General features: G+C 36.2%; 5 protein-coding genes across 5 annotated transcripts; 4 read left to right on the forward strand and 1 right to left on the reverse strand.

Annotated features, from left to right (window-relative positions):
* The first annotated feature begins 13,508 nt into the window (after positions 1–13,508).
* Positions 13,509–73,130, forward strand: LOC121428207 (cilia- and flagella-associated protein 74-like). The gene is made up of 36 exons (XM_041624816.1): positions 13,509–13,596; positions 23,767–24,059; positions 25,908–26,066; positions 26,808–27,011; positions 28,019–28,192; positions 37,922–38,032; positions 38,387–38,489; positions 40,187–40,344; positions 41,166–41,436; positions 43,061–43,234; positions 43,699–43,875; positions 44,392–44,510; positions 44,921–44,987; positions 46,224–46,313; positions 46,682–46,805; positions 47,968–48,017; positions 48,958–49,045; positions 49,880–50,086; positions 50,526–50,722; positions 52,620–52,870; positions 53,343–53,430; positions 53,847–54,020; positions 54,447–54,580; positions 55,398–55,674; positions 56,502–56,657; positions 58,282–58,293; positions 60,146–60,273; positions 61,239–61,364; positions 62,062–62,227; positions 63,048–63,167; positions 63,598–63,753; positions 65,920–66,109; positions 66,707–66,922; positions 68,033–68,172; positions 69,514–69,648; positions 72,347–73,130. The coding sequence occupies exons 2-36, from the start codon at positions 23,776–23,778 to the stop codon at positions 72,443–72,445; spliced, it is 5,325 nt and encodes a 1,774-aa protein (XP_041480750.1). The 5' UTR covers positions 13,509–13,596; positions 23,767–23,775; the 3' UTR covers positions 72,446–73,130.
* Positions 73,131–76,473: 3,343 nt separating this feature from the next.
* On the reverse strand, positions 76,474–81,865 carry LOC121427735 (arylsulfatase J-like). The gene is made up of 7 exons (XM_041624274.1): positions 81,513–81,865; positions 80,666–80,852; positions 79,617–79,810; positions 79,181–79,388; positions 78,202–78,451; positions 77,477–77,610; positions 76,474–77,095 (listed from the first exon to the last, which is right to left on the reverse strand). The coding sequence occupies exons 1-7, from the start codon at positions 81,765–81,767 to the stop codon at positions 76,809–76,811; spliced, it is 1,515 nt and encodes a 504-aa protein (XP_041480208.1). The 5' UTR covers positions 81,768–81,865; the 3' UTR covers positions 76,474–76,808.
* A 3,330-nt stretch (positions 81,866–85,195) lies between these two features.
* On the forward strand, positions 85,196–95,019 carry LOC121427978. The gene is made up of 7 exons (XM_041624557.1): positions 85,196–85,820; positions 86,555–87,742; positions 89,396–89,594; positions 90,457–90,532; positions 92,386–92,430; positions 93,518–93,681; positions 94,804–95,019. Exons 2-7 carry the CDS (start codon positions 86,971–86,973, stop codon positions 94,934–94,936), a joined length of 1,389 nt encoding a protein of 462 aa, XP_041480491.1. The 5' UTR covers positions 85,196–85,820; positions 86,555–86,970; the 3' UTR covers positions 94,937–95,019.
* Positions 95,020–104,187: 9,168 nt separating this feature from the next.
* On the forward strand, positions 104,188–118,104 carry LOC121427977. Its single transcript, XM_041624556.1, has 8 exons — positions 104,188–104,274; positions 106,139–107,310; positions 107,695–107,893; positions 108,915–108,990; positions 109,963–110,037; positions 111,072–111,235; positions 112,476–112,593; positions 114,751–118,104. Exons 2-8 carry the CDS (start codon positions 106,539–106,541, stop codon positions 114,982–114,984), a joined length of 1,638 nt encoding a protein of 545 aa, XP_041480490.1. The 5' UTR covers positions 104,188–104,274; positions 106,139–106,538; the 3' UTR covers positions 114,985–118,104.
* A 5,888-nt stretch (positions 118,105–123,992) lies between these two features.
* LOC121427790 lies at positions 123,993–136,092 on the forward strand. Its single transcript, XM_041624350.1, has 5 exons — positions 123,993–124,410; positions 130,087–130,349; positions 131,453–131,514; positions 132,750–132,854; positions 135,463–136,092. The coding sequence occupies exons 1-5, from the start codon at positions 124,228–124,230 to the stop codon at positions 136,014–136,016; spliced, it is 1,167 nt and encodes a 388-aa protein (XP_041480284.1). The 5' UTR covers positions 123,993–124,227; the 3' UTR covers positions 136,017–136,092.
* Positions 136,093–144,179: the final 8,087 nt, after the last annotated feature.

Below are 144,179 nucleotides of genomic sequence, written 5' to 3' on the forward strand. Positions count from 1 at the left end.
ATAATGAATGATCTTATCATTCGTGCAATGGACAGAATACATCATTCGGTGAAAGATGAAATGAGTGATCCATTCAACTCCGCTATGCCTCGTTGAATGGATCATTTCATCTTTTGCATCGTGAAGTATTCTGTCCATTGCACTCATAAACATTCATTATTTGGATACTGAAACTGCCATTGGTTTTTACACATATTATAACCTAAAGCCCTCTACTTTCACATATATATAGCCTACATTATATGCCTTGACAGTTTAATTGTACCAAAGATATAGAAATTATTTTACAACAGTACAATATAATATTATAATCGATGACTCCCTGTATAAACATGTAGTGATATTGCATTGTAAACTGCTATACCATTCCAAATGAAAGTCAGCTGCATGCAATAGATGACTTAAACATGAGTGGTAAATTGTAAGTTGATTACCGGAAATTACTCTATATAATTCCATATGCACCTGATAAATGTAAGCTGTATTTGATTGATGTGCCATTGATTTAATGTTATAAATACAGTATTGTTGATATTCAGATATAGATTTTTTGCAGTATTAGAAATATTTGTCTGTGCTATGTGACAGGAGAGGTGCCATTGCTGTTCACCAAACGTCTTGAATATAGAGTACCAAAGTGTTGACGTCATCAATTTTCACTTTTTGCATATCAGCGTTTTCGGTGCCATATTTTGATAGAGCATGATGAAAAACCCCCATAACCCAAATTTGGTGGGAATCGGTCCATGGGGGCCTTAGATACGACCTCATGAATACATAATTATCCTCTTTGAAGTCAGTGTCTAAGGCCCCCATGGACCGATTCCCATCAAATTTTGGTAGTGGGGGTTTATCATCATGCTGTACCAAAATGTGGCATAAAAAACGCTGAAATGCTAAAAGGATTTTTGTGATGTCATCACTTCGGTAATCTATTATGTTTGATATATCTTCACTTTGTTTGGCTATTCTTGGTCACATGTGTGACCAAATTATGACAAATCTTAACTATGATTAATTATAAATCTAAACAATTTTAGAGATTTAGTAATATAATGGTTATATTTACATTAACATGTTTAGTCAGCTATCATTTGGAAATATTTTTTGCTCTCCATTATCAAGGTCAGAGGTCAAAAGAAGTGGGTCATGTGTGTGACTTCACCCAGAAGCATGAATTTGAAAGTTTACTTTCATTTTTAGATTCATGTGATTTTCAAAATTAAAATTAAACTCTTAAAAATCATCATAATTAGTTATAAATCTAAAGTCAAGATTGTTGTGATTTCAGTCACACAAGAATAGCTCTTTTGTGGCATCACTGATACTTTCAGAATGGTTGTTTGAATATTTAATTGTTGAAAAACATTTTTATTATTGATGATGAGATGATAAATGATGTACATGTAAAATTCATAGTTTTTAAACCTCCATCGCTCTTGTTTGATCCTATGACATGTAAATGATAGCTGTGTAGTGCCATCAACAAGCATGCTGTTCATATCAGTGTAATAATATATTGTGACCTTTGACTTTGACACTTACCATGTATCTTGTATTGCTGCTTACGCAAGGGGGGGGGTTCGGGGGTTCAAACCCCCCCCTTTCCTTTTTTTTTTTTTTTTTTTTTTGCTTGTCTCCCCAGAGGTCGGTCTGGTCAAGGAGTTATCGGGCAAGAGCCTGATAACTCCTTGGTCTAGTTACGGACAGTTCCCCTACCCAATAATGTATATGACAGCAATAATGAACAGAATCTCACGTTTCCGACGAAAAACACAGAAAAAATTTCCGCTCGCTTCGCTCGCTCCATTTTATTATATCTTTTATTTCCGCATGTCGCCGACATGATCACGGTATCGCCATTAACAAGGCCATACATGATTATCATGATGTATACTTATGAATAGAAGTGAACCAAGACAAAGACATACGTTTTCTTACAAAATATGTTTTACCAATATGAAAACCAAAATGACGGAAAACGCTAAAATGTCGGTTAGCTCGCTCCGCTCGCTCGTAATAATTTATGAAATTCCATAAGTATCTAGTCTCCTGTTCAAGGCCGTATTATGAGTGTTACGAATAGAAGGACATGTAGCATCGACTAATACTTGATTTACTAACAAACTATTGACAAGAAATGTATGTTTTGACGGGAAAACGCGAAAATTTCGGCTCGCTCACTCCGCTCGCTCGTAATCATTTATGAAATTTCTTAAGTTTCTAGTCTCTTGATCAAGGCCATATCATGAGACTTACGAGCAGAAGGACATGTATCATCAACTAATATGTAATCATTACCAACAAGCTATTGAGAAGAATTGTATGTTTTGACGGAAAAACGCAAACATTTCGGCTCGCTTGCTCCGCTCGCTCGTAATTATTCATGACATTTCTCAAGTTTCTAGTGTTCTGATCAAGGCCATATCCAGGCGCGTAGCCAGGGGGGGGCGGTCGCCCCCCCAAAAAAAACGTCCCCAAAAAGAAAAAAAAAAGGGAAAAAAGGAGAGGAGAAAAGGAAAAGGGAAGGAAGGAAAGGGAAGAAAGGTAGCTTTGTGTTTTTTCTATTCTTTATTTTTTCTCAAAAGAGAAACTCCTTCACTCTTCTTGCTTTAAATTCATATATGAATTTTGCTTCCGCGCTGCGCGCGGTTAAATGACAATATTGAAGTTCTTCATTGTTCCCCCACCTTTTCTCTAACCCTGTTTTTCCACCTCAGCTATGTGCTTCTTGCCAGTTAAAGTTAAAATTGTATACATTAGGGCATGAATTTGAGTAAGGTTAGGCCGAAGTAAATGTATGAAGTTATCTTTTTTTTTCAATTGATCGCGCAACTTCTGGTCTGGTCGGCTCCGAGCGGGTAAAATCTTTATATCAGTTTCTGCCGTCACCTCCATAAAGTCAGCTTCTCCCGCTTTTCAGCTCATTACTATAAACAACCATAATTTGGGGGCAAACAGGTTCCTAATTTAAAAAGAGGAAGGTATGGAATTCGTGTCGTATTAAATAAAAAGTACAATATTTTTTTATCAAATTGTATTAAACTTCATGTCATTTCCCTGTATACATTCATCTCCTGTCCTGTTTTGCGCCCTCAGTCTGAAATTTTGAATGACACTTAAGTTTCTTTATATTCAAAATGAAGCGCTTCAGGATAAGTCAAAAAATTAATCATCCTTTGTTATATAGATAGATAATTTCAATAAATCACAGAAGTTTCAACTTTATGCGCACTATTTTCCTTGTAATGAAGTTCAATAATCTTAGAAAATCAATTAAATTAGAGACGATTGGGTATTAGAGATATCTACATTTGATGAAACGTGCGCCCTTTGAAATTTCAGAGTTTCATTGCTCATCGCGGGGAGGAATATCTTCCTCTACCAATCTTCTCCTCTGTTTTGCGAGTTAAAAATATGCACTGATGCTAAATTGTTTGTAATCAAATCTGATCTTTCCAAAGAAAGTTTCAATATATCCTTGAGAATACCCTTTTCTCGGGACCCTTTTTATGGCAAGAAAAATTGATAAATCACTTTAGCTTCCGCGCTTCGCGCGGAGTTATTATCATTTTAATTTCCTCCATTGTATACCTCTTTTGTGCGTTTACAATCACTTTTGAAAACAAGGTTCAAAATCGCAATATAGTCAACCGAATTGGAGGTACTAGAGACAAGAGAAACGGCTCCTTTTCATTTTAATTTATGAAACACTAAAAGCTTCGCGCTTTGCGCGGGAGGGGGAAACTCCCCCTCCCTGCACCCACCCCCTAGGGAGCGCGCTTTGCGCGCTCTGTAAGTGTTGGCACGCTTCGCGTGCATTTACCGCCCCCTCCAAAATGAAATCCTGGCTACGCGGTTGGCCATATCATGAGTGCTACGATCCGAAGGACATGTAGCATCGACTATGATACCAACAAACTATTGACAAAAAGGTTATTTTTTTCAACGCAAAAACGAGAACATTTCTGCTCGCTCGCGGGTCATGACCGCACTGTTACATACCCATCCCCACTTAAATGTTATTGTCTTATTTGCAGCGCTGATAAAAAAAGAAAAAAAAAACATCACTCCCCCCCCCGCTCATCACTTTTTAGAGACTGGGCGGGAGATTTAAAAAAAAATCAGCTCGAAAACCCCCCCCCCTTTCAAAAATCCTGCGTACGCGCCTGATCTTGTATTGCTGCTTACCGGTAATAATGGATTTAGCTAATTTTGCAAGAATCAAAACACCATTGCTGACAAAAATGAAGTAATAATTCTATCTCATGAAGAAACAGATGATATGATTCCTCAAATTTCAGTTCCCAAATTTTTTGAGGCGTAAAATTCCTTCATATACATGCATTGGCATCAATTAACAGTACATTAATGTTCTGTACAAATGACAAATATATTTACCAAATCATATTGATTAAAGGTACTTCTGCTTGAAATACTAAACCAAAGAAAGAAAAGATACATGTGTATGCAAATGTGTATGAAATATATTTTCAGAAATATAGAGGAAATTATATTAGGACTTTTTTTAGGGGGGGTTATAATAACCACAAATTTAATAGCTATCAAAGTTACAATAATCATAAGATCATTGTGAAACAGGCCCCTAGCACCCATACAAATTATATAAAAGAGTTTTATTGTATTTAAGATGTGATGGTGATGACATATAATGCCTACAGAAACTCATAATGAATGCTAGTTTGTGGAATGTAACATTTACACTATGTCAAAGTGATTTGTGAATAGTGTGGTTTTATAAACAATTTCCTTCAATTTTTATTTACTGCATGAGGAGATATTATGGATCACTAGGATTTGCAATGAGAGATTTCTAAGGTATCCTACAGAAATTCAAAACACATCAATAGCTGTATTTTAATTAACACATGTATACACCAAGATTTATGGATGATTTTCATTTTACCATGTGTCCGCACAAGTTTATTTTTAAAAATCTATAATCTACCAAGGTCCATTTATTTTGGACTCCCTCCCTTCTGAAATCAAAATTTTTAAATCATTAAATATTTTAAAAGATAGGTATTGTAAATTTCTGTTGGATAATATTGACATTTTTAACAGTTCCTAGGTACAGGCTTATATTATCTTTGTATTGTCTTAGTTTTTTTTGTGTTTGTTCTTCTTTATGTCTTATTTACAATTATTATCTTGAGAATATATTTTATAATAATTTTTGGGTCGGCCTATTCATAAGGGCCATTCCCTTCTGGCCGCAACCCACTTTGCTATTTTATGTACATGTATCCTTCTTACTTTCTGCTATTGCTACTTATGTTGTAATATGTGTACTGTTTTGTTATTTTTTTTATCGATGTCATACTGTTATGTATCTTTTATTGCAAGGATAAATAAATTTCAATTGAATTCAGTTGAATTGAGTGTTTCATAAAGCAAATAGTGATCTCCACTGACTTATTTGATCTGAGCCAATCAGATGCAAGGATTTCAGTAGCTTGTAACAGTTGGCATTGGAAATCACCGACCATTTGTTTCATGAAATACTCCCAACACTCCATACATACATGTAACTCCCTTAAATTATTCTATCCAGTGACTTCATGTCCATGACGACCTTTTAGAACTGGAGTAAGTTCAATGATCCCCCCCTCCATATACCAATGGGCATTGATGAAAACAGTGTTTTGTTATTTGCTATTCTGTCAGTCATCCAGTTTTGAACTTTGGTTTCGTCCCCAACTACAAGAGGCCGAATTCACCTCGCACTCACTGAGATCACCCACACTCCCTCCCTCCATACGGACACATATTGGTAGGATATAGCTTTCATTATGTCATCTATAAATTCATTTGCAAGGCTTATTCGTGCACAAAGGCATATGAATTTCAGCTTTATTTTTTTTATTTGTGTTCGAGATGCGTCTTTTGATACCATTGTGTTTTCATGAAAGGTTGTATCACTTGTTAATTACATGCATTTAAGGTCCCAATTCTGGAACCAAAGAATTTTGGTTGACATTGCATTGATAAGCTTGTGATATCAATATCTGAAATAAAGTGCTAAACAAATTGATATGCCCCTCGTTTTTTAAGCTTCAAAAATTGTATTACATGTATGTTTCTGTAACTTCTTTGGCCTTGTATCTCATTGACTTTATACACACATTTCTGCGCTTTGTTTTTTTTTGCACCATGCCTTAACGATTGAAGTCCTTGACATATACACACTTTGAGAGAACACCTCATTTGTTACTGCCAATGTGGTAAATGTTACTGCCATCCATCCTGTAGGGTTGGCACCTCTGACTTTGGTCCATATATTGAACTCGGGTTTAAAGGTAAGAGACAGTAGTTGCTGCAAACAACTATTTCATGAGAAAATCTTTTAAATCAAGGTTAATTGTCAAAATATTATATATCTAGTTACAGTACATAAATGTAAACTTATCTTTGTAAAATCATGAAATCTTAGCTCGACGTCAATAATTCTGATGATCGCAAACGCAGAAAAGCATTAGTTGGACAGTGTATTAATATTGCTTCGAAAAAAAATACATGTACCCCACATTTGATGGAATTCCGTGCTTATTTTGCTAATTTCTCAGCAATCAATGGATTCTTTTCGAACTCAATTTTGAGATCCTCGCGAAAGACGGTTACCACAACTGGTATTTGTCTGTAATCTCTAACGTTATAGATTTGTTTGATTCATCAGCTCTTCTATTACTCGGATAATTCATAACTCTCTTGGAATAATGTATGAACTAGTTTATTTGCTCTTGTAGCGTGATGAACGAGCACAGAGAACATACATGTACATATAATTAAAGATACAATACATGTATGAAATTTTGGCATAAAGGGCTTTCCATAATTTTAGCACAGAATGAGGCAATGGCCAAAGTTAAACCAGACTTCAAGATATGGGCCATTTCATTTAACATCTTAACAGATACTACGGGTAATTATGAAAGGCAATCCAAAGAGATGCAATTTTAAAAACATGCAGATGAATGTGGATGCTGTTTACTGTAAAATGTGTAGGACATATCTATTAAAGTACAGCATTAAAGGAGTCATTGATGTTTCATCATGGATTTTTTTTCCTTTATTCCAATTTTGACATTTTTTTTTTGCAGAACAACAAAAAATACTTTTTTATGAAATGAGAGAATGTTTTTTGTTTATGATTTGGCACTATGCCTGTGACATAACTGTCTTTGGTCAATGAGAGTGCCATATATTTTTTATAGAATGAATTGGGATTTTAGTTGTGTGTTTGGTAGGTGGACTGATTTTAAAATACTAGGCGTTCTAAAATGAGATGTGATAGAATGCAGTATATATATATCTATGTATATTAATTCTATATTATGCATTGGTCAGTTTGTGATGTTATTCAAAAAGAAATATTGTGTTTGGAATATTTTCTTGTGCTGTCATGCTGCTTGTAATGTCATTTCTCACCAATGCTTGTTGCAAGAATTTATGAGAGAATTTTACATCGGGTTTTACACAATAAATGTGTGTTTATCAAAGTATATTGTGACATTTTGATTTATTGTTTGAGTTTTGTGGAACTTACGGTATGGCAGCTTATTCAGACAAGATGGGTTTATAATAACTCCTTGTGCATTTCATTTAGAGATGTCCAACTGTTACTGACGTGGGGCCTAGAACTAAAAATGCAGTTTTTCACTTTTTTTTCATGGAGACTTGGCAGCCCTTATGGTCACGGAAAAAAAGGTAAATAACTGCTGATTTTCAACATCTCCCTTATTCATGCATTATTTTTTTCATTGGATCATAATTGTAATTGAGAGTAATCTCCCTTCTAAGCATTGTCGTAATGATCCAAAAATTTGGAGGGGGCTTGATATTGCGCACCGCGTAAAATTAATATGAAGTTGTGGGCGAAGCGAGCGAGCAAAAATGTCAACATTTCTATTATGAAAGTCAAAGTTTGTGATAGAATTTGACATGATATTCTGAAAATAATACATTTCACCCTTATCCCTTTCCTTTTCTCCTTTTTTTTATTGGTCGTGAAAGCCCCCCCCCCCTTCTGTATTGAATTGAATTGAATTTATTACCAAATATTACTGTCAGGTACAATTACAAGGAACTAGTACATCACATAAACAAAACATTTGGTAATTGGAGCTAACATAATAGCAAGATGCTAATTGAGGTTAACCCCAAATAATGTCATTATCATAGTTTAAACAATAAATTTAACTAAATCTCAATATTATACAACTAATTCAATACTAATTCTTCTTATTACTGTTGCAAAAAGTTTCAATCATTTTCAGTGAACATATTTACACTATTTACAAAAAAAACTTAATTATTCACAAATTCTTTACATAGAATTATTTGTTTTCAGGCAGTATTTTACCCTATCAAATTAATTATAATCTTCCAGTAGCATTAGGGACACTTGGGCCCGTATTCTGAAGTCGGGTTTAACTTAAACTCAGGTTCAAAGTTGAGGTTTAAGTATGGATGGCCAATTGTTACATAAATCGCCAACAATAGAGATATCATATTTCAGCTCATTTGGCTCTCAAAATTATTCAAAATCATTTATTTCAGTTTTAAAAGATGTGGACCTTTGTTGTCAATATCATTATTTGAGTATTATTAAAGAGGATAAAATCATTTATCAGGATACAATTTCTGTTTAAAAGATGTGGAGTTTGACAAAAATTTAATAAAGGGTCAATGATTTTTTTAATAAGGAAGAATCGCTCAAAGAACAAAAGAAAGAAAGATTTAGTTTGTTACAATTCTAGCGATTTTTTTGTATGAAAGCAGCATTAAATGTATATAGGTGATATTGCACCTTGTATTTTGTATATTAATTTCTGTTGACGTTAGCTCCCACTGATATAATCTTTTTACTCTCCATTTATGCTACTCTTACCAGCCTGAGTGATGATTGTTACTTAACGATTGTTCTGTATAGAGGCCGTATAGGCATTTTAGAGGATTTAAAAAGTTTATTTCCATCATTTCTTCTTACATCTACCATAGATGGACAGATTATAGAGATGCGTTTTAAAGATTCCAACACATCTTCCCAGATCATGAATAAGAAATAGTGATGGAACAATATCTATTATTTACCTTCTATAAATGGTGTACCCCTTTTCTGAAACGGCGAGCAAATCGAAGAATATGTTCCATGAATATAGTCCGTGTACGAAGTTCAATGCAATGACAATTAAACATTCGCATGGCATTACCATGCACAAGTTTAGTAAACAAACAGGTGTGCTTTGCCAAGTCCCTTGGTTACCGCGCCCCAATTGGATAAAAGTTTTCACTTTGCGCAAATGTCATTGTGATGTCACGTATTAAGAAAGTTTGTTGACTTCACGGTTTGGCGTGACCTAATCATACTAATAGGCTACCAGAATGCAGCCGCCCATGTGAAATTTAATTTCGAAAAAGATTCAGTCGTATTTCATTTGGCCTATTATTTTTTTTTGGGGGGGGGGTGTAAGAGTGGAGGTGCACAAAGAGGGGGAGAGGTAAGTAAAAATGATCGAATTTCAAATGTTTCAAAACATATATTGACTTAAAGGAGCGCTGTCGGAAGACTCCGTCAATATTTGTGATCCGCCAAATAATTCACTTAATGGGAAAAAGGTGAGTGGTTTTCCATCTGGATCGTGACAACCTTTTCATTTATTTTTTTGTTCTATTATTGGCTTGCCATTCTTGGCGAGGTGGGATTGATGGCTTAATTTTTCCATCGAGTTCCTTTCATTAAAATATGCCCACCCCCCCCCCTCAAAAAATGATAATAATAAACAAATTCATCAAAAATCCGATGTAAAATATGACAGTTATGATATTTTTAAGTTTTGCTTAATTTCACAAAATAGTTAAATGCACGTCCCGGTCGGTCTGCAAATGAGGGAACTGATGACATCACTCACTCACTATTTCTTTTGTATTTTATTATATGAAATATGAAATATTTTAACTTTCTCCTCTTTGTCCTGTGAAACAAAGTTTCATTTCGCCCTGAACATGTGTAACTACTATTATTTAACATGTTATGGTTCTGTCCAGTTTATCCTTCTTGTCAAATCTGTAAACATTGAAATATTGTATAATTCAATAAAAAACAAAAGAAACAGTGAGTGATGGACATCATGGACTTTCTCATTTTGCATGTCTCTGAGTTGTGCATAATTATAACTGTTTTGTGAATAGCAAGCGACACTTTAAGATATCATAACTTTCTTAATTTTCATCCCACTTCGATGAAATGTTCAGCATTAATTATGCTGGTTTGATTTGAACAGTTCTGATAAGAACAGTTGAATTTCTGTGCTTCTCAGTTAGTCACACCAAAGCAATGTTGTCAGATCTGGGAAGCGTTTCATCAATATTTTCATCCGACAAGTTGTCAGATCTGACATCTTTCCTTGATTCTGATTGGCTGAGAGGCACTGTTCCTATGGTAACTGTCGAATAAAATGGGACTTGTCGGATAAAACGCCCGACAAGTCCTCTCATGAAACGGCACCCAGATAATTTATCAGATGGCAATGTTTTCGTATGATTTATTGAAATAAATTAACACAATGACATATTTACAAATTGGAATGATTCAAAATTTTGTGCAACGAAGATATCGGATTGAACGATTACATTATCTGAAATTTTGAGAGAGGGAGAGAGAGAGAGAGAAAGAGAAAATCCCCCTCCAACCCCCCCCCTCCCCTGGCAAAAAAATGTTGATGTAAAAAATTCCTGGATCCTTCACTTCGGCGATGTAAGCCACAAAAATGTTATTGTCGTTCAGGGAGTTTTCAGGGGAGCGTTTCATGAGAAGACTTGTCGGACCGTGCATAGTAACAGTGCCTCTCAACCAATGAGATTCAAGAAAAGTTGTGAGATCTGACAACTTTTGACTTGTGGAAAAAAATGTTGATGAAACGCTCCCCTGGGGGCGTTTCATGAAAGGACTTGTCGGACGTTTTATCCGACAGTTACCATAGGAACAGTGCCTCTTAGCCAATCAAAATCATGGAAAGATGTCAGATCTGACATCTTTCCATTATTTTGATTGGCTGAGAGGCACTGTTCCTTTGGTAACTGTCGGATAAAATGGGACTTGTCGGATAAAACGTCCGACAAGTCCTTTCATGAAACGCCCCCCTGGTTTCAAGCTTACATAACATTTTCGTCATAATACAGAATAGTTTAGGGCAGGCTAGAGTTTCAAAATGGGAAACTGAAAATTACAAAATTCCGGTCCCTTCTGGGGGGTGTTTCATCAATATATTCGTCTGACAAGTTGTCAGATCTGACAACTTTCCTGGATTCTGATTGGTTGAGAAGCATTGGTACTATAGTAACTGTCGGAGAAAACAGGTATAACGTCCGACAAGTCCTTTCATGAAACGCTCTCCTGGTCTCTATAAAGCGGAAACATTATTTATTAGTGTATGTTTTCTTCATTTCTCGGGTCCACGCACGTACCCAATCCAAAGCACATTCTTGGTCGCACTCGCAGCGAAATGAGCGAATGATGATAGGCCATATAACCCTAGTTTCAGCCCTGAAAGAGCCCTGAAAGAGTACCCTTGAAATCAAACTTGGACTGCGTCATCACCCTTCCTCTCTTTATCAGTAAAATAGACGGTGTTGCATTCTAAAATAATGACTGACATACCGAGATACTTTAATCGGGGCTTTTAAGTAACCTTTGAAGAAAAAAATATCTCTCCCAAATTATTAGTAGAAGGAATTGATATTCAAATCAAATTCATTGCACTTACCTTAAAAACCTTCTGTGATCCCTCTTTCTAAATTGGCGAGGGAACTTAATTTGACGTAAGGCATTGCGAAATATATAGTTCCATCTCGAGTTCCATGAATTTGGCTGTGTGTGCGAAGATTAATTTAATGTGAGTGACGTGAGTGAAAACAACACGGGTGGCTGCGCTTTGAACAACGTACTCAGTGCTCCCATGGTAACGCCCTGATTGGATAAAAGTTTTCATTGCACTCCGCGCATGTACTGGTGTCATTGTGATGTCATTTCATAAAGTTCGTTACACTTCGAGCTTCGTGGATGGATATTAGACATTTCTATCGTCCAGTTTAATGAAATTATACATATTTTTTTTTATATTTCTAATTACTTTATCTTTATACATTATTGTTATTTTGGATCGATTCTTTCCCAATTTATCGGGAGGCGGGAGGGGTGGGGTGTAATTAATTCTATTCTTGTTACGCGTTCCCTTGAAAATTGATTGGGTGAACGCGATGCACTGGCATTAGTTTGTCATAAACGGAAACACATTAAAATAACCTCAATGCATCATCAAAATGATAAACTATGATGGGAGAATTAAAGCAGTACGTGGAGACATTTGCTCCTATGTAATTTTTCCTCTTTATACTATTATTTAATAAAAAAAAATACACCCAACAAAACAAAACCAAAGCCCCCCCACACACACACACATAAAAAATAAACACACATAGTATGTGTGTTTATTTTTTATGTGTGTGTGGGGGGGGGGCTTTGGTTTTGTTTTGTTGGGTGTATTTTTTTTAATTAAATAATAGTATAAAGAGGAAAAATTACATAGGAGCAAATGTCTCCACGTACTGCTTTAATTATTCTTACAAAACACACAACTTACACCATTGCATTTTTTTGGGGGGGGGGGATCTGACCAATATAGTCTTGATCTTTCTGTGTCTTTAGAAATTATCATTGCATTACACTCTGACAGATTAATGTATCCAAAAGTAAATTGACTGTGTGTCCTCAATAGTATCTAATTCCTTACTTTTATATTGGTCTTTAATCGATACCTACATGTTCCTGTTTTCGCCTGAGTTTCATAAGCTGACTGTTACACAAAACTTTTATATATTTACATACAATTTGTTAAAAGCTACAGGAATCGTTAAAATAACAAAGACACCATTTCTGTATGTTATGTACATTGTGATTAATTGTTTTACTCTCTGTGAACATGACAGAGATGGATAACAATAAGCACCTCGACCTCAGTCCATAGAGATATTTGCTTTGATATCAGTATCTTGATTTTAATTAATTGGCAAAACGTATTCGCACTTTACCAAATCTAAATTCATTTGAATCTGATATTGAAAAAGTCCTGAAATCTTGATTACCCCCCCCCCTTTTTTTTTACCAAACTTTCTTTTTTTTGGTTACAATTGTGTTTGTGTTTTTTCTTTCTGTTTTGATTTTGTTTTACTGTATTGATTTTTTTTCTGCTTTGGGGTTTCATCCACCCTCTTTGGTTTTGTTAATAGATTTTTGCTTTACTATTTTACTTTGTTATGATTTGTTATTCTTTATATTGTTTGTATATTGCACGGCCTCTCTGAAAACCAGCCATTGGCTGATCGAGGGCTTTTTACCGTTTAATATCAAATCAAAATCAAATCTCTATGCTCTGATGTCTAGCGCTAGCCTGCGCCTCAGTCAGATCTGATGTGTCGCCCTCTACGTTGCATAACCGCGTTGCTACCGTCAACTAAGCAGAAGCAGAAACGCGACAGAATTACAGAATGAAATCAGACCACAATTAAGGATTCAAGGTAGGCTTACGTATATTAATTGTATTGAAAAAAATAAATATGTAAAGACATGTGCATTTAATTATTTTGTAAGATAAAGTAAGACTAGTTCGTCTCCAAATCGTCAGAAACTAAATGATAGAGAACGTTTGTCTGCGGAAGTTTCTAGCGGAAACTAGGCTCCGTAGACAGCCAGCGCGCTGGCGACGTATTCAAGGAGCACTGCACTGTGCAGCGGCCCAAAGCAGCGATCGAGGCGTGCATTTGCAGTTTGTAGATTATAGGTATGTGACAAAAAAAATGAAAATCCTCAAATCTCAATGAATTTGGTATCATTTGAAAGCCCTTAAAAAGACCTTTCAAATGATACCAAGAACTCAAATTTTCATCAAGAAATTATAAAGTTATTCCAGTTTAAGTCGCGCATATTTATCCAAATTTGTGGTCATTGTCTTAATGTAAAGTCAATGGAGTGCATAACCGATTTTTGTGACCATTTTGTGACCATTTTGAACCCAAGTCTTCAACGGGCTCTAACTTCTTTGTTTTTGAGCCCTTTGAAGTAATTTAGGTATCAATGGAAAGGTGAAAGAAAACTCAATTGATGTGTAATCATTTCACTTGGTAATTTTTCTTCTTATGTGTAAAATAATTTCTTTTAATTAATTCTAATTAATTATGCAAATTACAATTACTCGCCTCTTTTTTTTGCCAAATGAAAGTAATAATGAGAGATAATTTGTATATAATTTAGTTGGCATCAAAACAGCATCATGTAGATAATTTCCTAAATGAATTTGTTTAAAGTATTGTTTTTGTAATTTCTAATGTATTTCTTTGTTTTTCTGATATAAATTACAATTAGCTCTTTTTCAACTTTAGTATTGTGTACATGTATGTATGGGGTCTTTTTTTACAAATAAAAAATATCATTCCTTTTGTACATGTACTTTGTATGGTATAAAAATACAAGTGTGCTTTTCTGATGTATTTGATTGTTTCACCAATTCTTTATGTATTTTATTGTTTCAACAATTTGTTTATAGATGGATAATGTACCTTTCATTTTGGAGACCGTGGGCATTCGATTACAATTTTTTTAAGGAAGGATGAGCAGCAGAGTCTGAGGGTGTAAAGATGTAGCATTGCATGTAATTCAAGTATCAAGAAGGAAACATAAAAATTAAGCTTTAATATATGCATTTCTTGGATATGTATGATTACAACAAAGGCCATGTTCGAGCACTCCTTTTTTAATGAAAAATAAGTTCATATTCTAGCGTGAAATCACTGCACATAAATAAAGCTCTGAACAGCAACAAAAACAGGCATCAAAGCTCCAACACTCAAAACAAGAGAACAAAAGTGACACAAAAACTTATACAAATCCCATCCCCATTTCAACTTATGAACACAACCCTCCCCCCCCCCCCGGCACCCTTCTTGAAAAAAAAAATAATAATTATAATAAAATAGAAAAAAATGAATAACATAAAAAAAAATAGACAATAGAGCCATGTGGAAGTGAAATATTTCCTCTGAGAGTGAAAAATTAAACAACAAATTTTTTGCATTTTAATCATGGGCGGAAATTGGCCCCAAAGGTAGGGGGACGCTGGCATCGGTGGCGAAAGCCAACAGTTTTAGGGGGACCACCAAATTATTTTGATAATCAAAAAAATACACCAAAGGTTATCAACCAAAAATTATAGGGGGACGCAGAAAACTAAATTTGACAAGCAAAAAAAAAAAGAAAAGAAAAAAAAGGTTATCAAAAAAAAAAAAAATTGAGGTGGGGGGATCGTCCCCCACCTCAAATTAAGGGGGGGGGGTACACTTCCCCCAGCTTTCGCCGCCTATGGATGCTGGCAACTCTGACAAGTTAAAAAAAAGTTTATCCCCAAACTGTTGTAAGGTCATTTTCACCCCAAAAAGTTTGACCAAAAAAGAAAAAAAGAAAGAAAAAAATGTATTATTGTTACATGTCCCCCTATTATTTTGGGTAGGGGGACGTGTCCCCCTGGGATTTCCACCCATGAATTTAATTTTAGAAAAGTCAACATTGATATTCCACTGTCAAAAGCAAATCCAGTTTCCAAATGAAACGATAATCAACCACCTAGACTCTTGAGTCACATAACCTTGGGATGATAAAATCTTTCTGTGACAAATGAATGTATTAAAATCAATATCAGAATAATTATCTACGGTATAATGACAGAGATTTCCCAAAAAAGGCACAACATAATCATCAAGTAAGCAATTTACGATCTAGTTCAATCCAGCATGAACGACTCACTATCGACCGCTCCCATCACCCTGCCAACCGCAGGCGCATCGGGCAGCTCGACTGACGAGAGACCGGCTGTGACAAGGGTAGCATCGCCCTGCCATTGGCAGGCGCATTGGGCAGCTCGACTGCCGAGACCGGCTGTGACAGGGGTAGCTGGCATCTCTTATATCTGGACTGCGCAACGTCAGAATCGCGTAAGTTTGGATTTTTTGATAATTCAAATATATTTCCAGTCAAATTGTATACCTAATCGGATTCTTGTTTTACTTACCATTTAAAAATTTCGAACATTTACGCGTCCAAAAATTTGATGAACTTTCAAGCTCCGATATCCACACTTTACAGGCGAGTATCCACATTGAAACTTATATGTACAGAAAGAGCACATCTTCAGCTGTCTGTTAAAAGGCACGAGATTGCACCTACTATGTGCGCATGCGCATTAAACCCCATTTTCAATGAGCCGCCCAGACAGAGGCGATGCCACTCGTAGCAAAACCCGCGCGAAAACCGTGCCACCAAAACCAGCGCTCGCGATGCCCCGTATTCGCACATAGCTATAGATTATCATCTGGTCAATCGTGTCCATAACAACCTAGCATTGATGACTTTGTTAGTGTGGTACGGTATGTCACTGACACAGCTCCCGTAGGACTAGCGTGCCAAAATTGATTTTTTTGGTTGTTTTGGCTTCAATAGGGTCCCCTTAGGCCAAAAACGATGGGGTTCAAATTTTCAGACCCCTCCTTCCCTTTGTGGGGGGTCATTTTTGGCGCCATATTGGCCTGTACAAAGCCCAATAGGATAATCCATTGTTTTCAACCTTATTTCTCACTTTTCTTCACCAATTATATTTTTAAGTTGTCTGAGGTGTATGAGAATGAATATTCGATGATGTTGTGATGTCAATGTTTTTTAAATTTTACCATATGGGGGCGGACTTTACGAAAAATGCCCCAAAATTGTAAAATATTGCCCCCAAAATATTATTTTTCCCTTTTTTGGCACTAAAATTAGGAAAAAAGGATTACAAAATGAAATGAATATGTCTTTTTATACAATCCAACAACAGAGGAATATATCACCTGTAATATATATCATCATTTTTGGTCAATTGATGTAAAAATCATCCCCATTTCAGGATTTTATGCAGTGAAAACCTTACTACAACACTAGAGGGCGCCATAACTTATGATAAGCACTTCCCTAAAAAATCAAATTCTAGGCACTGTAATTTTATCAATAAATTTGAAAGCTGACACATTTCAAGAGCAATTATTTCCAATGCCGATTCATAGTATGGGCATCTAATTTGTTTGATTCTACCCCCCCCCCCCGGGGGGGGGGGGGAATAGCTGCCTTAGGTTAAAATAAAAAAATCCTGGATTCTTTTTTTTTTGTTAAATGACCTTTATTTGGTTTCTATTCAAAGATTTTTAAGGCTGAAGAAGTATATCGGGAAAAGTTGCAAGGACCCAGAAATCCAAGATGGCTTCCAAAAATGGAGTTTAAAATGGCTGTTGATACTTTAAATGGACATAGCACATTTTATATACCTGAGATAGATGGAATTGGTGTCTAGACCATGGTTTCAACGATCAAAATTGGGACAAGAATACCGTTTCCTTTTTTTATTTATTTAACTTTTGGAGGCCATCTTGGACTCAACATACCGGGACAGTCGGTGGTCCGGTATGTTAAAAAATCTAAGATGTCTTCCAAAAATGGGGTTTGAAATTATTGCTGTTGCTGCTTGAAAAACCAATACAGTTTGTTCAATATCCGAGAATATGAATGTGTGTGACTACCATGGAAAAGTGAGTCTAATAATACATTAGACATGTTAGAATAAGTTACAAGGAGAGTCGTTGGTCGAGTATGTTAAACAATAGAATATAAAATAGCCACTGTTATTTACAAGTGGACATGTAATATCCATCAAGAATATGATTTGATGTCTAAACCATGATTTTTAATGTCTGAAAATTAGTTACAACCGTTCGGGTGTTATGGCCTAGTGGATTGGTCTTTTGACATTGAAAGGGTCGTGGGATCGAATCCCAGCCATGGCATAGTTTCATTCTGCAAGAAATTCATCAACATTGTGCTGCACTCAACCCAGGTGAGGTAAATGGGTACCGGTAGGAAGAAATTCCCTGAATGCGCGAAGAAATTCCTTGAATGATAGAGCGCCTAGGCAGCCCATCTAAGGCAGGGGTAATAATAATGGCAAGGCCCGCTGGGAGAACAGTTTTTAGTACTGAAGTGGCTTCCCTAGGTAAATATACCTATATTATTAATATCATAACAAGGACAGTCATTGGTATATGTCGTTAAATCCAAGATGGCGTGAAGAAATCTGAGTCTAAAGTGAATGATGTTACTTAAAAATGGACATAGTTCATTTAAAATTCACCAAGGACATATGATTTTGGTGTCCACTCAATGGTTTCATGATTATAGTGATACTTTCGACTAGTTACAAAGATATGCACTTGTCCATTTTGCCTAAAAATCCATGAAAGTTTTCAAAATGGCATCTAAAATGATTCCTAAAACTCATTAATAATGGTCAGAGTTCATACAATATTAATATGTGAGGAATAATTTGGATGTCTACATGGTGGTATAAAGGGTCAGATAATACATTCAACAAATAACAAGGATATTTAGTTTTCCATTTTGTCTAAAATCCATGGTAGATTTAAAAAAAATCATCAAATGGGTGCTATTACAAACTCATGAATCAATGTGATAACTATATACATTTAACATGTTTAAGTGTATACATTTAATATTTTTCACAGGTTTGTATTGTTTGAATAATTTCTCCACTTTTAAGTAACAATAGTCATTTTGGAACCCATTTTTTAAAGCCAACTTGGATTTTAAGGCAAAATGGATAACTGCATAGTCATTGTAGCCAGTCCTTAATAAATATTTTTAATTTCAACTCTTGAAATACTAGTGTAGACACAAAAATAATATCCCCAGGTGTATGTTTAATGTTCTATATCCACTTTAAGTACATGTAATAGCAGTCATTTAAGCAATCTTGGATTTTTGATAAACTTGACATCCGACTGTTCTTTCAACTTGAAACAATACTTGATCCTTTAAACTCTAGTGTAGACACCAAAATCAAATCCAAAATGTGCATTTCTAATGAACTATGTCTACTTTTAAGAACCACAGTCAATTTAGACCCTGCATTTTGGAGGCCATATCGCATTTCTTGACATACCAGACCACTGACAGCCCTTATTTACTTATCCAAATGTCTTATTTGACCCTTGAAACCATTGGTTTAGACACCAAACTGGGGGCCGTTTCATAAAGCTGTTCGTAAGTTAAGAGTGACTTTAAGAACGACTGGTTATCCTTTCTTACGCGGTAAACCATCGCCTATGGTGTATACCATTTACCAAAAGAAAGGATCACCAGTCGTTCTTAAAGTCGTTCTAATCTTACGAACAGCTTTATGAAACACCCACCTGATATCTCCCAGGCCGATATGAAATGAACTATGTCCGCTTTAAGTATCAGCAGCCATTTTAAGATCATTTTTTGGAATTCATCTTTGATTTTTGGACATACCAGACCACTGACAGTCCTTGTAACTTATCCTTATATATTACTTGACCCAAACCAGTGGTTTGAAATTAAACATCGAAATCACATTTCCATGGACGATATGAAATCAGCTATGTCTGCTTTAAGTTTAGCAGCCATTTCAGAATAATTTTTTTGAAGCCATCATGGATTTTTGGACCCACCAGACCACTCACTGTCCTTTTTCCAATTTACTACTTCACCCTTAATATCATTGAATCAAAACCAAATTGCGGATTTTTAGCACACGGTAGCCTTTTTTGATGCCATCTTATATTTTCCAGCTAGGTATCCTGGGGTCATAATTCACTCTATTCTGTGTCAACAAATTATTTTAACTCCTAGACCATGGAGTATGAAACTAATTAGGATTCTAGGGTGGATGAGTGAGTCGTATTCATTATTTTTAAGTGAATGGTGGCCATCTTGGATACTATCTTGAAAATAACCACTTTCCCTGATGCAGATTTTGGTAGATTTTTAGTACATTATTCCTGAGATCAATTAGTACTAAAAACTGTTGAAAAACAATGTAAGTTCGGAAGTTCTCTAAACACCACATGTTATTTCAATAATGATTATTTGCATGTGTGCGTGTGTGGGGGGGGGGGCTAAAAATATATTGTATGTGTTTCTTTCTGTCTATCAGTAATTGGAAATTAGCCGAGAAGTATATAATTGACAATTCGAATTGAAGTCCTTTAATCGTAAATTGTACTCTAGAACGAGTGGCGAATGGTGAAAGTTGTATGCCAGTCAGTGGGGGGGGGGGGGGGAGTAGGGGATATGGTTGGTAGGATGCTCGTCTAACTTGAAGCCTTCAGATAGGCATTCTAACTGTCTAGGGATGATAAAATACCATAAAACAATTCATTTTTAACCGGGCGCAAAATTACTAATACTCCTGATTTTAGTGGGTCTTGATATAGGTGACCCCCTCAGGCAGTGGGTGAGGGTGGGGAAAATTAGAACCCTATCATTTCCTGATAGATTGGACCCAAGTGAATAATAAAAAAAAACAATTTCGGCACAAAAATCCTGCAGGAGCTGTGTCATGATATACCGTACCACACTAATATCATCATGATAAGTTATGGCGCCCTCTAGTGTTGTAGTTAGGTTTTCACTGCATAAAATCCTGAAATGGGGGTGACTTTTACATTAATTTACCAAGAATAATCATATAAATTACATGTGATGTATTCCTCTGTTATTGGACTGTACAACAAGACATATAAACTTTATTTTGTAATCTTTTTGTCCTAATTCTAGTGCCAAAAAGGGGGAAAATTATATTTTTTGGGTAATATTTTACAATTTTGGGGCATTTTTCGCAAAATCCGCCCCCCGTATGGTAAAAGTGAAAATATATTGACATCACAACATCATCAAATATTAATTCTTGTACACCTCAGACAACTTAAAAATAAAATTGGCGTGGAAAAGTGAGAAATAAGGTTGAAAACAATGGATTATCATATTGGGCTTTGTACAGGCCAATATGGCGCCAAAAAGGACCCCCCACAAAGGGAAGGAGGGGTCTGAAAATTTGAACCCCATCGTTTTTGGTCTAAGGGGACCCTATTGAAGCCAAAACAACCAAAAAATCAATTTTGGCACGCTAGTCCTACGGGATGACACACCATACCCCACTATGTGGCCTTATCATGAAATAAGTGACCTTTGTGTGTGTGCGCACTCGTTATGTACAAAGTCAATGGGAGATGAAAGCAGGGTGACCAGATTTCACAAAATGAAATACGGGACAATCGACAAAAAAGATCAACAAAGAAGGCTACACACTGTTACACCTGTGAAAAATTATAAAGAATTGGAAGGGAGGGTGAACGAAAGAATGAAGGCGAGAAAGAAAAGATGAAAGAAAAGAGATGAATAGAGAAGAAAGAAAAAAACTAAGGGGAAAATGAAGGAAAAAAAGAATAAAAGACAGAATAGAATGATGAAAGAAAGAATAGAAGAGAGAAAATGTTTCTGTCATTCTTTGAATTTAATACAGAAAGAAAGCAATAGAAGAGGAATACATGTGTGAAAGACAAAATAAAGGAGAGAAAAAGTAAGAAAAAGGAGGAGGAAAGAAAGAATGAAGGAAAGAAAGAAAACTGTTTCCTTCATTCTTTGAAAGAAAGAAAGAAGGAAAACAGTAGGGAAGGAGTGAAGGAATTAAGGGAGGGAGGGAGAGAAAGAATAAGGGAAAGAATTAGAAGGAAAAGTAAAATAAAGAATGAAAGAAAGGAGGAAAGAGAGGGAGGAAGAATGATGTGAGGAAGGAATGAAAACGTAATGGAAGAAGAGAAAGAATTAAAAGAAAAAGGAGAGGAATGGAGGGTAGAAAAGAGTTTTAAGAAAAAAGAACAAAGAAAATATAAAAAAGGAAATTTGATAAAGAAGACAGGTAAGAAAAAGGAGGAAAGAAAGAGAGAAAGGATAAGAAAGACAAATAGGAAATAAAGATAGATGGAACAAAAACGGGCAAGCAGGAAGGATATAAGGATGTAGAAAGAAGGATAGAAAAGAAAGAAAAAGGAAAAGAGTTCAAACTTCAAGCACAAAAATCCAATCATCTAACAAAGTCATAATGAAATTTGTTGTTTTTCAAATATATTTTTAAATAAATAATTTTTTAGAAATGAATAAAATTTCAAAGTGATTTTTTTAACTTAAAAATTAAATGAAACATGACGGCATCATACACAACAAGACTCAAAACAAAAGCTGAAACAACTAGATCTAGTTATGAAATCTCAATAACTTGTTCCTCCGATTACATCTCCAAATCAGTAATCTGAGAACCCATAATATAATCGTACAAATTTCCTGTCGTTTTTGTGATTATTTTGGCATGTTTGGTGGAGAGAATCTGCTGCGATCCTACATGCCTAGTTAGTAGCCTGCAACACAATGGCAGGAGGCCAGTTCGTTTACGATGTATTGGGTTAGCAAGAAAATCACCGCAGAACTTTCAAAAGTTTATTGATTTTATTGTTGTCTCTGCTTTGTCATCTATTGGTTATTTTGATGAAAAATTGTCACTTTTAAATACATTTTGTTCAATATTCTGAAATATGGGACAAATAGGCATCCCGGGAAGGGTTTGTCGGGACGCCCCGGGACAAAGAAGCAAAATACGGGACAATCCCGGGAAATACGGGACGTCTGGTCACCCTGGATAAAAGAGGATAGTACTAGAGCCACTGACGCTGACGACATGAACTGCTGTGAATGCAGGAGGCCCTAGTGACTTAAACTAGGATAATAAACACTTCGTGATATTTTTTAATATTTTGACATATACTAATTAATCATGAAGCTTTGAAACTCTTCCCAATACAGGCTAAGCGAGACATAAACACAGATGGATTTCCCTAGGAAATCCATCTTTGAAGTACCTAAGTAAAATAGAAATAGTCTGCTTTGACATGTGGAATAAAATAATCACAAAGGTTTAGTAAATGACGTAGAAATAAAATTGTAGACTAAAAAATAAGCATATAGCTCTCAAAGATGAAAGGTAAAGTCGCACTCTTCGTCAGTGCCCATGATGTGACAAAAAAAGAGAATTCAAAATCCGTTTCTGAAACAGAAATTTATATATATAGGCCTATGACATGCAGAATGAAGATTAAATTAATTCTTGAACTTCAAACATTTTAGGATGTCTCAGAGTCCCAAGTATTCTTCATGGTCTCCCTCTAACCTCTCTGTATTTTATTTGTCAGAATAAGCTGATGGATATTTAATTCATATAAATGATATTCCATTTTGTAATAAAATAAATACTTCAAAATTTGCATCTTCAATTAATTTCTTTGCATTCAATCACTAATTACTTCTCTCACAGATCACTTTCCTCATTTCATTTTTTTTTTCTCTCATCATACATGTACTTTCATTTTTTTCTCACATTTTTATCTTATTCATGATTTTGTCTTTGCAGTATTATTGCTCTCTTTTTGATCCCACAATCCTTTGCATGAATCTATTTGTGATAAGGTGTATTCTAACTTAGTGAAAGTAGATACGCAATGACCACGCACCTTACACCTGCATGCAATACATAGGCACATATTCATGAAAAAAATCTGACCCAAAAATCAATCCAGAAAAATAATGAATTTCGGGCATTTCATAGGTCGACTTGGCAAGGTATCTCACAATTTTGACAAGACAGTGCTGATTAAAGCTTCAGTTGCATTCAAATGAACTTGGCTGATTAGATTACTTGAATGATGAAACGACTATTCTTGCGATTTCATATATCATTCTAGAAAAGCAGAATGGAGGCACCTGTTTCTCAGCAGATGAGTCATGCCGATGACGGTCATCAGCTACAAACCGGTTTGACTACTGCCGAAGGCACAACACCATACAGCTACACAGATCCCGAGTTCCAATCACCAGCAGCAGGAGGAGGGAATGGCTACCCGGCTAGCTTCCCTCAGTACTCAGCGGAACCCCCTCCATCATCATACCATCCTGATAGCGGCTGGCTTGGAGCTAGTGGCTTAGGTTATAATAGCGAAGAAGATGCCTGGTCACAGAGTGATATATCCTTAGTTGGGTAAGTGTAATCATATGGGCCCGTATTCTGAAGTCAGGTTTAATTTAAACTCGGGTTTAAAGTTGTGGTTTAAGTATGGGAAGCCAAAAGTATCAATTTTTTTTTATTAAGTTGAACGTTTCTTATGGTTACTGTGCTCTTTCCGGATTCATCGATGGTGAAGACATTAATCTTTTTATACTTCCTAGACAATTATAAATGATTTGAGAGCCAAATGAGCTGAAATATGATATCTCTACCATTAGTGATTTATGTAACAATTGGCTAGCCATACTTAAATCACAACTTTAAACCTGATTTTAAGTTAAACCTGCAATCAGAATATGGGCCATGTTATTTTAAGTCCACCCCGATAAAAAGTTGATATGGATAAAAAGAGAAAAAAAACCAAGCATTTAATGTTGAAAATTTCATCAAAATTTACTGAAAAATAAGACTGTTATGACATTTTAAAGATTTGCTTAATTTCACCAAACAGTTATAAGTTCATAAGTTTATTTTATTTGTCTTCCAACTTTGAGTTTGAATACATGACAAACATACAAGTGTGTATGAAACAATAATCAGAGTACATGATACAACATACAAGTATACATAAAAACAGAGTATGCAGTAAAAAAGATTATACAGCTTTTTTAAGGCAGAAAAGAAATAATTTTAAAGGAGAACGAGGAGACCCAAGTGAAGCAATGCTTGTACATGTAAATTAAGGTGATTGGCTAACATTGGTTTGACTTTTAAAAAATCTGAGCTAGAAGGTCACACTTGTCACCTGTGTCTGTGATATGTTACAAAAATGAAGCCCAGAAAAAATGCGTTCGAAAATGATTATTTAGTACTTCAAAAAAAATGAAATATAAAGTGACCGGAAACACCATCTTAATTTCATCCCATACACTTGTGTACTATTTAGGTGTCTATAAGATGCCTATTTACAAAATCAGGGTTTGCCTGGTAGTTTTAGCTTTTCATTCTCAATAATGGTTGTTTTCAGGGTTTATTAGTTTTAATACATGCACTTGTACACGTGTTTCATCTTGGTTTGAGATTTTTTTTAAATCGACTGCTCACAAAGTTAAACAATACCTTTAGGGTTACAAGCATTGTTTTAAGATCTTATGGTTCAGTTATAATAGATTCACATCCTGGGGCCCGATTCATAAAGGACTTGCAACTGTTGTAACATTGCCATAATGGCAACTACCATGGTAACAGGGCTCAGCAGCCAATCAGAATCAAGGATACCATGGTAGTTGCCATAATGGCAAAGTTACAACAGTTGCAATACCTTTATGAAACGGGCCCTTATCTGGTGACATCACCCTCTCACTATCCTTTATATTTGATTATAAATATGAAATATACATTTTCTCCTCCATGGCTTGTGAAACAAGTTTTATTCCTCTCTTAACTTGTGGTATTACCATTGTTTTAAGATCTTATGGTTCACTCAATTTAGTCCTTATTCTTAAATCCGTAAAAACTGAAATATTTATAATTCAAACAATAAAAACAAAATTTAATAGTGAGTGAGGGACATCATCGACTCTCTTATTTGCATGTCACTGAGCTGTGCATGTAACCTGTACAGGTGATCTATGATTCTTGAAGGTATTGTGACAGACTTTTTTATGTGAGTTAACTACTTAATTTTTTCGTGGAGGTGCCATTGTCAAGTGTCTAAAGGCATGTGACTAGACACGAAAGTCCAGGGTGTGATCCACTGCCATGGCACAATGCCCGCGAGGTATTTCACTACAGTGCTCTTTTATCCTACATTTTTGGAAGTGCTTGGTAACCATGTATGCAATTGTTTTGTTTCTTAAAATGTGACTTTATTTTTAACAGACCCGAAGAGAGCCTCTTGGATGAAAATGGGACCAAGCCGTCTGAAACTCTGAAGAAATTCTCAAGAGATGACAAGTTGAGGATGTTGGCCCTCAGACGTCACCTTGATAACCTTGATCGTCAGCTCCTGGATCAAGAGAACATAGTCGATACGACTAGGTGAGATAAGACATAGATCATAAGAAGACAAGATTTGGGCTGCCATTTTTCAGACTCAAATCTGAATTCAGATTCTTTCAACATATTTTCGGCCATAGCAAACACCTTTTTCATGTAGTAAAAGGGTCATTCTAAATGGTTTTCAGACTTTTGAATCGATTCAAAGTGGCATATCTGGAAGGTGTTGTTATTTTTCATAAACAGATTTTTTTCAATTATTTGAATTGTTTAGAAATTGTTTAAAAAACTTTTAAAATTTTTTTAAATTGCACTCTAAACCAAAATGTTTGTAATTGCCTACAGGTTGTGCCAGTTTTGTTTGTGCTGAACCCATCACCCTTTTCTCTTTTTGTAATGATGATATATTTTATTCAAAAGACCACATTCTAAATTTATGTGAAAATGCCTTTTTTTTTTTATCCCAATATCTTATTTCTTATTTTTATGATCATGTAAAATAGAAAATATCATGATTTATTTTTTTGAGTAGCGTGTATTTTTCATGATTTGTGAATCATTTTGAAAATAAAGACAGATCATGTTATTCAATGAGCCTCAATGGCCGTTTTCATTACATTTATATAGATTTATATGATTATGCCTTGTGGTAAAGTGTTTATATTTATGTAATGAAATTGTTTAGAATTATGGTTTTGATCATTTTTTCTTTCATATTGCAATGATAAATGAACTTCATGAATGTTTTTTATTCTGCATTTTGTGTCATTTCATTCCATTTAGGGAGGAACTTGACAAGTGTAGGACGAGCCTTGAAGCGCTGACCTTGGAACGTGATCATGTCATGATACAGCTTGATATATGTCAGAGGGATGGTCACTCTGCTAACATGTACAGACTACAGAGCAAGTTAGACAAGCTAGCCAAAGAATTGGGAGCAGAGGGGATATTAGAAGCACAGATCATGGAAAGACTTGATAAGGCTGAGTAAGTCAAAATGTTCCAATGAGCATTTTGTCGTTCGGCAAGTAAAAAGGACAATATGACACTGTCAATTGCATAAAAACGATACAAAATTCTCATTCAGAAAACATAAAAATACGAAAAACAATATTTTTTATAGTATCAGTTGGCCATAAGGCCCTTTTATTTTGTGTAACAACAATTTGATGTTATTGGGACATTTGAATTGCTTCAATTTTGGGAAATAATTGTCATTCATTTCTTTTTTGAAGCTATGCATTCTCCTGACTGAACTTTAAAAGGAGTTTGTGTCAGCAGTGGATTCTTTTTTCCTATTAATTGTAGTAAATTTCCCTTAAATAAGGATATCTGAATTTTCCAATGAAATAATAGCTTTAAGTCAAATTTGAATTATTCACTAATACATCTAGTCGTTATCTGCAAACAGAGTCATCTTGAAATCGAATACATCAATAATCGTTTACATGATATTGATAAACAAACTGCTCTTTTCAACTGTGCAAAGTGCTTAAGGCGCTAATTGGCTTTGTTACCCAGGTTTTAGTCAGTCGCCATCCCAAAGAAAAAAAATATTTCAAGGAATGGCTATTCCAGACATTACCTATTTACTACACTTAAGAAACTGGTTCATTGTACCGGAGGGTTGTACTTTTAAAGAAGTCGAGATATAACGCTGGAAAATACAGTACAACAATCAGCTGCACAGAACGTTGTTAGCGCTTAATTTGCGTAGAGACAGTCACATATTTTGGATTGTGATGTCAAACGTTGATCCCAGATGTAAATAACACATTGTTGTGACTTTATGCATCCCTGTGATATTATCGGCTGTCACAGGGCTTCAGTTAGCATGTTGTTAGCAATGACAATACAACTGTCTAGCTGATACAAGGTAGTTATGATTATCAAAATAAGCATTATTTTTAATGGAATTGTTTGGTAATGGCATGTTTTATGAGAGTGTCGACTCAAAAGTCTGTTCTTGCTCTATGCCTGTCCATGCCTACTAGGTTGCAGCTATCCCGGTTTGATCTTGAGCGAGGCAAGTACCTGCTTGAAGAAGAGGAACTTGAGAAGAAGGAAGCTGATCTAGAGTTGGAGAGGAAGGCTAATGCTGCCAGGAGAGCCCAGAAGGAAAGTAAATATCTGTCCCAGGCGGAGCAGAGGAAAAACATCAGAGAAAGGTATTAAACCTGGGGTCCGTTTCATAAACCTGTTCGTAAGTTAAGAGCGACTTTAAGAACGACTGGTGAACCCTTATTACGCGCTAAACCATTGCCAATTTAATATACCATTTACAAAAAGAAAGGATCAACAGTCGTTCTTAAAGTCGCTCTTAACTTGCGAACAGCTTTATGAAACACCCACCTGCTAAGGGAGCCCATCCATATTGCATTGGCAGCGTGCACCCGCGAGCGTACGCTTGCACACTCTAAGACGGGATAATAGCGTCGGCCAGCGGCAGCTAGCTGCGATAATTAAAACACAATAGAACTCACATCCGCTCTCGCAGCTCCCCCTGTGCCTGCTGCCGCTCGCTGCCATACTTTATGTTACATTTGATTATAGATTTAATCCTCAGCTCGCTGCATCTAGCGGCAGCTAGCGGCCGCTAGCTGCGCTGTCGCTGCCCCCATCTCTATCGAAATTCGCAAAGGCAATCTCACCCCGCGCCGGCCACGGCTAGCCTTCAATTCCGCGACTCGCTCTGGAATGAAGACCCAGAATGAAGAGTAAACATGTACGTCGTGGTGCCTGTACTAGTTCCACTTGTCGTGCTACTCGACTTCAAATTATTATATTTAAAAGCATGATAATGAAAGGCGTTCCTCTTTTATGTCCGTATCGAAGCATTTCATGCAAGCACGCTCTATTGGAAATGACTACAGCTAGCTAGCGGTAGAATATGCTCGGCCGCATCGTGTCTCCTACACGTGCGCATAATTATGAAATTATGATAAAAATTCTCGATCTCGATAAGTCGATGGTTCTCAATAGTTTCCGTTGTCAACGAACTGAACTGAAAATTAACGCCATCAATAGAAATACTGCCGATTTCGAAACTGTTGCAGCTTTCGAATTGAGATTGACACGGAAGATTCACACATGAAAAATAAGTTGAATTAATGACTTTTTTAACGTATGATTTTGGGACCGGATACAGATGGATTACACGCCTATTTTATCCCGTTTTATCCGAACATCAACGTTGCTTCTTGGCACTGACAAAAATATTAATTCCCGAGCATGAAAATCAAGAAGCGCAAGACAAACCGTTCGTTTAAAAAGAATATTAATGATCGAGCAGTTGTACGAATTGTACCCATGCATAGTTTTTTTTTACCTCTATTAAGGCCATAGTTTGAGACATCTTGGTATGAATAGGCCTATATCATCCAACTCGCCGGATAATGTCCGCCAAGAGTGTATAACTAGAGGGGTATATAGGCCTATTCATCTTTGCCACGGGAAGATTAATATTTTTAGAACATTTATTCTTCTGACAGAGGCCAGATAAAATGACACAATATGAATATGATGCCCGAATGTAACTAAATTAGTGCGAACATTGATATCAACGGCAAACTAAATAATGACGCCATATCATTAAACACGCTAAATCGCAAATCAACAAAATGTCTACTTCTTTTTCTTTTGTTAGACATACTGCCTTACTTTTTATGTTGGTTTGAAATACTTCCTTTTATGATATTTTTGTTTTGATTTTTTGACATTTTGATTTTGTTTCTGACATCGTATAAATTGTTTGGGTATATTTATGTTGGGTTTTTTGTTTAACTTATGCCGAATTTTTGATATTGTAGGCACTCTTGATTCTAGAGGGAACGCAATCTGCTTCTGTTGGACTTTTTTGGAAAAATAAGCGAATTGTATTTCTTCCAGGAGAATAAAAGTTTACATTGGAAGGTTTTAATTGATTTCATGATATATAATTTCCACTTCAAAACAATTTCAAAAATACGTCTCGAACGATCGTGCATTAATCTAAGACTAAGATGTTGAGTACTTTTATTCCAACGTATTTCCCTTTTATTGGAAAGATAAGCGAATAATATTTATTTCAGGAAAAAGAGCTTATGGTATCTGAAACAAATTCTATATAATTTCCACCTCAAAACAATTTTGAAATACGTTCCGATCGATCATGAGCTGTGATCTGAGAGTTGAGACCATTTATCTAATGTATTTAGGACTTATATTTCTGACTTAATTGAAAAGATACGTGAATTGTACTTCTTTTTAGGAGAGAGTTTATTCTCAAAGGAAATTAAATTATTTCAATATAATTTCCAAATCAAAACAATTTTGAAATAATTTCTGTCTCGAACGATTTTCAATTAATCTGAGACGTTTAAAATTTTTATTCCAACCCTTTACCTCTTACGGACCTAATAAACGGCCAAAGTCAACGATCAGCACCATTAGCGTACCTAATAAGGGGGGTGGGCAGACTGCCCCCCTGACGAGTCACAACACATGCAAGTGACGTATCCCTGCCCCCCCCCCCCCTGACGAGTCCAAAGTGATCCCTGACGAGCCATAAGTGACCCCTCTCCTATGTGAAGACTTTTTTTTTTGCTTGTCAATTTTTTTTACCATTTATACCTCGGTCACATTTGCTCTATGGCGGCTGTACGGCGAGTCGGAAACAGCCGTTTTAACATTTTTGAGCCAGCTGCATATAGGTGGTTTGTATATAAAACAAATGAATAAACGGCTGTTTTAATTCGCCTTACGGCTGCCGTAGATCAAATGTGACCGAGGTTTAAGTCTCGGTATAAAAATCAGTGCTTTTCAGTATCAAGGATCGTCTTTCTAGGCACGGGATTAAATCCGATCAACCTTTCATCCACCAGTTTTCTATAGTGCGTTAACAATTCCCTAGTGACGCTAAAGACCACACGCAGAGTGGGGGGATTGCGGGGGCGTTAAGGGTCGAATGCAAATTACAAACGCCGTCTTTTGATCGCTCTACATCATTTCGAGCAGGAACAATAATAAAAAAACCCGGATGTGCGGTTTAGTAGTCCATAGTTTTTTTTCTTATTAAAAAAAACATTGAATGAAGAAAAAGAAAACGCTTGGGATCCAGATGACATCCCCATACAAAACATCAAACTTTTGAAAAAAAAGTGAAACTGTATGATACTCATTGTAATTTCCATACTGCAGTATTTGATTAATCCAATCATTTGAGGCCTATTTTTTTTTAGTTTAGCAACATTTTGTGAATAAATAGGCTACGGCCATTACACACATAATGGGAACTGATACATGTGACAATCCTTTTTTTAGTGCCGCATGTTGTTATTCAAATGAGGAAACTCTTCACCCTCTATTATGAACATGATGAATGGGTGCTACTGCGTATTTTGCGAACCGATTCCATTGTTGGATGCATGGAATATCTCTGTCGTTCTTTGATTTTCGCCATCATTTCCGATTGATCATGTGTTGATGTAAGAGCGATTGTTTTGAGGTGCAAACAATTTAAGATAAATTTCATATATCTTTAGGACTGAATTTATGTTCTCTGAGAACATAAATGACACTTTCCCGGCAATATCGGAAAGGCAAATGAAATGGAGTTACAAACATCTCAAATTAATGCAGGATCAATCACGCATGATTTTAAATTTAATGCGAGTGTAAACGATTTAAATAACTGATATTTCCGTATATGGACGAACCCATGTTCTGTCAGAAAAAATGAAATGACTAATTTTCCCGACAAAGTCGAAAAGGCAATATTTTAATGGAATAAAAGTCGCAAAATTTCTTATTCTTGATCCAATCCGACATGAGATGAAAGTATTTCAGTATGGAATATCGAGTTAAAAGATATCCTCTGTCAATAAAAAATATATTTTAAGACTTTCGATGTGGAAATAATTGATTTTTGTTGGGCTATGAATACCTATATCTTCCAACAACATACGATTGTTGTTCTTGGTCCGACCCGTTATAAAATGATGGTCGACTTTAAGAAAATCATAGATATACCTATATACAGAGTTTCGATCTAGCTGATACTTCTAAAAGGTTTCGAATCGGAAAGAGATCCGACCCGACATAAAATGGCGATATAAAATTGACAAATATCGAGTTCATAAAGATCTTGAATTATTAAAAATATACTTCTTTTGGAACAGAAAGAATATAATTCGCACTACGCAATAATATCTACATCTTCTAACAAGATGCAATTATTGCTTGTTCTTGATCCGACCCGATATGAAATTAAGTATACAAAAAAAGTTACTCCTCCCCGTAATCAAAATTACCCTGCCGCCGCCCATCCTCCTACCCCGGATGGCGGGCAAGGGGATTTAAAAAAAGAGTAATACATATATAATGATAATATGACAAAATATATTTTGCGTTCAGAATTTTATGTTGCTCTATATACACAGCACATGGCGGTAAATGAACGTGGACTGAAAAAGGGACGACATGTTCTATTTCCACTCCATGCAGAATCATTGCCACTTTCGTGCAATTTCTAGTTAATTGATGCATACGCAATTGTTGATGATTATTTTACATCTCGTCTTTTTCTAACAATTTTGTCCAATAGGCGTCACTTTTCTTCTGTGTCTAATTTGTCAACAAGGTTAGAGCTGCATGCTTTTATCCTCTCAACGATAAAATGCGAAGGAACAATAGATTTAATTCCTTATAGAATTAGAGCTATTGTGACAAGTTCGGGCAACTGGCACTTCGTCATTTCACAAAGGAGTGATTAGTGCCCATGATCGAATTCATTGACCCTGAGCTTCATTGAAAACATTTACGTTAGCATCTCATTTTTTTGTCAGGACGACCTTTGTGCTTTTCTTGGCAAAAATAACAATTACAAGAATTCTTTGAACAGGAGTGAAAGCAGGAAGCCTGACCAGGTTGACGTTATTCCAAATGGTGCAAAAATAACCCCAACATGAAACTACAATGAGCACGCAATAAACAGACGAACATTATATTTCAAAAGTGGTTCGGGTTATTATAATTTTGTAAATGTAATTTGAAAAATCGCGAGAGCAAAAGAAAGTTTAAAAACGGAGAAAAGAACGCAAATACAATGAATTGAAAGATGTGAAAAAAAAACAAGTATGAAAAGTAGATCATGAAAATTTAAAGAACGGGATCTTAAAAATAGCGACCAAGCCGACCATTATGTTTTATATGGGTAGTTGGACATCAAACATGTCGGGGGGGGGGGAGAACACGTCCTTCCAAAAGTCAGTTAAGCGTAGGGGACACAAAATGTCATACACCCCACCCTCTCCCTGGCTCCCCCAACAAATGGAAGCTTTAATTCATTTGATTATTTACGAACGTTCTCTAAATGTCAAAACTATCAAAATTGTTGAAGATATGCCTTATAGAAAATTCAAGCGCGCTTCGTGTCGTGTTTTCGTGCTTGCACCATGTACAAAGGCCAAATGAAATCTGATCTTAGTTATATAGCAATATAATGAGGCATATCTTTTAAAGTAGCTGAAAGGGCAGCTAGGCATTGTGGCCCGGGTAAATCTATTAGCGCCCTCACTAGTGTGGACTTGGTTGTATACCCCCCCCTGATTTTTAAGTTTATCTTTCTTTTAATTATGTTAACAATTTGCAAAGATTTTGTATCCCCACGCCGATACAAAAGGTAAGTTATAATCAAAGTTCTAATAATCCCGCCTTCTAACAAGGTATTCTTTTTAGATGCCTATTGACATTACCGCCCTAAAAATATATATGTACATAATTATACCAAAGGGCTATACATACTTTGTTGATTTCAACATGCCCATGATTTTATAGGTCTAATAATTTTCGACACCCAGCCCCCCCCCCCCCCCCCCCCCCCCGTTTACATGAAATCGCCGAACAATTTTTCAAAAGATTCTAGTGTTGGATGACTTTTAAAAGCATTAAAATGTTATAAGAGGGCAAAAAAGTAGACTCCACAGGATGTTCTTTCTTATCCTCTTTTAAGATTAACTGATTAAATACCTAACAATGGTGCTGTTTAAGTCATTAAAGATCAAAGCGGTCATTTGCTTTCACAATATAATGCGTGGCAAGTTCTTTTCAAAGAAAGTATCCGACGTAGATTATATTGATTATCATTGAAGGGTCATGGGCGTAGCGGACATAACTATTCTGCGAAAGATCCTGCTCTTTTCATTGCGCTTGAGCGTTTTTCAGACTACTCGTTACAATGGGCTTCTAAATTGATTAATTGTGTATACATTGCACGAGTATGGAAACAATGAATTGCCGAGAAGCACCATTACACTCACCTGCTGCGACAAAATAATCCAATGATTATGTAAAATGAAATGAAATTACTTGAATACTTTTGCATCAAATATTATGGCATAAAATCACAAATTTTGTAATTTGAACAATCAAATTAATGGCAAGGCGAATTATATCATTCTAAAACAGGAACAAGCGATTATCGCGCATTGGTGGAAGAAATAGTTAATTTTTAAGCAGGGTTAATTAGATATATATGAATTCTTCCACCTTGAAACGTACTAGAAGTATTTATAAAATCATTTATTAGACAGTTTTTGGCTCAATATTTCGTACATTTATGCCTTTATTTCGTGTCCGAGCAGAAATGAACACACAAGCGATAATCGTACATTGTTTGAAAATACCGTAGATTATTGGGAAAGGCAGTCAGATGCTTTCCACCTCATAACTATTTAGAAATCTACAGCCTATTTTATCTATTAACATGCCAAATAATTTGCGTCATTTCATGTCGGGTCGGATTCAAGAACAAGCTATCATCGTACATTGTTCGAAGAAAAGAAAAGTTATTTTATTTCCGCCTTAAAACTATTTTTGAATAATCTAGGACACATGTTATCTGTCAATGTTCCATATATTTTGTTTTCTGGTCGAATTCAAGAACAAGCGATTATCGTACATTGTTCAAAGAAATACGTAATTATTTCGCAAGTTTTATTATATGAACACGAATCTTTCCACCTAGAAACGTACCAGAAATATTTTAAAAACCATTTAAGACACTTTTTAGCCCAATATGTCATTTTTTTGTACCTTCATTTCTCGGTTCATTTCGTGCCAGAGCGGAAACAAACACGCAAGCGATAATCGTACATTGTTGGAAAATATCGTAGATTATTATGAAAGGTAATTAGATTCTTTCCGCCTTAAAACCATTTTAAAAGTATATTTCGAATAATCTAGGATCCGTGTAATCTATTAATATTTCATACATTTTGTTTTATTACATATCTGTTCGAATTGCGACGATTATCGTACATTGTTCAAAGAAATACATAATTATTTCGTAAAGTTTAGATACATGAATACAAATCTTTCCACATTCAAACGTACCAGAAATATTTTAAAAACCTCTTAAGACACTTTTTAGCTCAATATTTCATTCTTTTATACTTTCATTTCGTGCCGGAACGGACCTAAAATTATTTAAAAGTAGGCCTTTATTTTGAATAATCTACGACCCATTTATATTCCATATATTTTGTTTTATTAAATGTCTGGTCGGATTCAAGAACAAGCGATCATCGGACATTGTTCAAAGAAATGCATAATTATTTCCCAAGTTTGATTATATGAATACGCATAGGCGGCGGAAGCGGGGGGGGGGGGGGGGACGGGGGGGGACAAGTCCCCCCCCCTAAATTTTAGGAGGGGGGACGGTCCCCCCTAAATTTGTTGTTGATGACCTTTTTTTTTTTTTTTTTTTTTTGCTTGTCAATTTATTTTCCTACGTCCCTAAAATTTTTTGGTTGAGAACTTTTTTTTTTTGCTTGTCAAAATTTTTTTGGTTGTCCCCTCCTAAAATTTTTGGCTTCCGCCGCCAACGTGAATACGAATCTTTCCACCTTGAAACGTACCAGAAATATCTTTATGACCATTAAAAACACTTTTTAGCTCAATATTTCCTTAATTTCCCCGTTCATTTCGTGCCGGAGCGGAAACAAACAGGCAAGCGATAATCATACATTTGGGAAAATACCGTAGATTACTATACGAAGAGTAATTAGATTCATTCCGCCTTCAAACTATTTAAAAGTATTTACGACCCATTTATCTATTAATATTCCATACCTTGTATTATTGATTGTCTGGTCGAATTCAAGAACGAGCGATTATCGTACATTGTTCTAAGAAATACATAATTATTTCGTAAAGTTTAGTTACATGAATACAAATCTTTCCACATTGAAACGTACCAAAAATATTTTTAAAACCTCTTAAGACACTTTTTAGCTCAATATTTCATTCTTTTATACTTTCATTTCGTGCCGGAACGGACCTAAACAAACACGCAAGCGATGATCTTACATTGCTAGAAGTTACTATGTACTATTTCATGTCGGGGTCGGATTAAGAATAAGTGATGATCGTACTTTGTTGGAAGAAATAGATCATTATTACGCAACGGAAATAATATAAAACTAATATCAATATGAATCTTTCCACCTCGAAATGTATAAGAATTATTTTGCTAAAAATCTAAGACACTTTTTAGCTCAATATTTCATACTATAATACCTTCATTTCGTGTCGGGCAGACATGAAAATCGCCGCATCGGTCGCGCACATTTCACCAACGGATTTAGAAAGCACATCATTTTGAGTACGAGTATTCGCCTGCAAGTTGGCCGCGTGCAAGCTGCGAGAAGCGGCGAGAAGCTGCAATGATAAAATCTAGGATTAATGATTCCTGTTAATCTGCTTTAATCTGAGCAGCGCGCCGCCGCTAGCTGCGTCTAGCGGGGAGATACATCCTGTTCACTAATTACCGCAGCGGGGGTGTGCTCGCGGGGTGCACGCTGCCAATACAATATGGATGCGGTCCCTAAGAGAACACTGTTTTGACCTGCGACTCTATAATAACAGGATTCCTAGCCCATCAAGGAAATCGGGGAAAATTGTTTTACTTTTTCCAGTCAGGGAAAAATCAGGGAATTTGATCAAAATCCCTGAAATCAGGGGAAAATGTCTCAAATGAGGGAAAATTGTTGGTTCTGGTGTGGCTGGTCATACATTGTGTCCCACATTTGTCCCTCATTGGATGTTTGCAGTGTGAAATAATGTGTGTCCTAGTGTATTCTAACATTGTGGTACAGTGTATTCCACTTTTTGTTCACTGTGTGTTCATGATGTACCAGTGTCTCCCACTTTGTGTTCATAGTATACCACTGTGTATTCACTGTGTGTTCACAGTGTGTTCTAGTATGAGTTCACCATGTGCCACAGTGTCTCCCATTGTATGTTCACAGTGTGCCCCAACGTGTGTTCACAATGTATCAATATGTCTCCTATTGTTTTTTCGCAGTATGTCGGTGTATTCCACTGCCTGCCCACTGTTTGTTCAGTATGTTCCAATGTGTGTTCACAGTGTACCATAGTGTATTCTTATGTGTGATCACAGTGTCTCCCATTATATGTTCACAGTGTGTCACCGTGTCTCCCATTGTTTGTTCACAGAGTGTCACCATGTCTCCCATTGTATGTTCACAGTGTGTCACCATGTCTCCCTTTGTTTATTCACAGTGTGTCACCATGTCTCCCTTTGTTTATTCACAGTGTGTCAGTGTCTCCCATTGTATGTTCACAGTGTGTCACAGTGTCTCCCTTTGTTTATTCACAGTGTGTCACCATGTCTCCCTTTGTATGTTCACAGTGTGCCACAGTGTCTCCCATTGTATATTCACAGTGAGCCACAGTGTATTCCACTGTGTATTCACTGTGTCACCCGATTTGTGTTCACAGGTTAGAACAAAGTGGAACAGTATATTGAATAATATCCACAGTGCTATTAAAATGCTCAAATTTTAACATTGCAAATCTTATATTCACTGTTAATGTTTTGATCTGATTCTGCACAGAGATCACATAGAGGCTTTGATGGAACATGATAGGAAGCATAGGGAGGCAGTGAATGCTGCCAAGAAAAGCCAAGAAGTTGCTTCACAATACCTCAAACAATCCTTGGCAAGGTAAGTGAATGATGTTAAAGTCATTGGGTTGTAAAAAGAAATTAAAATATCTTTTATTAAAGAGGTTAACTGCTGACTTGAAGAGATGGCGGTTATGGCTGTGATATTTTGAAGGCAATGATGATAATGATGGTGATGATGATTATGATGATGATGATCATCATCATCATGACAATGGTGATGATGAGGGTGATGAATTGATGATCAGGATGAAAATGACGATGACAGTGATAATGATGGTGGTGATAGTTTTGACTGATATTGATGATGATGACGGTGATGATGATGATTATGATTGTGAGGATGATGATGACAAAATAAAGAACTTTTTATCATATCTTTTTTTTCTTCCAGATATCGTCAGGAAGAGGCTGATGAATTAGAAAGAGAGAAAGCACATGCCGAGAAAAGAATGGGCACTTTGCTTAAACTCAAGCAAGACATCAGCTCCAATAGGGTAAGTCAAGTACCATAACAAAACTCATAACCCTTATTAAACTGGGGAGGTCAATTTGACCCCCCTTCCCTCAACAAATTTTGCCGCCGCGCAATTTTTGTCTCACCTGCATAGCAGAGTGAGACTATAGGCACCGCTTTTCTTGCGGCTGCGTCAAGATCAAATCTTATCCTAAGGTTAAGTTTTTGAAATGACATCATAACTTAGAAAGTATATGGACCTAGTTTATGAAACTTGGCCATAAGGTTAATCAAGTATTACTAAACATACTGCCGGAGTTTCATGTCACATGACCAAGGTCAAAGGTCATTTAGGGTCAATGAACTTAGACCATGTTGGGGGAATCAACATCAAAATCTTAACCTAAGGTTAAGTTTTTGAAATATCATAACTTAAAAAATATGTAGACCTAGTTCATGAAACTTGGACAAAGTTTAATCAAGTATCACTAAACATTCTGCGTGAGTTTACCGTCACATGACCAAAGTCAAAGGTCATTTATGGTCAATGAACTTTGGCCGAATTGGGGGTATTTTTGAATTACCATCATAACTTTCAAAGTATGTTGGTCAAGTTAAAAAAACTTGGACATAACAGTAATCAAGTATCAATGAACATCCTGTGCACATTTTAGGTCACATGACCAAGGTCAAAGGTCAATGAACTTTGGCCATATGGGCGTATCTGTTGAATTACCATCATAACTTTGAAAGTTTATTGATCTGACTCATGAAACTTGGACATAAGAGTAATCAAGTATCACTGAACATCCTGTGCGAGTTTCAGGTCACATGATCAAGGTCAAAGGTCATGTAAAGTCAATGAACTTTGGCCATGTTGGGGAATATGTTGAATTACCATCATATCTCTGTAAGTGTATTGGTCTAGTTCATAAAACATGGAAATATGAGTAACCAAGTATCGCTGAACATCTAGTGCGAGTTATAGTAGTTTTCAAAGTCAGCACTGCTGCTATATTTAATTGCGTGATGCAGTTGAGACCGCCAGAGGCATTCCACTTGTTTTTTATCGTGCCGCTTGCTGACTTTTTACTTTAAAGTCTGCGCATCTGTTGAGACCAAATTTGCATTGCCCGGGTACGCGGTTCCGGAATTACGCAATATTTTGTAAGCGCATGTCGGTCCCAAAATTGCTCAAAAATATGAATTGTTTTGTAAATATTTGTTAGAAATGTAAAAATCTGTATGTTCACCAAGAATTAGCATTCAATCAGCAAAATAAATTGAGCTAAAGGCAAAAACATACCGTAAACAACCAAAATTAGGGCAAATTTTATACGCTTATTTGCATAATATAAGCATTTAATTTTTAGAAAATTTTACTATTAGGTCTTGTAGTTTACATCCGGCTCTACGCGGGTGCAAATTTTTGCGGCGATCGCACAATCAATGGCTGAGATCTGGGGGGTTAAGTTGCACCCCCCCAGTATATGTTGGTCTGAAATAGCCAAGATAAGATGGGGTTAAGCCATCATCCCCCACTACACTAGTCAAAACAAATGGGAATGCTGTACATAGTTCACTCAATGCATGCTATCAGCTAGTAAAATAGGTCTATTGAATTGGTTAAGAGCAATTTAGTCAACAAATGACTGACATGTTTACTAAATGAATACAAACGAATAAGCGTCTTTGTTTATTATCAGTGAGAATGATATTGCCTTGCTTTATTTGCAGGAGAACCTCCGCGCTCTTCAGGCTCGTAACCGCTATGAAGCTAAACTGGAGCGGAAGGAAACTGAGGATGAGACAGATCAGCTGATCACCGGAGGGGAGAATGCTGCTGAAGTCATGCTCACTAAACAAAGGATTGATGAAAGAGAGAATAGGAGAAAGTAAGTAGCTATTCCATGATGGTTTTGAATATTGTGAGAGGTGACCTACATATTTGATCCCTATGGTGTGTGTATTTTGAGTTTTTGACAGACGTGTATCAATCAGGTATGATTATTTACGTCTGGGACCGACCTTTAACGTCACCATCCGAAAGACGTGATCAGGGCTCGAACCTCTGCATCAATTTGTAACTTCCCCACAGCTTGGATTACAGGCGCACGCCAAAACGTCCAACGCCCAGATCCCTATGATGTCTATTCATAGATGCTTTTATATAACAATAAGTAAATATCATTATCTCCTCAGGGTGTTTGAGAGCATACTGCACTTAAGACTGAAATATGACGATTTACAAAATTGGCTGTTCTATATGGTACCATATTGTATCATATTGCATTGTCTTTGTGAATGCACAATGCACGAAACAGACAATGTTCAAAGTGAGCTGTGTAATGTGATGCTTAATGATACTATGGTATATGAGATGACATGAAGATCTAAGTGTAAGTCTCATTTCTCTGATCAAAATAATTCTATGAAGTGAGGCCGTAATAAGTGATAGGGATGCGTGACAACATTTTCTTAAATTGCTCTACTTTTAGAGGGGAACACATGGTAATAATTATATTGATTGGGTGTACTTCATGGAATATCAGAAATATTACACTCATTGGAGCCAATATTGTGCTTTACACTTGTATAAAGGAGTGCAATATTGGCCCTTGCTAGCAGAATACAAGTATCCCTTTCAGAGCAGTTGATGTGATACAATTATTACTTTTTTATCCCTAATATATGGCTGTCTCATCTTCATTAATAGGAAATATAAAGCAGAACAACACCAGAAGCAAGCCAAGCTTCTCTCGCACATCCTGAACGAAGAAAAACAGATGAAGAGAAGACAGAAGATGTATCCTCACGTCTTCGAAGATCCCAAGTGGGAGAAATCGTTGAGAGTGAAGCCGCATAAACGCAAGTCACCGACCATCCTTAGAGAAATGGCGTCACCCGAGATGGACGCCTCTCAAGGAAATTATGATGAACAAATGACTGGAGAGGGAGAGGCTGGCGGAACAAGGGAAGGAGCCATTGTAAGTTTATATCCATTTTAACTTTGATGTAAAACGGCATCTTATGGATTCAGATACAAGTGAAATAGCAAGATAAGACACATTTTAAAAAATCTTAAAACAAAGAGAAAGGTTTCAAAGGTTGAAGCGCCGTGGTGTAGAGGCACTGACTCTCGCCTTGTAATCAGAGGGTTGTGTGTTCGAATCCCACCATGGCCTAGCATCCTTTGGAAAGGCGTCAATCTACACTGTGCCACTCTCACCCAGGTGCTAATTGGGTACCCGTAGGAAACAACCGTCATTGTGGTTGGTTTAGCAAGTGTGCGCCTAATAGGCTGCTTGAAATGCTATGAATCCAGTGACCGGGTAATAATATTTGTGAAGCGCTTTGAGCAGTCAAAGATTGATAAAGCACTATATAAATGCCAATTATTATTATTATTATTATCATCAAGCTTTTTGCTGCATTGGATGTTGTCTCTGAAGACCACATCCAAAGTAAACTGAATTGAATCGAATAATAAAGACTTCTGACTATGATGGCATTTGTTTATTTAATAAATTACATGATTGTGTATAAAGAATATTTTGCTATGTCATGGCACAAAACAGATGAACCTTTTCACTTATTATGATATTAAGATATTAACATTGAGGAAACTAAAGGCCACCGCACACCTTACGGCTGTTCGCGAGCCAATTCTGGAACCAATCGCATTTTGCTAATTTTCCGAAAATTTGAATGGAACGTATCATTTTATTTGAGGTTAAAATTGATTGAAAGAATATTAATATAACCATTTTGAAAGATTGCAAGCTTTTATTTTGGAGTAAAGGCAAAATTTGATTCAAATTGTAGCCAATTGTACGACTGATATGACGTCATTCTGACTAGATATTAAATTTGCTTTTATTCTAAGAAGGATGATAACATTGTCACAGATTTGAACATAGGTATTCGTACGATGATTTCGAACATTACCCAGTAAGATATTCCAAGTCTCAATATTAGCATTAAATTATATACGTTTTATTCTGAAATTGGGTCGCAGACCAATCGTAAGGTCTACGGTCACCTTAACACGAATACCTTGATTGTATTGACTGCTGACCCCTGTTGCTACCATATCATAGTATTTGCTCTAATCTGAAGAACTTTATGAAACAGGCACCTGAATTCTATAAACATACATGTAAGAAGAGAATTTACATGTGCAAGTTTCCATCTATTTTGTGAATATCATACAAACTATGATGTATAGTGAATTGTGGCTGGGCTGATAAAACCATGTATCTCAAAATTAATATATTTTGATGACAGTTCAGAGTAAGCTAGATTTTAGAGTGATAACATGGGTTGCAACCTTCCTTTGCCTTGAAAGAGTTCTGCACGCGTTATCAGGAGACTGGTTCCAGACAATATGAGACTGCCAACATTACTATATTTTTTAAGTACACCCTTTTCTAAGCTGCCTTCAAAATTATGAATTTTGAGATACCAGATTTTATCAGCCCACCAATAACATGGTAAAGAAAATGTCTTTGTTATATGGCCACAAACATTACCAAGCCTTTTTTTTTTTTGATTAAATCAAAACAAAGTTTTTCTCTAAATACGGAATGATTTCGCATCTGTGATTTACAGACCATCACGGAGGAGATGCTTCAAGATTCATCAGACGAGGAAGGAGAAGACTTCCTGTTCGGAGGATCGTCTGGCGTTGCCATGGCGATGGGTACGGTAGAGGATCCAATCAAGGAAGATCTAGCCAAGCCCGAGTTTGAAGGGTTGTGGAATAAACAACACAAAGCATACAAGGTGAGAAATAAGACAATTACTTACTCACTTTGAAAATTGCTCCTTCCGCTATCCTAGAAGTACCCTGGGTTTGGGGCGGTATTCTGGAGGATGTCATGAATATTGTCATAAATTGTCATAAATTTTGCCTGTTCTCTTCAGCGCACAAAAAATATGCAGTTTCATAAACAAGCATAAAGCCATTACTGCAAGAGCTATGATAAAACTGGGTCTAGCAGTCATGAATTTTGTGGGGTATTTTTTTAGTACCTTAATCGATATTGGTGTTTAGATCCCAAAACTGAATGAATGGCATTGATACTGGTCTCTAGATCCCAATTATAAATGAATGAAATAGATATTGGTCTGTAGATCCCAACATTGAATGACTGAAATTTATATTGGTGTGTAGATTCCAACACCGAATGAATGAAATTGATATCAGTCTTCAGATCCCAAAACTGAATTGTTATTGGTCTTTATAGATTCCAAAGGACGAGGAGAAGACGTATACACTGAATTATCCTAGTAAGATGGAGAAGGAGATGATGGCCGCTGCTCTTGATAAACATCGATCTGGGATAGTCAAGAAACAGATTGCCGCCGGAAGGGAATTCAAAGGATGTGCCTTTGTCAGTAAACCTGAGATTGTCCACTTTAAGGTACAGTTAAAACAGCCTTTCTTTATTTTGAATGACAAGATAAGGTCAGGATGAATGATACAACACATTGTTTGGTAGTTGCCTAATTACTCTACTTTGTCAAAAAGAAGTGTATATTTATGATAATGAAAGGTAGTTATATTTCAGTTACATATATATATATGAAAATATTAGCTATATTAATTCTTTTTTTCCCTTGCTTTTATTTTCAAGATCTTTTTCTTTATTTGATTTTTAGCACTCTTATACGTGTATATTACATGTTCCCAAATGTGTTGCTATGTATCTGAGTTGGCAATATTCATTGAGCTCCTTTGGCATAGATCTGATTTTTTTTCACAAATTTGGTTTGTGTATACTTACATGAACTACACGTGGATCTAGATATCACATGTGGTTGCATTTATGCTTTATTTTACGACTTTCACAGTAAAGTATTGTTTGCTGCAAGTACTTGAATTAAGATTAAAATAATGCCAAAGATATTTTGCATGCACTCTGTTCTGTTTCTTTTAGGATTTTGATGTTGGTAAATCATACAAGAAGAGGATTATCCTGACTAATATCTCCTACAGCGTTAACTTCCTCAAATATGTGGATTTATCAGAACATCTTAAAGACTTCATTGATGTACAGTAAGTTCTCTTTATTTTCTTAATCTGTAATATATGCATACATGCCAGCTGTTCTTTTTTAAAATCAAAATAATGCAGTTTTATGAAAAATACAGTTGTTTTAAACTTGGTATCAAGAAAAGTAAAAAAAATTATACTGTTTACAATCTAAAATACTTTTATAACCCAAAATATTATCATTTTTTATTGGGGGGGGGGGGAGGGGAAGAATGAGAAAGATATATGAATAGAGAATTCTCAATAAAACCTTTCTGATCCTGGTTCAGATAAAGCATACCTACCAGAGTGCCTGTTCATTTCCGTTTCAAATCTAACAAATAGTAGAATGAATATAGATTGATGTTGAAAAATAATGAAATGGTTAATTTCACGTTTCAACAAAACTATATATATATTTGTATCAATACTAGATTTGATCCACCTGGCCAGATGTCAGCTGGTATGAGCTGTGAAATGCTTGTTACATACAAACCAATGGTAAGATAAACTACACACAAACCACAATTAACAGTAATTTAATTCTTATAGTTTGAGTGTTTTCTTATCAGGCAATCACTTTGCTTACCAAATTTGATGAGCAATTTTGGACATAAGAGAAAAGTACTCTACTACATTTTTTTAAAAGTCTCATGTAAAAAAAAATCTGCTTTTTGTGTAGCAGTCTTTGACAAATTTGGAGCATATTGTGATGCTATACCGGGTAAATTATTTCCTTATCTTATTTTTGTTTGGGGGTAAATATCTGGACCCTTGCGTAGATCAAATATCATTTTGCCTTGAGTTTTCTCAGCATGCATCAAAGAGCACAAATAATTGTGAGAATTGGTCCTTGGATGTATTGTCTGACATTGATTTCAAACAATTTATACAGATTTAAGCAAAAGAGGATGATTTCACCTCTGTGTATGCTGGTTTTGAAATGGATTAAATTGAACAATGCTTGTAATAATCATCAAGGTCTCGGAAGCTACAGTGTACAGTAAACATGTTCTGTTCTGTTTATGGTAACTCCCATAGGAACTCGGCAGGACAGCGTTTTGCTTGTAAATGCCAAGCTGGTACATAACCAATTACCTAGGAAACATTTTATGTCTAGGTCAATCAGTCATAGTGGCTGACCTTGTAGACGACAGATATTACTCTCGGGCGTTTTTATCAAAGTGGATACAATGGCAGAGGTGGGATTCGAACTCACAACCTTGCGATTATGAGTCCAATGCTCTAACCACTGGACCACACGACCCAGAGAAAGAAAGGAGATGGTAGTCTTTGCTTAATGTTCTTTCCATCCCCGGGAGTATGCATGTTCTTACTGGGCACATGCAAGTAGCACCCCCTTGGAAAGTTTCACTATTAAACTATCTTGTCAGTGCCAGTCTTCTTAGCCAACAAGAAGTATTTCATTAGCTTACAAAGCTTATAACAGTATCTAGTGGGTTGTCATTGATAACATACTTCAAGAAACAGGTCCATTTGATGACTTTAGACCTTATGCATATGACGTCATAATCTCATAGCGCCCTCCCTCAGAGGATATAGGAATATGTGTAAACTGAATTGTCAGAGATGCGCCAGCTGCAGACTACCAATGCAAGCAAGGCCATGGCTTCAGCCTCTATTAAGAAGGCAGTGTGATGACATCATTGCTTAAGGTCTTTGCTGATATTGACTGATAGGGTGTATGTGCTATTTAATATATCTTGTTGTTTATAGATCAATGAAGACCTTGAAGGCGAGGTTCAGTTCTTGGCTCAGACGGGACCTTTCTGCGTTCCTGTTAAGTGCTCCACCAAGAAATGTGATGTAAGTCGATTCACCCTTTTCCAAAGTGTTTTCTCCATTTAATGCAGGAAATAATTGAATGGTAGCAGTATTCTTGGTTTCTGTCTTCACCAAATGATTGGTGACATTTCTTTGAAATTGATAATATTTATTATGATATGGAAGTACTATAGGTATCTATGTTATTGAAAATATGAATTTTTTGGATAATAGGTCAGAAATGAATATTTTGAAGGAATGGTCATTGTATCAGCTGAAATAGAATGAGGAAATTGTAATGAAATTTTGGTAATGGAAAATGATAGAAAATGTGAATAGTATTTAAAACGTGAGACAATGTTTAATGTTTTTTTATTATTTCCATCCATTTCCTTTTGATGTGCCTTTAGCTGTCGAGTGATGTAGACTCTGTGAATTTTGGGACCCAGGTGATTGGAGAGACCTTGAAGAAGACAATCACCCTGTTCAATAAGGGAGCTAAGGGATGTAACTTTGAATTCATCAAAACCACAGGTTAGTATAGTATACAAATATATTATGATATTATGACATCGAAGAAGCATCAACATCATTCGTATTCTTCTCCCGAGGGTCAACGGCCAGACGGAGAAGGGTACCATTGACGTTACTGTGTGAATAGTTTAAGCTTGTTCCGAGGATGAGTCATTGTACATTTGTTTTGTATCCCTTCCACCCGTATCATTCCTCATCACATCAAATAAAAAAAAATAAGTTAATAACTTATGAAAGATTTAATTAAACTTTTAGGATATGCTGATTGCTTGGCAGGCAGCCCCCGCCCCTCACTGGCTCACCCAGTGAGATGCGCACAGTGGCTACAGCTACCATGTGAGGCAGTGAATGCACACGTCTTTGGTGTAGTCAGCAAGGAAAATGAACTATTTCATTGCAAACGTCTTGTCCTAGTAAAAACAATTACCGGTAATTTCTCCCTGTGTGCACTCTCAATGGAACAATCCTAGGCAAGGTATGAAATATTCATTATCCAATGCAATGCTGGGCCTGTTGCATTATTGATATACAAATGATATACATCACCAAGGGCATTAGTAAGAATTATTCACACAAGGTACTTTTTGCACAGTCCTAACATGGCTGAGTGATAGCTGAGGGCATTTGAACCTTACAAAAGTAGCATGTAAGTATGATAATACTAAAGCCCCCAAAAAAAATGGTGTATATTATTGTATATTTTATGTTTTACAAGCTAGTGATGTGGATAATCGTTATTTGATGATCGTTATTTGACCATTCTCATCTCAAAACCTTGACCGGTCAATAGATCTAGTCATTAGTACCAGTCATTAGCAAATTTTCCTGCTAGCTAAAAATAATTGACCGGTCATGTGATAGATTTCAGCCAATCACTCGATTAGGATCTGTATATCCCTATTTTATCTAATAATATGTAATATTGGATACACTCAAGTGGTTCATCAAATATAATTCATTCAGCAGTGCAAATATTGTATTAGTCAAAGACAAGTGCAATATTCATACAGATGAATGGATTGTTTCGATTCCATCAGAGACAAATTTGTTCCTCTTTCAATGTCCCTTTAATGCATATAAAAAATTATGTATAAAAGTGTGCTTCAGTATATCAAGGTTTATAAGAGTTTATTTAAATTCATATCATGACCTTGATTTGTAGGCCTGAAAGCAAGGACAATAACATCAGCAGGAACATCACTTGGGAGAATGGTAAGATATTAACCCAAACTTTTTTTGATATGATTATGATGATGTTTTATTTATCCAGGGCCCTGTAACACAAAGCTGAGCGATGAATAGCAAATATGAGAGAACTCTTCTGATTGGTTCCTAGCCGGCACTTTGAACCAAATGTGCATGAAAACATTGATCTTGAATTGGTCAGTCGATTTAGTGATTGATCGCAAGTCTTTGTGTTATGGAGCCCAGGGTAGCCAATTTATTCATAAAAGTGCTCTACAAGCAGGCATAACATGTTTTTATTCCACTTCTTCAGTTGAAATACCGTAGCTTAAAGGCAGAAAGTGCATTTTTATACGTCTTTGGTAGAAGACTCTACCACTGACACTTACATGTAGGCCCGTATTCTGAAGTCGGGTTTAATTTAAAGTCAGGTTTAAAGTTATGGTTTAAGTATGGATAGCCCATGTTACAGAAATCACTAAGAGTAGAAATATCATATTTCAGCTCATTTGGCTTTGAAATCATTCATAATTGTCTAGAAAGTATAAATAGATTATTGTCTTCACCATTGAAGAATCAGGAAAGAGCTTAGTAAATATAAGAAACATACAACTTAATAAAAATTCTGACACCTTTGGCTTCCAATAATTTTAGCACAGAGTTAGACCATGGTCTAAGTTAAACCTGACTTCAGAATATGAGCCTTATAATATATTTTTGGAGGTATCTAATATCATCTAAAATCTGACCGGCCTTTACTTTGTACTGGGTGCATGAATGTTATATTTCATCACCATCATCAAAAATTCATAACCTGAAAAAAAATCATGTACCAATGTTTCAATGTATAGTGGCACATGTACTTTGTTCATTGATACTCATTTGAGCATGCTCGACCCAATCAAATGTGCTTATTCACTAAAATAGAAGCATGTATCAAAAAACTGCTATTTTATCTTGATTTCAGACCACAGCCGAAGAGACGGTTGTAGAAGTAGAAGTGAAAGAACCTACTCCAAAAAAAGGAAAGAAAGGAAAAGGCAAGAAGAAAGATGGTATGTAAACAATGATGTTAGGTTGCCGTGACCGCTTGACAAATAAAATTAAATCACTGTAACGTGAATGATTACTGAAAGTTCCCAATTTTCTCAGTTTTCTAAAAATATATTTCACTCTGCCCTTTAACATGTGAATGTAGTGAAGCTCTTGTACATAGCAGGGGGGATTACAAGGGGGCTTGGGCAAGTTCGTCCCCTAAATGCTCAAAAGATCTCTGTTAAATTAAGAGAATCACTAGAAAATCGACATAAATGCAATGTTTAAGCTTGTCCTTTTTAAGGAATTATTCCTGCTGTTACCCATTTACCTCACCTGGGTTAAGTGCAGCAATTTGTGGATCAATTTCTTGCTGAAGGAAATTACTCTATGGCTAGGATAAGAAATGGGAATGTTCTCTGAGTGCATTTTAAAGCAACCGAATACTCCAAAGATGGCATATTTTCTTAATAATAATAAAATTACATTTCTATAGCATAAAATAATATACAAAGTTTCTATACAAACTATACAATATGGTTTTTGAAAAGAATAGATTACAACAGGATTAAATATTCAATAATTATACAGCATGGCATAAAACCATGCAATATATGGTAAAGCATATCTTACTAAACAATAACTTAAATCTTGAAATATTCAAAATTCTTACTTCTATCATTACAGTGCAAATGAAATTTTAAGGCAAAGACTTAATCAATTCTTCAACAGCTACGTTTTAAGTGCAGTCTTAAAAGGTCTGGATGGTGGGTGCAGTCCAGATGACCCTACCCTTCCTTATATCATGATTTTATTTATTAATTTATTAATAAATTTTGATCCTCTTGTCTTAGATGAGAAAGCCAAAGCAAAAGCTAAACCCAAGCCAGCATCAGAGACACCAGTAGTAGATACAGTCCCAAGTACATCACCGAGGAAAGAAGAGAAAATAGATGAAGAAGACAGAGATCAGTTAGATGTCATCGAGGACGATAAAGCAGAGAGGCTGGCAATGTCAGGACGTAGCAAGAAGTCAGTTGTCATCGTAAGGGAGGATGATGGTGAGTCAAGACTCCGATGTTTTTTTAAATATCTTTATTTTTTTTAATTTCGCACTTCAAACACATTTATTTAAGTTGTAGATAACAATTTAAATATCAATACATGAAATGATGATGACCGATGATCAATGATGATGATGATGATGATAATGATCGATGATGATGAAGATGATGAATGATGATCGATGATGATCGATGATGATGATGAAGAAGATGATGAAGAAGATGATGATGATGATGAAGATGATGAATGATCGATGATGATGATGATGCTGCCGATGATGAGTCTAATATTTGCTAGTCATGGTGTAACTTGACCATCTGTCTGTTGGAACACTGTCTCATTGCAGATGATCATGTTGAAGACAGTTTTAAGGCAATAATGATGGTGGTGGTGATTTGTGATATGATACTCATGAATTTCACCATTTTAATCTAGATGATGACGCTATCTCTCTAGACGACGATGATGATTTAGGACCTGGAGGATTAGATGGGATGAGATGCGGTAACGTGACTGGAGGCGAGATTGGGCCATTCTCATCCATTAAACTGGAAATCATCTTTGCACCTCACATCCCCGGCAAAGTTGACGTGGACTTTGAAATCAGATTTACGGATGAAGATTCCCAGACGGTAAGTTAACCTTGTTGTTTTCGTCTCTTCATTAATTCAATTTTCTTCCTTTACATTGTTGTGTGGAAGCGTCAAAGTGTAGCGGTACTAACTTAGACCTTGTATCAGAGTTTGTTGTGTTCGAATCCCACCGCGTTCTAGTCCCTTTGGCAAGGTGTCAAATCACACTTTACCGCTCTCCACCCAGGGTACTCGGTAGGATGCGAAAGCCTATGTAGTATGCCTAGCAGATGAGTCTTGAACTCTTGTTTGAATGCTCCCCAGGGAGTGGAGAAAGCCCATACATTGTGTGCGGGCAAGCCAGGTTCCGCTGACCAGGATTACATGTTTAGCTCTTAGAAACACAAAGTATTAAGCACTACATTGTATGTAATTGCAAATATCATAGAGCATTGTGACCCAGTGGATTAGTCTTCAGACTTTGAAACAGAGGGTCATGGGTTCGATTCCCAGCCATGGCATAATTTCCTTCTGCAAGAAATTTATCAACATTGTGCTGCACTCGACCCAGGTGAGGTAAATGAAATGCCACTGTGCTATAAAAGGCTGTGGGTAATAATATCCAATAAAGCCAGGGTAATAATATCCAATTAAGCGCATAGGGACGCATTTGGCAGTGATATGCACTATATGCATGTTGGCATTATTATTATTAATATTAAAATATTTAATGTTTCAAATTAGGGAGTTGTTTCATAAAGCTGCTTGTAAAGTTACGCACAACTTTATGCACAAATGTTTACGGGGGGGGGTTCACAAAGGTTCAAGTTTGACTAAGAGCCGCACTTTAATGCCTAGCTAGTTGCCTGCGAAAGAAGAGGCATGACCGCGTTGGTCAGGGAGGCGCACTAGCGCGTATCAATCAATCAGATTGCGCGTTACATATCATGTGCGAGTGGGCATTTAAGTGTGATTCTAAGTCATACTTAAATCTTTGTGAAACTCCCCCAGCACTTTGGTGATTAAAGGGGAAGTTCACCCTGACAAAAAGTTTATTGTAAAAATAGCAGAAAAAATAATAAAAAATATTGCCGGAGGTTTAAGAAAAATTCATCCAATAATTAAAAAGTTATTTGAATTTCAATTATTTGATTTGTGATGTCATATGCGAGCAGCATTCATACATAGCGAATGGTAAAAAATCAAAGAAATGTCATTTTCTCAGAAAATTTAAAATGGTTTTCACTGTACCTTTTTGTATATCGATAGACAAATCACTTCACACTCGATCATGAATAGAAAACAAAATTAAGTCATCAGGAACCATGGATACAAAATTTGAAATTCATACATTTTATATTACATAACACATGGGGCAGCTGCTCATTTATGACGTCACAAATCCAAAACTTTGAACTCTAATAACTTTCTTACTTTTTAACGGATTTTCCTCGAACCTTCACCAATATGTTTTACTAATTTTTCGCTATTTTTACAACAAAGTTTTCTTCAGGGTGAACTTCCCCTTTAATCAGCTACATGTACATCATGTGACTTAATGCAAAATGTCATTTAAAATAAAACAAAAACAGGACAAATGGTCCCCATCAAGTTTATCTTTTTCTTTCCCTGGAAAGAACATGGGGTATAAAGCTAATATCCTTTTGTTGTGTTATTTTGTTAATGTTCTTAGAGATTTCGTATATTTTGACTTATTTCAACACATGTTGAATGACATTTATCTTTTTGATATAGATTCATATTAAGCATTAAGCAACAGAATTTATGATCTTAGATAATTGTTTGAGCATTTTGAGTTATTTCAAAGTTTCTTGAATAATTTTACATGTTGTGTCATGTAAAATCCGTACCAAGAGTTATGCCACATTTGATTTTTTTTACATCTTTTTGACTTGTTTCATCATTTCATTAATGAAATTCATTTCATGTCATGTAGATCCATATCAAGGGATATGCCACAGCCATAGATGTGCCTGTATGGGTAGAGAGACAGACAATAGACCTCAAGATTTGCATGTTTGATCGGCTCTACCAAGATGCAATCGTTGTGAACAACCGGGCGACGACAGCGCTGCGCCTCCTGTTTGAGGTGCAGAAGGAGCTTAGGAATTACATGGAGATCCTGCCCAAGACGGCCTACATCCAAGCTCAATCACAGTTCTCAGCCCAGCTCAAGTTTCTGCCAAGGTAGTGTATGAGATTTGATTGTTTGTCAGTATTAACAACAAAGTAAAGGAAAAGAAATGCATCTTCATTATTATCACTATTACTACTACTTCTACTGCTACTACTGCTACCACCACCACCATCTCCTCCTCCTCTACGTTTGTTATCATTATTGTTATTATCGTTATTAGTATTATTATTATGGTCATTATTATTATTATTAATGTTATTATTGTTATTTATTATCATCATTATCATCTTCATCATTATTATTATCTTTATTATTGCTATTATTATTATTAGTAGTAGCAGTATTACTATTATTAGTATTGATATTAGTATAATATTAGTATCTGTATTATTATTATTGTTGTGGGTCTGCCAGCGTGCTGGAAGGCACAATTGCGTTGGCTTGTTATTATTATCATTACTATTATTTCTATAAATTATTATCATAAGTACTATTATCATGATATATTCTTTGTATTACCAGGCATAGTCTTATAAAGGATGCTGCCAAGTTCTTTGACGAGGAGACTGGCGTGCTTGAAGTCCCAACTATTATCAAAGTCGCTGATCAGGTTGGTAACTCTTTAAGAGTTGCATGACATTTACTACAGCCAAATCTCATGTTTGACTTCAATTCTTTTTCCTCACTGGTTTAAGATCTCCTGCTTCAAATCACATCTTTTCAAATATGTATTTAGGGCATATTTCAGGAGATGCTTTGGGTACTTTTTAACTGGTGATTTCTGCCTGACAATTTATTTCGAAATTTTAGAATGCCTAAAAATGATATCTATGTCATAACAATTGTATTGATATGTAATAAGACCATGTTTAAAATCAATATACTTCTCCGATAAGTACCTTAGATTATAATATTATAAACAAATAGCTGGATTCGTACAACGCTTATTCCAGAGGATACAACGCACTTCATTCTAGATGAAGGAATTCAGAAATTATTGTTTATTTCTCTTATGATTTCTTCCAGACCCGTCCTGTTCCCTTCACCATCAGCGCTGTTGTCACCAAGTCTGACTTTGAATTCGACGTCGATTCCATCGACTTCGGTTTCTGTACCATCTACGAGTCAGTCATCGCAACCGTCAAGCTTACCAATACCTCGGTTCTCTCTCAGAAATTTGGTTTCGTCAATTTACCGGACGTAAGTGCTGTGAAAATAAGTAGGATGTGGTGCGTGCTATAGTGGAAAACAATTAAATAGACTCCAGAATTTTGATCTCTAACTTTCAGTTGAGTAAAGAATTTCGTTATGCAGTCTGCCTTCTCTTATCCAGCATCCCTTTATCTAGATTTCTGTATGATATGGACAATTATTTTTACAATAATTATCGGGAAAGTGAGAACTCCTGCACATGGTCCCATGAATAACCCATTACACCCAATGTAATTTACATACACTACCATCAAATTTTCTTCTGAATAACTTGCTTTCAGACATTTTCAGACTCCTAATCCGTTATGCTCAATTTCCATTTCAATTAAAAAAAAACTGGTTGTTTTATATAATGAACCCTTTTTTATTGGTATTATTATTATCATTTTCATCATTTTTATATTCTTTATGTAGTTCATTGATGTGCAACCCAATGAGGGCTTTGGAACCCTGTTACCGTTTGAAACCATTGTACTGGACATTATCTTCAGTGCTCAGAAGGCCAAGGAATATAGCTTTGAATTGACATGCAAGTCGGGCATTAACAGGTATGACGGCTGTTTGGCCAAGGTAGATGTGAAGTCTGTATCATGGTTTTGAACTATTAAATCATTAAACCACTCATATTTCTAACAGTGTACGGTTAAGTTCTCTCAGTAGACCATGGGTGCCACTTCTCCGATGGCGACGGCATCATCAACATTGAAATCTTTACCAAGCTTAAGTTTTTTATATTTCATCATAACTTCGAAAGTATATGGACCTAATTTCATAGAACTTCGTAAGAGTTATTGAATATTGCTAAACCTTCTGACTCAAGTTCTGGGGAGCATTTCATCAACATTTTTGTCTGACAAGTTGTCAGATCTGACAACTTTCCTTAATTCTGATTGGCTGAGAGGTACTGTTACTATGGTGGTTGTCGGATAAAACAGAATATGTCGGAAAAAATCCTTTCATAAAACGGTCCCCAGGTCACATGAACAAGGTCAAAGGTCATTTAGGGTCAATGAACTTAGAACATGTAATAAATTGAAATTTCAAGTTTCTGAAATGTTATAACATTAAAAGTAAATAGATGTGCTGCATGAAATTTAGAAATAAGGGTAATTATCATGGCCACATAAAGTGCATTTTAAGTACATGTAAGTGTTACCTAAATGATTTACTCTTTGAAGCGTAGAAGCCTCGGGGTATAGCGGTTCTGACTATCACCTTGTAAATCAGAGGGTCGTGTATTCGATTCCCACCATGGCCTAGCGTCCTTTGACAAGGCATCAATCCACACTCTGCCACTCTCACCCAGGTGCTAGTATTGGTAGGAAACAACATGATTACAATTATTATTATCATTATTATTGACAGAGACTTCAAGATCTCCTGCAGGGGTGTGGGAGTTCATCCTCCCCTTGATCTATCTCACTCCGTGATTCACTTCGCTGCAACTGCTCTTGAGGATACTTCAATCACATCCCTGTACATCCTCAACACTCACACCAACGCTAACGAGTTTACTCATCCCGTACCTCGTATCGGGAAGGGCGAGATTGCTCCGGTAGGACCCACGTCCTTTGAGTTTGTGGTGCCCGAGGGAGCGCCGATCGCCATTTCTCCCTCGGTCGGTACACTGCAACCGGGAAAGGTTAGTTCATCTAACGTCTGCTGCAATGGTTCCATGACATTTGTTCTAATGACGATTCTTCCGCTTTCAATATCACATGCTAAGCGAATGACTAACTTCAACCCTGTTTATGATTCTATTCCCTACCCTTTTTAAAGGTAAATACATGTATCAGTTGTAGTAACGATCTCAAATTGAGTTCAAACAGAATCCAATAAAATTACCACCCAGTTGTTAATATATATAAATAAATAAAAACATATGTGCCAAATAGCTCTCAAAGAACATGCGTAATTGCTGAGAAATGAGCGAAAAAAACATGGAATTCCAGCAAATGTCAAGAATTTTTCCAAGCAATATTGATACACTGTCCCACATGTGCTTTCCTGTGTAAGTGATCATCAAAATGATTGGTTTTGAGCTAATTAGTTTCATGATTTCACAAAGATAAAAGAAAGTTCACATTAATGTATCTTGATTTAAAAGACTTTCTCATGAAATAATTGTTTGCTGCAACTGCTTTCTTTTACCTTTAAACTCAAGCGAATGTAGTTTCACTACTACAATACGTGTGTTTATGGTTCTTGATCACAATGCATTCAAGGATTAGATTGTACTTTGCCAAGAGGGCAAGCACACCCATTCAAACAAAAGCTATCAAAAAAGTTCACAATGCAAATTACATTCTAAATATAACTCATTATCATTCAAAAAATAGAGAAATACAAAAAATTGGTTTAAATTCCAAAGAGAACATTGTGTAATCGATGAGAGAAGTGATTGCATTGATTAAGAAAATAATCAGAAGTGTTGTTTAACACAGTACTCTACTATCTATGTCTACACAGAAGAGCTGTATCTCTGTGAAGTTCAGTCCCAGCCTTGGTGATGCTGAGATCCGAGAAGAAGCGGTGAGATTGGTCACAAGGAATCAAGAAGCTCAAGCGAGGAAGGAGTTCGAGGATGCTCAGTTAGCTGCGAAGAGGAACGCTGCGGAAGCTGAGGTAAGGCTTTCTCTCTGTGTATGCATTGAGCTTTGTGTAGGCACCTTACTGCACGTCAGTGCTGCGTCTTTCACAGAGGAATCTTGGGCCCGGTCTTACAAATAGTTACGATTGATCCGATCAACCTCAACTGGATGGACATCCATCAGTGTCATGGTTTTTTTTGGACAGGAAATGTGCATGATATCCTTTGTAAACAAAAAGTAGCAAACTGAATTTTCAATACAACATATCTAGAAAAATATTTTGAACAAATTTGCATTTTAGCTGTTGACGTTGCTGACCAACCATAGTTGTGATAGATGTGACCCGGGGGGGCCACTTCCATTCATGAGTGGATACCATGCGCGACCATGGGGTCTCGAAAAGCACCCTAAACACGTAATTTCCATATTCTGAAAATGCACCCCTTAACAAGAATTGGCGTGTGAAACCCTACCCTTAACAAGTATTGGAAACAAAACGATAATACCCTTGGCAAATATTCCCTGAAATGAACCCCTAAACAAGTACAGGAATGTTTTATTGTTACGGATCCTTTGGTTGTCGGCTTTACCTCATTTGGTTTAGTACGACCCCACCTTCTACACCTCGCGCAAATAGGACTCTAAACACGTAGTGTTGTGGCAAAAAGGACATCCTTTATAAAACATTTGAATTTTGTTTTATCATCCCCGCAAATTCGACCCTAAACACGTAATTTTCCTAGCGAAATAGATACCCTTTTTTCATTATTTTTGTGTTTTTGACACCCTTTTCACGTTATGTACGTAACGTGCCCTATCGTGAAAAGGACATCCTTTTTACGTGTTTTTTTGGTCGCGCGTGGTATCCACTCGTCAATGTAAGTGGCCCCCCCCGGAGATGTGATCAATCCCAAGTCTTTGTAAGTCGGGGCTCTAAATGTATGATTGATTTTGGACCTAAAATTGACTTCCAATTGATTACAATCTTCTTACAAGAACTCCAGCAGACAAAGTGATGAGGAATGCATGAAAGCTGCTATGACAGATGCATAGCGCCTCAATAGCAGGGTCCCTGCTGAAAGACGCAGCATAGACTTTATATTAGGTGCTTTATTGTTTCTCTTGTTCGTCTGTGATTGTAGAATCTAGCAAGCCATGCAATGGAATTGTGCCATTTTTGAGTATCATTTCTTTGCACTTGAATGTTTGCTTTCTGTATTGATGCTTATACTTGTATATGTTAATTTGTATACACGGAGTAGAATATGTGTACATCGTACCCACGTCTTATAAATGGACACTTATTTTATTATTGTTCATTAATTCATTTATTCATTGATGCTTTGTTTCCTTATGTATTTATTGATATTATTCATCTGTATATTCACTTTGTTTACCTATTTATTGTATATTTAATTTGTATGAGCTCAAATTTTTGTTTAAAATCTAATATTTTCAGTTAAAAAACAATGTATGTAAATGTCCATTGAAGGTTGGGGGAGGCTGCCTGGAGGTTGGTGTTATACATGCATGCATGTATAAATTGCTGTAGAAACTGTGTGCACTGCTAGCTTGACCTGCTTATATTCTCTCCCTCTCTCTCTATATATGCCTTGCCTTACCTTGCACTCCTTACCTGCTTGCTACTCTCACCACAGGAAGAAGAAAAGGTAAGTGCTTCATTTATTGTATAGTCATTGCAAAAACATCAAGGTCCTGTCGCATTGTCCGTGCAAGTCTTGCGAGTGAGTTTTGGGTGATTGCCCTACCCGCAAGTCACAGAAATGTGTCAAGCATGTTCAAAACCTTTCTGCGTGCCAGTCAGACGTGCGTGCGCTTCTTGCGAGCAACTGCATGTGAGATACCTGCGTGATATTGTCAAAGCAGGCAACCTGCGGGTAGCAATTTTAGTTACCGTTACCCCGCAAAGCTTAATAATAATAATAATGATAACAGGCATTTGTAGAGCACCATCTATCTAGGAACAATCTATTCCGAGGTGCATTTTGAAAAAAATTATAGTTATTATTACCCCAGCTTTAGCTCGAGCTGCCTTTCAGCGCTCGTGCATTCAAGGAATTAATCCTGCCGGGTATGAAACGATGTGACGGGGCCTTGAGCATTAGTTTCTTTTTTATCTCGCGTAGGTTTAGAATAAAGTATTTGAAGTATTTGAGTATTGCATGCTTATTCCTGTTTCACAAAGACTTGTTTTAATAGCAGATGCACAATTTCTGTAACGAGTTTTACTATTAGCCATTCAACTTGATTGATTTGGGTACATGTAGCTTTAATATGTTATTGCAAATCTGTTGCTAAAGCAAGTTTTATGAATAGGGCCCCAAGGCCGAGGCCGTTTCATAAAGCTGTTAGGAAGTTAAAGGGGACAAGTCCACCCCAACAAAAACTTGATTTGAATAAAAAGAGAAAAATTCAACAAGAATAACACTGAAAATTTCATCAAAATCGGATGTAAAATAAGAAAGTTATGACATTTTAAAGTTTCGCTTCATTTCACAAAACAGTTATATGCACATGTCGGTTGGTATGCAAATGAGGAACTGATGACATCACTCACTATTTCTTTTGTATTTTATTATATGAAATATTTAGATTTTCTCGTTATTGTCATGTGAAATGAAGTTTCATTCCTCCCTGAACACGTGGAATTCCATTATTTTAACATTTTGTGCTTCAGGCAGGGAGGTCCTAATCATCAAATTCGTAAAAATTGTAATATTGTATAATTCAAACAATGAAAAACAAAAGAAATAGTGAGTGAGTGACATCATCGACTCTCTCATTTGGATGTAACTGGCTCGTTCATATAACTATTTTGTTGAAAATAAGCGAAACTTTGAAATGTCATAACTTTCTTATTTTACATCCGATTTTGATGAAATTTTCAGCATTGTGCTTGTCTGATTTTTCTATATTGATTCAAATCAACATTTTTCTGAGGTGGACTTGACCTTTAAGAGGGACTGTAAGAACAACGGGTGAACCTTTCTTGTGGTAAATGGTATACACCAAAATGTTCATTGGTGATTATTTAAGAAAGGTTCAACAGTCATTATTAAAGTCGATCTTAACTTACAAACAGCTTTATGAAACACCCAACGGATTGGTAAAAAGTTAATCATAGGGTAATTTGTAGATCTGCTTATGGACCATAAGGTGCTAGTTTTAGCTGATCTCTTGAGTTATTTAGCTTGAACTTGAACCTGAAAAGTAGGCAAGCTAAGAATATACATGTAGAGGGTCTTAAGTACATGAAGGTGAATAGAAGAGGGATATAGTGGAAAGTTGAATAATTAAGTCAACAAATCAAGCATTAGTCCTGCAATCAAGCCTAGTTCTTAGGATTTTATGTAAATTTGTACATGTAGTTGATTGATGTTCGATTGCAACACGCTTGATTTGGGGCACTGCATTTGCTTGATTTGCAGTTGAACATGCTTTTCGTTCAACATCTAGTATAGCAAATCATTGATATCATGTCTATCTTGCTTGTATTTGTAGAAGGGTAAGAAACCGGCTAAGAAACCCGCTCAGAAATCAGCAGGAAAGAACAAGGGCGGCAAGGGTAGCGCCGGTCTAACCAGACCTAGATCAGTGGTCCCACCAAAGGCAGAAGAACTAGATCCAACGTGAGTAGGTTTGAATGGGAAGGCTTTTAAATGGGAAAGCTAAACCCCTAAAAAAAGTTCTATAAGTGAGCAGTAGTAGATTTATTAGTGTACCATCATATGTAAAAGTGGTATCATTGGAAAGCATGAATATGCCTGCATGGTCAAATTATATACATATGGAGACTCCAATTAGAAAACAGTGCATTTGGCAACATTCCACTTCTGACTTTTTCCTATTTTCAGGGTAAATGCACATTCCATGATTACATAATCACAGCAGATGGCACATCATTGTAAAGAGGAATAATTAAGCTTTTCAGTGATACCAGTTTCATCTTCTATACATGTACCTCTGTAACAACAAATATATCATATTTATCTAAATGAACGACCAGAGCTTCCCCCCCACAAAAAAAAAAAGGGGGGAGAAAAAAAGTTTTGAAATTTGTAGTTCTTTCAAGCATACATGTAAGATATTGAAACTGTGCAATTGTGGTGATCATTCCAAGTAGTTTGCCAGAAGTTGTTTCACAGAAACTCTCATAATTATTCTGTCTTTAACTTTACAACTTCAAATTTTGGCAGTAAGAAAAAGAAAAATTAAGTTCAGATAGGTGAGATAGGTAATCTTTCAAGTTTTTTATTTTCAATACCTACATACTCTTTTGGCTATTTTTTTGCCATTTCCTGGGCTACTTAATGTTGGTTTTGTGTGGCTGGTCTCCAATGATACCCGTAAATGTGTGTGTGTGTTTGAGTTTTGTCAGACGTGTATCAATCAGAAATGATTATTTACGTCTGGGACCGACCTTTAACGTCACCATCCGAAAGACGTGACCAGGGCTCGAACCTCTGCATCAATTTGTAACTTCCCCACAGCTTGGATTACAGGCGCACGCCACAATGCCCAGTTTACCAGAAAATTACATACTATGCCCTGTATTTATTCATTCATTTATGCTTTCATATTTCTGTATAAATAGGAGTGGTGATTATGCAGCCGGGAAAGCCTCATTATTGAGACAGTTTGAAGGTGATTTTAGAAGCTATTCTATCCCATGCTATGTGGCTTCGGGAATGACTGCAGATCCTGGTACACTACCTTATGAGTGAGTACAGCTAACTTAAGATATCCTTCAGTATATCGCTTGAAATTTGATATAAATAAGTTCTTCTTCTTCCAGAGTAAGTGCTGCTTCAAGGTGATTAAGATAAACACACAGTCTGGTTATGTGTGTATGTGTAGAACTTTTCTCATACTGTAATTGCATAATAAATTAAGCTCTTGTTCTTGTAGTGCAGGTGCAAGTATATATGTGTTAGTAAAAACATTCTTGTTTGTGGTGTTTACTTCTGCATCCCAATTCAAGATGGCCTTGAAGGCATCAACAGAGGGGAATGGGCTGGATCATTTGAGTTTGTTTGTTTTTTCGTTTGAGCTTAGTGCGAGTCAAAGATGGCAATGATTCCAATGCTACCTGAACGCAATGAATTTTTACTTTCACATGAATCATGGCTCCAGCTCCATTTAAGGTAATCATTAATGGTAACTCTGACATCAACTGTATCTACCATGGTAACACTGCATAGCTACTAATGAAAATTAAATTTTTCCATGGTAACACTAATTAGCAGCCATAAAATCAGATATTCATTGGAAGTTACAGATGATGGCAAAGTTATCAATGGCCAGTTTAATGCAGTTTGGTCCTTACTAATCAATCAGCTATCCTACTTGACTATCTAACCTCTATTCAAGTCTTGTGCCAGTAAAGTAAACCCATTTATATCTCATATTCACTGCAGTGTTCACAATACATTATTCTTGGAGGTGCATTGTCCAGCGGTGCGTCCATCTTTGGTGGTGATATCAAACCATGGACGAAGTGTGGTGGACTTCAGTGAGGTGTCCGTCGGTCAGCGGGTCATCAAGTCTATCACCGTCCAGAATGTGTCTCCGGAGGCTGTAAACGTATCCTTAATCAATCTCCATTTTTACAAAATTATTGTTTTTCCAGTTTCTCCCTTTTTTTTGCATTTTATTTATCATTATACAAAAACTACTTGAGAAAGGAAATCACGTTTGTTGTGGGTTAAATTTCGCTGAATTTACATTCCGCTGTAATCTTTCTTTGGATGTAAAGCACCCGTATTCTATTTACATGTTTGAATACACTCAATCCTGCAGATCACAACATTTGGGATATGACTGTTCTAATTCATTTTGTGTTTTTATCGTTGTACATGAGCTGTGCGGAATCACATGTTTCATGCTACACTGGCGTTCACTGCTGACATTGGAACACTGGCCAGCTCTTACCTTAATGTTTGTTAATGGCATTCCAAACTGAAAGATAAAAACAACTTGGTGAAACAAAAAAATTTAGCAATTTTCTTTTTACACGTTGTGTATTGTTTGAATTTTTACTCCGCATCCTGCATTGTATAAATCTTTTATCCAAAAAGCCCATATTCTGAACTCTGGTTTTTCGTTAACCCTGGATTAACTCCAAACTGAAATTGTAAAAGCTAGATGTGTCATAATTTCATTTTTTTTTTCATTATAGGCTTATGTTTATTCAGGGATCTTCTCATTTTCAAATGGCAAAGAAAATTATTGTATTTACTATGCACAGTTTGTAATTATTTGAGTGCCGGTGTGATGATAGTTTTATCATCTTGTTATTGAGATTGTTTTTCACACTTTGCAAGCCATAGTGAAATCATAGATTTTGGTTTAGAATATAGACCAAAGTTTTCAATATGCGATTCCTTGACCCTGTCATAATTAGCTCCAATCATCTGTTCTGGATACTGGTGGTCCATTCTTAATGTTGAATGCTTTACGGAGTCTAGCACCAGATGAAACACATACCATTCTAATTGCCTTTGAACCAATGAAAGCTAACCTGGTGAGTTTGATTAGAAACTATTTTATTTTAATGAAGATATCGAAGTATTTTTGTGTCCAGCCAGCCCAATCCAACAATAAGTTAACAGGGAAGGTTTTCCGTAAGTAGCTAAAACAATATATCGGGCTTCTAAATATAAATATGTAAAAAAAAATTGAAAAAGTAATTTGACATGTATTTCGTCATACTCTCAGAATTTAAAGTTGTAAAGTTAATGAAAGTTTCAATGAATCATGTACTTGTGTGGGTAGTTGTTGATTAATTTTGACAAATAAAAATCTCAAAAATATTCCCTAAATATCGCATTGATGGGAAATTCGATGGTTGTACAAGCAGTTTTTTTTTGCAGAGTTATCATTATGTGGCTTCTAATTTAAACCTGTGAGTGAATTATATTTGAATTTGATCATGTGATTTTGTTTTGGAATAGTTCTATGAAGTGCTTGATGTCAAGTCTGGTGAACACACCCTTGGTATCACTCTGAGAGGTCATGGTCTAATGCCTGAGGTCAAGCTCTCTCTGGCCGATGACCGACTGGACATGGGATACGTCATAGCAGGAGAGGAAGCAGAGGAAACATTCAAGGTATGTTTATTATTATAGGGTAGTTCTTGCTGGTTAAGGCACGATATGTGATAACAGAGCTGCCAACCAGTACGTTTCTGCCTTATTTAATCAGATTTTGCACCATATATACTGCATTGCCTTTTTTTTCTTATGAAAATCAAATTTTTTCTATTTTTTTTTAAAGAAAAATCATCTCCATATGTCTCCATTTCATAAAACTTACACAAGTATACTGGATGAATGTTAGTTTAGGTAACTTAAACAACCTGGACCATGTAACATAAAACTTAGTGAATGGGGCTGATTTCTATGATTGATCATTGTATTTTATACAACACATGGATAGATCCTTGACAGCTGATTGGATGAAAGCGTGTCACATGACATTCAGAGGAATCAGCTATAGCACGCTAAGATATGCTAGCCGTGCTATAGTCGACTATTGCACGCCCGTGCTAAGTCGACTATAGCACGCTGAAGTAAATGAGCCAGCATTGCAAGATCCCTGGGCACACTGAACCCATGGCCATGCCCCGTACATGTTAAGTGAATTAGCGGTATACGCGCGTAATCACGTTTTCGTATCCCTGACCGATGTACCTAGCACTGCACATACACGTTACTAAGCTGAACACAATGCGTGTATGTACTTTGTTAAGCTAATTATTTCCAGGGTATGGCTGCTTACCTTCTGGATTTTATTGAATTTGTTCACAAATTGGACTTTATGGATCTATGTTGAATCCTGGGATTACTGGAGTAAATCTACTCGACGCTCAAAAGACAACATTGTAAGCAAAATAAGACATAAAGCGCGTTAGTCATAGACTAGACCTATAGATCTAGCCTATCTAGATCTAGTCTAAACTGTAAGCTATCGGTGTTGTATAAAACAAATATTCAATGTTGTATTCGTGCGACGTTCACAATATTACATTCGTTGCAAGTTGAACAACTTGCACACTCATGCAATAATTGGAACGATCGCACTCATCAACATGGAATATTTGTATAATATTGGATGGCTCAGAATGGATTACCATAAATATTCCAAGAGTTTGGGCAAATATTCCACGAATCCCAGATGAGTGGAATATTGGCCCTAATGAGTGGAATATTTTTTGGTATTTCATGATTATAAAGCCATCCAATATAATTATCATCTGTCCCCCCCAAAAAAAAATAACGAGAGGGAGAAATTTGATTTAACAAGTCATATCACATTATGGCAACATCAAATTCATACGATCAATTTTTATTGTTGACATGCGACTTAGATGTAGTTCATCATGACGCCATTGAGCGTAATTGTGATCTATGCTGTGCATCGCATTGTTTTCATTGTTGTTCAAGTTGTATATTTCGCGCATGTGCACTAGACTGTTCAATATGCTCTCATACTCTATGGCTAAGTTTGTACAGGAGCCTATGGGATATTTGTTGGATTTCGGTCCTTTTTAGGGATACACTCTGATAATGCACAGGCAATTGATGCTGACCAAACATGACGAAAACCTCCATTTGAGAACACTAAACCCCAATTTCCCTCAATCAATTCTCTTCTCCAAGTACGACAAACCCACTGCCCCAAACAAGCAATAATATTTAAGTAGCAAAACACCAGTTTCTTGACCTCGGTCCGAAGATCACACAGCAGCCCGAGCGCGGTCCCTGCAAAGCATGCTGTCATTTTATTTACTTTCCTTATTTCGAGGTCGATTTTCTTCATTCGAAATTAAAAATGGACCAACATTGGATTTCTGAATATAATATGCCTTTGAAAACGTGATTAAATATCGAATACAATAATTTCATTCTGAAGGTCCTACTACAGGCAGAGAAGTCTTACGTAATAGCACGGCTGTTGTTTATCATTTCGTCCTTGGCTCAACGCTCATTCACTGGCCTGTGGAGGTGAAATTGAGACAACAGGGATTACCTGGCCAAGAAGGGTTTATCGGGGCTTGGAAATTCTTATTGAGATTTTCAAATGAAAATTGCGGTCTTTCTCCAAACGGAGGTTTGACGTAATGATACCCATTGTTAATTCATCGCTAAAATGCTCTATATAGATGGTAATTCACAATAATCAATCTGAACAATCATACAAATCAGCCCTGCCCCCTTATGCCTGGGTATCAATACAAAGTCATACTTTGAATTCCTTTGTTCTTTCTTCCCCAGCTGGAGAACATGTCATCATTCGCTATTGATTATCGTATCCTGTTGGATAGTCTGTCGTACCAGAAACAGCTTAGCCAACGTGAGCTGCCTGTATTCATCAAGAGAGATAATAAGAATGTCGTAGGGCCGGCCAACTATGATGGAAGAAGTGTCTTTGATTGTACTCCGTCCGATGGAACTCTTCAACCAGGTATGTATCATTGTATTTATGAAGAGAGATAATGAGAATGTAGTAGGACCAACTATGATGGAAGAAGTGTCCTTTGATTGTACTCCGTCCGATGGTACACTTCAACCAGGTATGTAGTTTCCAGCCGTAACTAATCAGTGTATTCATTGAAAGAGATAATAAAGAATGTAGTAGGACTAGCCAATTATGATGGAAGAAGTGTCTTTGATTGTACTCCATTCTATGGCACACTTCAAGTAGTTTCCAGTCTTATCTGATCATTGTATTTATGAAGAGAGATAATAAGAATGTAGTAAGGCCAGCTACTTATGACGGAACGGTCCGATGGTACACTTTAACCAGGTATGTAGTTTTTTTAGTCCTATCTGATCATTGTATTTATGAAGAGAGATAATAAGAATGTAGTAAGGCTAGCTAATTATGATGGAACAAGTGTGGATTGTACTTTTGTTGTCAATGTTATTTTTTTCTCCTTATGCTCTTCCTCCTCATTTTTACCCCTACTACTACTACTGTTACCACTAACACTACTGTTATTGTTATCATTGTTTTGGGGGTTAATATTATGAATATTATCATCAAATGTCTATATTTCAGGCAAGAAGGTTGAGATTCGAGTGTTGTTTCGACCTGACCATGCCAGCAGTCTCTTCTCCGATATGGCTCGCATTCAGTTGTTTGGGAAGCAGGAAGCCCATGCGATTCATTTAAAGGGCGCGGCTAAGACCAAGGTGATGTTCTTAGAAGGTCTTGATGAGATCTATCCTACCGTTGAATCGCTCACATTACTACCGGCACCAGAAGAGGAAGAGGGTAGGATCATCTATGGTTACCTCAAATTTATTACAGATTAAAGGCATAGGCCTATATTCTGAACTTGGGGTTTAATCCAAATTCTGGGGAGCGTTTCATGAAGGGACTTTGTCCGACAAGTTCTGTTTTATCCGACAATTACCATAGTAACAGTACCTCCCAGCCAATCAGAATCTAGGAAAGATGTCAGATCTGACAACTTGTCGGACAAAAATGTTGATGAAACGCTACCCTGGTCTGAAGTTCTGGTTCAAATAAGGATAGCCAATTGTGACACAAATCTGCGGTAGCAGTATAGGTTGAATTTATGACAATATATGACACCCATATCGTTCATGACTGTTTGGGAATGATGGATAAGACACTTGTCTTCACCATTAAAGAATGATGAAAGACTACAGTAAACATAAGGAACATATAACTTAAATAACATTTCGACATTTTTTGCTTTTTATAATTTAAGTACAGAATTAGACCATGCCTAAGGTAAACTTGAGGTCAGAATATGGGATATAGTCTTAACATTACAAAGGTTGAAATCCTGAACTTTGATTCATATTGTATTTAAGATGAGAAAACTCACCCTGGAAAAAGTAAATCAAATTCCTGAGGACACTATCAAAATATCTGTGACTGAGAAATCTTCATTGACTAAATCTACTGGCGAGATCAATATAATACATATATGTAAGCGTAAGGGATTAAATTGAGATGTTTTTCATCACTTTATATTTCAACTTTTGAAGCACTAGATAATGATTCGTAGTGCAATATTTTCTGAGCTTCATTTTACAACATATCACATACACAGGTGACAGGTGGGACTTTGCAACTCAGATTTTTAAAAGTCAAATCAATGTTAGCCCATGTCTGTAATTGTAGATTAGTTTTAAATAAAATCACATGATCAAATTGAAACACAAATATGATATCATTTACTTGTAGATTTGAAATTCTGAGCAGAGAATAAACATGTCCAGGGTCTTCTTTCATAAAAGTTTCAATTACATGTAAATGATAAATCTGCCAAAACCAAAAATAACATGCTTATATTGCTCAAAATAGCTCTACCCCCTTGTCTATGGGTTATCTGTTATGATTTTGTTTTAGTGGTTGACCCCAAGGCTGTACCTCCGTCAATCCCAACGTTACTAAGTTTCAAAGCTCTGAGTGTTGACAAGGAGATCAAACCTGCCACCAGACAGTTACACATCGGATGTATCAAGAGTACCGCACCTACTCAGAAAAAGGTTTGTTTCTTTTTACCTATCTCTCTCTATCTTTCTGTCTTATTTACATTGCCGGGTATGGACAAAAAATCAAAATACCTTGATCGATCTTTACTATATGTCTCGTTCTATGGGATGTATGGATTGTGTTTATGATCATTTTGATTTGATTTGATATCAATTTTTTGAGATCAAAGTAATTGAAAGGAAATTTACAAAGTAATGAAATATACAAAACATAATAGAGATTAAAGACAAGGCACATTATGACTCATTACTGACAATGCAGGGCAGTATTGATTATTGATAGCATTACCAGTTTATAAATATTTTCATGAAGGTGTCATGGTAGACTGGTTCTTACCCCCCATCTCTAAACCAGAGGGTCATGGGTTCAAATCTTATACCAGGGCCCCGTCTTACAAAGAGTTACGATCGATCCAATCAATCATAACTCTATGGAAATCCATCAGTGTCATAATTTTTTCTGCAGGAACTTTGCTAAATGTCAATTGTAAACAGGAGAACACTTCAAATTGTCAAGAAATTGATGAATTTATGGATATACATTCATATCTAGAATTTTTTTTTGAACAAACATGAATTTTGTGTGTCGACTTTGCTGGCTTCCCATAGTTGCGATTGATTGGATCAATCACAACTCTTTGTAAGACAGGCCCCAGGAGTCAATTTCCTTCAGCAAGAAATATCCATATTATACCTCACTCAGAAGAGGTTAATGGTGACAAAGCAGAAATTTATTCTTTGAAACGCAATGTGCGTAATACCATCTCTGCTAAAGCAAAGGTTAGTATTTATGCTGCTTTATTGGAGTGGGTCAAGAGCGTTTCATGAAAGGACCTGCCAGACGTTCATCCTGCATTCGCCAAAGTAAAAATGTTTCTCAGCCAATCAAAATCAAGAAGTCGTTAATTCTGACAACTTATCGCACAAAAAAATGTTGATGAAATGTTTCCCAGTGAGCATTCATTAAATAGTGAGTGATAAGCACTCTTGGACAAGTATAATTGCAATTATTTTTTTATTTTGAAGAATGGAGGATTCTTCTTTGACAAAACAGCATCTCTGAGCGTCCAGGGTTTGGATGTTGCATTTTTGTAGTGGGCTTGATGATGTAGTTCTGATGGAGTTAGTGATAATCACTCTACAAGGAAGTAAAATTGCTTTTATTTGTTCATTTTTTTTTTGAAGAATGGAGAATTCTTTTTGATAATGCAGCTTCTCTGAGCATCCAGGGTTTGGATACTCCATTATTGTAATGGGATTTATAGAGAATTTTGATAAAGTAATTGATAATCACTGTACAAGTAAGTATAATTGATTTTGTTTTTTATTTTGAAGAATGGAGAATTCTTCTTTGACAACGCAGCGTCTCTGAGCGTCCAAGGCTTTCAGGTTGAACCTCAGAGAGGGATGGTCGAAGCAGGGAATACTAAACCTGTCACGTTCACATGGACTCCACCTAAAGGTCATGATGTAAGTATAACTTTGACCTTTGAACTTTATTGTCCCCTTAAAGGATATTTGCCTTTTACAGGTACATCACAGTAACAGCAAATTGCTGATGTGGTTTACGGTACACCATGTGGAGTGTTATAGAAGCAGTGGATAGAAGAAGAGAGGAAGTGGATAGGCGAGAAAGTGGAGATTTGAGAATAGAGTATTCTTTCTTGAGAATAGTCCTGAAAAGGACTGTAAACCAGAAGGAATGTTGAGTGAGAACAGCTTGAGTAGTAGAGCTGATGAGGAGATGCTGGCTTGCGTCGGCGAGTAGAGATGATGAGTAGTAGAGAGACTCGACGTTTCGGACAGGTTGACTGTCCGTCTTCAAGACGGACAGTCAACCTGTCCGAAACGTCGAGTCTCTCTACTACTCATCATCTCTACTCGCCGACGCAAGCCAGCATCTCCTCATCAGCTCTACTACTCAAGCTGTTCTCACTCAACATTCCTTCTGGTTTACAGTCCTTTTCAGGACTATTCTCAAGAAAGAATACTCTATTCTCAAATCTCCACTTTCTCGCCTATCCACTTCCTCTCTTCTTCTATCCACTGCTTCTATAACACTCCACATGGTGTACCGTAAACCACATCAGCAATTGTACATGCCACCATGCAAACCTTCAAACAACATCCAATAACAGCAAAGGAAATGAGTTTAAAAATGAGATAAAAACATAAATCAGTGAATCAGTGGTTGGTAATACAAAATGAAAAATAGTATTAGAATGGACATACTTAAGTACTCCAAGGAGTGCATGTTTAAGCTTCAGAATGTCCATCTTCAAATATAAATCAACATGTCGTCATGCAATAATCAACTTACTTTAAACACAGGGTAAATGTCCTGTGACAGTCATTGCAACTTTTGAATAAAGAATAAGGAATCTGGGTGTACATTAGATGGCTCATTGATATACATGTATATAATTTCTTTTTACAAAATAAAATAATCAAGTGGGTGCTGTTTGTATGTTATACACGACTGGTGACCGAACTGTTCTTTGTTTTAATGGATACTTGATGAAATATTTCTTCTTGCAGTTTAAAAAATCTAAACTGGAATCATTTTAGGAATATTCTGTGAATTGAGGATCACTATTTTACAAAAATGAGAGAGTGAGTTATGCGAGTAAACACATGGATACATCTTAATGAAAAAGATCCCGTCGGAGGCTGCATATTTCTAATAATGGAGTTTTAATTTCCTGCACTAACACCATCACCATCGTCATCATCATTATTGTCAATATCATCATCCATCATTGTACAACGCTTACTTAGTTTGTTGTACACGAGCAAATGGGAGGCTGAATATCAAACGTTCGTAACATTGCACGCAAGACGTACCATCCAAAATGTACCGTCCAAAAATGTATCGTTGCACGGCTTTAGTAGGTGACGTCACAATACGATTCAATTCATTGCACTCAGTAAATGAAGGTGAAATACGCGCATAGCTTGCTGGCTACATGCGCAGTGCTGCCCGAGGTCATGTGTGCTTGTGGGATTTGCTTTTTCCTTTCAATTTTTTGCTCCCTTTTCATAGATACTGCAAGAAAAAAACTCCTTTTCCCATATTTTCGCTAAACTCAGAGGCGTTATATAACCCAAATAGCGAATATTCTCATTCGTGCAATGGTGCGAGTTTTCGCATTCGGTGAAAGAAACACCCTATTCAACTTGGCTAACGCCTTGTTGAATAGAGCATCTTTCTTTTACCTCGTGCAAAATCTCACACCATCGCACTCATGCCTATTCGCTATTTGTATACCATCCATCATCAGCATCATCCTTGTCATCATCATCACAACCACCACCACCAGTATCATAATTATTATCGTCACCATTATCATCATCATCATCACCATCATTATCATCATCACCATTATCATCATCACAATCATCACCCATTATCATCATCATCATCACCATTATCATCATCATCATCATCACCATTATCATCATCACAATCATCACCCATTATCATCATCATCACCATTATCATCATCATCATCATCACCATTATCATCATCATTATCATCATCACCATCATCACCATCATCACCAATCCATCACCATTATCATCATCATCACCCATCACCATTATCATCATCATCACCCATCACCATTATCATCATCATCATCACCATTATCATCATCATCATCACCATTATCCTCATCATCACCATTATCATCATCACCATTATCATCATCATCACCATCATCATCATCACCATCATCATCATCACCATCATCATCACCATTATCATCATCACCATTATCATCATCACCATTATCATCATCACCATTATCATCATCATCATCATCACCTATCACCATCATCATCATCATCACCATCATCCTCATCATCACCATCATCATCATCATCATCATCACCATTATCATCATCATCATCACCATTATCATCATCATCATCACCATCATCATCATCACCATCATCACCATCATCATCATCATCATCACCATTATCATCATCATCACCATCATCACCCATCACCATTATCATCATCACCATCATTATGAGCACCATCCATCACCATATCTACTTCATCATCACAATCACCACCCCTATCATCATTCTATATTGATTTTTCTTCTTATAGAAGCTTTTATCGAATTCATGACATAATTTCGTCTTATTTCTCACCAGCCTAATCTCCCGATTGAAAGCAGTATCATCATCAACCTCAAAGGGGACATCTTAGAAAGATACAACATTCTCCTGAGAGCACTGGTCGTTTCAGAATGATTTCATCTTTCCGTCAGCAATTTATAGAACCGTTTCTAATAAGTCCGAAGAAGCACTGATAATAAGCCAGTTTGGAGTTCCATTCTGCGCATGATCAGAAGAAGTTCATTTGTACTGAAGAGTCATGGCGGTTTAATATTCAATGAGATAAGCACCAACTTTGATATCTCGATTATTCATATATTCTTTTGAATTGGGTTTTTCATTAGATCCACACAAAAGAAATCCAATGCGCCCATTAGCGACTGGTATTTCACAGTTGGCCAAGTACATTGATATAACAACATGCTAATGCATTCATAGCAGAAATGCAACAAATACCGTCATAGAGTGTTCATTGTGTGCTTTTTTAGTGGCCAGGGTCCCGTAACACAAAGGTTAGCAATTGATTGTACGCTTGATTTTTATGATTGATTGTACATTGTAGTCTATGGAATCAATCGTAGAAAAACATTTTACGATCATTGCTAAGTTTTGTGTTACGGCCCCTGGTCTGTGCAATTTCTGCATCCTGCTATGTAAGGCATGCTTACATAATATCTTGCTTTGAAATCTGCTTATCATAATGAAAGAAATGAAATGTCATTTGACCAAAATGTCTCAAAATTTGCGGGAGACTGAAAAGTAAAAAGTCAGTGAGCAACGAGGTCAAAAAACTTTGCGCAGCAGATATATCCCAAAAATTGTCAAGGGGGGGGCATTATGGCCCCCCCCAGGAGAATTAGGGTTAAGTCATCACCAACCTATTTTGTATTTCTGCCATTTTATTGCTAAAATAATGACACTTTTTTGTACTGTTTGATCCCAAGTACCGGTACTTCTGATATTTGTATAGGTATAAGCCTCTGTACAGGGGAAAGGGCAAGAAAATAGTACACTATTCATGCTGTTGTGTCATTTCATTTTCATGGAACATTATGTATTTCAAACGAATATGATAGAATTTTATCCAACATTAAGATGTACATTATTAAACATGTATATAATCCTGTCCATTGTATTTATATGTACAATAATAAACTGACTTATAATGTAAATTACTATGTACAATAATGTGATTGGTTTATGTACACATTATGTGTGAATGACCTGTGTTTATTTGTTAAATAAAATTAATTTTTTGTCTCGCATGGTTCTTGTGTTTGAGTGAATTTATGAAGTGTATATATAATTATTCTATATATTACTGATTTTTTTTTAAACAAACTCTTCCGACCTCCTTTTGTTCCTCAGTCATGGGCACATATTAGGTTGTTTTTGCATCTACTCCAGGGAAAGTCTCTACTACTGATTTCTTTTATAATGCAATTAAAATCACAATGGAAAGCTGAGAGGCTTTTGTCGAAAGTTGTTGGAATGGGACAGCAGATCATCTGACAATTTGCACCAGACCAACAATTGCAAGTAAGTCATTGTCCAGAGTCAAGAGATTTTTGATGGTTTTCCAGTCCACCAACTTCAGACAAAAGCCTCTCAGCTCTCCATTGTGATTTCACTTGCATTTTCAAAGGATTTGATGCGTTATAGTTTCCGGAGTAAATGAAAAAAGTTCACAATATCCAATCGCCGAGGAACTTATCGCAGCCCTTTTTCGATGGCAACATTTGTTGCACTCTCTTTTTGCTCAGTGTAAATTCTTGCCCGGTTTCCCGCTCACTTCTCTCTCAGTCCCCGTCCCTTCTCTTTTTCCTCTTTCCCCGCCCTTCTCCCTAGGCTCATTTTGTGAATTGTATCTGTGCTATAAGTATTTCTTATCTATTACAAGCTCTTGCTTTTAGGAAATCACGCCCATAAAATATGTACGTCTGTCCCCCTATATCTTCATGAAATTTTTTTCTATCTCTGATTTCTGGTTATTTTGACAGTCTGTAATGCTCTCAAATGACCATGACTTGGTCAGTTTACGAAGTGAAGTAAAACTAGACGAAAATGGGGGTCGGACGTACGAAAAGGTTGATTATTTTATGGAATTGCCGTACTGTATATAACATGGATGACAGTATACTTTATCAGTTCTATGCTATTTATCTTTTTCAGACTTACATTAAATAAAAAAGAAAATGAGCAAGAAAACAATTGAAATGATACTAAATGTGGATAAAATGAACTAATTGTCATTTAAACATCTTTAATGTCAAATGAGAAATATATCAAAATATAAAAAACTTTATTTCTATACAGTACTGTTTAACACACACAAGATGGAAAGACATATTGATAGGAAGGATAACAGTATTTGTATAGTGCTTTCAGCGCTTAAGAAAATAGAAATAGAAAAGTAATTTCAGCCCAAAATACACGTACAGTTTCCCAGTAGACAGTTGGGGGAGCTGCCTGTGTATTTCACTTGAATTTTCAAAGGATTTGATGCGTTGTAGAAAGTTTCCCAAAGTAAATGCGAAAAGTTTGGAATATCCAATCACCGAGGAACCATGTTACTTGTTATTGCAGCCCTTTTTCCACGCCAACATTTGTTGCACTCTCTTTTTTTGCTCAGTGGCTTTCTTGCTCATGGTTTTTCACAAAAAGTAGGTTTTTAACATGGATTTAAATTTGTATATCCAGTCTGCTTGTTTTCTTCAATGAGGTAGATTATTCCTGAACTGATGGGATGCTGAATAAAAAGATCGTCAGCCAAAAGACTGGGTATTGGGGGCAGGGATTAATAAGAGTGATCGTTGCTTGAGCACAAGCATCAAATAAGAAATATCGCAATATAGAAAATTTTGGAAGACAAGCCTGTTATTCAGATAATTAAATCTAATTTAACGAAACAAGTTTTGCTGGCATGAAAAAATACATAGCGACATTCTTTACAAGTGTTTTACATCTGTGCATTATTTTGGTGCTAATTAGAGCTTTTACAGTGAAGATTTTAAAAGAAAAAAAAATGTCCAGCTACATGTAAAATAGGGTTTACCTTGTGTTTTGTCATATGACACTTTGCCCTATATTGCATTTTTGTATGCATGTGTCTACCTTCTATTAGTCGAATAATTGCCTCAGCTGAAGCAATATTTCAGACAAGATTATGCAAAGCAGTATTGTGGAATGTGGCCCAATGGATTACTCTACGGACTTTGAAACAGAGGGTCATGGGTTCGAATCAGAGACATTGTGCATCCTTCTGCAAGATATTGATCCACAATGTGCTGTACTCAACCCAGGTGCGGTAAATGGGTACCAGCAGGAAGTAATTCCTTAAAAAAATGCGAGTACCAGAATTGGTAGACTACATTTAGCTTAGCCAGGGCAATCAGGCATGATATTCCACTCTGAAAAATAATATCTGAAAAACAGCCAAGGGTCGCTAAGTCACCACCGAAGTCAGGAGGTACAAGCTCTTGCATAGTAAAGAAATCGAAAGTGATTTTTCAAGGTAAGTCTGCATGATAGTTTTATCATTTGATTTAAGAAGCAGTAAAAACAGCATGAAAATATTCTTGGGCAAAGGATTTCACAAAAAAAAAAAAAAAACTTTTAAAATAATTATGAAAAAATCAGATTTCCAATTTTATTTGGGAGAATATCATGCCGGGGCAATCGAGCACCTAACAAGGTGGATATGTGCGCCATACAGAACTACCCTGTATTATCATTATTAAGAATGTGTAACTCGTCCCTTTTAAAGGGGAATCCAGCCTTTGGTCATAAAATGTTGTGTTCTAAAGGAGAAAACTAAACAGATTGGTGAAAGTTTGAAAGAAATCGGACAAGAAATAAGAAAAGAAATGACAGCTTTAAAATTGAGATCCCTAACACTATGCAGATTTCAAATTGGCAACTTGGTAAGTAAATTATGACAAGGGGCAAGGACAACATTCCCATAAGCCATGTACTTTAGGGATTTGTGGTTTTCACAGTTTGTGGTTTGTGGTTTACTGATGAGTACCCATTCCCCTGGGGCAGAAATCCAAATATAACCCAGGTGGTATATTGTTTTACATGTATGTTCTCATGAAAGAAAAATGTAATTTGAAGTAAAACGTTTGAATAAATTGACATTTTAGCCATTTTATGTGCATGTATTGGAGTACATGGAAGAGTAGTCCTTGCCTTACATTACATCACTATGACATCACATATGTGGCCAATTTGAAGTCTCTGTGGGTAGAGTGATTACCAATTTTTACAACTTTTAAAAATGTGACTTTCTTATTGTTTGTCTGATATTGTTCAAACTTTCACCAATCAACTTGTCTGATTTTTTATTTTCCTCTAAAAACAAGTTTTTATTTGGGTTGGATTCACAAATGTGGTTCCAAGAGATTTGACCAAAGCAGGTTCACAATTACGCTTTATAACTTGGACTTGCTTAACCCTCTTTTCTTAGAACTATTGAAATATAAGGATTGAAAATACATCATTCTGCTTTCCATTGCCATGGTGTTCCCCAAAGGCCGTCGTGGAAGGCAGGATTTGCCTCCTCGACTTCCTCAGGATACTGAACGGGAACCGAATCAACGTAATACTTCTTAAGCTTGTCCATCAGTTCATCTACCACTTCCGGGTGAGAGGTCGAAAGGTCATGATACTCGTAAGGGTCGGCAGTGATGTTGAATAGCCAAGTGTCCTTTCCATTAATTTTGATTGGGGAGATAGCAGTAATACCAGAATCAGGTACAGGAATCCACTCCCCATTATTAGCTCCTGAAGAAACCAAACAAATAAGAACAAAAATATCTTCATGGAAGACACTGTAAAAAAAGGGATTTTTTCCTCTCTTATTTCACACATGTATGCAACATTTTTTTGCACTGAATGAATGGCTAGTTAATTTGTTAAGCTGCCAGTCAAAATGTTTAGATAAAACAAAAAAAATTAAGAAAAATTAATACCAAAGATGCTAGCATCATCACAAGCATCACAAATTCAATAATAATGTGCATTATTTGTCTTATAAAACGGGTACATGTAGGTAGATGTTAGACTCTGACATTTTTCATTGATTTTAATAAGCTGAGAAACAACGCTATGGTAACTATTGAAAAAAATTCACAAAACTCTCCCAGTTTTATTAATATATCATACCTGGATCTCCAGTTAGGAGTTTCCAGTGCCCCACCCTGATAGCTGCTGAAATGTTAGAAGAGAATTCCTTGGGTTGGTTTGGCCATGGATCTATGTTATGAAGAAGTTCTTTCCGGGGCGATGAAGCATTGGAACTAAAAAATCAAATAATGACATTTTATCCAAGGATCAACACTAATCAAATTCATGTGCTGGTCAGTATCAATGCTTTGGTTAAATCGATATGTGTGTGGGAATGATTCATTCTAGATAATAAATGATCTGATTGAATGTCGATGGATATATTGATTGGCTGAGATGAGTGATTGATTCTTAAATGAACCCCAAAATTGAAGAATTTGTCTTACGATTGTGCAAAACAAAATATGGAAATAGATCATTTCTATGCATGTTATTTCAAAGTACTATTAATAGGAGATACATGCCTGTCAAGAATAACCATTTAAAGATTAAAAAACATCTTTTGTTGTTGTGGTGACATGTATACCGGTAGTCCAAGTGGTACAGGTATACTACTAATCATAGTAGGGATTCAACCTGTAATCTATAGATTAGTCTGTTTTGACCCAAGTTTATATTATCATTTGATCCATCCGGAGCCAAACAACAATTACACCCATATGCACATTACATAATATAAACATGCATCATCCTAATGCTAAAATATAACTGTAATATCACCCACTAAAATCAAAGAATTAGAGGAATTTGAATAAAATTTATACCTTATTGTTTTCCACATGTTGAATCCATCTAACGTGACGTTACCAAGACTGCTCCCAGCAAGACCTTGGACTAGAGTTGGAAACCAGTCACTTACATGGATGAGCTCCTTATTGACTGTACCCTGCACGCTATCAGGGAGTAAGGGGCTGGTAACGAAGCCTACACCCCTCATACCACCCTCCCACAGAGATCTCTTCCAGCCGCGGAGGGGCCAGTTGTTTCCCCCCGCCGCCACCTCACCTCCATTGTCTGAAAACAGAAAAAATGGAAGATACTGAAGTGTGATTGGTCAATAGCTGGTCACGTGACATTTACCGTGTACAGGCATCGTAAATGTTACATTTTTATACTTGGTCATCTTTCATAATAAAGTGACACTATGGTAATCGAGCATTTACTTGTATAGCCCCAAACTCTGGAATTGCTTACCCCTGGTGTCCTGAAAACACCATTTGTAAACAACTTTAAATCAAAACTTAAAACACATCCATTTTATAGAAGAATCTAGTGGGCTTCAAAGGTAAACCATGTATTCTTTTGTGGGTGTATGTGGGTCCAGGAAAGGACCACCCAAACCCGAAATTTCGACAAGTGTGTTCTTTTCATCTCCAGGAGAATGAGCACAAGAATACACTTGTCAAATGTTGAGGTTCGGGTGGTCCTTATCAGGACCAACATATGCAAACGAAAGAATACATGGTGTATCAAGAAACTCACAACACTCTTCTTAGAACTTTGCAATGGAAACTTTCAGAACTTAAATCTATTAATAACAAGCATATCAGGAGTTCTTATCTAGCACAGTAGAATAAACTTTTGTTGAATAGATTCTCCGCTCTACTCTGTTTTTAATATTATAATAAAGATGTTATAATGAAAATATTGTATTAAAATAAATATCATATTATTATATTATACATGTAATGAAAATATAATAATATTATAACAATTTTTGAAAAAGACATCCAGGTATCTTACCGGTTGAAAATATAAGCACAGTATTATCCCAGAGGTCTCTTTTCTTCAGAGTTTGTACGACCTTTCCAATGGCTTCATCAAGACAGCTCATCATCCCGGCATAGATACGTCTATTCATATTCTTAATGTTCTTATATCTTTCTTCGTATGAGCTAGGAACCTGGAGGGGTGCGTGTACTGATTGGAACGGTAGGTAGAGTAGCAATGGCTGAAAAAATAGTCAATATATTATACAAGATTTATTATAATTAAACTATTTGAGATTTTTATAATCAGTTATAGAGCTAATGGCAGTTGGTTTTCATATAATTCATCTTATGAAATGTGTTAAGTTTAATACTCTAAACACACTCTAATCACAGCTTCTTCAAAAAGAAGATTAATCTCTAAGAAAGTTGTACGTGCACCTTAATAAAGAATTTGACTACATCCATACCTGTTCCTCCGGATGCTTGTTGACTATTTGTTGAATTTTATCCGTGAAGACGAAGACAGAGTAGTTCCCCACGTACTCCCATGCGACTCTCTCATTGTCCCATAGATCCATGCCAAGCCAGTGATTGCTATTCGGGAGAATACCGTCGCCTGGTCGATGATGAGTCCAATAATCTTCACTCCCTGTTAAGTAACCTACAGAAAAAATCAAGGATGATTTACTATCAATGGTATTTGAAGAGAAGTCTGTCTTGAAAACACACTGCTTGGCTTAGTGGAAATTCGTTTTATTTGTATAAAGTAGCTTTTCATTTTCATGAGTTTTTTAAGTCAAATCATCCATTACAAATTCATAATTAATCAATGAAAATATCAGTTTAAATTTAACTTTTCTAACCAAGGCAAAGGATTCAAAGATAATTTCAAGTAGTGTCAGTAAACACTGATTTCCTGACAAAGTCTGTCAAACCAAGATTAATTGTCATAAATAAGCTGAGATTCTAGCACTGTTGTTTGTGACAATTTCCAAAATCAATGCTGAAGAACATACCCACAATGATCAATGTGGTCATTCCATATCTATTAGTCCCACTTTCTTTTTAGTTAAAAAAGCTTGAAAGCTCAAGTAAGTATTACATACACTATTATATTAAAAATAATAAAAGGCTTTCATAAAGCACCATCTATCTAGAAATATTCTATTCCGAGGCACGATATTATCATTACCCTGGCCTTAGCTTGAGCTGCCTTTCAGCATTCGTGCATTCAAGGAATTAATCCTGCCGGGTACCCATTCACCTCACCTGGGTTGCGTGCAGCAAAATGTGGACAAATTTCTTGCTGAAGGAAAAAACGCCATGGCTGTGATTTGAACCCACAACCCTCTTTTTCAAAGTCAGAAGACTAATCCACTGAGCCACAATGCTCCACTATTCTATGTCTACATGGCTATTTTATATCTTTGGGTAAATGATAACAATAGCATAATAACTGAAATCCACAAGTTTTTTCCCTCAGAATACCTGTTTAAATCTATGTGATCTAGCTTACCAAAAAAGGAATCAAACCCTCTCTGTCTTGGCAGGCAATCCTTCTTGTAGTGTCCAAGATGCCATTTCCCTATGGCATGGGTAGCATAACCAGCTTCACGAAGTTTGTCTGCGAATGTTGGAAGATTGGTTGGGAGACAGAGCGGCTGAGCGGGTCGGATGTAGCTGTGTTGTAGCCCTGTGTGAATCTATTCATACAAAAGAAAGTAGATGGAATCTTGAATGCATGCAGTCAGATTTTATTCCACTGATCTAAAATATACTGCATACCGTACTTGTAAAAAAGTTTTATCTCAATAATCAACTCAACTTCTGCCCAAATCTTCTCTCCAGATCCAGTTCATCATCTGAATTTAATCCCTTTTCTTTCTCTTATTCCTCAACTGTGGATGGAGATCATCAGCAATATTCTGAACAGTGACACAGCTGTGACACTCCTCCCTGAATATGTTGAATCATCATTGTTTCAACATTTTGTGGTTCTGTCAAAATCGAAATATTGTACCTTAGGAATTCAAATAATTATTAGTGCATGAGTGAGCATCACTGGGCCTGGGGGACATATTTGACTCTCTCAGATCATTCACATGCATGTCACTGAGTAATTGTGCACTTAGTGAAACTTAGTAAGTCACAATTTTTTTATTTTTATTTTACATCCGCGGTTCTGATGAAATCTACACTACATCTACAGCCTATTTAATTTTCAACTTGTTTTTTTTTTCATCTCAAAATGATAAATCAACATTTTTCTGGGGTAGACTTGACTTTTAATATCGTTGTCCGGTTGCACTTAGTAATGTTTTTAGACTTTCGACATAAAAAATAACTAATTGTGAAGGATTCACCTGGTATCTTCCGCTCAATAGCTGCGATCTCGTCGGTGTACAGATAGGCTGTACGTAGTAGTTCTCCAGGCGGACGCCGTCCCGTGCAAGCTCGTCGATGTTCGGTGTTTTGATCTCGGAGCCGTGATAACTTACATCATTGTAGCCGAGGTCATCAATCAAAATGAATACAATATTTGGCTTCGTTGTTTTACTGATCCTTGTGGAACATACATTGCTAATGATCACAAGAGTAATACAAAATATGAGTTTCATAATAATAATTCTTATATTTTCAGCAGGATTGAAATTAGACTCGTGCAGATCAGGGCAGAACAATTTCACATCATAAACAAAGATCACGTGATATCAACAAACGCTCACGTGGTGGTGGATCACAGACAGTATGATCTCTCTCATGCTCACCGATAATCCAAATTGACATAAAGGCGGCCGGGGACATATAAAGGGATGGTCCGGGCTGAAAGTATTTATAGCTTAATAAATAGAGTAGAATTCAAAGAGCAAAATTTTGAAAATTCCATCCAATTGAAGTTTAAAGTTTAGCAATATTTTGTGAAAACAGCCGTCATGAATAATCATTAGGTGGGCTGGCTGATGATTCCACATTCCCACTTGTTTTGTATGAAATTACGTTTATTCAATGTTTTAATTTTCCTCTAAGAACTAGAAAAATTGGATTGACAACTGATTGAGTGCATTAGATATTTATTGCTGCAACTTAATATTTCATTATAAAGGAGACTTGCACAAGATTAAAAAATGTGATTTTATGTAATAAAGCGGAAAGTGCGGGGGAAAGTGGGGATGTGACATCATTAAACCACTATGAATATTCATAACGACTGTTTTTACAAAATATTGCTTAATTTTAAACTTCAATAACTTTATTATTTGTTATCCGATTTTGATGAAACTTTCGGTATTTTGCTCAGTGAATTATACTCTATGTATTAAGATATTATATTTTCAGCCCGATCCCTTTAAACTTTATTTTCACACAAAAGATAGTGCAATGCATATGAGAGATTCGATGATATAAAAAATCACTAACAATTTAGTGTTTTATTGTACAAATTATACAATACTCTTTAAACAAATGGTTCTTTTTTTTAATAATCAACCTTGAATATTTATCAAATAACTAATTCAGTACATACAAAGCATATTTATTTTTAAAAAACCCCACAAACCTTATACAGTACATGAATAGTGGGTAAATTAAGAACAGTTTTTTATATCAAGGATTTAATCAAAATATGTTTTCAACATGGATCCATCATATTTGCAATCCTTCCATCAGGAAAGTGCAGAGCGCGGCCGGGCCGCGGTGCATGAGAGTTACCCGCTTCCGTGTTCAATACAAGCCTCGTTCTGTTTTGCAAAAGTGTATTAAATGGACAAGTCAACCCCAACAAAAAGTTGATTCGAATAAAAAGAGAAATATCCAAAAGGCATAACGCTGAAAATTTCATCAAAATCGGATGTGAAATAAGAAAGTTATGACATTTTAAAAATTTTCGCTTAAATTCACAAAACAGAAATAGGGGGCTAATCACATCCTTGACAGTATGCAAATGAGGAGACTGATGACATCACTCACATTTACTCACATGTATGTATTCGTATTTTATAATATGAAATATTAGTACCGTTATTCCAATTTGATCCCCTGTTGTGTGAAACAAATATTAATTCCTCCCTGAACATGCGCAATTAGCATTGTTTAATTCTATATGGTTAATCAAGTCGGTCCTTCTGCCAAATCTGTAAAAAAAATGAAATATTGTATAGTTCTAACAATGAAAAACAAATGAAATAGTGAGTGAGGGACATCGATCCGGCGACTATATATAGCTGTCTCATTTGCATGCATAGGTCACTGAGTTGTGCATATCTTTTGTGAAAAATAAGCGAAACTTTAAAATGTCATAACTTTCTTATTTTACACATCAGATTTTGATGAAATTTTCTGCATAATGCTTGTTTGATTGATAGTTCTCTATTTATTCAAATCATTATTTTTCTGGGGTGGACTTGTCCTTTTAAGTTCGACGATTCATATGAATGAAAGATGTCACATCATGTCAGCCTTATATGTGCACCCCTTTACTTCATTTAATTGTTGCAGATTTAAATGAATCTTCAAAATGTCGTGACCCAACAAAGTCTTTAGTTACTAAACAAGTTTATAACACTAAAATCATTTCTTTAAAATCGGGATAAAATACGAAAGCTTTGTTTAGTTTCACAAAACAGTGGTCCTCAGTTTGGAAATTGGGGACCGATGACATGAAAATTAATGGCGACCAGTCATATTTGACTATTACCGCCAACTCATTAGGCCAACTATTATTTCCTTTTTTTTCGACGTGTCTTTAAAAAAAATCGTTCCTCTCCTTCTCTTTTTTTTCTTTTCTTATGTCAATCTCATATCTCTTTTGTATACTTACAACATTTTGATTTCATTGTGTAACAATTAACTTCAGGGAGATTAATTAAAACTTTGAAGCCTAATTCCTCCATGAAATTAATATTGTCTAATTCTTTTGTGCTTATTTTCATATCTGTAAAAATTTAAATATTGCATGATGAATCATAAAACCCCCAAATAAAACACAAAAGAAACATTATTAATCACTGAGTTGCGCATATATGATTTTTTTTTTTAGTAAGGGGCCTACATATAAAAGATAATTGATGATAAATTCAAGCCAGATATAAAGTTGTTTTTTGAGAGAGAGAGATATATAGTCTCATAATCCCTAAAATAGAAAAAGAAGACAAAATCGCAATACAAATACGTACAACTCGATCCACACTCACCCACATCCACATGCAAGCTATTTGTCTTAGATCTAGATCCGAAATAAAAAGTAATGAAAAAACTATGGAAGCTTAAAAGTGCCACCGAGATGTTGAGATAATTATCTTGGGAAGTCGACATCATGATAGCAAAAGATCAGATGACAAGATCCCGGATCTCATCATGTCGACATCTTGAAGAAGAGATGATCAGATGACAAGATCCCGGATCTCGTCATGTCGACATCCTTTAGAAGAGATGATCAGATGACAAGATCTTCGATCCATGATCATGTCATCTGATCATCTCTTCCACTGGATGTAGACATGTCGAGATAGAAGATCTTGTCATCTGATCATGTCTTCTAAAAGATGTCGACATGACGAGATCCGGGATCTCGTCATCTGATCTTTTTCTATCATGATGTCGAATTCCCAAGATAATTATCTCAACATCTCGGTGGCACTTTTAAGCTTCCATAAAAAACACCATTCTTCGATTTCGTGCTTTTCTACTTTTTCTTACACGGTCCCCACGGCGCGCCGGACACTTTCGGGAGGGGATTTCCCCTAGCCAGCAGACTGACGCACATGCGCACAATCAGTCTTGCTTGTCCAGAGTTACGTAATTGAGGAGGAGGCGCAGGCGGTGCCGGAATTCGGAAAACAGTGCATTTGTATTTTGTTGACAAAACTTTGAGATCTAGGGAAAATGGATCGTGTGTGAAGTATGATTATATTCCTGGGACACAACCGGCCCTGAACTGACTTTTCTTAGTGACTATCTTAGCTTGGTTTGGCATTATCGTGATATAGTTAGGGAACCACCGTTCACTTCACACAGCAGCGCTTTATTCAGTCACACGCACGGTTCCCTATTTCCACCTCCATTCACTTTGTACACAAGTGCGCGTACACATATCTACGAGTGGTTCCCAAAACCACGATTTGGCCGCTTGGTTTAGACGATACTTTAGTTCAAGTCAGGCGTAACTAACTTCAGAGTCCAACTTAATTCCAAGTCGGCTTAGTCCAAGTTAATTTTTATCGGCGAAAGTCAATTGCCAGCGCCTGTGGCTTGGCGATTTTAGAGTCAGACTCTCAGAGATACGGTACGTAATTGAATTTCTCGCACTCTTCTGACTTCCGGTACTAATACGTATGAGCCGCAACTTTTTGTTTATTTATTTACATAATAGGTAGACTAGACGAGCGAGCTATTCATGTTATGAAAGTGACTTGCCAGACGTTTGAAGTCCTGTTGAGTGTTGTTTAATCCGACAGCTGCCATCGAGTGCTCAGCAAATCAAATTCAAGCAAGGACACGACGGACAGTTTTTAAATTCTGACAACATCAACAGATCCCTTCACGTAAAAAGCAAATGAATGGCTCCAAGAAGGCAAGAGGCATGAGAGGCAAGTCTGGCAAGACCAATGGCAATGGCTCTAGACAGCTGGCAGCCATCTGTTAACATTTTTTTTCTAATTTCTCCTCTGTATTTGGTGAGTGAAGCCAACGGAGTTCAGCGGAACAACCAACATAACACTTTAATAGAGACCAAGCTTTTGGTCTACTCATGCCTGTCCATAAAATATTGCCATGCCTACTTTGAACAGAATTTGCTTACTTCTGGAAAAAAAACATTCTAACACTTACTGAATAGCCAATAAATTGAGGTGGCCGGGTTCAAACCTGTGCCAGTAAGATAATCCAGACTAGAGCTCTGACCAGAAACCATAAAGTTAGACAATCAGGTTGTAGTAAAGGCTTTGTTCCTCTGCTATTAAATTAAAAAAAATTTCTACCTCTGCACTTTAGTTTTTATATTCTTTTATATCCTTGGTAGGATTCTTGCAAATTTAAGGATTTGCATAGCCATAAATAGAACTTTACTTGCAGTGAATTACCCTGTGGCTGTCATCATTTTCTGTGAAAGTACAGTCCACCAGGTTGGTGTATCATTGTACTTTTGAAAGTACTAGTGTTATGGAAGATCTATTCCACATGCAGTTAAAAAGAATCAGCTGTGCTGCAGGATTTTCGGATAGAGAGAGGGATCAAGAGGAGGCTTATATATTTGGCTGGTTGCACTTCTGGCATCCAAAACCCCAATTGACAAAACTCAGTTGCTTGAAGTCTTTATGGATTTTAGTGGGTGTGTTTAATGCAATTAGAATTTAGATTATCTTTTATTTTGTGTTTGTTATGTCCTATTTTTCATCATTTTTTAATGTAGAATTCGGCGGAATGGTTTGTCTGGCTCGATGCGAACTCCACAATACCACCAAACTTCTGATCATTTATTTAGGGCTTTATCTTTTCTCTGGACTGCTTCATGTGATACTAGCATCTTGAGCGAATAGTTCTTGTTGTTTTTCATACTTAAGTGGATTGCTAGGAAACCTTGCAGAGTTGAGGGACTATTATAAGATACTGTCATGAACTACATAGATTTTGCAATTCCAGGATATCCCATCAATGTTCAAGAACTCCATATTCCAGAGCAAATCTATCTTTTGATTGTATGATTTATATCTTTAGTTACTGACTGCCAGCTCCAAGAGGAAATCCAACAAATTTGAAGAACTTAAAGGTTTTGTGATTAGCATTTATCTTACCCATTGAATTTTTTTATATCTCCAACAAACAATAATGCTGCTGAAATTCCAAAATCTTCTGGTTGGATTTGGTCTAATTCTACATCAATGCCTTGCGGATGGAAACACAGAGGGTGGCCATATTCCAGGACATCTACAGGTTCTTGGTAAACATCGACCCCCGGAGGGCCACATTGAAATCCTGCATGAACTTCCATCCCCCAGGGAATTCTGGGAAAAATATGCTCGGGATGGTGTTCCTGTCCTTTTCCGTGGGATGGCCAACAACTCACTTGGAGTCCATCGATGGACCGATGATTATCTCAGGGAACACTACAGCGACCTTCGGGTGAAGATTGAAGCAAAAGCAGAGATGCAATATCACCCTGAGGGAGATAAAGGTATAGGCCAGGACACCATGGGATACTTTCTCAAGACATACCAGTCACGTGATGTCTACATTGTTTCACAACTTCCAGATCCCATGTCGAAGGAAGTCTTAGTTCCTCCCTTCATGACTTGTGGTACCTTCAGTCAACGTCTCCTAGAGGCAAATCTCTGGTTCAGCAATGGTGGCACCAAGAGCCTTCTCCACCGGGATGCTGACAATGCAATAAATTGTCTTTACTTTGGAACTAAAGATTGGATCTTTGTCGATTCCAAGTATGAGGACATGATTCCAGTAGGCGATGAAGGCATCGGAGTCCATGGTGGATTTGCCATATTAAACCCTGATCTCGTCGACCTGGAGTTGTTTCCAAAGTTTGCTGATGTTCCTTGGACCTACGGGAATGTGACTGCAGGAGATTGTGTTTTTCTACCTCCACGTAAGCATATTGGTTTGGACAAATTGAATACTCAGCACTATTTTTTCCCATTATCAGTTCAGGGCCCTGTCTTACAAAGAGTTACGATTGATCCAATCAATTGTAACTCTATGGAAATCCATCTGTGTCATTATTTTTTTCTACAGGAAATTTACAAAATGTCCTTTGTAAACAAAGGATTACACGCCAAATTGTCAAGAAATCAGTGATTTTATGGATATACTTTCAATCATTCTTGAACAAACAAGCATTTCATATGTTGACTTTGCTGGCTTTCCATAGCTGTGTAAAAAAATCAATCGCAACTCATTGTAAGACGGGCCCCTGGTCAGTGGTCTATACATGCAAAAATACCTACAAGATCTACTTTAACCTGTTAACTCTGTTTCTTTTTATTTGAAGATCAGATGATGTTTGAAGGTTTACATGGTGGTATGAACAATCACAGTACTGGTTTACAGTACTACATGTATGTACCTTCCAGGACTTATTGGGAAGTTTACCAGGAGGAAAAGTTTGTTGTGAAAATAGCAGAAAAAAAAAATCAATGAAAAATATTGGTGAAGGTTTGAGGGAAATCCATTAAAGAATAAGAAAGTTGTTGGAATTTTAAATTTGGGAATTTTAAATTTTGGATTTGTGATAAAAGAGCAGCTGCCCCATATGTTACGTAATATAAAATGCACAAATTTCTAGTTTTTAAATGTTTGTGATGTCTTTGTTTTTTGCTTTTTAGGAACGGATGTGAATGATTTGTCTATTGATATATCGAAGGTACAGCAAAAACTATTATCAATTTTCTGAGAAAATGACATTTCATTGATTTTCCACCATATGATATGTAGGGAAGCTGCTCGAATTATGATGTCACAAATCAAATGATTAACTTCTAGAAGATGTTGTTTGAAGTTTTGCATGGTGGCATGTACAATCGCTGATGTGGTTTACGGTACACCATGATGTGGAGTGTTATAGAAACAGTGGATAGAAGACGGACAGTCAACCTGCCCGAAACGTCAAGTCTCTCTACTGCTTCTACTCATCTCTACTCGCCGACTCAAGCCAGCATCTCCTCATCCATCCTACTACTCAACTGTTTTCAACTCATCATGATCTCTTCTGGTTTACAGTCCTTTTCAGGAATACATTCAAGAAAGATTACTCTACTCTCAAACTTCCACTTTCTTGCCTATCCATTTCTTTTCTTCTTCTATCCACTGTTTCTATAGCACTCCACATGGTGTACCGTAAATCACATCAGCGACTTAACTTCCACTAACTTTTTTATTCTTGATGGATTTTTCTCAAATATTTGGCAATATTTTTGTTCAATTTTTTTCTGCAATAAACTTTTTGCCAGGGTGAACTTCCCCTTTAAAACATGGTGTACCATAAACCATTTCAGCAATTATCTTAAAGATCATATATGTAGAGACTTATTTGACCATGAGGAAACCTTAAAGGGGAAGTTGACCCTGACAATGAATTGGTTTTGATAAAAGCAGAATAAATGAGGGAAAATATTGCTATTTTTGCTTATTACTGAGAATCTTGTCAAGCGAATTATCTGATTTGAGGTGATGGGTCACGTTTTATCAGACATGCTGTTTTTTTTTTTGTTATTGCTTCACTCCCGACATCCTATCTGTTCAGGTTACTGGCATCAGGTCCGATCCTATGGCACTCGGAATCTTGCCATCTCTCTCCTCTTCTCTCCCATCACGGAAAATGATCTATCAGACTGTGAGGGCGCCAAATTGTCTTACACCCCACTGAGTGAGATGGAGATGGTCTTTACCTACGATGGCTATGCAGAACAAACCATGGGCGATACTGATCCATTTGAACTTAAGTGAGATTCAGAATTTGAAAATGATGAGTAAAATAATATGATCATTGTAGTTTTAATCGTTTAAAACAAGAAAACCAAAATTTGGGGTTCAAGCACCAGAGAGGGTCACTAATTGTGCATTACTAACAAACAGCTTATAGGCCTATTGAAAGAGTCCCCTGATCACTACAATCATCCCACTCTCTGTGTTATTACCATTTATCAACCTTTCTTTAAGAATGTCAAATACCGGTAATCCATACCTCTGATTGGTCAAAAGTGGGGTCATGCATTTTGTCTCTTGGATAGGATGCCAAACTATCAGTCCCTTCGGTAACTCACTGAAAACTCTTGGGTGAAACAACTTTCAACTCGTGATATTTGGCTCTCGCGTTGGTTTTGAGGTAAAGATGTGCGAGACAAATGTGCGTTTTGGAAATCAAGTTGCCATGGAAACCAGATATTACATGCCCCAAATTAGGTAAAAATTTTACAGTTCGTATGACTATGTCAGTTTTCAACCAATTCTCATGAAATTTGAGGTAAAGATACACAGGACATTTTTTTTTAGTGTTGGAAATCATGTTGCCATGGTAATGTGTCAAAATTAGGCGAAAATATTGCAGTGTGAACTACTTCATCTGTTTTTAACCAATTCTCATGATATTTACATTCAGATTCAGCTCACACATTGATCTTGGGGTAAAACTAGGCAAGACATCTTTTTCCATGTGTTGTTAACTGTTGCCATGGTAACGGTGTACAGCGGGGTATTAATCAACTTCAGTGATAGTTGTAGTTGAAATCTGTATGACCTCACTTTGAAATTGTCAATACCACGAATGCCCCTTATGTTTTAATGATACATTTTCTTGTTTTGCAGTGAAACAATCCAAGAATGGTGTGAAGACGTTGGTCCCTCGATGAATACACAGGATATTTTTCAGTTCCTGAAAGGGGTAAGTTACATGTACATGGTCTTGGGAAGCTGAGGGTGCTGCATGTATTATTTTCCATAGGCAGCACACCCTGAAATTGTGGTAGGTGTTAAGAATGTGCAAAATGACATAGTATTTTTGTCTCACCTGCGAAGCAGAGTGAGACTATAGGCGCCGCTTTTCCGACGGCGGCGGCGGCGGCGGCGGCGTCAACATCAAATCTTAACCTGAGGTTAAGTTTTTGAAATGACATCATAACTTAGAAAGTATATGGACCTAGTTCATGAAACTTGGCCATAAGGTTAATCAAGTATTACTGAACATCCTATTAAAGTTTCATGTCACATGACCAAGGTCAAAGGTCATTTAGGGTCAATGAACTTAGACCATGTTGGAGGAATCAACATTGAAATCTTAACCTGAGGTTAAGTTTTTGAAATGTCATCATAACTTAGAAAATATATGGACCTAGTTCATGAAACTTGGACATAAGGTTAATCAAGTATCACTGAACATCCTGCATGAGTTTCACGTCACATGACCAAGGTCAAAGGTCATTTAGGGTCAATGAACTTTGGCCGAATTGGGGATATCTGTTGAATTCCCATCATAACTTTGAAAGTTTATGGATCTGATTCATGAAACTTGGACATAATAGTAATCAAGCATCACTGAATATTTTGTACAAGTTTCAGGTCTCATGATTAAGGTCAAAGGTCATTTAGGGTCAATGAACTTTGGCCAAATCGGGGGTATCTGTTGAATTACCATCATAACTTTGAAAGTTTATTAGTCTAGTTCATTAAACTTGGACATATGAGTAATCAAATATCACTGAACATCCTGTGCGCGTTTCAGGTCACATGACCAAGGTCAAAGGTCAATGAACTTTGGCCGAAGTGGGTGTATCAGTTGAATTACCATCAAAACTTTGAAAGTTTATGGATCTGATTCATGAAACTTGTACATAAGAGTAATCAAGTATCACTGAACATCCTGTGCGAGTTTCAGGTCACATGATCAAGGTCAAAGGTCATGTAAGGTCAATGAACTTTGGCCATGTTGGGGTTTTTTGTTGAATAACCATCATATCTCTGTAAGTTTATTGGTCTAGTTCATAAAAAGTGGACATAAGAGTAACCATGTATCACTGAACATCTTGTGCGAGTTAGAGTAGTATTCAAAGTCAGCACTGCTGCTATATTGAACCGCGTGATGCAGGTGAGACGGCCAGAGGCATTCCACTTGTTTTTTTTTATGCTTGTCAAATTTACATCAGCACCCCAGTAAAGAAAAAAAACTTGTTCCCAGGGCCCTGGGTAAGTTATACCAAACATGATGAAAGGTCAATTAGCAAAGGTGATCATTAAAGTTTTTTTCAAATTTATGTATGACCAGGAAAATGTTGTGCATTTGCTAAAATCCCGGTTTTCTGTGATACAGAAACAAAAATTATCGGGAACTCCATAGAATTTCACAGTAAGCTTGATTTTTTTAATGCCAAGAGATTTGAATATGAAAAGTGTAGTAAAAATAATGAAAATCCATTACAAAGATTTGACAAATGAAGTACAAATAATGAAAAAAAAAATTGTGTATCACTATCAGTGGAAAACCCATCAGTCTCACCTGTTCGCATTGTTTAGCGTGCAGTTGATAAACATTTTTAGTGGCATATAGTAGTACATATATATGATAAAATCTTGCATTTTTCTTAGAGTTTCATCAATTGTACATGTTAGCGAAGAAAGGGAAATTTGATGTTCAGGACACTACAGAACACAGAACTCACTTTTCAGAAAATGAAAATGTGAGATATTTTTTTGTTTCCATAGAAATGTCTTACTGATAGGAGATTAATTGATTGTTTTCAGGATTATCATGGAGATGATGCTTTTCTTCTGGAGATATCTGATCAGGTAAATTTATATATCATTTCTAGTGCTGGGTTTGAGACAGTCTCAGATGAGAACTGGACGGAGACTGAAGACAGCGTCGTAGAAAGTACTTGAGAGTTATGGGTGATTTTGCCCTAATGACAGCCCAAATTGCCCCCAAAAACAATATTCAAGAGTATATAGAAAATCATTATTTTGCGTAATGAGCAGAATGATTAATTTTGCAATTTCTCCATAATTGCTCGTGGCACAAAAAAATTTGCCATTAAAGTAAAAATAAAAAGCCCCCAAAATTCAGCAATTGTCCCAATTTGAAGTAAAAATAGCCCTATAAATGCGAAGTATTTTCTACGTCTGGAAGACGGTGAAATGCAAAACAGAGATACTTGTGGCCAGAATCAGCACAGACCAAGACAAAGACATATGAGTCACTGTCTTTCAAGGTGGGGCGTCGTGGTCCAGTGGTTTACGACTCTCGTCTTTCTATTTCAGTCAAGGAGTTTTATCCTTTAGCAAGAAATTTAACCCACACTGTGCTGCACTCAACCCAGGTGAAGTGAATGGGATCCCGAATATCCCCAACACTGATCATTTCTTAGCCTCCAGAGAAACAAGTCATTTCCTATTGAGAATGCATTATGTTTTCAGGTCCTCCCGTTTTCGTTCACGAAATGACTTGAGAAAACTTTGAGGGATTCCAACTAGATTTTGGGGTTACAAAGTGAAAGGTCAAAGAGCTTATTATTTTGATCGAAATATTTGGTTCTTTGGTGATGATTGAACAACCGTTAGAGGGATCAACTTCTGTATGTAAATGAGAGCTAGGATCAGTTTATTGCTAAAGGAAATTATGCCATGGCTGGGTTTTAAACCCGTGACCCTCTATTTCAAGATCCAGAGACTAATTCACTTAATCCCTCTGTAGTGGTAACAGTAGACAGCTATTAATTGGATCTTGTTCAGCACAGTGCGAAGCTGTCGTAAATTCTATTTGATATGAAATAAATTTGGTAAACAATATGCATAATTATGTAGCTGCAAACATACATTAGCTTGTTGTTGACATGCATCATGGATTTTAAATTTTTGTTTATGTTGTTACATGTAGGTAGTCGAGCTGCTAGATGTGAATAAGGACAACATAATTTCTTGTAAGGATGAGGCCCAAGGCCTCAAATTGGCAACTTTGAAGAAGTTAGCAAACATTATTGACAGAGATCCTGCCAACACAGAGGAGTACGAGTACATCAAGATTGAACCTGATCAGATAAGGTACGGTATCATAAAGTTAAAAAAAATAATAACTAGAGCTTGCCCCAATTGCCGATGTTGTATTATTTAGAATCTGAATCGCATGAACTGGACACCCCTAAAAATTAAATTTGGTATTACCCAAGAGTTTGTTGACTGACTTTTTTTGCCCGATATGGCATAAGATAGTTTTGTAATGAGAGTTTTCATGCTACACGTTCATTACAATGATTCACTAGCACTGCTTGTACACAAATTGTAATTGTAACTCAATTGTGTGTACACATACAGTACAAGAAAAAGCATTGCTGGGGCTGTTAAACTATGGCTGTGTTTAGGGGGTCAAATTAGGGGAATATTATATATATACTTGTCAAGGGTACTGTTTTGTTTCCATTACTTGTTAAAGGAAACCAAACCCCGATGAGAAGTAATCTTATTGGAAAAAGGAAAATAAGAAGAACAATTTAAAACAGGTTGTGAAATAAGCAAGTTATGGATGTTTAAATAGTCTTGTACTTTCTATGGGGATCCTCAAATTGGCAAAAATGCCTCAAAATGGCTAATTTTGTGAACAACTCTCCATTCGTTTTTGTACACAATTTTTCAGATTTTCCCTATTATCTTTAAAATCGCTTATCGCCTCATTCTGAGCATAACATAGGTCATGGGAAAATATTCACACCACATATGTCAAGGTAAGGACTCAGGAGGACATGATGTGAAATGTGTAAAATAAAGGGGATAATCTGAAAATTTGTGTACATATCAAATGGAGGGTTGTCCACAAAATCAGCCATTTTGAAGCATGTTTGCCAATTCGAGGATCCCCATAGAAAGTACTTGTTAACAAGATTTTTCAAACTTCTTCTATAACCGATTTTGATGAAGCTTTTAAATTGTTCCTCTCATTTTACTCTTTCCGGTAAGATATTGCTTCTCTTGGGTTTGGGTTTCCTTTAAAGATAGAGTTTCACGAGCCAATACAAAAAAATGTACTTGTTAAGGGGTGAATTTTCAAAACGTGGAAAGTACTTGCTTAGGGTGCTTTTTGAAACCCCATTGATGTGCAATGATAGCCACTTGTTCATGGAATGTGCCTTGATCCAATCTATTATGATATTATTTTTGTTTCTTCACCAGAGATTTCATATCTGACCTGATTGTAAACCACGAGACCAGAGAACAAACCGTCATCTCTCGTGAGACCTTTGTGAAAGCCTATCAGACGTTTGGGGGATCACTGAAGATCGGCAATGAGGTAATCACTGGTTGAGGTTTGATAAAGATCATCTTTAAGTTTGATGATGTATAGTTACTGTGATTATCATAAACATCACGATCATCAACATTTTCAATTATTATTATTTCAATTGTTCAATGTATCTATTAATTCATTTATTTCATTCATTCATCATTTTTTTATTGATTGATTGACTTTTGAGCCTGCAAACTTTTTTGGAGAGAAAATTCTTTATCTTATCTCTTGGACTATTAGCGTAAATGGCACCTTCATGACGAAAAGAAAAAGTGAATCTGCAGCAGCACTTTCACGCTAAATTGCATTGACTGACTATGGATCCAGTGATCTTATACCCCTTTCATAAACCCATTCTCCAATTATCCGCCTAAGGGTAATGCGGATAATTCAATAATAAAAAATTCGGAACTTTTTTTTACGAGCGCCCGACCTGAAAAAGGCGGATAATTGTCATGGCAACTGCACACGCCCCCTCCGATGGGGTTGCGTTGGAAAAGGGTGACCTTGTGACCGCACCATGGCAATTATCCGCATTAGTTTGGAAATGCGTTCATAAAGTCAAAATCTGGTCCCGATGCTGCTATTACGCGGATAATTGCAACATCCAAATAATGCGGATAATTCTGGTCCTCCTCCAATTTTACGACAAAATTATGCTGCTATTATCCGCATAATTTGATTTATGAAAGGGGTATTAATCTTTTTGTGTTTATATACAGATATTTGATGTACTGAGTCCAAAAGACAAGGATTCCATTTCTACCTCACATTTGAAGGAACATGTGGAAAATATTTCCACCCTTTTTAAACCGAAGATGAAACGGGAAGATGCTGATCTGTATGCACACCAGTTTACTGATGATCCTAATCCTGAAGATAATCTTAATCCCAAAGGTAATCTTAATCCCACAGATCATGATGATCTCTATGGTGACAGTCATGGAGAACTCTAGATGCTCTTTTTTATAAACGAAAAAGCCATTGTCTTGAAATGAAATGAAGTAGTCTTTTCATTTCAAGGCAATGGCTTTTTCTTGAGAAGTTGCCTGTATTATGAAATCTTTCTTTTAATTCAAATTTATCCCAGCTTTGGAAAGCTGGTTACAAATAGGCATTCTCACTATCTCTTTATTAATTAAAATATATGGATTTGTGTGTGGTTGTGGTTGTATTAGAGATGTATGATAATATTCAAAATATGAATGTTTTACAGGTGAAAATGATAGCAGTTATTTTAATTTGATTTATTTATAAAGATTTTCTGAGAAAGATCACTCTATTAAGTAGCCATGTTTTACTTCCAAGAATGAATTATCTACTTCATGTATGTTATTCAGGGAGTCCGTGATTCAAACATCTTTTCTTTATTCTTTGTTAATATTTCTTATCTGCAAATATGATACTCTTTTTCCTTTCTATGTGATAATTATTTATGTAAGCCAGTACCTCATGTACTTATTGCTCGGGCACTACATCATTTCCCAGCTTGTAACACGATCATATTTCATGGATTCATGTAAAGGCGGCGGAAGTGGGGGAAACCTGTCCCCCCTAAATTTGCTTGTAAATTTTTTTACCTGTGTCCATCCCAAACTTTCAGGTGGATCCCCCCCTAAATTTTTTGGCTTCTGCCGCCAATGGATTCATGGCATTTTGGCCCAAATTTCTGACATTGGTTGGGACTATATTTGGTCATGTGACATGGTTTAGACCAATCACCTGTTCACTGTTCCGATATAATTTGATAAATATCAATTTTACATGTAGGGATCTTAGATTTATCAACAAAATGGTTGTAAAAATTATTTATGTTGTTAGATTATCATTATGTTTCTGTATAGGTCTAATGTATGAAATACATATGTACTATGTAGTATATGATAGCTCCAAGGGTGCCAACATATTTTCCTGTGATTAATAATAGTACATGGTTAGTTTGGTATTGGATTTGGTTGTATGACAAATATCAAAATGATGTTCAAATCGTGAATATTACAAGTGAAAACGATAACATGTATTTGAATTGATTTTTTATAAAGATTTTCTTGTCATTGTGAAGTTTATTTTAAACATGGTGAAAAGTAATACAAACAACCTAAGAATGTTTAAACACTATCTAAGAGGTCCAATAGTCTGTCTTATGAATTTGAACCATCTTGACATCACTAGTTTCTTTAAAAAATTCTTAGGCATTTGATATGAAGTGTTACATGTTCAAGTAATTGATAATTCAGTTAATTCTTCAAATCGTGGATATAACATCCTAGTCTGCATGCACAGACCCTGAATGAAACTTTGATGAAGAGTCTCTCCACACAAGATCAGATGTGTTTGCTGCTGAACTAGTGGGGCCTTCTTAAAACAGACTGTAGGCTGCATATTCAGACCTTGTAACTCGATTGAAGGGTTTGTAAAGCAGACTTATGGCCATCTCTCTCCCCTAAGCTTCCGATGAATGCTTCCACTACTATAATATGATATGTACATTCCAAAACAGAGACAAGTTCTTTTTTTTTGTACAAAGTGAACTCCATGTCTTTCAACTTACTATAAATTTACTTTAAAAGAGAAATAGGAAAAAAGTTTAATATCTTTCAAGTAAATGTATTTACATTTAATTGATGTATTGTTTATGAACGTAATTTATAATTGACTCAAAACGGGTGTGTTTATATATTATTTTTATACTGTTGGTGAAGTCAGTACTGAATTTCTTGTTTCTACGGAATCTCACTATGTCAATGTGTTTTTATTTACTTGGAATATATTTTTCTATTCTATGACCAATGCTTAGACTGTTATTTGTGTTTGTTTATTTTCTTTGTAAGAAGTAGAATCAATGTCTTTCAGTTACTCAGTATACTATTCATTAACTTTAGAAGTGAAAAAAGAAAATAGTTGAATTTTCTTTTCTAAGTACATATATGTATTTACATGTAATTGATGTATTGTTAGTGAACAAAATATGTTATTGACTTAAAACGGCTGTGTTTACGTATTATTTTTGTCTCACCTGCATAGCAGAGTGAGACTATGGACGCCGCTTTTCCGAAGGCGGCGGCGTCAACATCAAATCTTAACCTGAGGTTAAGTTTTTGAAATGACATAACTTAGAAAGTATATGGACCTAGTTCATGAAACTTGGCCATAAGGTTAATCAAGTATTACTGAACATCCTATTAGAGTTTCATGTCACATGACCAAGGTCAAAGGTCATTTAGGGTCAATGAACTTAGACCATTTTGGGGGAATCAACATAAAAATCTTAACCTGAGGTTAAGTTTTTGAAATGTCATCATAACTTAGAAAATATATGGACCTAGTTCATTAAACTTGGACATAAGGTTAATCAAGTATCACCAAACATCCTGCATGAGTTTCACGTCACATGACCAAGGTCAAAGGTCATTTAGGGTCAATGAACTTTGGCCGATTTGGGGGTATTTGTTGAATTACCATCATAACTTTAAAGTATGTTGGTCTAGTTCATAAAACTTGGACATAAGAGTAATCAAGTATCACTGAACATCATGTGCGCATTTTAGGTCACATGACCAAGGTCAAAGGTCAATGAACTTTGGTCATAATGGGGGTATCTGTTGAATTACCATCATAACTTTGCGAGTTTATTGATCTGACTTTTGAAACTTGGACATAAGAGTAATCAAGTATCACTGAATATCCTGTGCAAGTTTCAGGTCACATGATCAAGGTCAAAGGTCATGTGAGGTCAATGAACTTTGGCCACATTGGGGGTATTTGTTGAATTACCATCCTATCTCTGTAAATTGTATTGGTCTAGTTCATAAAACGTGGAAATAAGAGTAACCAAGTATCACTGAACATCTTGTGCGAGTTATAGTAGTTTTCAAAGTCAGCACTGCTGCTGTGTTGAATCACGTGATGCAGGTGAGACGGCCAGAGGCATTCCACTTGTTTGGTGATTGAAGTCAGTACTAATTATCTTGTTTCTACAGAATCTCACAATGCCAATGTGTTTTTAATTACTTGAAATATATTTTGCTATTCTGTGACCAATGCTTCTAATTAGACTGTCACTTTTGTGTATGTCTATTTTCTTTGTAAGAAGAGAAACCAGCGTCTTTCAGTATACTATACATTAACTTTAAAGTGAGATAGGAAAAAAGGTCAAATTTCTTTCAAGTATAAATATGTATTTACAGTTTATAATTCATAATTGATGTATTGTTGATAACCTTGATATATAATTGACTTAAAATGGTGTTTTATATTTATATATTATGTTATTGTTGGTGGAGTCAGTACTGAATATTATCTTGTGATGTGTATTTTTGTATACTTAGCTAAAATATATTTTACTATTATCTTGTGATCATTGCTTCCTAGTCTGTTATTTTTGTTTGTCTACATTTCATATGATGATGATGATGAGATGCCTATTGTTCTCCTATTATTCTCCTATTAACATGATTAACCCCACTCCCCCTTGGCCACAAACTTTCTAACAATTTCCAAAGCTTTAAAAAACGAATGATTACTTAACTACTTATGTGTGATAAGTATTTATTTCTTGTTCAATTTCTCAAACTAAAAAAACAAACACAAATCACATACCAGGTTTAAAGGTAAAAATTTAAACTGCATTTTATTTATTTATGTATTTATTTATTTATTACTGACAGTGACTCGTCATTACCAATGATGATGGCCCCCCATTAGGCACTGTTGAACATCATAACATAAACATAATATTAATTCAAAACAGCAACAAGAATAAGAACATATACAAAGCATATTGTATCCCGTAATGATTTTATCTCGCCTGTATAGTAGAGCGAGACTATAGGCGCCGCTTTAGGACGGCGGTGGCGTCGTCAACATTAAATCTTAACCAAAGGTTGAGTTTTTTAAATGTCATAAATTAAAGGGTATATGGGCTTAGTTCATGACACTTGGATTGCATGGTTATGAACTATTAAATGGATGGTCCAGGCTGAAAGTATTTATAGCTTAATGAATAGAGTAAAATTCACTAAGCAAAATGCCGAAAATTTCATCAAAATCGCATAACAAAGTTATTAAATTTTAAATTTTAGCAATATTTTGTGAAAACAGTCGTCATGAATATTCATTAGGTGGGCTGATGATGTCACATCTCCACTTGTTCTTTTGTATTTTATTATATGAAATCGGGCTTATTCATTTTTTCCTTCAAGAACTATAAAAATTAGATTTACAACTGATTTAGTGCATTAGATATTTATTGCTGCAACTTATTTCATTGTAAGGGAGACATTATTCACACAAGTATGAAGTAATGAAAAAAATATGATTTTATGTAATAACATAACAAAACGGAAAGTGTGGATGTGACATCATCAGCCCAAAGGGGCGTCGATCCATTTTTCAGATTGGGGGGGGGGCAAAATCCTGAATCAACTTTCCAAAGGCAAAACAAACAAACACACACACACACATATATATATACACATATATATATATACATATATATATGTGACTCATGATAGAGACACATATCTCACCAACAAATTAATGCGAGCGCGAAGCGCGAGCTTAAATTTTTTAATATACTGACATGAAAACAGGAAAAAGGTACTTGTTTAGGACTGTTTGTAGTAACTCATGAGGAGGATAGATACATGTGTATCTCACTACATAGGTAGTGCCAACCGCGTAGCCAGGATTTCATTTTGGAGGGGGCGGTAAATGCACGCGAAGCGTGCCAACACTTACAGAGCGCGCGAAGCGCGCTCCCTAGGGGGTGGGTGCAGGGAGGGGGAGTTTCCCCCTCCCGCGCGAAGCTTTTAGTGTTTCATAAATTAAAATGAAAAGGAGCCGTTTCTCTTGTACCTCCTATTCGGTTGACTATATTGCCATTTTGAACCATGTTTTCAAAAGTGATTGTGAACGCACAAAAGAGGTATACAATGGAGGAAACTAAAATGATAATAACTCCGCGCGAAGCGCGGAAGCTAAAGTGTTTTATCAATTTTTCTTGCCATAAAAAGGGTCCCGAGAAAAGGGTATTCTCAAAAATATATTGAAACTTTCTTTGGAAAGATCAGATTTGATTACAAACAATTTAGCATCAGTGCACACATTTTCAACAACAACGTATGGGGCGCCATATGGTCTAATTTTTTTTACTCCAGAATGTAACTTCCTATGGAGAGAAAAATGCATATTTAGTTTTAACTCGCAAAACAGAGGAGAAGATTAGTAGAGGAAGATATTCCTCCCCCGCCGCACAGAGCAATGAAACTCTGAAATTTCAAAGGGCGGACGTTTCATCAAATGTGGATATCTCTAATACCCAATCGTCTCTAATTCAATTGATTTTCTAAGATTATTGAACTTCATTACAAGGAAAATAGTGCGCATTAAGTTGAAACTTCTGTGATTTATTGAAATTATCTTTATATATAATAAAGGATGATTAATTCTTTTGACTTATCCTGAAGCGCTTCATTTTTAATATAAAGAAACTTAAGTGTCATTCAAAATTTCAAATTGAGGGCGCAAAACAGGACAGGAGATGAATGTATACAGGGAAATGACATGAAGTTTAATACAATTTGATAAAAAAATATTGTACTTTTTTATTTAATACGACACGAATTCCATACCTTCCTCTTTTTAAATTAGGAACCTGTTTGCCCCCAAATTATGGTTGTTTATAGTAATGAGCTGAAAAGCGGGAGAAGCTGACTTTATGGAGGTGACGGCAGAAACTGATATAAAGATTTTACCCGCTCGGAGCCGACCAGACTAGAAGTTGCGCGATCAATTGAAGAAAAAAAAGATAACTTCATATATTTACTTCGGCCTAACCTTACTCAAATTCATGCCCTAATGTATACAATTTTAACTTTAACTGGCAAGAAGCACATAGCTGAGGTGGAAAAACAGGGTTAGAGAAAAGATGGGGGAACAATGGAAAACTTCAATATTGTCATTTAACCGCGCGCAGCGCGGAAGCAAAATTCATATATGAATTTATAGAGCAAGAAGAGTGAAGGAGTTTCTCTTTTGAGAAAAAAATAAAGAATAAAAAGAAAAAAACACAAAGCTACCTTTCATCCCTTTCTTCCCTTCCCTTTTCCTTTTCTCCTCTCTTTTTCCCCTTCTTTTTTTTCTTTTTGGGGACGTTTTGGGGGGGGGGGCGACCGCCCCCACCGCCCCCCCTGGCTACGCGCCTGGGTAATGCGAGTGCCGAGAGCGAGCCCTGAAGGGCTGAAAGCTTGATATTCGAAGCATATTGACGCCTCTGTCAGCCCATGAATGAACTTCATGATGACTGTTTTTAGTATTGCTAAACTTTAAACTTCAATAACTTTATCATTTGTTTTCCGATTTTGATGAAATTTTCAGCATTTTGCTCAGTGAATTCTACTCTGTGTATTAGATATAAATATTTTCAGCCCTGCATGACCGTCCCTTTAAGGATCATCCTACCAGATTTTGAGATCACGTGACCAATGTCGAAGGTCATTTAGGCTCAATGAGCTGAAAATTTGTGTATTCCAATCTGAAAAAGCGTATATTTTGTTGAGCACGATTTTAAGTAAAGAACGAGTTGTGTATCACAACCAACCTCGCTTGCTGATTTCACAAAGTTTGCACATGCGGAATTATGGGTGGGGCATTGTCCTCCCCCCCCCCCCGGATCGGCGCCTCTGTTTTGCTTGAGTGGCGGGTGACAAAACAATGAAGACACGAGATGGATTTGGAGATGAGGGAATAAAGTTTGTTTGTATATACTTTTCTCATGCCTGCCTCTAGCTCGAGCAGAAACTAGTGCTTTCCAAAGTGAAAATGCTTGCTTATAAATAAAAGCGGATGAATTAACTCGAGGATCAGAGTGGCGATAGCGTTTATTGCTCCGACCCCGGCTTCGACCAGAATAGCGGAAATTTTTGTGTCGATGCAATAAAAAATTACTTTCCATACTTCATCTCCACCAAAGTATATTACTTTATTTCTAGTTGGCAAGAAATACACAAATTCCAAATCCGGGGAGGGGAGGAGAAAACGGAGTAGAAGTACGTGGGAAACAAAGGGAAAGAATTTCGATATTTTTACCGCGAAGATCGCAGAAGCAAAATTTTGTCACGGTATGGAAGACCATTATGAAAGATTTCTGCCTAAATGAGACAGAAAATCGTGTACAACTCTTGAACGCACACACAGGTCACGGAGTGACCCTGAGTGCAAACAGCTGACTGTGTTAAACTTAGGGGTGATACATTTTCTCAATAGGGGTGATCAAACTTACTGGAGGGACTTTAATTCACTTATAACAAAGAAATGTGTACTACAGTACTCCTGATGAATGCTCTGATGAAAATTATATGAGTTTCACATTCATTTAAACGGGAGGACAAGATTAGTGTATATATGATGCATTATGCATAAATCATACGACCATTGCGACCCCTGCCCGGCCGATGGTTCAGGCATGACGATCCTGAGTGACGTCACCGATAGAGACCTCAAATGCCAGGAGAGCCTATTCGACAACTAACTTCATCTAAAAAACACGTATTGAAGATAACATCCAATGGGGAAATGGCTTTCATTTTCATGAAATATACATTCCATTCTTCAATAAATTTTTAACTCCGTCGTTAACTGCCCATTCATTCTCGAGCAATGGGGGAATGAATACAGAGTGTCTCAAAGTTTGTGTGAAAAAAGGTGCATTTTCCATAGAACTTCTGCCAAAAAGCAATGCGTAAGGGAAAGATTAGCCCCAAAACACGAATAGATGAGTAAATCAAATGGGATGAATCATGAAAATCAGTGAAATATAGTTTCTCCTGTACTCATTACTGAATACCCCGACTTGATACGATTAATTTTTCCCCCTCTCCATCAACTTTTAAGAAAAAGGGTGCATATTTTCATAAAAATATCATGTGTTATATCGACGGACGCCCGTGCGTACGAGCAGGAGGAAGCCAAATGTCTCGTATTTTTCATAATGGAGAGGGAGAGAGAGAAGAACGTCTGGTACTCAGTGTTTTTCTTCTTTTGACAAAAAAATAAAGATATACCCTAAGTCTCGAATTTTTACCTTTTCTTCTTTCTCTTTTTTTCCTCCTTTCCTCCTTTTCTTTTCTTCTTGGGGACTTTTTGTTTTCCTTGGGGACCCCCCCCCCCCCCCTCCATTTGTCTACGCGCCTGGCCCACGATGTCTAGCCGAGATCCCTCCTCCACGTCACGTGCACGATACAACCACGGAAATGCTGGGAATTCCCCCTCGCCAGCTGCTAGCATATGGTGCACAAGCCACAAGTTAACATTTTGAACCAAGGATGCACGTCAACGCAATGTCGCGGGTGTAATTTGTAAGAAATTAAGAATATTTTTCTTAACTTCATTTGTTTACAAAGTTGATTTTGGGGAAATTGGATCGTGTTAATTGTGAACTCTGACCCGCAGGTCGCCCACAACCTCAACTGGCTTGGCTTATTTAGATTATGGGGCTATAATATCGGCGGACCTTGCGATGCGGCAGCCCGAACGTGTATCACTGACGAGGTTCCCGGGTGTACGGCCCGGCGGACTAAGCCAACTCGCACCCCTCTCTCTTCCGGGCCGGTATACCGGATCGAACTCGAAGTAGAAAAGTAGATCTAGTATTTTGGCCGCTCAACTTAAAGGGGAAGTTCACCCTGAAGAAAACTTTGTTGTAAAAATAGCAGAAAAAATAGTAAAAAATATTGGTGAAGGTTTGAGGAAAATCCGTTAAAGAGTAAGAAAGTTATTAGAGTTCAAAGTTTTGGATTTGTGACGTCATAAACGAGCAGCTGCCCCATGACATGTGTTCTGTAACATAAAAGGCATGAATTTCAAATTTTGCTTGGTTCCTGATGACTTAATTTTGTTTTCTATTCATTATCGGGTGTGAAATGATTTGTCTATTGATATACAAAAGGTACAGTGAAAACCATTTTCAATTTTCTGAGAAAATGACATTTCATTGATTTTTTACCATTCGCTATGACTGTTGTAGGATTTATAGCCTAGTAGGAATGCTGCTCGCATATGACGTCACAAATCAAATAATTGAAATTCTAATAACTTTTTAATTATTTGATGAATTTTTCTCAAACCTTCGACAATATTTTTTATTATTTTTTCTGCTATTTTTACAATAAACTTTTTGTCAGGGTGAACTTCCCCTTTAATAATCTAGACGTGGGAAGCGTTGAAAGGACTTGCCAGAGTTTGATAGCCTGATTATGGTGGGGGGGGGGGGCATACACGTCTACGCACTTATTACTATGAAACATCAAGTTAATTACTAAATTAGATCTAGATCTAAAGTTATGAATTTCTTTTTCAATTTCATTTCACAAAAAATTTCAGTCAAACTCAAATGTCAATAATCCATGTTCCTTATTATGAGCAAGCAAATTATTATTTTATGAGCAAACTAAAATAAAAAATCGCGTAAAAAATTGAAATAAATCTAGATCTAAATGATTTCCTTGCTGCAAAAAAAAGATATTTGCCAGTCATTTTCAAATTTAACAAAAAAATGGTGCCTCATGATGACGTTGCGTACAATTCTGGAATTTTGATGAGAAAGGCTATAATCTAGATCTATCAGACATAGCCTTGTTCATTTCAATAAAATTGGGATTTTATTGCAAGTAAAGATAAACATTGAAATTATTTGCATGTTCATTTATTGTTTTTTTTTACTGAAGCATGTAGTATTTTTTTAATGAAGTTGAGGAAATCACTCCAAAAATGAAAAGGTCAAAATTTTACTAGATTATTTTTTTCTTCAAATTCTTTCATTCTCTCCTGGTCTTTGCATTTATGCATTGTAAATATTGAATTTTATTATGTGATTTTGTTTGAATTTTATGTAAATAATGTTAACTGTTAAAATTTTTAAAATCTGGTTTTGCAGAAACTGATATTCATTTTACTTTTGATTTTTAAAAATTGAGGACAATTTTTTGGAAGGAGAAAGTTTATGTAGGATGGTTATTTTGTCATCAGGATCTACAGGTAGGTGATCAAGGGAGGCTCGTACATGTATGCGTACATTTGTCACATTTCTGGCATCCAAAACCCCCATTGACAAAACTCAGTTGCTTGAATTCTTTATGGATATTAGTGGTGGGGTTTAATACATTATTAGATTATTGCTGATATTGTTTTTGATACGTCATGTTTTTTTTTTTAATTCTGCAGAATGGACTTTCTGGCACAATGTGAACTCCACAACACCACTGAAGTACTGTTCGTTAAAGTTTTTTCTCCAATTTCTTCTCATGATAAAGCATCTTGAGCAAATAGTTCCCATTGTTCTTCATACTAAAGTAGATTGCTAGGAAACCCTGCAGAGTTGAAAAACTTTAAATAAGATACTGTCATGAACTTCATCTTGCAATTCCAGGATATCCCATCCATGTTCAAGAACTCCATATTCTAGAGTAAATCTATATTTTGAATGTATGATTTACATGTATATCTTTAGTTACTGACTAATGGCTCCAAGAGGAAGTCCTACAAATTTGAAGAACTAAGGATTTGTGATTAGCATTCATCTTTATACCCATTGAATCATTGATGATATCTCCAACAAACAATAATGCTGCTGACATACCAAGGTCTTCTGGTTGTATTTTGTCTAATTCTTCTTCAATGTCTTGCTAATGGAAACACAGAGGGAGGCCACCTTCCTGGACATCTGGACGTTCTTGGGAAACATCGACCCCCGGAGGGCCACATTGAAATCCTGCATGAACTTCCATCCCCCAGGGAATTCTGGGAGAAATATGCTCGGGATGGCATTCCTGTCTTGTTCCGTGGGATGGCCAACAACTCACTGGGAGTCCATCGATGGACTGATGATTATCTCAAGGAACACTACAGTGACCTTCGGGTAAAGATAGAAGCAAAAGCGGAAAAAGAGTATTACCCTGAGGGAGACAAAGGTATGGGCCAGGACACCATGGGGTACTTCCTCAAGACATACCAGTCACGCAATGCTTATATAGTCTCACAACTTCCAGATCCAATGTCGAAGGAAGTCTCTGTTCCCCCTTTCATGACCTGCGGTACCTTCAGTCAGCGTCTCTTAGAGGCAAATCTCTGGTTTAGTAATGGCGGCACCAAGAGCCTTCTTCACCGGGATGCTGACAATGCAATAAACTGTCTTTACTTTGGAACCAAAGACTGGATCTTCATCGATTCGAAGTATGAGGATATGATTCCCATAGCTGATGAAGGCACAGAAGCCTATGGTGGTTTTGCTTTACTAAACCCTGATAGTGTCGACCTGGAGTTGTTTCCAAAGTTTGCCGATGTTCCTTGGACCTACGGGAATGTGACTGCTGGAGATTGCATTTTTCTACCTCGAGGTAAGCATGGTTTGGTCAAATTAGATACTCTATATTTGTTTTGTATATAATATGTTTAGGTCAGTGGTCTATACTACATGTACATGACCAAGGGACTTCACAAACAACAGATACATTTACCTACAAGACCTACTTTTCCCTGAATGACCAACTCTGTTTCATTTATCTGTATCTTATATCTAGATATATGTACATTGACTTGTTTCATCACAATAAGGGAATCGTAAAGGGATAGTTGACTATGACAATAAATTGGTTTCAATAAAAGCAGAAAAATATTGCTATTGGCTAATTGCAGAAAATCTTTTCTGAAAACCTTTATTGGTTTTGAAGACGTGGGTCACAATTTATCTTGCATGTTTTATTTTCATTCTATTTGTGAAGGTTACTGGCATCAGGTCCGCTCCTACGGGTCTCGGAATCTTGCTGTCTCTCTCCTCTTCTCTCGCATCACGGAAAATGATCTATCAGACTGTGAGGGCGCCAAATTGTCTTACACCCCACTGAGTGAGATGGAGATGGTCTTTACCTACGATGGCTATGCAGAACAAACCATGGGCGATACTGATCCATTTGAACTAAAGTATGTTTTAGAGTTAGAAAAAAAAAATAAGTGTATAATGATTTGAAAATCCTTTATCCTTCATTTTATCAATTATGGTTTAGCAAGTTAGTTCTTTGTTAATGCTTTCATGTAAATAGTTTATTTGATGGACAAGTAGAACATCTAAATTTCCATAAAATTATATTTTAAGAAGTTGAGCCTCGTGGGATTTCTCAAAGAGCACTGTCTTGTAACTTGATTTGGGTTCTGCACTCAAATCAGTGAGCTGTTAGTTCTGCCACTTCTGAGGATCTACGTAGTTCTTTATATTTTATAAAGTTGTTCTATATGTTTTTATACACGACTGACAATCCTTTCTCCTTTTTTTGTGCTGAAGAAGATTCTCCATGATGTATGCTCCCACTGGTAATAGTAAAATGTGATCTATATTGCATTCTCATTTTAACAAGCATCTTCATCTACATACATTCTTTAGGCCTAGTTTCCTTTTTTCCTTTTTTTTTCCTGGAGCGTTGTGGCCCAGTAGATTAGTCTTCGGACTTTGAAACATAGGGTCGTGGGTTCATATCCCAGCCATGGCGTAATTTCCTTCAGCAAGAAACTGATCCACAATGTGCTGCACTCAACCCAGATGAGGAAAATGGGTACCGGTACAGGAAGTAATTCCTTAAAAAGCTGTGTGCGCTATGAACGCCTAGCTTAGCCGGGTAATATAGGAGCGCCTTGAGCAACTAACAAGGTGGATATGTGCGCAATATAGATACCCTATATTATTATAATTATTTTTGGTAGTGAGGGCCCGTGCTGCGTGGAAGCTAGAATTGCCTTCTCTTTATTCGTCTGGCTGGGGACTGGGCATTGGTGCGACGCTGAGCACTCACAAATACTTAATTATACAACTGTCATGGAGTTGAAAAATTTGGTATAAAGCCTTTTGGTCTAATACCGATTTGGTTTACTATCATTTGGTCTGATTATCGAACAGTCTGAAATAAAATTGAATTTGAATAAATCTGTCCATTTTCTCCTTGTTTTGCAGTGAAACAATCCAAGAATGGTGCCAACTCAATGGTCTATCGATGAATGCACAGGATGTCTTCCGCTTTCTGAGACGTGTAAGTGATACTGAGCATGATGGAAGGTCGGGGGGGGGGGCATAAAACTTCTTGTAAATATATGAATGACAAACATAAATTGTGCCTTTGGTAAATTCCAGTTTGCAGTAACATGAAAAACAGAAACCAAATTATAAAATGCGGAAGAGCACAAAAATCACAGACTTTCACAAAAAGCAATTTCTTTTTAACCTGTTGCCTACAGGAACCGGGTGGGACCTGTACAAAGTCTATGGGTTTTTCTTAAAATCTTGTGGTGAACAGGTTAATGGCGCCAAGTAATACAGTAAATATGATTTTTTAAATCCAATAAAACAAAATTGTGCATCAATACGATTATCATGTGACGCAAGACCTGCTGTTAGAACAGTTTTCAGAACTGAAGTTGTACCCTGGGTAAAATATGACATTATTATTATTATTCTTATTAGTAAAAACCTGTTAATCTCACTTGATTGCGGTGATTAGCCCGTAATCGCTTGCTTTAGCTGCATGTAGTGAATGTATATGAATAAAACAAAATATTTAGTGATTATCTAAGATTCTTACTATTAACAATGCCTTTATCATATTGTTACCGGTGTGTTGGCTCAGTTGGCAGAGCATCCTTCTCACAACCGGGAGGTCGGGGGTTCAAACCGTGGCCACGTCAGACCAAAAGACGTAAAAAATGGGAGTTGCTGCTACCCTGTTTGGCATTCAACGATTAAAGGGATAGAGCCTCCTTGATTCGGCGCTGCACAGCGTCTGCTGGGCCCATGATCAATTCGGCAAAGCACATTTACAGAGTATCTTGTTTCATGTCTATTTCCAACAATAAAAAAAAATATTTTTTTTGTTTTGTACATGTTTCTGAAGAATAAGAAATTGAAGTTTAGAACAACACAGAACTAGGGACTTGTTTTTTTGACAATTTGACATATAAGGTAATTTTTCTGTTTCCATAGAAATATCTTTTCTGATTGTTTTCAGGACTATCATGATGATGATGAGGCCGATGAGGGGCTGCTGCGGGATGCTGCTTTTCTCCTGGAGATATCTGATCAGGTAAAATTATATAACTTCTAGTGTTGGGTTTGGAATGATAATAATAATAACTTAGTCTTATATAGCGGTTTTCATGTAATCCATATCAAAGTGCTTTACAACGTAAAACATACGAAATATACAATCAAAAGTGAAATTAGAAATCATATAATTAAATATCAAAATTATCAAGGACACTGTAAATGGGGTTATGTTGAATATGACTTCTTCATGAGGTACGTCTTTAAATTGGATCGAAACAATGCGATATTTGGGATACAACGGAGGGAAGCTGGAAGAGTGTTCCAAAGACGTTGGGCAGACCTTGAAAAGGACCTATCACCAAAAAGTTTGGTTTTTGCTTTTTTGACTGTTAAGAAATTTTTATTTGCAGAATGAAGTGACCTACTGGGAGAATATGCCTGGATTAATTCAGAGAGATGTTTTGGAGCATGTCCATGAAGAGATTTGAATGTTAAGAGTAGAATTTTGAATTGTATATGAAATTTAATGGGGAGCCAGTGCAATTGGAAAGAGTCTTTGAAGAGACAGAGACTTGAAAAGACAAAATTGTATGAATGATGGGGGATTTCGCCCTTATGACAAACCAGATGTCCCATTAAAGATTCCCCAAATTGAATGTTTTTAGACGACCGTTTTTTCAAGAGTCGGCCCAAGATCCACAACAAACAATATGTGGTTCTAGCAATGATTGAACTAACATTCGAGGATTCAACTTCTGTAAGTAAATGAGAGTGAGGATTGGTTTCTTTTGCTGATGGTAATTTTGCTTTGGCTGGGATTTGAACCCATGGCCCTCTGTTTCAAAGTCTGGAGATTAATCCACTGAGCTATAATGTGTAGTGGTAATAGTAGACAGTTTTTAATTGGATATGTTAATTGTTCTGCAATGTGCGAAGCTGCCTTAAGGTCTATTTGATGTAAAATAAATTTGGTAAACAATATCTACATGTAGCTCTAAACATACAGTACATGTAGCTTGTTCATGACATGTATTAATCATCAAATTTTGTTATTTTTAAAAATGTTTGTAGGTAGTGCAGCTGCTAGATGTGGATAAAGACAACAGAATTTCCTGTAAGGATGAGGCCCAAGGCCTCAAATTGGCAACTTTGAAGAAATTAGCGAACATTATTGACAGAGATCCTGCCAACACAGAGGAGTTTGAATATGCCAAGTTTGAACCTGATGAAATAAGGTATGGTATCAATCAGTTAAAAAATAAAGAAATAAAAGTGGGGAAAATAATACTTGCCCCAATTGCTGATGTTGCATTTTGCAGATGAATAATAGTCTATTGGAAAACTGGTCATTTTACACGAACCAAACACCCCTAAAACTAAAATTTGGAATTAATCTTTGACTGACCGTTGGTTCCCATACAACATATATTGTTGAAATATTTACATGTATTGGAAAATGCACAAGAGATCAGCTGCAACCCTATAACTTCCATGTCCTTAAAGGGACCTGGACCTCAGCTACAGGGGAAATAACGCTTGTGGTGTGCCCTTCAATTTGGAGTCTCCAGCTTCTCAGGGGCCTTTGGTGTGGGAATCTTTCAGGGGCCCGTTGCAGAAAGAGTTGCGTTTAAACGCAAGTCAAAAAATCAAACGCAAGTCCCAAATGCGCGCTGTTGATTGGTTGAAAATCAAGTTGCGCATGATTTTTAGAGTTGCGATTGATTGCAACTCTTTCTGCAATGGCCCCTGATCCCTGTCTCTATGCCATGGTGGCACTAGTTTGAAGGCTGCAGTCACGATAGGTTTATGACATGGTATGTTTTTTTATACTTCGCAATTCCAAATGAGAATTAAATGAATCTCACTTCTCATTATTGTGCACAAATGGAAGTTTTCTTTATAAATCTCCTTGTTGATTTGTTATGAACTTCTTTTGTCTGTTCTTCTGTATTATCCATTGTTTAAGAAGCAGAGAGACTTTAATTAATAAACATTTGTTTCATCTTTTAAATTCTGATCATTAAACAATGGCCAAAGATGTTTGTGCAGATTTCATGTATAAATTATGCTTATTTACTGCGTATATTAAAAAATGTCCAATGCTGATGCGCGCTTTTGTCACAGTGCGCCAAATTGACACCTGTTGCCATGGTTCAGTACGCTATTTTATTCATGAGTCCACTGTTTGAAGAGTGGACTCATCAATTCAAAACAGTAGACTCATGAATAAAAAAGCGTGGATAACCATGGCAACAGGCGTCAACTTGGCGCACTGTGACAAAAGCGCGCATCAGCATTGGACATTATTTAATATACACCGTAAATAAGCATACATTAATTTATACAGGAAATCTGCATAAACCATGGACTCAACCGGTGGTTTTAAAAACCACCTTTGTGAATTCGGGCCATTAAGTTTGATCATTTCAATGTACCTCGGTCCAATCTATTTTTTTTCGTTCTTTCTGCTACCAGAGTTTTCATGGCTGATCTGATTGTAAGCCATGAGACGAGAGAACAAACCATCATTACTCGTGAGACCTTTGTGAAAGCCTATCGGACATTTGGGGGATCACTGAAGATCGGCAATGAGGTAATCACTGGATAGATAAGATTAAAGTATTTAAAGTAAACACTGATTTCATGAGAAAGTCTGTAAAAACCAAGTTTGATTGCCACTATATCATCGTAAATGTAGATCTAGTTCTCGTACAATTACGTTAACTAAGAAATCATGGAATCTAAGCTCTTAGCTGAAAAATGATCGCACTGAATATCACCAACACAAAATAGCAAATGTGGGCCAGTATATTATTATTACCAAAAGACTCTATATCATTCTTAAATTTCATCCATGTTTTGCTAGTTTTTGTCTCACCTGCATAGCAGAGTGAGACTATAGGCGCCGCTTTTCCGACGGCGGCGTCAACATCAAATCTTAACCTGAGGTTAAGTTTTTGAAATGACATCATAACTTAGAAAGTATATGGACCTAGTTCATGAAACTTGGCCATAAGGTTAATCAAGTATTACTGAACATCCTATTAGAGTTTCATGTCACATGACCAAGGTCAAAGGTCATTTAGGGTCAATGAACTTAGACCATGTTGGAGGAATCAACATCAAAATCTTAACCTGAGGTTAAGTTTATGAAATGTCATCATAACTTAGAAAATATATGGACCTAGTTCATGAAACTTGGACATAAGGTTAATCAAGTATCACTGAACATCCTGCATGAGTTTTATGTCACATGACCAAGGTCAAAGGTCATTTAGGGTCAATGAACTTTGGCCGAATTGGGGGTATCTGTTGAATTCCCATCATAACTTTGAAAGTTTATGGATCTGATTCATGAAACTTGGACATAATAGTAATCAAGCATCACTGAACATCCTGCGCGCATTTCAGGTCACATGACCAAGGTCAAAGGTCAATGAACTTTGGCCGAATTGGGTGTATCTGTTGAATTACCATCATAACTTTGAAAGTTTATGGATCTGATTCATGAATCTTGGACATAAGAGTAATCAAGTATCACTGAACATCCTGTGCGAGTTTCAGGTCACATGATCAAGGTCAAAGATCATGTAAGGTCAATGAACTTTGGCCATGTTGGGGTTTTTTGTTTAATAACCATCATATCTCTAAGTTTATGGGTCTAGTTCATAAAAAGTGGACATAAGAGTAACCATGTATCACTGAACATCTTGTGCGAGTTAGAGTAGTTTTCAAATTCAGCACTGCTGCTATATTGAACCACTTGATGCAGGTGAGACGGCCAGAGGCATTCCACTTGTTTAGCAATTAGTATTACACGATTTCTTCCAGAATCCTTTGGCATTTATTCTTTTCTTTTTATATACACTCAGTTGGGTGCTCATTGATTTGATTCTATACAAACTCATTTTGAAATTTGTTACCCCAACTGGCATTTATTACACGGTAAAAAAATTGGTAATTTGAATTTTGATTTCACTGAAAAATCCGGCTAATGCTGAATATTAAGCACGTGTGAAACCAAACTAGGACAAGATTAGAATCATGAGCACTAATCACAACCACGATAACAATAGCAATCATGATGATTCAAGATTCACGTGTGAGAAGGCCCTTTGATGACTTTGATATTTACAATGATTATCATTATAATCACAATCATCAATGTTATCACTGTTAAATCTATTTATTAACTCATTTTTCCTTCATTTTCATTTTTTATTGATTGATTGTCTTGCGAGACTGCTAGCTTCCTCAAACCTTTGACGTGCTTTTTGCGCAACTATGCCATCTACAGCAAAGGTCTGTTAAAGTTATCATCCTCGAAAGTGAAAGCTTATCCCCCCGAAAAAATGTTTTCCCATGTCTCCACACAAATCAACTGAACTTTTTTTAGATGCAGATGCCAGGGGGGGGGGGCAGAAGTTGCAGTAGACAAAATCCCTTCATTTTGGACTCATTTCATGGGGGGGGGCATCAAGCTTTTTGTGAAACAAAATTACCTTCACTGCTGGAATTTTTTTGGTTTTTTTTTTTCCTTTCGTTTTTTAGGCTTGTAAAGCTTTTCGTGAGACAAAATTCCTGTCATTTTGGATTTGGACTGATTAGCACAAAATCACCTTCTTAAAAAATCATGAATCCATGGCTGACATTCTTGACAATGGCGCTTTTGAGCCAAATCGCATACTCCGACTATGGATCTGCCCATGCTATTCAGTGATCCTTATCTTCTCTTTCTTTTGATACACAGGTCTTTGATGTACTGACTCCAGAAGATGAGGATTCCATTTCTACCTCACAATTGGAAGAACGGGGAGAAAATATTGCCGCCCTTTTTGAACCCAAGATGAAACGTGATTATGCAGATCCATATGCGGACTGGATGAGTGATGATCCTACTCCTGAAGATAATCTTAATCCCGAAGGTAGTCTTAATCTCAAAGATCATCGTGACATCCATGGTGACAGTCATGGAGAACTCTAGATGCCCTTTACCCCCCCCCTCCCCCACGTCAAAAAAAGAAAGAAATATTCATTGCCTTGAAATGAAATAGTCGTTGCCTTGAGACGTTGCCTATCGTTTGAAAGTTTTCAGTCGATTCAAATTTATCCCAGCTGTGGAAATCTGATCAAACTGTCAACAAGTAGGAATTCTCACTGTGTGTTAAAATCTGTTTATTAATTGGAAATGTGGATTGTTCAAATGGATGATGCATTCATTAGGCATCCCCCAACATGTGGCATTGTCAGGGTGTAGCGGTTTTAACTCATGCCATTTTAATTTGTAAGCAGATGGTCGTGTATTTGAATCCCACTGCGGCCTAGCGTGGTTTTTGCTAGGTATCAATCCACACATTGCTACTCTCCACCCGGGTGTTACCCGGTAGGAACTCTTGTTTGAATGTCCCCCAGGGATTGGGGAGAGTTTATACATTGTGTATGGACGTACCAGGATCCAGTGATAATCCAGTAATAATGCATTATTCCGATGAACTGCCATAATACATTACAGCATCTCAGTTCAGTTGCATGAACATGTTGAAACATCTGTATTTTGCTGAAATCATTGCGGAGCTTACGTCATGTTTATCAACTTGCGATATTTTTAACCAAACATCACTCTTTAATTTGATATCAGTTGTGTGTACAAAATTAATAGACGTAATAGATATGTCATCAAAACAGAACTTTATCTTGTTTTATGTTTCTAATATGAATATATGATTGCTCCAAGGGGGCCAATGGCTTAGAAAAAAGGGTTTTTTAATGATAAATGAGAATTGTGTACTTAGGGATTGGGTTTGGTAATATTATAGATATCATCATGATATTCAAAATATTATATTACCAGTGAAAATGATAGCATTTATTTGAATTGATTTTTTTATAAAGATATTCTGAGAAAGATCACTCTATTAAAAAGCCGAGTTTTACTTCAAAGAATTAATTATCTGTAACATGTATGTTATTCAGGGACTCTGTGTTTCAAACAACTTTTGTCTATGACTTGTTCTTTCTACTTATCTGCAAATACATGTATGATATTCTTTTTTTCGTTTCCATGTGAATGTTAGTTTTGCAAGCAATAAATAGTGTTTTTTTTTAGTTTATAGCTTGGGCACTGCATGATTTCCCATTTTATGGCGTCATATTTTGTGATTCATGGCGTTTTTGCCTAAATTTTTGTCATGGGTAGAAACTATAAGACCTATCTTCTGATCAGATTATTGTTATGATGGATATAAGTTGACATACAGTATGTACATGTAGGCATATTGAATTTGTCATTAAACAGATGTAAAAACTTGTTTATTTTGTTGTATTATATGTTTCTATACAACTTTTATGTATGAAACACATGCCATATGTTATGAATAGATGAAAGCTTCAAGGGGTACTTTTAATGTTTTCCTTTAAGTATGGATGGATTGTTTGGGAATGGTATTAGTTGTATTATGAGTATTGAAATAATTTAAAAATATGAATGTTATTAGTGAAAATGATAATAATGACTTTGAATCATTTTTTATAAGATTTTCTGAGAAAGATCTATACTAGTGCTGATTTACTCAATTATCTACTACATGTACATGTATGTATTTTATTTGGTTAATCTGCATTTCAGACATCTATTGGAAGAGCCGTGGTGAAGTGGTTTTGACTCTTGCCTTGAAAATGGAGGGCCATGTGTTCGAACCCCACTGCGGTCTAGCATCCTTTTGCAAGGCATTAATCCACACTTTGCCACTCTCTACCCAGGTGGTAAATGGATACCCAGTAGGATGCGAAAGCTTTTGTATTATGCCTAGCAATTGAGTCTTGGAACTCTTCTTGGCATGCTCCCCAGGGAGTGGAGAAGGTGAATACATTGTATTCAGGCATGCAAGGAATCGACCAGTGTAATAATATGCTGTAAAGCGCTTTGGGCCATTATGGGAAAAGCGCTATTTAAAAAATAGCTATTATTATTATTATTGTTTATGTTATGATTTGTTCATTTATACTAATCTGCAAAAATGATACTCTTGTTTAAGGGGAATTCCACCCCAACATGAAGTTGATTTTAATAAAAGGAGAAAAATCTACAAATCATTACTGAAAATTTCATCAAAATCGAAAAATGTAATATCAAAAAGTTTTATTGAAACTTTCACTTATTTTTCACAAAACGGTTATTTGCACAACTCAGTGATATGGAAATGAGAGTCAATGGCATCACTCAATCACTATTTTATATTTTTTTCTTGTTTGAAGTATGAAATATTTGTAATTTTCTCCTGATAGTCATGTGAAACAAAGTTTTGTTCCTCCCTGAACATGGGCAATATCCATTGTTTAAATATTTTCTGGTTCGATGAAGAGAGTCCTTCCTGTAAAAATTGAGTATAATATTTACACGACTATAACTATATTATTGTTTATGTTATGGATTATTTTGTATAATAAAACACATTTGATGTTATGTATTATATTATTTTGAATGCAGTTATAAAAGCAAGGCAAGCAAAAAAACACCTAACCCTTACCCTAATCTTAGAGTTTCAGTAGTAAACATTGGGATCTGAAATTACCTCCAGGCTAAGTTACTACTTTCTAAAACAATTCTAGGGCATTTTCTATTGAAGTTTGACATGGTGTATGTCATTGACCAGCCCGTGAAGGTCATTTGAACAAACTTGCCCATGAGGTAACTCCAAATTGGTCCAATGCTAATTAGGTCTATTAATTCCTTGTACTACCGTTTATGTGGCAACCTTTCTCTATCTTCCAGTGAGTGCCTTTACTGTGATACATGTACATAATCATCCCAAAACAGAAACAAGATTATTTTCTTCAAAAGAAGTGAAATCAAGTAATAATGTCTTTCAGATTTGCACTATACATTTATTTTGAAGTAAAAGTGAAGGAAATAGTCCTATTTCATATATATACGATATGTATTTACATAATTGATGTATTGTTTATTTGCATAATATTTGACCTAAAACTGTGTTTATATATTATTTTAATGGTTGGTGAAATCAGTACTAATTTTCTTGTTTCTGCAGAATGTCAGAATGTCATTTTTTTTATATTTAGTTGAAATATATTTTGCTAATATTTATGATCATTGCTTCCTATTCTGTTATTTGTGTTTGTCTACATTTCAAATGATGATGATGATGATGAGATGCCAATTGATCTCCTCTTAATCGCCCTCTCCGGACCTTTCTGACAATTTCCAAGGCTTTAAAGAACCAATGATTACTGATTACTTTACATTAAAACAATGAAATGAAAAATACCATGTTTACCATAAACAATTAGTCTAAGAGGGAAAAGATAAATTCTGGGATCGATATATTGAGAACCAATAGTTTTTAACATCCAGATTGAAATAATAATGGGAAAACAAAAGTTAAAAAATGCACACGGATCAAAACGCTTAAGTGCAAAAGAAAGGGGGGATGTTTACAGAAGAATGAACTAGTTAAAGGGGAATTTCCCACTAAAGAAAAGTTTGTTGTAAAAAAGGCAGAAATATAATTTAATAAAATATTGGTGAAGGAAGGAGAATCCATTAAAGATTAAGTAAGTTATTGGAATTGAAAATTTTGGATTTCTGACGTCATAAATGAGCAGCTGCCCCATAGGCTATGTTATGTAATATAAAATGTATATATTTCATTTTTTTATGGTTCGTGATGACTTATTTTTGTTTTATTTTTAGAAACTGATGTGAAATGATTTGTCTATTGATATACTAAATATACAGTGAAAACAGTCTATTTTCTGAGAAAAGGACATTTCATTGATTTTCTTAAAGATCTTTATATATACGATATGTAGGAAAACTGCTCGCATATGACGTCACACATCAAATGATTAAAATTCTTTGATGGATTTTTCTCAAACCTTCGGCAATATGTATTTTTTGTTGCTATTTTTACAACCTTTTTTTGTCAGGGTGAACTTCCCCTTTAAAGGTTAATTAGATTGACGCCGTGATTAAATGATAATTGACACCATCAGCACTGCTCCCAGGGCTAAGTTCGCAAAAGAATGCAGACTTGTATCTATTTAAAGGGGTACTCCGGGCTGAAAATAATCACATTTAAATAACTTGAGTAACATTCACAGAGCAAAATGGTGAAAATTTCATCAAAATCTAATATACAATAATGAAGTTATTGAATTTAAACGTTTAGCAATATTTTGTGAAAACAGTACGCATGTCATGAATATCCATTAACTGAGCTGATCGATATCAATTTTTTTTTTCATTCATGTGTGAGTGATATGTCTCCCTTATAATGAAATACGTTCAAACAATATCATCTTATACACTAAATCACTTTTCAATCCATTTTTGTTAGTTCTTAGAGGAAAAAAAATGAATAAACCTCATTTCATTTAATAAAATACAAAAGAACAAATGGGGATACGACATCATCAGTTTGCTCACTGAATATTCATGAGACATGCCTGGAACTGTTAAGGGCAATTCCATGGAAAATGTTCACTTTAGAGAAAAAATGAAGTTTCAGATTTCACTCAAGCAGTCAAATTTTCTTAAAAAGTAATCTATAAAGTCTCAATTTCCAATAGAAAAATCACAATATTGATAAAATTTTGTAGTTTTTTCCATCATCAAAAAATAGAATAGTATATTGCAAAATGTAAAAAATGTGGCTATTTTTAAACAATTCATCTTTCCTGTCTCTACTAAAAGCAAACAAGGTCCCAGAGGTCTCTTTTAACTTTTGAATAGTTGATTAATGTTTAAATCAACAGAAAATAATCATTAAATTTTATGCCATTCATCAATTTTACAGAAATCTGTCTTCAGATTTGTGTGATTTCTTTACCATTATCAGTGTCATGTCCGTTACGTTTTTCACTTAAAGTTTTCACAGCTTACAGGAAATTTGTCTAAAGGTACTGCAGATTCAGATTCTATGTTAGAATTAAACCCCCTACCATGTGTAGCAATCATTTTCCCTTACCACTTCTCATTTTCATAAAAATGGCGTAACGGACATGACAATTCGCGTAACGGACATGACGCCTTATATATGGCAAATGGCAGCATTTACAAAAACAAAATATTAGGCTCAGTGTCACAGACTGAGGTTAGTCTCAATTGTTTGAGGATAGCTGAATGTAATATTTCCTAGAATCTGCATGTCATTCAAGCTATTTTTAGAACTTGGTGAATGATGAAAGTTCAGCTCTTGTTCTGGTAGATTTTTCTGAGAATTAACGGTATGCCACATAATACTAGGATAAGATGCAGCAACATACTCAGATCACAATCTGCATCATTCGTGTTTGAACAAATATTTGATTATCTTATAGGTTCTTGCACTGACAGTTTGGAGCATGATAAAACTCCAACTTGTGAATTCATGATCATTGATGATATTACTTCAAAGTATCTGACTTTCACCAACCTCTACATGTACTTCTTCAGTGATGGCATGGGAATTGGGCTCACATTTAAAAGCAAGTTTGTATTCGGATATCTGTGTTTCATGATGTAGCTCTATGAATCCATGAATCTACAGTGGCATTTCTTTGCAGTATCACAAAGCAAAGGGGCCGTGGAAAGAATGTGGCGCGATCAATAAATTATGTCATCATAGTATTTTGGTCAGCCATAATCACGATTTGAATGATGTATCTTCAATTGTACACAAGCAGCGCGGACAATACAACAAAATTAGATACAGCCACATTTGTCAGCAAGCAAGATTGTAAGATTTAGAACATCCAAGATTTGATGAAAGGATGATTATACTCAGGATGATACTGTAGTTATTTTGAATGAAAAAAAAATCTCAGAAGCTATTTACAAACATTCCGATTACCTTTCAACTCGTACATAATCGATAATGAAAGACCGCTTTCCAGGTACTGCTATTAAATTTTAATACCATTTTTTGTAATCTTAAAACTGACATTAATACTAGTACATGTTCTTTATCATACAATACATTCCATAATATGTTCTTCTTGGATTTATACAGGTCTGGTAAATTTTGTTTTCTTGTCACAAAAAATGAGATTTGGTCTTCTCATTGTGTCGTAGTGGTATGATAAACATTGTATTCAATATAGAATTATCACTTAGGCTATAGCTATTAATTTAATGATACCTGCTAATAATATCTACATATTTTTCTTTAGAGTGTTAGTAAAGGTACTTTGCTGTTACATAATTACATTTATTATTCATATTTCTTTCATTTTCAAACTAAGAAGTGCTGATGAAGTTCACTTCATAAGGGTGTCATGTCCGTTAATTACGCTAGTATATTATCAAATATTAGGGCATGAATAAAAAATAATCTTTTCTATCAACTTTTTCTCCTTTAATTAGGTGTGGTGGATGGTAGTAACTGGAAAATACTCATTAACTGTTGTTAATCGGTGTAAAATAAATTTTTCTAAATATTTTTTTGTTTTATAAAAATTGTACAAAAAGACCCCCTCTCAAATTGCAAAATAATAGGAGATATTACAGATTACCAGTTATGATATGTGTCTCTAACCTCTAGCCTTAACATGTAAACAATTAGACTTGTACCATATCTTGTAATAAAATAATTATATTCGCTTACAAAAAGTGGACGAAACTGTCATGTCCGTTACGCTACATTTTGAGCTAGGAATACAGAATGCACTGTAAAACTGTTGTTAAATACCATTTTATGGATAGAGCATGATCTTACGGTTAAATTAACACCAACGTCAGGTGCATGCAATCTAAGAATTCACAGGAATTTTGATAAGCAATAGGAGGTAAAAATGCTTCGTCCATTTCGTGTCATGTCCGTTACGCTCACAAAGAGTGCAATTTCTCCGCAACTGTTCAACGAAACGATTTGAAATTTTATGTGTATGTAACTGATACTTAAATGTGTCTGATAAGCTTAGTAACAATTATCAAAAGACTGCTAATTCTACTGTATAAACCTTTGAATTACAAAAATTTGTCTGAACGTCATGTCCGTTACGCTGGAATTGTTAACCGGAATAATGCAAATCTTTAAAGTGCCATATAGCTTGGTTATTCCTTGTCCGATTTTGATCAAATTTTCAGTGTTTTGTTTGTCTTATTTTACTTTATCTGAGTGTCCAAATTATAATATTTTCAGCCTGAAATACTCCTTTACTATCATAGCTCACATTGGAATTTATTAATGTTAGGTATACGAGACGCAAGTTGATGTAAGCATTATATCTCCATGAATATGTACTACTGTGTAATACTGGGCAGATACAAGAACACTGAGAGAGAATACGTGATCCAAATGGGGATCAATTATTATTAGAGAGCGAATGAAACGAGTTTCCAAAGCATTGCGTTACCAGGCAACCGAGTACAATGAATGCAATGTGTTTAATCATAAAAGCGTATCAAACGAAGTTAATCGAATGCATGAGAATGAAGTGGAGTTGAGCTTGTACATAAAAAAAATTGTAGGCCTAGCTTGTTTAGAGGTCATATATATATAAATGTTCATCATTAATATGTTACATTCATAAAGTCCTTTTTTGTAATGATGCTACTTTTTAAGGAAGTTATGAGATTTTTTTCAATGTAAAAATTGTCCCTTCTATCACGTCTACTAGCTGCGCTGCGTGCCAATTTTAAAGGTCTCAAATCAGCACCTAGGCAAATACATGTATAATAGATATAATATTTGGTTTTTTTAGTCCGATTTGAGCGAGGTGTGGGAGGTGGTGTGGTACTAAACCCAATGTAAGTAAAGGTAAAGCCGACGTCAATGATCACGTCCGTGACAATATCACTGTAGCCCGGCCTATGTACTTGTTTAGGGGGTCAATTCAGGGAATGCTTGTCAATGATGGCCGTTTTGTTTCCAATACTTAAGAAGCATATTTTAATAATAATGAAAATACATGTTTAGGGTGCTTTTCGAAACCCCATTGTCTCGCCTGGTATCCACTCGTCAATGGAAGCGGCCCCCTGTGGCCCCCTTCTTGTAAAATGAATGTTGTTTTGTTCTTCGATCTCTGCTTCAATTCACACTCAATTAATAAAAGTCCTCATAAAAGGCCAAACTATATTCATTGTTGACACTTCTTTTTATGTAATCCCTGCATGCAGGATTATGAGTGCAATTACACATGCAATTATCTCAGGGCAAGCAAAAAAAAATGAGAAGATTATTAAAATTATGAAAAAAAAATATTACAATCATGATAATAAATTGACAAGTAATTATTTCAAAGAAATTATCACAAATGAATAGATGACTGATCAATTTAGTTGATTGGTTTCATTTATTTCCTTCATTTTGGCGCAAGCACTGGTGTATAGGAGGGAGGGGGCTTGGGGGCCATGGACCCCCCCCCATTTCATGACCGAGAAAGAAAAAGAGAAAGGAAAGGAAAAGAAAAAGGAGTGATATATGACACTTCTTTCTAAATGTTGCGTAAAGATCTGTCATAAAATAACATTTTTAAATGAAGTGTCAAAATTTTGGCCTATACCGCTTCGCTCGCTGGCAGCTTTTAAGGATTGTCCAATTCGCCCTGGTCCCCTCAGTTTTTTTCGGGGGGCTCATTACACTACTACATTGTAGGCGAAATGCCTTCATCTAGCTTGAAAGAGAAAAATAAAGGTGCCGACGCGATTGACGTATATAGTCACGAATATTCATATATCTTGAATTTAGTGGTGCTGGACAAACTGTAGTGCGATTAGAGCCTCAAATTTGATAACAAAATAATAAATTAATTGGAGCCCATAGTCATACAGGCCCTAGTCTAATTCCGACCAGGGTGCGGTCATGACGTATGCATGAACAACAATTTGCATCTGCATATTTCATCTTGACTCAGATATATAGCCTGATTCATTCACAAAACTCCCCTTCATCTTATCATGTTGCAATCTCAAAGTAATAGGGGTTTCGTGAATCAATAAATTGGTAGGCCTCAGTGCACATTCATCATTGAGCCCTTCATAGAAAGTCCACTGATGGTAAAAAAGCTTACAGATTTCATACAATGAACAAAAACTACATTATTGCCGCACGCATATGAGATGGGCATTGAAAACGCAGTCGATACATATCGTTTTATGTGAGAAGTCGTTTTAGGCGTTAAATTGGTAATAAACTACCGGCGATGCAGAAACTGAACAATATATCGAACCAACTAGTAGAAAGCAGACAATATGCTGTACCACCAGTCCTAAAGTGATCAATAGTAGATGAACTCATGCTTTCCATCTCTCATCGAGTGGGAAAACATCAGAACCTCATTTGGGAAGGTTAGATTGACGATAATACCATCCGGCCCCTTCCGACTAGTTCTTGAATATTATTATATAGGACTGAAATTGGTAGGGTCCTTTAGGCCTATAGGCTTTCAAGGATTTGGGAAACAAGACGAGGTGAGTTCATGTTTTAAGCAAATTTTAGTCAATACTCTGAAGAATAGCATGTACGACAAGTGAATACATATTGGAGTGTATGCACCCTATCAGTGGAAAAGGGTGCAAATACTTCCCTTTTATCATTATTTGCACCAAGAAATGCTCGTTTGCACCCTAAAAGGTGTAACTTTCGCATGTTAAGGTGCACCCTGACGAAAGGTTTGTTGTAAAGATAGCAAATAATGACGATGATAATATTGTTGAAGGTGTGGGGAAAATTTGTTTAATTCGTTATTAGAATTTGACGTTTTTGATTTGAGACGTCATAAACGATCAGCATATAATTTGGTTAAGGCACCGGCGCACAGTGGGCCGGGGCGAAACAAAAGTGCGCCAAAAGTCATTTTGGGCAATTTCAGATTTTTAATTTTTATCATGCCCAGCTGAAAGACAATACTTTGAAGAATATTTCAGCAAAATATTTCATTCCGGAATTTGCATAAAGGTTGTTAATTAATTTCCTACCTCAAATCGTAAAATGTGACATTTTGCGAAATTTCATGTATATGACAACCTAGTTGAAAAAACAGGCCATTTCTCAGGAGGTTTTTCATGTAGGAATCTGAAATGGCTCCCACATAATCCTGATATATTCGTTTTTCATGTGAAAGGGTTCAAATGAGATAAAAGACACCTTTTAAGAGGTTCATATGATGAATTTTCCTCGAAATAGGCTGAAAAATCCATGTTTTTTGCATTTACAATAGAATCGTTTAGATTTCCGTGGATTTCCGTCTAAATTCTATAAGCATCATTTTTTCCAAAGTCTAAGCTTTAAGTCGATACCAAAATTAGCTGCCCGTTTTTGCCCATTTTTATGTTAGAGCCGATTTTACTTGCCAAAACACCCCAAAAACCTGTTCGAAAATGGTAATTTTTTATACCGCGCAGTCATCGTAGCGCACCGCATGCGGGTACATTGCCGTTCGCTTCTGCACGGCGAGTTCGATCCCCCTTCCATTCCATGAAAATGAATTCCGGGCAAAATGTAGAGAAAATAAAGGTTGCTAAAGCAAATAAGGGCTATACCCATAACTTTTCCAGGGATAAAACTTACTTGTAGAATAATTTCAGCCCAAAATCCTCCTCACAGTGATACATTCATGGTGTTATGCGTTTTACACATGTCAACACAGCTTAATAAAGCACGGTTAATATTTTTAGATTTTGAAGTTTATTTTTTGACAAATGTAATTAATGATAATTTTGATGCAATACAAATATTTTCGGCATCTCATAAACGCTTTTTAGGTATAACCCGAAATTCACTCTGGCCAATTTTGAAGTAGCACATAACATAAAGTTTATAGACTACACAATTTGCTTCGCGTAATTTGTCTTTTCACAGATATTTTAAGTAGCCAATCAAAATATGGTATCAAGGTGACGTCGTATCGGCTTTAAATTATGTTCAGTCGATTCTACGCCCCAAAATACCTATTATAGACATGTTAAAGTAAAAATCTAACACGGAATATAATTTTGGTGCACTTTCAAGTAGCTGGCCCACTGTGCGGCGTTCAAACCCTTTTTCCAAAAGGGTAGATAGCTCTGGGAACCTTGATTTAAGCTACGCCTACCATTGTTCTCTTCATCCATTTCTTTACACAATATTTAAAATAAAAGAGTTGCCAAAGCTGTTGTACATGTATAGCTTCACACACATTTTGTATACTTTCTCCCATACGTGTACTGTATCAAAGCACTAGCTTTGATCCAGCTGAGGCATGGCGGCTTGTCATTGTTCAAAACCCAACTTCACCCGACAAAGGAAATTATAATTGGTATGGTGTCGAAAATCTGTCTATCTGACGGTCAATTGGATCAGGGTCGCCTAGCCACTAACCCGTCTCTGTGGTCTAGTGGTTAGGGCACCGGCGTTCAAAGCTGGGGGCCCGGGTTCGATTCCCGGCAGAGACATTTTTTCGGCATCACCAATTTTTCCAAAAGGGTAGATATATATATATATATATATATATCTGTTAAAGGTGGCAGAACTTGAACATTTTAAATAAGTTCATTATTCTGGTGGGTTTATTATTAATAATAATAATAATTTTCGACATTTATATAGCGCTAAATACAAATATGACATTTGTCTCTAAGCGCTGCATACTATTACCCCGGCCTTAACACGGTTATCCTGATTGGACGCTCGAACATTCAAGGAATTTCTTCCTATCAGGTACCCATTTACTACACCTGGGTGAAGAGTGGCAAATGTAGATAAACGCCTTGCAAAAGGACGCTAGTGCGGCTTCAGTTGGATTTGAAACCCGGACACTGTAGTTCAAAGTCCGGAGACGTATCCACTGAGCCACAACACCCCTGCTTTAATTAACATTTTAGCACCCTGTATCTATTTTCTTTTTAAAATTCTAAAAGCGCCTTTTAAACATGCATGCATGTGTGTATCTATATTCACGATCTCCGCTTTTCTACAAACTTCTAAATGCTATTATTTATATTTAATTAATAACGAACCAACATGCCCCCATAATATCTCGGTGGGAGACCAGAATTATTGAACTTTCAATCTATAAGTATTGGTATGACACACGCAAACTAATTGATTGCAAAGATAAATTAATAGCCTATGTAAAAGGGTGTCTTTATTCTGCCTTATCTGCTCATATTTCAATTTCTCTTATTCTGTTGTTATGCATCACAAAAGTGGTCATTAGACTCTTACGGAACGGGGTTTTAAGGGGGAAACCAAAATGTTCTTCAATAAAAAAAAATGCTTCACCTCTGAGGGCTTTAAACATGAATCTAGTAGAGAATTATTGCAACAAACCGCAGAACGCTTGCAAAATATCGAAAATGTTTTGAAAAAATGCCCTTCATGACCATGAGCAACCAAGAATCAACCAAGAAAATTGGTTAATCAAAACGCGCAGTTTTGTATTGAACTCTGGACAATAAGTACGGCATACTTGCAATTTATTATAAGCTCCGAAACTTATAGGATGAACTGCTGTTACGTTTCGCCGATTTTCGACAAAGACCTCCCAGCTAGCTGTTCATTGTTCATTGGCAACAAATTAGCAAGCAAAATTCTCCAAACTAACAAATCTTACAATAATTTTCTCGACAACCCAAACCCAAACTCCATATTTTTTAATCCCACAAGTTCAAGAGAAATTATAAATATTGTTAACAGTCTGCAGTCCAGAAAGTGCCCGGGATTTGACGGTATTTCCAACTTCCTACTTAAAAAATTATTTTGGCTATCGTCGATCCTTTGGTGCATGTTTTTAATATTTCTTTGAACACAGGAAGGGTACCCAATCTTATGAAAATCGCAAAAGTAGTCCCTCTTTTTAAAAAAAGGAGATAATCAGCTCGTCTCCAACTACCGTCCCATATCATTGCTCACCTCGTTATCAAAAATTCTTGAAAAACTTGTCCATACACGAACCAGTACGTTCTTTAAAATAAACAATATCTTTTCGGACTTTCAGTTTGGGTTTCGCGAAAATCACAGCACCTCGCATGCAATTTTATCTTTCATTAACAAAATCACTACTTCCACTGATAAAGGTTGTCATACTGTCGGTATTTTCTTGGACTTCTCCAAGGCCTTCGACACCATTAACCACGAAATCCTCATTACGGTATTAGGGGGAAGGCCTTGGAGTGGTTCAAGAGCTACCTTACAGATAGGACTCAGTTTGTATCAATAAATAATCACAATTCATCCAACCTTCCAATTACATGCGGGGTACCACAGGGTAGCTTACTAGGCCCTCTTCTTTTTATCACATACATCAATGACATCCACAAAACTTCAAATTTACTTTCATTCATACTCTTTGCCGATGATTCCAACATTTTCTTTTCTCATGATAACATAAACCAACTTATTAGGATCGTTAACTCTGAACTCATGCATGTGACTGAATGGATCAAGGCAAATAAACTCTCACTTAACTTACAAAAGACCAATTACAAGTTATTTAGTAATAGAGTAAATAGTTTGCCTGGCAATCTCATTTTTGAAAACACTGTCCTTGAAAATGTTTCTGAAACAAAATTCTTGGGTGTACTTATTGATAATAAATTGTCATGGAAACCACACATCGATAATATATGCAAAACAATTTCAAGAAATATTGGAATTATCAACAAGCTCAAATTTTTTCTTCCATCTCGTACACTACTTACATTATATCACACCTTTATATTACCATACATTAATTACGGTATTTTGACCTGGGGTTGTGCAATTCAAACACAATTACATAGGATACTTTTGTTACAGAAAAAAGCACTTAGGATAATATTTCATACACATTTCAGATGTCACACAGATAAATTATTTTTTGAAAACAAAATCCTTAAAGTTAATGATATATATCTGTTCCAACTCGGCCAATTTATGTACAAACTAAATAAAGATGATCTCCCCGCAATTTTTTCAATTATGTTCTGCAAAAACTCCTCTGTACACGATTATCCTACAAGACAACGAAACTCTTATCACCTACCTCCAACCCGAACTTTACTTGCAAAAAATTCTTTTGTTTTTTCTGGTCCTGTATATTGGAATTCCTTGCCCAACGCCTTTAAGGAATCCCCAAGCATCACAATTTTTAAACATAACCTTAAAAAGATGCTTATTTGCCAATACTTTACACAAACAAGTCAATCTACCACATAACCAAAACCATATACAATTTTTTTTTCCTCCCATCATACAACTTGCCTGCTACCTGTTTCCGCACCTGCCATGCTCTTCTTTGCACCTCCAATTGTACCTGCACCCCCTCTCTCCCTATATTTGCCTCTGTTCTTCCCTCATAATCACAATTATTGTAACCATGTTGTTATTTTTTATTATTTTTATTGTTATTACTATTATTATTTATTCTAATTTGGTTCACTCTTTCGTTGTTACCTTCGATATTTTGTATAGCCTCCTTTTAAACTGTCTTCCGTCTCTCCTTTATACTATAGTTTTGTAATATACGTATTGAAACTAAGTTACGGGGGCTTGCCTCCCATACAAGCTTCGCTTTTCTTGGCAAGCCCCTCCGTTCTGTTTTATATAGTTATTATAGTCAAAGTTACTTTAGTTTGCATTAATTCTCATTGTTTATACCTTATTTCGATTGATGTACTTTGAATTTGACTATGTATTGTTTGATTTTGTTGTGCTTTGTGAACGGAAAATGAATAAAATCTAAATCTAAATCTAAATTGTTATTGGTATTTTGAATGCATTTTCTATGTTTTTGAAAGCGTTCTGCGTTGCAATGCTCCCTATTATATCTGGAGCTTTGTGCTATTGATTTTATCTGTATAATGGGCTTTTGTCATTCATGGAAATGGCTTTCGAGGGGGAAAACCCAAACGTTCGCAAAACAATAGAGAGAGAGGGGAGAGTAGGAGAAAAAGAGAGTGTGTGTGTTTGTGAGAGAGAGCTAGGGAGATAAGCACGTAAGTTCATTAGATCGTGAGAAAAAAAGGGGGAATATATTTAGTGTTTAGACGAGAGTTGTTTTTCAAATAATAAATTGTATCATTTCGCAAAACCGTTACCCAACCTCTCTCCTTAGACACTGTTAGACACATTCTCCCCTTCCTGGGAATTGTTCATGTTTATTCAAGAATATTTCAATTCCAAACCAGGTGGAATCCTATAAGAGGATGGCTTTTCCTTCTCGCCTACCCCTGAAGGACATCCCATTCAGATACCTCTTAAAATTTTTCGTGAGTGTTCAGTCCTTGGCCATTATCCTGGATAACTCTGAGAGCGATGGCCGAACGTTCCTTGCTGCACTTGGCTTCACGGAAAATCAGATTAGCTACCTCTACGACAGGTACAGAAGGCCAGTCTTTGAAGGGTTGATAATGAAGCGTCCTGGAAAGGAGACTGTTGGGGTTATCTACCGGTAAGAAGACACCCCCCCCCCTTCTCCAGCTAGGGTGGGGGGGGGGGGAAGGGGGATAAATGAATAAAATTTCGATATTTTTGTTTATTGGAAGAAATAGCTGTTGAAAAATGGTCAACCTCGATTGGTTGTCATTGAAACTAAGATAAGATGAAGAAGAAGGAGGAACATGAGAAGAAGATTAGAAGAAGAAGAAGAAAAAGTAGAAGAGAAAGAAAAAGAAGAAAACAAATTAAGAAGAAAAAAGAATAAGAAAACGAAGAAGAAAAGGAAGAAGAACATACAGAAAAAGAATAAGAAATATAAGAAGAAAAAGAAGAGAAAAAAAGAAGAAGAAAAAGAAGCAGAAAAAGTAGAAGAAAGAGAAAAAGAAGAAAAAGATGAAGAATAAGATGAAGAAAATAAAAGAAAATTAAGAAGAAGAAAAGGAAGAAGAAGAGAAGAAGAAAAGGCAACTGAAGGCCATCTTTACCCTGCCCAGAAGGCTAAGAAATGGATTAAACAAAAACAACCCAATGATATGAATAATCTCACCCGGAATTCGATAAAAAAGCAATTTGGTATTATATTTGATTTCACTTTTATCTCTGACATTGCTTGTTAAATGGATGAATAGATATAAGATATTGAAAATTTGATTTCACTGTTAACTTGGAATTTATTTGTATATTATTGTTTAATTGTTGTACTGTAAATATTATATAGCACTCACCCAGAAAATAGTATTTTATTCAATATCATAATAATATGACATTGTTCTGGGGGGCGTTTCATCAATATTTTCGTTCGACAAGTTGTCAGATCTGACAACTTTCCTGGATTCTGATTGGTTGAGAAGCACTGTTACTATAGTAACTGTCGGATAAAACAGGACTTGTCGGATAAAACGTCCGACAAGTACTTTCATGAAACGCTCCCTGGACCACCAAAAATGAGTACAGACAAAGTGAATCATTACAAGGAATGGGCAAGGCTTCAATTAATCAACATCAACCCACTGGAAAATTCATACCCACATCAACGCCTACCCATTTCCCATCATGATAAATACTTTACCCTAAAAAATATACTGAATTTCAGAAAATTAACTTATTGGTTTTCAGGGCTCTGGTGTCGAGTAATCAGGTAGTAGCCTTACGGAATTTCTACACATGTCTATGTGAAAGTGAGTACGTTTTACTAGTCATTGTCATAAAATTAATCTTTTTACTCCTGAATTCTGTAATTGATTCTGCAGCTACAAAAACTTTTAAACTATTATTGTTTTAATATTTATGACTATGCCCTCATATATATATTTTACCAAGCTCATTTCAAAATGAAATAAGGATAGTGTAATTTTGGGGTTGGATATAAATATTTGTAATAATTCTACAAAAAAAGTTACAGTTTTTCACTACATGTACAGTGCGTCCCAGAATAAACGAAACCGACATTTAGCAATCATTTATCATAACTTTATCATAAATAGAATAGACAAATGACCTACCAATTTAAAGCTTAGAATCTCTTCTTTCATCTGATATTACTTAGGTTATTTCTTATTCACGCATGAGTGAGCAAAAACAATTTGAAGAAAGGATACCAAAAACTCATTTGGCGGGGGGTATCTGGGTTTGTAAAAGAAAACCACATTTCTGAAAAGTTTAATATCTGCTCTTTAATTTGGTACCTAAATTACAGAAAATGGTCAAGAAATAAAAAAGTTCTGGTCATTTGAAATAAGGCTTGTATTTCCATAATTTCATGAGATAAACGTGTTTTCACCGGTTTCCCACAGAAGCTTTCGCATGGTGAACAAAAGATTTAATGCATGGCTGATCGTCAACAAAACAGAGTGTCGAGTGAGTTTGAAAGCCAGCCTGGAGAACCTCTTCATTTTATGAAATTATTGAAATTCAAGCTTTATTTTAAATGACCAGAATTTTGTTATTTCTTGACCATTTTCTGTAATTTAGGTATCAAATTAAAGAAGAGATATTGAACTTTTCAAAAATGTGGTTTTCTTTTTGAAACCCAGATACCCCCCGCTAAATGAGTTTTTTATATCCTTTCTTCAAATTGTATTTGCTCACTCATGCGTGAATGAGAAATAATTTAAGTAATATCAGATGAAAGAGGAGATTCTAAGCTTTAAATTGGTAGGTCATTTGTCTATTTTATTTATGATTAAGTAATGATAAATGATAGCTAAATCTCGGTTTCGTTTTTTCTGGGACGCGCTGTATAGGCCGACATAATGGAATTTTGTAAAACGATTTAATATCCTTTTGACTAACACTTTTACAGTAAAGACTTTCATAATGAAATGATATATTCAGATTTTTAAACCACGCACTCATAAACGACAAAATACATGGAAAACCTCTTGTATCATGATTTATTATGTTTTAATTCCAGATTTGAATGACCGTCGACCAGATCAGGAATGGGAGACTATATTGAATTCAACCCATTATCAGCTCTCCGCTGCAGTAAAATGGCCACAAATCTTCATGAGAACATGTAATTTTATTACAAGTATTGTTTTGTTAAAAACTGTCCACGTTTTATTTTTCTACACAGTGGCGTAACTACGGATGGGGCATGGGGGGGCACGTGCCCCCCCAATCGGCTGGCCAAAAAAAAAACGGGGAAAAGGAGAAAAAGAGGGGGAAAAAAGGAAGAAAAACGTATTGGGGGGAGAAGAAATTGTTGTTTATCATAGTGTTATATTATATAATGTTATATAACATAAGAAGCATTTTTTCACAACTTTATGAAACATTATTTGCTGAATTGTGTCTTTATTGTTCCTGTTTTAACTAGTGATATATTCTTCTTTTTCATGACTACTGAAAGTTATTGCCCTATTTTAAGGTTTTAATATAAAACATTTCCTGTCCGTGCTAACGTTCGCATTAGTGGATTGGTGAGATGTCTGCTCTTCATGAACTCCTAAAATCAGTCCTTATAAAATGTCAATTTTTCTGATCTGAATATCAAAAAATTTTAGCTCGCGCTTCGCGCTCACATCATTTGGTTAGTGAAATAGGTGGGGTCCCCGGAGGGGCCACTTACATTGACGAGTGGATACCATGCGCGACCAAAAAAACACGTAAAAAGGATGTCTTTTTCACGATAGGGCACGTTACGTACGTAACGTGATAAGGGTGTCAAAAACACAAAAATAATGAAAAAAGGGTATCTATTTCGCTAGGAAAATTACGTGTTTAGGGTCTAATTTGCGGGGATGATAAAACAAAATTAAAATGTTTTATAAAGGATCATTTTTGCCCCAACACTTCGTGTTTAGAGTCCGATTTGCGCGAAGTGTAGAAGTGGGGTCGTACTAAACCAAATAAGGTAAAGCCGACGACCGAAGGAACCGTAACAATAAAACATTCCTGTACTTGTTTAGGGATTCATTTCAGGGAATATTTGCCAAGAGTATCGTTTTGTTTCCAATACTTGTTAAGGGTAGGGTTTCACACGCCAATACTTGTTAAGGGGTTCATTTTCAGAATATGGATATTACGTGTTTAGGGTGCTTTTCGAGACCCCTTGGTCGCGCATGGTATCCACTCGTGAATGGAAGTGGCCCCCCCGGGGTGGGGTCTTAGTGAATACCTACAAACAAGCCTTGGAATGCCCCTCTTCATGTCTGAATTTCCTAGATTTTCAGCTCGCGCTTCGCGCTCGCAATATTTCATTAGTGAGATGCGTATGATAATCATGATTACAATGACTTCAAAAAGGTGTTTAGATGTAGTTCTAACAAAATCAGCAAGCGCTTGCCGGGCACTCGCATTACATGACTATGGTCATGATGGTGAGATATGTATACTCTGACTTAATGGATTCGTAACTATAGTCCTTAAAATATCCATGTTTGGGGTCAATATATACTAAAATTTCAGCTCGCGCTTCGCGCTCGCATCATTTGGTTAGTAAAATACGTAGGGTCTTAGAGAATTCCTACAAACAACCCTTAGAATGCCCTCTTCAGGTATATATTTCCTAAATTTTCAGCTCGCGCTTTTGCGCTTGCAGTATTTGATTAGTAAGATGCGTATGATAATCATGAATATGACTACAAAGGTGCTTCATGACTGTGTTAAGATGTAATACTAACAAAATCAGCAAAGGATGGCAATAGCATTAGATGACTATGGCGAGATATTTATGCTCTTAATGGATTCTAAAATATAATCCTTATAATTTCCTTGTTTAGGGTCAGTATATACAAAAAATTTAGCTCGCGCTTCGCGCTCGCATTATTTGTTTAGCGAGACAGTTAAGTATCATGATTACAAAACAATTTGCTTATAATGTCAATTTTTAGCCCTCAATATAAAAAAAATTCAGCTCGCGCTTCGCGCTCGCATTATTTAATCAGTGATATACATATCCGTTTGATGGCACTGCATGTCCTTAAAATATCTCTATTAGGTCAGTGTACCTGACAACTGAGCGCGCTTCGCGCGCTCCCTAAGTGACCCGAAATTTTTGCTGGTGCCCCCCCAATGCCGTGACCCACGGTACGCCACTGTTTATACATGTATACTTAAGTCAACGAATGTCGTACCTTTCCATAGGGCAATATAGATTTAGAGATAGTTTAGTGGGCACTGTTTTTTTTTTCAAGGTTGGTCGGGCAATTACCATTGTTTCCCCAATGTTTATTAATGTTGCCATTTCATTACCGTTTCTGTTAAGCCCTTTATTATTTTGCACTGTATCTGTTGGGGTAGGCACTGGCTTTTAGAAGTTTTAGTCGATTAACACATATCCCACCCTCACTGCTCCCCATTCATGGCCATTACACATAAAATACAACACTTGGAAAATTCGAAAAAAAACTCTAAAGCAAGGGAGGGAAGCGACCGAGTTTTTCATGGGGGGCACATTCTTAAAGTGTAATAAAAAGATTTTCATTCATGCAAACATTTTGTCAAATTTTGTGGAAATTTTTTAAGCAAAAACAAACTGTATTTTTTCCACAATAATTTTTTTTTTTTTTTTTTTTTTTTGGGGGGGGGGAACTGCCTCCGACCCTCGCTGCGTAAAGCCATACCAACTCTTTGTGTATTATTTTCAAAGTGTTCCTCTTTTTGTCTCTTGCATTAACTAGATATCTATCCTATCCTGGATCGTGTGCAGGATATCTTATCTTGGATCTTTCCATTCAGCTTGTCCTACGCCTCCGACATGTACCGAAAAGTCAGTAACTTGATGAACTTTTTGTACATGATGGTGTGGTGTGTGACCGTCGGACAGAACGTCATCAGCATCTACACAGAGGGGCGTCCCCACAACTTGGTAACCATCTTCATCTCCATATCTCTTTGGATCAAACTTTACCTCACCAAGGAACCTCTGAATCAGCTCAAAGACATTTTGACCAGAGGAAGCGACGAGGCGAGACGGCGGAGTGCTGATTTCCTCTACAAGGAGGTCCGGATCGCCCTTCTCTTCGTGTTTTTCTTCAAACTCATTCTCCTCTCGCTTGGTGGCGTCCTTTTCTATACCTTCCCCCAGATTATCATTGATGATTTCCAAAGCAAGATGACTCAGTTTGTCTTGTTTCTTTTCGTCTTTGAATTGTGTCATAATGCATTCTATTTGATTGCATTCTACAAGGATCCGAACATTTTCCGGATCATTGAGGAGCTCTTCCCACAATAAGCATGCATGCATGGCCCTTGGAAGCGGTGCTGGGGATGCTGAAGCATATTATGCACCCCAAGACTTTCTGGGGGGGGGGGGTAGGTCTGAAAAATGAAGAAATGTAACAAAAAAAAAATGACCTACATTTTGTAGTGAAAGGAAATCTTTTTTTTTTTGCTTGTCAAATTTCTCTGGACATAAATGACCTTCATTTTTTTCAGTTATACCCTCATGAAATCCTTATTTATTTGCTTGTCAAATTTACATCAGCATCCCCACGAAAAAAAATCATTCCCAGGGCCCTGACAATGGGAATTTGCGATATTTGTCCCCAAATGAGACCAATGTCTATATGCAATAAAGATCGGCTTGATTTTTATGATATAGCAATTTATCACTACTGTGCCTTACTTCCAGCTTGTGGAACATTACCTGCCACTCCAAAACAAACATTCCCAAAGTGATTTTTTTTTGGAAGGGGATGTTTTTGTAAAAAAAAAAACCCTCAGCTTTATAACGATTTTTTGATCAAGAACAACCGACACAGAATTCAGTGAGAACTTCAAAAAGGCATAACATGAAGGTATGAAGAATACAGAGGTTATGCCCTCAATGATATCGGTTAATTGCTGCCTCGTCAACGGGTTATGTCCAACTAATGAAATAATTCGGACATTTATTTTGCCTTTTTTACTCTGTGTGTATGCCGTTTGTAAGGGCGTGTGTATTCATGGAAAATGTATTGTTATAACTATGACGCAATTAGGCTACTTTTATGCATCTTATGCGAAAAAGAGAACATTCATATTATTTGATATAAAAAAATATATGAAATGAAATATACATTTAATTATGAAATATACTATTTCATACTCTGTGTGACTGTGTGTTATGAGTATACACGTGTAGTTTTTATCACCTTGATAAAAAGGCTTTGGCCAGAAGGTCCCACAAAAATTTCCTGTGGTTTAACTGTGGTATTGTAATATGGCCTATATTCAGTCAATAACTCGACAAAAAATGGCTTCCGAAAATGTGTGTTCTATGTATCAAATATAGCACAATTTTATTAATAATTCATACTTATTTTCTTTTATTATAACTATGAGGGAAACATGTAATTTTTTATTATGAATTTTTCTTTAAGAAAAAAAAGAAAGGAAAAAAAGTGTACTCGTAATGTATAAAGAATCAACACTAAAGATGCACTTAACAGTGCTACCATTATGATATGCGTTCTATTATCATTGATGTTCAATTCTAATATTACAGCAATTTATTCCCTCCAGGAATTCATGAGCAAGAAATTTGATGTAGTTGTAGATAAAGCACGAAATCAACTACAAGTCATTCAATTACATCTTTACAATTTCGTAAAAATTATTATCAAGTTCAGGTCATGTTTCTTGCAACATTTACTCAGGGGGCGTTTCATGAAATGACTTGTCGGACGTTTTATCTGACAAGTTCCATTTTATCCGACAGTTACCATAGGAGTGCCTCTCATATAGGTGGGTAGTATATCTGGGGAGCGTTTCATCAATATTTTCATCGGACATCTTTCCACGATTCTGAGTGGCTCTCAGCCAATCAGAATCGTGGAAAGATGTCCGATGAAAATATTGATGAAACGCTCCCAGATATACTACCCACCGAGTCATCATCTCTTATTGTATTCCATGGACCCTGTTTAAAAAAACACGTCAATCCAGTTATTCAATCGCAAGTTTACAATTTTGTAAAACTTGTACTCAATTGCAAATCATGTTTCTAGCAACATTATAACTCAGGTATACTCTGATTGTATTCCATGGACCCTGTTTCATGAAACGTGCTATCAATCCCAAGGAGGTCCACAGCTACTATTTTATACGCAACTGAAATCATTTGATTTAATACACATTTGGGATGATTTTTATTTTGGCATTCGGATTTTAATTTTAATTTATTTACAAAGTTCATTGACATGAACATTTTTTAAAAGATATATACAATGATAAAATAAAGAGAATTGTAACAGTATATCGTATACAGTAGTAATATACCTCAATAAATTTGTATTGCGTAATACAAATTTATAACTTTCCAATTGCTAGTAATTGAAGGAAATATGTATATACTAGTATACATCTATTATATAAAGAGAAATGAAGTATTGAATGATGAAAGCACAACATAATGCAATATAATGAAACAATATATGTTTATCTACTTATCGCACACAGATAAGAAATTTACTTTAAATATATAGTTTATGATAGAGTATCTGTGGTACACATTCGATTCAAATCGCCTGAAGAAAGAATGAAAAAAAAAGACTTTTGATGTTAGAACTCTCTATAATGGCTTTGATGAACTTAAAAAAATTATAGAATATCTTGTATAAATTTGCCTTCCTCGCTAGGATATTTAAACTGCTCCATTTCAGCTATGTACAACATTTTTTTTATTGATTGAGCATAAATAAAAATTGAGAAAAACAACAACAAATATTGAGAACCCTTCGTGTCAAAATGTTAAAAAAAACTTAAATCACTATCAACCAATATCATGGTACATTATTCTTAGTGACTGTCCAATTTTATAGATCCTTAAAGTGACAATCAGAATTGCTCAATATATACATGGTGCCTTCAGTACTTTTACCGTGTATAATCTAAATCATTCCTTATTGTAAATAATCCATCGAATGTTTCTTTGTTTAATATAAAACTGTATATATCAGACCTTACATGATTATATTTTACACAATGCCCATCTTTTATATTGTTGTTTTTTTTGGTCCTATGTAAAATCCAAGACCACTGTCCGGGAGTCAGTTGCCAACATTGTCAAACCTGATGGGAGTACCACTACTTCAAACAAGGAAAAGGCTGAAGTTTTGCAGGATGTTTTCACATCAGTTTTTACTCAGGAGAATATGAATGACATGCCAGCTCCCCCTGTGGGTGTTTTTATTGCTCCGTTTGATGACATAGAGATATCTTCCAATGATGTATTCAATCTTCTGTGTAAACTGCAACCAAGTAAAGCTCCTGGGCCTGACCAAATCCACCCACGTGTACTCAAGGAATTTTTAGCTGATGTACTTTGCTTTCCTATTTCCATTCTGTTTCAGAAAAGTGTAGGGAGTTTTGCCTGAAGATTGGAAGAGTGCTAATGTGACCCCTGTATTCAAAAAGGGTAGCAAATCAGAAGGTAGGAACTACAGGCCTGTAAGTCTGACATGTGTTATTTGTAAGTTACTTGAAAGCTTGATAAGGACACAACTTATTCGTCATCTCCAGGAGAATGAGCTGCTCTCTGTTCATCAGCATGGTTTTATTGCTGGACGTTCTTGTACTACACAGTTTTTAGAAGTTTTGGATGAGTGGACCCGCATTTTGGATGATGGCGGTAGTATAGATGTAGTGTTCATGGATTTTATGAAAGCCTTTGACACTGTCCCCCATCACCGACTTCTTAGTAAACTACAAGCTCTTGGAGTCAAAGGGAAAATGCATGCATGGATTAGTGATTTCCTGCTTGGTAGACGTCAAAGGGTCGTTGTCAGTGGTCAACATTCCCACTGGTCAGAAGTTTGCAGTGGAATACCCCAGGGCAGTGTTCTCGGCCCCATTTTGTTTTTAATGTATGTTAATGATCTCCCAGATATAGTGCAGACTTCAGCCAAACTGTTTGCTGACGATACTAAGTTGTATGTTCGTTCTGATGTTCCAGGGGCCACCGGTAAATTGCAGGATGATTTGACTGAGCTTGAGGCCTGGGCTGAGAAGTGGCAGCTACGTTTTCACCCAGATAAATGTACTGTGTTGAAGATTGGAAGAAGTAGTTCTGACTCTGAGTATCATATGACCAAAGGTTCACAATCGGTTGTTCTACGTGAATGTGAGAGTGAGAGAGATTTAGGAGTTCAGGTAGACTCACGTCTTTCTTTCAAGGAGCACATTTCTAAAGTGGTGTCAAAGTCTAATAGACTGCTTGGTATTATTAGAAGAACTTTTGTACATTTGGATAAGACCTCTATTAAGCTTTTGTTTAAGGGTATTATTCGCCCTATCTTAGAGTATGGCCAGGCTGCGTGGTCACCGTATAAGCTGGGTGAGCAGAGGCGGTTAGAAAGTGTCCAACGTAGAGCTACTAAATTGATCCCAGGTATTAAGCACCTATCATACTCTGAACGTCTTCGCCTCCTGAAATTGCCATCACTCAGTCATCGACGTAAAAGAGGTGACATGATTGATGTGTACAAATATCTGCATGGTTACTATGATTCAAGTTTTCTATCTGAGACAAGGTGGTAAAACGCGAGGTCATTCCTTAAAGCTAGAGAAAAGATATTCGCGTCTTGATATGCGTAAGTTTTTCTTTGCTAACCGAGTGATAGATGTGTGGAACAGTCTCCCAGAAGATGTAGTTACTGCTTGTTCAGTGATTGCTTTTAAGAATAGACTGGATAAGCATTGGGAGAAGATTGCCTATGACTTTGAGTAATTTTCGTTTCTTGTGTGTTTCCATGGGATTTTTCACTGTCTACGATACCCCTGCCACCCCTCCATGCCAACATAAGTAGCGCATCTAATTTTGTCTGAAGGAGAGCAACAATAGACATTTCTACTTTGATCGATGAACAGGCTTCGTCCTACAACATCGTTGGAGTAAACTAAACTAAACTAAACTAAATCGCAAGGAATGTATATTATGGGCATCCCATGACAATAATCAACTATGACTATGCATCTCTGAAAGTTTAAGAGAATTCCTTACTGACGAAGAAGTATCATTTTCCTTTTAAGTTCCTTTCCAGCAAATCTTGTGTCAACTTTTCATTTTAATACTCGGGGTGTTGTGACGCCTGTGGCTTCGATGGTTATTCAGGAGATTAATCATTCATTATTTTATTTAATTAGAACTATTTTCATTTTTACTATTTACCCCCCCCCCACCCTAAATGTATAGATTTACGACTCATCCAGTTGTGTAATACCCCCCTCCCTCACCAAAAAATATGCGGCAAACCTGCGTATGTTGAAAATCTAATTTTGTGATAGATTTTGACATATTAGAAATAACATATTTCACTGTTTTACTTTGATTTCTTTTCTTTCGTCATTTTGTTTGGTTGTGAAACTTTTTTGTTGTATAACAGGGCACTGATCCTGTAAACCTTTACATTGTAAAATTTACACATAAGTAAAATGTATGTAAAAGGTAAATCATTTTTTATCCTAATGGATATATGTGTTAATATTGGGTTAAATAATGGAATATTGTATCAAAATATATCGCGTGAGATTGACCCACATTGACTATCAACAACAATCAGACGCTGCAATTTTTATTCGGAAAATATGTATACTTTCACAAGGAAATATGATTATATTATTCGGAGTGACATGGTAAATGGGAATGTGAATAAAATGTGAAATCATGGACTTAAGACAAGTTTATTTTCATTGCTTTTACTATTTTCAAAGTGGTTTTGTGAGTAAAATAAGTTCCATGATACTGCATTCGATAAAAGCACGTCGTAAGGAGAAAATCACATATGAGTGATATATTGGTGATCGGGCTATCAAAAGTTTTCCCAAATAGAATGCAGTATACTTATACAAAATTATTCTTTCTATTCTTTTAATTTATTGGTTCTGTATTCATCAATGTTAACATAATTCTTTCTGTTTACAAACAAGGCAAAAGCGATTTTGTGTCTCGCCCACGTATGAAAATAACAAGAAATATCGTGATTCACGAGGGCATGCAACAGAATTGTATCGAAACTTCATTGTAATATGACTGGGATGGAATAACACTTGCCTTAAGAGCCTTGCACGTAAATTTTAATGTTGACCTGAAAATGACCTTTGACCTTATCATGTGACCTCCGACTGCAGCATAACATGCAGGTCCCCCAAGTCAATCTACCATCCAAGTTTGGTTGAAAAGCACCTTACGGTTGCGGAGTTAGGTAAGGTTGACCTGAAAATGACCTTTGACCTTATCATGTGACCTCTGACTACAGCATACATGTACATTAACATGCAGGTCCCCCAAGTCCATCTACCATCCAAGTTTGGTTGAAAAGCACCTTACAGTTGCGGAGTTAGGTAAGGTTGACCTGAAAATGACCTTTGACCTTATCATGTGACCTCCGACTGCAGCATAACATGCAGGTCCCCCAAGTCCATCTACCATCCAAGTTTGGTTGAAAAGCACCTTATGGTTGCGGAGTTAGGTAAGGTTGACCTGAAAATGACCTTTGACCTTATTGTGTGACCTCCGACTGCAGCATAACATGCAGGTCCCCCAAGTCCATCCACCATCCAAGTTTGGTTGAAAAGTGACTTACGGTTGCAGAGTTAGGTGTCATAAGAGAGTCTTGCATGTAAACTTTAACGTTGACCTGAAAATGACCTTTGACCTTACCATGTGACCTCCGACTGCAGCCTAACATGCAGGTCCCCCAAGTCCATCTACCATCCAAGTTTGGTTGAAAAGCGACTTACGGTTGTGGAGTTATCTGTCATTAGATTTGTGACGGACGACATTTGGATCCGCAAGTCTCGCCTTCACCTCTGGTAAAGGCCCCAAATATTAATATTTTATTGCTATTTCCTCCATTACTATCCAATGGAAGCGCCGTGGTGTAGCGGTTCTGACTCTCGCCTTGTTATCAGAGGGTCGTGTGTTCGAATCCCACCATGGCCTAGCGCCCTTTGGCAAGGCGTCAATCCACACTTTGCCACTCTTTAATACCCAGGTGCTAACTGGGTTCCGGTAGGAAATAACCGTCATTGTGGTTGGTTTAGCAAGTGTGCGCCTAACAGGCTGATTGGAATGCTGTGAATCCAGTGACCGGGTAATAATTGTGAATCGCTTTGAACAGTCGTAGATTGATAAAGCGCTATATAAATGCCAATTATTATTACTATGCACACTTACCATTATGAAACAAGATAAAAAGTAACTTTCTGACAAAGAAAAGGCAATACAATATTCACAATACTACGTACTCATTTTCAATTTCCAGTTTATTATAATCTCAAAATGCCAGTCAAATGACTGAGTATATAAATTACGTCCAATACACGCTGTTAATACTGTTAATACGCCTGTACCTGTAGTTGCAGCATATGATTTCATGATAAATTGTTTAAAATAAAAAGATGACTGTCACCATATCATGATAGATCTAGAGCTGGGGGCCCTTTCATAAAGCTGTTCATAAGTTAAGAGTGACTTTAAGAACGACTGGTTAACCTTTCTTGCATGCTAAATCATCACCAATGAATATTCCATTTACCACAAGAAAGGCTCACCATTCATTCTTAAAGTCCTTCTTAACTTAGTTACGAACAGCTTTAAGAAACACCAACCAGGTTTATTTACATGAACCTAACCTAGTGAAATCATGAAATCTAAGCAAAAAAAAGGAAATGATCACCAGACACAAAATAATCACCAGCACAGATATGCACATGTGGGACAGTGTAGTAATCATGATTGGAAAATACAGAAACGCCATGCTTATTTTGTCCATTTCTCAAAAATTACACATTTTCAACCAGAATCAGCTGTAACATATAATAATACTGAATACAAGGGAGGCAATTTTATTTGATTCTTTTCAAACACAACCATCATTGTGACAAACACTTTGTTTAAAATGAAAAATATGTCCTAGAGGGGCCATGGAATAAAAGTGAGTACTGAGCATGCAAAAATCAAAATCAGATGGTCCTTTATACGTTTTTGTACATTTTTTTTAAGTGAAAGGGGCACTTAGTACCCGTGGTTCCATGGCCCCTGAAATGTATGAAATGAAAATAAGGATATGTACATAAATACCATCATGACATATAAAATATAATATATATGCTTTTTGAAAGCCCCTATTTACTGGAATACAATCATCAATAAATTTGCTAGGAGTTTAAATACACACTCGGAGGGTGAGTGACAAAAAATGACACACACAAAAGTGATTGAAAACACATACTTCAACATTTATAGATGCACGCAGGGGTCTGTTTCATAAAGGACTTACAACTGTTGTAACTTTGCCATTATGGCAACTACCTTGGTAACCTTGATTCTGATTGGCTACTGAGCCCTGTTACCATTAGTTGCCATAATGGCAAAGTTACAACAGTTGCAAATTCTTTATGAAATGGGCCCCTG

The sequence above is a fragment of the Lytechinus variegatus genome, chromosome 14 (assembly GCF_018143015.1).
Source record: "Lytechinus variegatus isolate NC3 chromosome 14, Lvar_3.0, whole genome shotgun sequence".
NCBI lineage: Eukaryota > Metazoa > Echinodermata > Echinoidea > Temnopleuroida > Toxopneustidae > Lytechinus > Lytechinus variegatus.

Coding starts and splice junctions, on each gene's coding strand:
- LOC121428207 (XM_041624816.1), top strand. CDS start 23,776: ATGGAGGCACCTGTTTCTCAGCAGATGAGTCATGCCGATGACGGTCAT. Junction 28,193..37,921: donor AGGAAAAACATCAGAGAAAG/GTATTAAACCTG, acceptor GATTCTGCACAG/AGATCACATAGAGGCTTTGA. Junction 48,018..48,957: donor GAACATCACTTGGGAGAATG/GTAAGATATTAA, acceptor TCTTGATTTCAG/ACCACAGCCGAAGAGACGGT.
- LOC121427735 (XM_041624274.1), bottom strand. CDS start 81,767: ATGAAACTCATATTTTGTATTACTCTTGTGATCATTAGCAATGTATGT. Junction 79,811..80,665: donor AGGGTTTGATTCCTTTTTTG/GTAAGCTAGATC, acceptor TTTTTTCTGTAG/GTTACTTAACAGGGAGTGAA. Junction 77,096..77,476: donor ACTCCTAACTGGAGATCCAG/GTATGATATATT, acceptor TGGTTTCTTCAG/GAGCTAATAATGGGGAGTGG.
- LOC121427978 (XM_041624557.1), top strand. CDS start 86,971: ATGCTGCTGAAATTCCAAAATCTTCTGGTTGGATTTGGTCTAATTCTA. Junction 90,533..92,385: donor TTTTTCAGTTCCTGAAAGGG/GTAAGTTACATG, acceptor GATTGTTTTCAG/GATTATCATGGAGATGATGC. Junction 93,682..94,803: donor ATTGAACCTGATCAGATAAG/GTACGGTATCAT, acceptor TTTCTTCACCAG/AGATTTCATATCTGACCTGA.
- LOC121427977 (XM_041624556.1), top strand. CDS start 106,539: ATGCTGCTGACATACCAAGGTCTTCTGGTTGTATTTTGTCTAATTCTT. Junction 107,311..107,694: donor TTGCATTTTTCTACCTCGAG/GTAAGCATGGTT, acceptor CTATTTGTGAAG/GTTACTGGCATCAGGTCCGC. Junction 110,038..111,071: donor TCCTGGAGATATCTGATCAG/GTAAAATTATAT, acceptor AAATGTTTGTAG/GTAGTGCAGCTGCTAGATGT.
- LOC121427790 (XM_041624350.1), top strand. CDS start 124,228: ATGAACTCATGCTTTCCATCTCTCATCGAGTGGGAAAACATCAGAACC. Junction 130,350..131,452: donor ACTGTTGGGGTTATCTACCG/GTAAGAAGACAC, acceptor ATTGGTTTTCAG/GGCTCTGGTGTCGAGTAATC. Junction 131,515..132,749: donor CTACACATGTCTATGTGAAA/GTGAGTACGTTT, acceptor TTTTAATTCCAG/ATTTGAATGACCGTCGACCA.